The following is a 105,453-nucleotide window of genomic DNA, read 5'->3' as shown; positions in this document are numbered from 1 at the left end:
ATTTTTGCTCTAAAGGCAGCTGGCTAAACGGCGTACGGAGCAAAGATTCAACACGATTCATGTTCGCACTTGACCTGACTACTTATCTGCAGAAATGGAAATGACTATAAATCGAGAGATTGCGTATGCCTTACGAGTTCGGACCAGACATGGGGTAATCGTGATTAGTAATCGTAATCGATTACGACGATTACAGCATTTTGAAGTAATCGTAATCGCAATCGATTACATTCGAAAAAAATCCGTAGTAATCGTAATCGTAATCGACTACTTCCCATATCTAATCGATTTCTTTGTGAAAGAACGATTACTTTTTGTTTGTACAAGGACTATGACATAAACTGAATATTCGTGAACATGAATGAGATAATATACCACGTTAGCGATAGCGCAAACGTCTGATTTTCAAACGCCACTACTTATTAATATAATATTAATATATAATAATAATACGTCAGAAGTATTAGCTCCGCTCGTCATTGCGTAAGAAGTATCCACACATAGTAAACAGACATGCGATGGACATTGTAGTGTGATTGTAAGAACACCCCCGTGATGTATATCAGGTTATCAATACACTACAGAAGCCCCTACCTCGCAGCAGGATATTGATCACCACTCTGCCTATAGTTTCAAATAGTAACTTTATCATCATTGGTTTATGTATTGATGTTTGGTTGTGCCCAGTTAAACGCAGTTTCAACGTTGCTGCTTGGCAAGCAGCAGGCATACGTACGCACGTACACCTGACAAAAATTCGGAATTTTGTACTCGTCGAATAAAACATTGCAGTTTCCACAACGAAGCATTACAAATAAACAGCTGCTATAGTGCTGATATATATCATAACCGAGCCGTGCTTAGCCGTTTCTCGTAACAGCAGCTCGCAGTATCTGTATTAAGTTGAAGGCAGAATTTTTATGTTCACTATATCTTATTCTCATATAACTACTTGAAACGGGCGCCAATCGTTATTTCACAGTTCGCTACTCAGTTTTTGAACCTGCCGCCATAACCATCCGCTTATATAGCCTGACATGTTAGCGTGGGTTGTAGCTAGAATCAGAGCCCACAGCAATTCGTCCCCCAGTCCAACTGAATTCCGTCAATAATATTGGTCATTGAATTTGATTACTATTAATTTTTAACCTCTCTCAGCCCCGAGTGTCAGATTTACCTGTAGAGCTGGGGCACGTAATTCATAATTATAGCATCTGGTATGTTGTTATAATTACTTTATTGTATGTTGTTGATTCGTGACCTCCCGTCTGTTGATTAATCAACAGATATTGTACTCGCCCAAACATAGCAGACTAAAAGAATATCTTTCGTGAGACGCACACGCAAATTGTCATGGCTTTATTCCTAAGTGGTGTGGATGCGCCGGGTGGCATTTGCATTGTGGGCTCAGATTGGAAGGACAGGACTATTATTAGTCACGCCCATCCAGCGCGGCTATTGACAATGGACGAATACCTTAAGTTTCGGCCAAGGTATTTCTTTGGTATCACATCCCGTGGAGTTGCGTGTTGGCTGAAACTGCATATGTCTTTTGGTGTGTTGTGGGATCGTGGCGTGGTAATGACCGGCTCCGAAATGCCTCTTCCCATAAAATAGCCTATGCATGTTTTTTTTATGGGGAGAGGTATGCATTTCAAACCCAGCTATCTACTGGAGCATGGGTCACCAACCGTTTTGAAACAAAAAGCTACTTCTTTTGTAGTGTGTACTGATTATTGCGTCGACCGACGGGTTACCACTTACTCCCGCCGTTTATCCGTGCTTAGTTGGATTTCTTCACTTAGAGCAGGGGTTCTCAACCTGGGGGGCGCGCCCCCCTTGGGGGTGGGGGGGGGGCGAGAAATTGACAAAGTCTGTATATATTGTTACTAAACATGTGTTTCACAATCATTCTGAAAATACGATTGTTGAAGATTAAGCTTATTTCTTATTCTAGAAAGCTTGCAAAACTCAAACTCCAGCAGTCGCGCTCAACGGAGTATAGGCTGACTTCAACTTCATTTGAGCAAATTTTTGATATTCTTTGAAGATTGAGAGCAATTCCTACGTGAAAGTCATTCATTACTTTATAGCTTTGGCAGTAGCCTAAATCTCGGTGCGCTAGGTAGTTGTGGGTAATAGTTGGCGAACTGTACTGCCTAAGACAGACTTAGATGCAATATAGGTTGCCCGGTTTCGCCCTCAATTAGGCTATAAATCAACACAATTTTTTCATTTCCAAAACTGATCAAATTTAGCATGGCAGGACAGAACGACGCCGTGCTCTCTGTAGTCACTACCATCATCAGGATTAGTCTCAGTGCAACCTACCTTGAAAATAATTGATGTCCTGTTCAATGTTTTTTTGTTATTTTCAAACAAGTTTGAGGAGATTTGTCAGCAATGTAAAAGACTCAACAACTGGAATGTGGATTCAAAATTGGCGTAAGATATACATTATGTATATCATTAGATCCGGGGTGGGCAACCTGCGACCGTAGAAGGGAGTTTGTGCGGCCGTCGACGCCTAATTCAATTAGTATGTGTTGGCGAGAGATGCTATTTCATCTTAAAATTTTCTTCGCGCTCCGCGCAATTCAATAAGGCTTCATTTTTCGATTTTAATGCAGGAGCGCCCTTCTTAATCTGAGCCGGAATGGAAATCGTCAAGAAATTAAAACTAATTCGCGATATTTTTGACCATCGCCAAGGGGGGTGCGTGTCAAAAAAGGTTGAGAACCGCTGACTTAGAGGAAGACAATCAGAGCACTGAGCCGGGTTTCCGCCCCTTACCAAGAACATAAAACGCTCACTGGCCGGGACTCACACCAGCTCCTCCGGGCTCAGGTGCGTTGCTGCAGTGTGCGCCGAAGCGCCAATCTCCGCGTTGAGACTCGGGAATATTAACTATAGATTGCCGTTGAGCCGCCGCGTGGGCGAAGACGAGCAATGCCCCGAGCGACTGCGTTCGTATATTCCTTGGGGTCGGCCGACCCATGTTCAACTGCTGCTCATATGAAACCAGCTTCAACTTTCAAATCTTTCATTTGAATATTTGCTAGAGCGACCGCGGGCGACTCATTTGGTCCGCGTTGGTGACCCCTGTACTAGAGACATTTGAATCGCGAAGCTCGAAGAACATTCTCAATAATTAATTGAATTCTCGAAAATACTTTATAATTTATGTTGATTTACGAAATACTTTTGAGTCCCCTTCGAGCACGCTCCCCACCCTATTGAGGAATTTGGGGTGCGGCAGGTAAATACCTGGCAATAATGCAAATCGTTGGGTGCGATAAATCATCCCAATAAAGTTAAGCAATTGGTATATTATGACGTAATAAGGAGAGGACGCATGACCTATGAAGAGAGTTGATATCTCATTAAGCCTTTTCATCGCAATCCTTGTGTATTGTCTTCCAATATATCCTTTAAGATTATAGTCCTAAGAAGCAAAACAAATGTAATCGTGAGTAATCGTGATTACTTTTCGAATGTAATCGTAATCGTAATCGACTACTTCGTGATTTCGCTGTAATCGTAATCGTAATCGTAATCGCGTGATTCTGAAGTAATCGTAATCGCAATCGATTACATTCATGAAGTAATCACCCCATGTCTGGTTCGGCTACATACGCAATTGTCATCTCATAGATTGGACAAGGAAATGTCATATTGAATCCAAAACATCATTCTGAAGAACTACGGATAGCAGCCTCGGAAATTCGGTCCCGGTACAGCTTGGGAGATTTTGACCTTGAGGCTGGAGATTGTCACACGACACATACGGCTTACGGTCTATAGTGTCTACTGTCTATGTCTGCTGCAAAATCGCCTTCGGAAAATATATTACCGAATAAATACGTGGATGAAAGCCGAAAACTTGGTACACTGTTACATGAAATCATCGAGAAGTAGCCTCATGACCGTTTTCGGTATGGTACACTGTCAAAATTAATACGAATTGATCAACGCCGAATTTTGCGTAAAATTTACTGAGGAATAGGCTGATCAAGCGATAAGCTGTTAGCCGCCATCGAAAACGAAACAGCTATCGCGCTTGACAGGGGTTGTAATTGTGAGCAAATGGCCCGAAGGCCACCATTCCACGGTGAAATTGACATTGGAGAATATAAAATAAAACTAAATATTTGAATGCAAACCGAGGATGTTAGTAAACTGTTTCATGATATCATCATCTCATCACCTATCTCAGTATGGAACACAGATACACCGGCTTTTGCGTGAAATCCGCAATGCGTTATAGGTAGGCTAAGTGTCAGATCAGCGCACATCTCTACCATACTCGAACTTGATAACGGAATTGCTGCCCTAATCATTGAGTGCCAACCTTGAGACTTGGCACAGCGTTCGATACTAAAATCAAGACATACCATGTAAAAGCTCATGACGGATCTAGCTAAGGAGCATCGTTAAAATTAATGGAGACCAATACCGGCTTTGCGTGAAATATGTTTGCGATACATGACGGATCAGCACACACTCGACTTTGGAAACGGAATTACTACCCTAAACTTTGAGTAGAAACCCTGAAACTTAGGACAGTGTTAAATACCACCATCACGACATGACATACCAAGTTTCAAGAATTATCATGGTGTGAAACACCATCAAAATCGACCTATACCAGCAAAGGTCGACTCAACGCATATCACGGTATCCGAGTTCAGATATAGATACGATTGTTACATCACACCTTAGGGGCGACAGGCATATATGCCCCGGTTGCTCGGCCATTTTACGAATAGGAGAGAGTATATCACCGTTTCTTAATTGTGCGCGGCTTTGAGAGAATAGATAGTGAAAGCTTGTTATGAGCGCTACCGGGGCAAGCCCCGGCTAGGCATTCACAAAGCGAAAACACAGAAGAGAATTCGATTTTCGCAGAGACTTCTCTATGTATGGGCATTTGCAAGCGAAAGCACAAGAAGAACGCGGGTTTCGCTGTGATCTCGGTATATATTGAGCGCTGTGCGTCTATAAATGGTTAAATTGTTATTGAACAGAATTTTAGGTGGGGCAATGCCCCAGTTGCCCTATAGGACGAGCCGCCACTGCTGACTACCATAAAATCACATGGATGCCATCATGAAGATAATTAATTACGATCAAACCCTCCAAATGTCACTCTCTAGCACCATATAATTGCAAATAAACGGCTGCATACTTTACATTTTGGCTTCATTTCAATTTTGATAGTTCACGGGTCCGCCAGACATTTTTTGAAATTTTACCGGTCCACGAGATGAAAAAGGTTGAGAACCACTGCTTTAAACCGTCACGTCATACGTTTCAAAATCCGAATTTGTAAAATAATACAATCAGTACACATGATCATGATCAGTGGTCATCTTCACTAACATTTACGACGTTATGTCAAGTAATAAAAGATGCGGCTGAAGGCCGACATTTCAACAAGATTTGGAGCACTATATTTGTTGACTGAAGTCAGCCGGGAACCGGTCTTTATAGTTTATGGTGATTACCGATCAGTTCTCCATGTTTAAGGAATATATTTTGATTCGGGATCATGAGACAAACCATGTACTGAATCTATACACTCGGCTGATGCGGACCTGCTAGCTAAGCTAGCAACACTGCAAGGCTATTTTACCAAGTCACACACAGCTAGGGACGCAGCCATAGTAACGCACCCACTTAGCAACATGTGTTAACAATGTAAAACATAGTCTAAACCAGTGGATCTCAACCGCCGGTCAGCGAGGTATGGATTTTACACCTTAGTTTCAAGATGCAAGATGTTGAAGGCTTGTCCATTCGTAAAATAAATAAAATGTCAAATTTTAAACTGATGCAGAACTTCGTGAGGTACGATTAGGCCCGGAAACATGTTGAAGTTGTCTTCAATGACGACATACGTGCAACGCGCTGAGTACGAGCTGACGAGCAAAACGCCCAATTCGTACGATCATTCGTTTTCGATTCATTAATTTTGTGGATGACCATTGACCACTGACCAGGTATCGCTGTTGCCGTGTGTTTTCGTCCGGCGCATTGTACTCGCAGTAGGCTACGTATGGTAGTAGTGGGAAATGTGCAAGATAGCTCGACAAGGTGCTTGGTCCTACTCCAAAACGCTTCATCTCTGGATATTGTCGAAGAGAAGAATATTATTCGAGTTGGCGCGGTCAGTTAATCCACGGCCTTCGGCGCGAAATTAGCCTATGTCTATCTGGGCAAGTTAAATTTATCTCTACCCACTACCGTAAAATCACATGAATACCATCATAAACATACTAATTTCGAACAAAACCCTCAGAATGTCACTCTCTGGTACAGGGGTGGCCACTCTGCGGTCGTGGAAGGAAATTTGTGCGGCCGTGCTTGACACGTAATTTAATTGGTATATGTTGTCGGCCGCCAACATGAAAAATTGAATTTACGAATTGACTCCCGAATTTTGATATGTTTTGATTAATCTTGAAATTTTCTTCGCGCTTGGCGAGATTCAATGCGACTTCATTTTTCGATTTTAATATAGTGGTAGCGCCCTTTGCAATCTGAGCCCCACAGTAGAGATGCGAACAGCGGAGGAAAATGATGCACCCCATATGGAAATACCAACTTATTGGAGTCTTGCGTCCCCCACGAAAGAAATTGGTTTCTGCTATGTTTGAGAGATTTCCATATAATTCCACTATATACCGACAATCATGATGGAAGGTCACGAAATAACAGCATGCACAAAGTGACTATAATAACAATTGGCCCACCCGAATATGCATCATCATTTATAACTTGCCCTAAATTTGCGAAAACACCCCCCCCCCCCACATCAACTCTACCAATGAATCTGATCGCATTGGCTGAGAAAGGATAATATCGTAATATATGAAACTACGAATATTAATGACGAAATTCATTCGTGAACCCGTCCCGGTAATTATTCATAACCTAACCCCTATGTAGCCATTTCAGTGTGTATAGCGAGACGATTTGAAAAAAGTAGATTGGTGCGGAGTTCACCAGAAATTAATATGCACATTTTAACATGGTAGGTTATTTCACGTCCAGTCAGTTCATTACAACTATGTCCTGGAATGCGGCCGTAGGATATATAAATAATCGAAATGCGGCCGTTTAATAGCAAAACGGTTGGCTACCCCATTACATTTTGGAGTGATTCCAATTTATTAAGCTCCACCGGTCCGCCAAATATCTTTAGAAATTTTACCGGTCCGCGAGGTGAAAAAGGTTGAGAACCACTGGTCTAAACTTTTTGCCTCTGCTCGCCGATGTCTTTTCTGCTTCACATTAGCCTATAGCCCACTGGGAAAAATAATTGCCCACCGCTGGTATTGATTGTATTTTTTATGTCGGCTATGTTGCCATTACCTATGCAATAAATCGCTTTCAGGGATCGCAAACTTGACAACTATTGTCTTTCTTGTGCTTTGTCGAGCGCTGTATATACGCTACAGATCGCCCTTCTACATGAAAACGGCATTCAAAGGTTGGTGAAATACTATGTCGATATATATAGCTGAGGAAGCTTGAGAAGCCTACTGAGTAATCAATCAGTAGTAGAGTTTGACAACTAGAAAATTTTCTTCTTTTTGAAATTAGATTAGAATTATCATTATTTAACTACACCTGCACGGGTTATTCCAAATTAGACTAGAATTAGAAATATAGCTACACAGTTTGTTCTAAATTAGATCAGAATTTCTGGAAACTTGAATATTGAATCAAGTCCAATCCATATCAAATCAGATTCATTCTCATAAGCATAATAATGTACAGCAATGTCTGTACAGCAAGCTTGGCTCGTTTCGCAGTACACATAGGGTTGCATTTAGAGCAAATGGTGTTTCAAAACACTCAGTTTATAACATGTTTTATACAAGGCCGTTTTAAAAAGATCAATTTTTTTTCAAAAGTTGTATAATTAGTAGCCTATAGTAGTAATATGTAGTATGAGCCGACGGACGATTTGCACTCGATATAGTCAACGTGTCTATATAGATTATTGGATTCCTCGAAATCGTCGTCGGTTTAACAGTTACGGGACGTTACTTTTAGAACATTGGTACTGAATGAATGTTTTGATGATGATCACGTCCGACCGTAAAAATGCTGCATTACAATGTAGACCTGGTCAAAGACATTTGTTGGTCTGTTTAAGTATAGAATGTAAACGTGGAATGGCAACGACCGATTTTGCAGCTTCGTTCCGCTTCGCTGAAGCTTTGCCCAGACTTATTTTACGGCAGCTACTGTAGAATTTCTGGCAATCCAAAAGTTGTCTTCCAGAGCTCAGAATTTACTGAATCCGGTCTTAATCGAAAGCTACTGTCTCACTGATTTCGAAAATATCAATCAAAATATGGTCAGGCTCCGCACTTAGATGAAAAATCACCCTCAACATCTAAAATCTGCATTGTTCAGAACAATCGGATGACCGCAAAACAATGACCATAACAATGACCCATTGCGGCTCTTCGATTGTTCGGACAATGCCGATAATTCAGGCTTGGAGGGCGAATTCTAAGCGGTTCAGTGCCTGATCATATTTTTATTTACATTTTCGGAATCAGTGCAACAGTAGCTTTCGATCAAGACCAGATTCAGTAAACTCTGAGCTCTGGAAGACAACTTTTGGATTGCCAGAAATCCTACAGTAGCTGCCGTAAAATAAGTCTGAGTAAAGCTTCAGCGAAGCGGAACGAAGCTGCAAAATCGGTCGTTGCCATTCCACGTTTACATTCTATAGTTTAAGTTAGGGTTACCATATTTTGGAATCGGGAAAGGAGGACACTTTTTCAAAATTATCAAACTTAGAATACCGGAGGGAAAATGGTAAATTTTTCCCACTTCGTGGTCGGTTGACTAAAAAAAATAGGTCAACTTTCCGACTCAGCTCCCGAAATAGCCGCCGGGGCGTTACTTCAATGCTGATTCAGTCGAATTTGCCCAACAATTAACAAAAATTCTCAAAAAAGAGGACAAATTCTCAAAAAGGAAAACATTCAGGCTTCCCCGGGGGACATTTTCAAAAACCTGAAAAAGGAGGACAAATCCTCCGAAAGGAGGACGTATGGGAACCCTAGCTTAAGTATAGATAACTAACCAACCGGTAGATACGCAACACCTGCCGTCACGCTTGCTTGCTCAGAGGAATCACATCTCAGCAATCTGAAAGCAACACAATTGCTAATCCCAGAGCTGGCGACCCGACGCGAAAATATACATTAACATCTCATCAGGGCAATAGAACCCCATCGAAATAGCGTTCAAAGACTGAAAATCGGCATTGTTCTGAACAATCGTGCCCACGCAAGGGTCATTGTTATGGTCATTGTGCTGCGTCGGTGCAATTGTTTAGAACAATGCCTATTTTAAGGCTTTGAAGGCTATTTCGGCGTGTTTCCATTGCCTGGATGAAATTATAATGTATATTTTCAGATTCAGCGCGACAGTAGCTTTCAAATAAGATCAAGTTTACAAGGGGCACTGCGCTCTAAAAATAATGTGGTATCAAATGTAGGGCAAAACGAAAACAATTTTTGGCCGCAGCCATTTCCTTCAGAACGCCACCGTAATGGAGCTGCAATTTATTGAAATTTCCACAGGACCTTCACGCTCCAGCTGTCGCGGCTGCGCGTCATTCCTTAACCAGTTAAATGGCACGATGTCTTCACCGTAGCACTTGCTCGACGCGATTAGGCAGTCACGCAGAGAACGAACTTTGGATAGTTGTTGACATATTTCATTCATAACATCGGCTGACAACTACCCTATCTAAAAACCTGAAAGGTTCAGGTTCGTGTGAACGCGAACCTTTTTGAAAAGTTCTGTGTGAACGCGAACCTGAACCTCATGACGTCACGTGACGTCAGATTGCCTAATTCAAACCCTGCATTTCAGTGAAGTGATAGCCTATATTAATGAAAACGATACCTAGCGACGACTGGGGCCCCATATAATGCCACAATGCTGAAGTACATAATATTGACGTTTTAAACGTCGCCGAATGTATAAACTGGGCAATCAAATGATATAATATTCCCATAATAAAATCATATCTTCCGTCACTTTGTCGACAATTTCGACGAGGATTGCAAGGGAATATAAGCTTATACGCCTTAACGATCTAGGCCAGACCGGACAATTTATTCGGTCTCTGAGTATTGCTACGTTGATATTGAGCAGACATGGATGAATTATTTATATCAATATCATCGATTGGTTGAATAAGCATCATTTGCTGACTACCTACGTAATGTATTTCGCTCTTGATGTTGTGTGATTGTGGGTCAAGCTCACAGCTGAGAGTCACTCAATATTCGAGAAAACTTTTGTAACAAAGCAAGTAAAATTTTTGAGATTTTCAAGGGGCATGCTCGTTTATTGTTGATTTTTTTTATGCTGCCAGCACTATGCATATAGTGGCCCGCAGTTGAAATGCAATAAATTTCAACCTAAGATGTTGCAATGAAGTCATAATTGTAGTATATGAAAAAGGTTCACAGTCCAGAACATACCAAGGCTCGTTTGTGAACGCGAACCTCCAAATTTATGAGGTTCACACACAGAACGCGAACGTGAACCTCACGTTCACACCATCCCTACACAACACGAAATCTTGTCCCCCAACCACGCACAGAACGCCGTCAAAATCAACAGATATCATTAGCGACTTTTACGTAAAATCTGGTATGCGGTAGGCTAGTGTCAGTTTAGCGCACACCTTAGTCGATCTGGACAAGCCATTGCTACCCTACTCATAAAGTGACTAACTTAAAACTCGACATATTGTTCGATGACATCGTCAAGATATACCATGCCAAATCTCGTGACCCATCACGGTACATACCACTATCAAAATCAGCACATACCGATTCCGACATTCCCGTTAAATCACTGCTTCAGATGGATCGACAATCACATACTCGACTGCGATAACGAAATCATGGAGTCACGACCTTGAAACTTGGCACAGTATTAGATGACATCATTAAGATATGCCATACTAAATCTTCTCACCTAACTCAATATGAAACATCGTCAAAATCAACACATATCAATAGTGACGTTTGCATCGAATCAGTGTGTTGCGAACGGATCGACAATAACAAAGTCTACTACCCAATCGGAGCGTGGCGAAGGGGATTTTCCCTCAGTGTCCACACCACCTTTGAGTACACGCTGGTTTAAGACAGGGCTCGGAAGCCTTTTCGACAATGGAGCCATATTTACCCTACATTTTCAATGGGCAATGACATTCCAGTGTGACGCCACAATTGAAGATTTGTGACGTCATGAATAATAAAAGAGAACAATAAAAAACATGTTTTAAACAAGGTCTATGTTTTAAACGTGTTTGTTTTAAATTGATTTTTGTTTTAAATGCAACCCTAATTACACAGTTATCCGGTAGCATTTTCAAGAAAACCAGGGGCTGGATTAGAATTGAAATTAGAGCGTAGGAACATTTCACAAAATAGATCACAATTAGAAATGGAGCAAAGAAAAAATTCACGAATTATAGATTACCGCCATTTCGCTCTTTTAGTCTAATCCGACAACCAGAATTATTATCTAGTGGTCCAAGACTGATGCTTAATGAGCTAATTAACCTCTCTTAGGGTTGGTATTTATCTCGGTATGGAGTTTGATGTGGCATATCCCGATTCTTATTTCGGACTCTTTCGACGTGGAAGGAATAGGGATCAGCTGCGCGCCATGTTGGACGAAATCAGGATGGCGGACATATTATATATTTTACTGGATTCTATCTTTTTTCGCACCATCAGCTGGAGTTAGTTTTTTCTACGGGTATTGCTTGTGGAGTGCGACACCAAATAGGAAGGTAATTGTCACGAAGATTTAATTTAGCCGTAACAAACGTTGTTGTTTTTTGTGGTATTCACGGTGTTTGTCGACTACTATGGTCATTTACACCAGGCCAATTTTCTCCGTTTTTATTTCGTATAGCTGCGACTTGTAGCACGGCCCACTTCTAGGCTTTTATAAGACACCGCTTACACGGATGAGATGGCGAGGAGGAGCCTAGATAAACCTCCAACACTTAGGTAGAAATTCTGGAGTCGATCCCGGGCAACAAACGTTCGGGCAATGGCAATACGTGCCGCACGGTGGTGGTGGTGTTGTAACACCATTGGTGGGCAATATTTGAGTTGTAGAACAGCATTCAGTATTTGCATTCAATTGGGGGCCGCACTATAGTATGATCAGGATTATAAGCCAAAACATAAAATCTAAAATATTCAAACACTTTATCCGATTTTAAAGTGACCGAAGACACAAATAATTTGTTTATAGGAGAGAAACAATTTTGTAAATCTTTTTTATTTTATATTTTGTTTATATCTAGGGTTGGGCCCGAAGATTCGAGTACTCGAATCTGAGTCGACTATTAATTCTAATGATTCGACTCGTGTATAGTGAGAGAGTATTTTTGTTGAGTTCTGAAATTATACGCTACCTATAAGAATATGAACGAAATTCATAGTTTCGATAGCAATATTTTCCACAGTCTGAAGCAGTCGTTCTCAAACGGGGGTCGTGAAAGAATCTGAAGGAGGTGCGAAGCTGCGGTCAACTGAAAAAACTTTTCGCGCTAGGCGCGATTTACGCACGATTTGCCTTCAATTCATTTTTATTTCTCTGTGTATAGTCCGAATTTCATACTTGAGAATTCTCTAATCAACAGTCATAACTAGGGCGATTTTATGAAATGTCAAAATAAGTCAAAATTTTGTCAAAATTGTAGCGTTAGGTCAAAAAATTGTCAACATTGTTTACAAATTAAAAAAAAAACTTGCAACCTGCATTTCGTTTGTATCGTAGATGTTTGCGCTGTTGGTGAACTTATCATTTGACATTTTACAGCTTGTGGCCTAATTTATTTGCCTACCGTTGTAGACGGTCCATTATCTGCTCATTGTGAATCATAAACGGTCAAACGAAACAAATAGACTGACATGGTGTTATGCTCAACGTACCGCAATATCCTAACTGAAGCAAGACTGTGTGGGCATTGGTTCTTATATCAAGAGGCGCATGATGAAAAATTGTGATGTAGACAACATTGTCAGAATGAAGCAACAACCTTTAGTGTTGCCAGTCAACCAGAGTGCAGGAAAGTATCTTTCGTTATACTGCAACAAATTTTTATAATTTCTACCAAAATGCGTGATGTAACTATACTGGAATTCTTCATACGTCCAGAGTTTGTTAAAATAATGTATTTTCATGTAAAAATATGTCAGTTTTCAAGTCAAAAACTTTTTTTTCAAGCCAAACTACTTCGTAAGGACAGACAGCTACAACCAGAAAGATAAGTTGTACAATTCTAACATTATGTGGAAAAAAAACTAATTTACATATACATGAGGTCAAAATTTGATCAAAATTAAGTTAATTAAGATCAAAAATTGTCAAATTTTTAATTTTTTAGGTCAAAAGAAAAATCGCCCTAGCCATAACCTTCCATGTCATCAAACTATCCGCTGGGATTGCTAGCATTCTGGTTGCATTTTGTCATATGACGATTAGGGTGCGAAATTCGTCACTGTCATAAAGGGGGGCGTGTCTCAAAAAGTTTGAGAACCACTGGTCCAAAGCCATGAAACCTCGATTGGTCGTATAGCAGCATACGAGATATGTAGTACAAAGCTACACACGTTAATGGAAATGACATATATGTGAAGTCATGGTCAAATAACAGACTAGACACGAAGTGTAATGCATGGTCGAAGTAATACCAGAAAATTATCTTTATTGTCGTTTAGAACTGGCATCATATTCTTTTCGGTAGCATAAAAGGTACATATCATCTTTCACATTGTTATGACGCCATAGTTAGTGATACTCGAATGTAGGCTACTCAACTCGACTCGAAGGCTGACACTCTATTCATAATCGAATCGCTAAAAAATCTCGATATTGCCCAGCCATATCTATATCTTGCGAACTGCAGTGTTACCGCTAACACATTCCAAAACAGTGAGAGAAAAGTTGCAATCGCAGAGAAATCGGGTGCGTTTCGTTTTCAGGTTCCAGCGGGAAGAGGTTCGCACAAGTCACAGAAAATAGCTCGGGAACATTACACGAATCAAGTTATGTTAATTGTATTCTTTTTGCTCTGGCTGCCATATTCGATATCATCTATGAGAGAAGTGGTAACGGGAAATAAGGTAATATAAGACTGATATAGTCAACATTATTCGCAAGACGCGATAGAGAGAGAGAGATATGATATTCTTTCTCGCCTGCACCATCGAGATGCTTTTGGCGACGGAGTTGCGATACGGCCCCATGAGGTCAATCTAGTCTGCGCCCCCGTTTTTTTTTCTCCTCCATGCTATCCGTGATTGCTGAGCGCCTAGCAGGATAGCTGCGGATACCATTTTTCGAGTCTTTGGTATGACCCGGCCGGGGATCGAACCCACGACCTACCGCTCGAGAAGCCGGACGCATAACCATTACACTATCTCCATTGCGATGTCATTGTGCATTCTATGGCCATATCTTAGAGTTAGACCTATGGGGTTAGTTAAGGACGAATCTTTACTATACAGCGTATACACCAGGTGTGTCCAAAGTTTTCTCGTGGGGCTCAAAGGAGTCAAAATAAGCGCCAGGTCAACGCGCCGTTGGCACAGGATTACTGTTGTGTCTAGTACTATTGTACTAGTTTCTATATACTGTATATATATATACAGTTTTCTTTCCAATTCTCAACTAGTTGCTGACGATTCCCTCTGACGAGTGTCAGCCGAAAATATTCGGGTTCATTTCAACATAAAAATATTACTGAATTGTATATTGAAGTTCTGTACCTCCAAGAAACTCTCCTAACACTATGAGTGAAATCACAGCCGTGGAATTGATGCGATCACTTCAAATCTGGCTACCACCGCATACGCTGTAAATCCGAATATTGGTGTGTTTCTTTATATAATGTGTTTCACGCTTTGCGCCATAAAGTGGTGGGAAACTAAACATCCGTCGGAGGTAGAAATGATTTTCACCTTACACTTTCATCCCCTGCGTCATGCAGAGCTGGAGAATGCGAATGCTAAAAACATGTAAATGTGCTATTCAATGCACTCTATTCAGCCAAGTCCAGCATGCGAACAAGCTGTAGCTCGAACACAAGTCAGTTAACCAATCACACTATCACTAATTTTTGGATGAACTTGTTTCAAAGAGCCATAATTATAGTTGTCAAGGCAGTGCTACCGATAATTATACAAGTGACCTACAGCCTGTGGTTTAGTGTAGCATGGTTGTATAATGTATATGTATATTCACTCCCGGGGTTGGAGTCTGCGATCCAATTTGGCATGTTTATTTCAACTCGGGAACAAATGTGTTGTTTTAAATAACTTTGTGTCGCGAATAACCACCTTTTCGCGTCTGGCTCATAATGATAGCATATGCTATTCTTACTAGCATTTCACCCCTTCAATACACCCGCAATGCGCAACTGGACACAATCTAGCATTGAAAGCTTGTGCATTGGCATTTCAGGGTTCGCTACGTCTTGGGATTAATAAAGACTCCTTTCTTCCAGTTAAAGCCGTGGATTGTCTCCGTACTTTCATATCTTCGTCAATTAACACACCTATTCAACCCATTTATCTACTTCTCGATGGACTCCAAGGTTTGTGAATTTCAAGTATATGGTAAACGTAAGACCTTGGTAGCTTTCACGCCCTATTTAACGTCCACTTGAGAATGAATATAACTTTATTAGTTACACGAGCTTTCGGAGCGCCGCTCCTTCATCAGGTGTTAAAGCGAAAGTCCGAAAGCTCGTGTAACTAATAAAGTTATATTGATTCGCATGTGGACGTTAAATATGGTGGGAAAGCTACCAAGGTCATACGTTTACATATATCGTCTATCGTAGATTCGTAATTACTTTGATACGAAGAAGGAAATATGAGTATTGTAATATGCTAGTTGATCTAATAGTAACTGTATTCTACCTTATTTACATTGTACACTGGCATGACATTCAGCCTACTTCTCGGCAGACATGGGGTGATTACTTCATGAATGTAATCGATTGCGATTACGATTACTTCTGAATCACGCGATTACGATTACGATTACGATTACAGCAAAATCAGGAAGTAGTCGATTACGATTACGATTACATTGGGAAAGTAATCACGATTACTCACGATTACATTTATTTTGCATCGTAGTAGTTATATTGGAAGACAATACATGAATAGGCCTAATGATATAACAACTGTCTTTACAAAAGATGGGACATTTCCTTGTTACGTCATAATGTACCCATTGCCCATTTTATAGAGGACGGTTTATCGCACACAACGTTTTGCATTCTTGCCAGGACCATAACTGCTGCACCCCAAATTCCCCAATAGGGTGGGGAGCGTGGTTGGAGGGTAGGCTACTCAAAAGTATTTCGTAAACCAACATAAATTATAGAGTATTTTCGAGAGATTTCATTAACTTGGAAATTCTCTTTGAGCTTTGCGATTTAAATGTCTCTAGAAGTCTAGATAGATTGATTTCGAAATGCATACGTCTCCCCCTCAAGAAATAAAGCATGTATCATTCATAGTAATAGGCATTTAGGTGCCATTCAATACCGCTCCTCGACACATCAAAAGATATGCAGTTTCGGCCAACATGAGACTCCACGAAGTGTGCTACTAAAGAACGACATTGGCGGAAACTTATGGTATGTGTCCATTGTCAATAGCCGCGCTGGGTGGGCGTGACTAACAGTCCATTCCTTTCAATCTGAGCCCACGACGCAAATGCCACCCGGGCACCCACAGAGCATTAGACATGACAATTCGTGAGTGCGTCTCACGCAAGTTTTTCTTTTTTCTGATATGTTTGGGCCACTACAATCAATATCTTTTGGCTATATAACAGACCGGAGGTCACGAATTAAAAGCATACAACAAAGTAACTATTGCAAGATACCAGATGTTATAATTATGAATTACGCGCCCCTGCTCTTCGGGTTAATCTGGCCATCGGGCGCTGAGATAGGAATAAAAATGCAATATAATGAAATTACCAATACTATTGAATAAATTAAATCTTCAACTTCAAAATTGACTACTCTATGGGGGCACAAGACCAATATTTGGGTTGGGGAAACTTTTGCGGTTTTGATCCTGATTCTATAGTCACAACCCACGCTAACATGGTATATAAGCTGATGGTTATGGCGGCAGGTCCAAATGTTCAGTAAAAAATGGTGAAATAGTGATTGGCGCCCGTTTTGAGTAGAATAATATGAGAATAAGAGAAAGTGACCATAAAATTCTGCCTTCAACTTAATGCAGATAATGTAATGCAGGCTGCCATTACGAAAACGGCAAACCAACGGCTCAGTTATGATATAAATCAGCAGCTGTTGATTTTAATGCGCCGTTGTGGAAACCGTAATGTTTTATTTGACGAGTAGCCTACAAAATTTCAAGCCTTTGTCTGGTGTAGGTTCGTACCATATAGGCCTACTGCTCGCCAAGCAGCAAAACTGAAACTGCATTTAACTATAGAATTAGAACTATTACATTCTATTGTTAACTAATCAGAACCAAACTTCAATACTAAAGTTACTTAGGCAGAGAGGTGATTAAGTATCCTGTTGCGAGGTAAATGCGAGGTAGTGGTGTCTGAAATGTATCGATAACCCGATTTACAGCATGATGGGTTTTCTTACAATCACACTATTGTACATGTACACCGAATATCTATTTACTATGTGTGGAGGTGGACTGGACTGGACACTTCTCACGCAAAGACGAGCAAAGCTAATAGGCTACCTCTGACGTAATAATGAGCAGTGGCATTAGAAAATCCGACGCTTGTGCTCTCAATAACTGGTATAATATGTATTCCTTGTTCACGAGTGTTCAGTTTATGTCACAGTCCTTGTACCAATAAAAAGTAATCGTTCTTTCACAAAAAAAATCGATTAAATATGGGAAGTAGTCGATTACGATTACGATTACTTCGGGATTTTTTCGAATGTAATCGATTGCGATTACGATTACTTGAAAATGCTGTAATCGTCGTAATCGATTACGATTACTAATCGCGATTACCCCATGTCTGCTTCTCGGTAGACCTTTTCGCTTATAATGTCTTTGCACTTTTGGCTGCATTTGTACACCATCGCCCATGTTTCCTTACATATACTTTAGTTCAAAGACATCATGATTTCCTCTATGGATACATCTGGTACGACAGAATGGGACCCGGGACGTCAACAGAACAACCGCGACCTCTCCCAACTAACGTACGAAGTTCTCCTGGAAGTTAGGACGATTCAACGAACGAGGCTTCAAAAGGCCAAATTAAATAAATAACCATCAAGTATCGACCTATATAGCAGCATTCGGCGACGTCTGTAAGTCGGAACCATCCCATCTATGTATCATCTTGAAAAGCCCGGGCGCTTATGTTTGTAGGATAGCAACCGCATTCCCCAAGTCCAGAACACATTATTTCCATGGTTTGCTTGATGAAATTATTACTTAAAACAGAAAACATTTCACTGGATATATGACAGAATATGTTCAAAGTGCAATATTCCAAGAAAAATACTCATAATACAAAAGAGTTGTGAAGAGTGGCTTATACTTCAGCGACTGTAAGCTTGAGTCCGACCATTTAGTCAGTCATTTATTGAATGTTTTTACACTTCCAAGCATCACTAGATCACGACATAACGAAAAGACAGGTACAGTGAGTGCCACAACTTGAATTCCTTTTAGCGCAGCTGGTTTATGTATATATGCTTCGCATCTCCACTCGAGTTATGAGTAGCCCAGAGCCAATGTTTTCTACCAGTAAACAGTTCATGAAACAGCAATAACTCGCGCAAATCAGCCGAGAATATAACCACAAAAAGTCAAGAAAAATCAAAATAACAATCACAGTACCATTGTAAAGTGTAACACGAATTAAAATGCGCATATAATTCAAAATATTCTAAGCATTGCCGCACTTTACGTGATTTCGGGCACGGAAGAAATAGCTAAAGCCATATATTTCTTGTTTGCAACACCCGAATAAATAGCGATGGTCAATGGAGGCAGTATATTCGTAACTTTTCGAATCGATCACCATCATATTGGATGCCTAGCAATGCAAGGGATTTTCAAGACAGTTTGAATTTTGTTTTCATTATTCGTCAAGTCTCCCAATTGCCTATGCTGAAAAGACCACAGGTTCCGTAGTAAGGTTAGGCCAGAGAAAAGCGTGTATTGTAGATGCATAAGCAATACGACTAAAGACGCATGTAAGATGTCAACGACACGACATAATACTGCTATGTAGAAATGTTGCGATTTCACAGAAATTGTGATAACGATTTTCCTCCGATGTTCAAATATAGACTTCTTAACTCCGAGGCATGGGTCCAGTAGCTTTGGTTTTGGTTCTAAAATATCATCGTATGTCTTGTTGAAAAAAAATGACAACGGCATGTAAAACACATTGCATATGCAAACTTTTTTAGACACGCCCCTTTATGATAGTGAAAGATTTCGCGCTCCCCGTATCGTCATTACACAAAATGCAACCAGAATACTGGTAATCCCAACGTATAGTTTGATGGCATGGAAGATTATGACTGTTGATGAGAGAATTCTATGAAATGGCGTAAATCGCGCGGAGCGAAAAATACTTTTTTAGTTGACCGCGTCCGCAGCTTCGCTCCCCCTTCACATGCTTTCACACCCCAAGGGAGGCGCGCCACCCAGTTTGAGTACCACTGAGCTGGTTATAGTTGGTGGTCAACTATATCGTTTTTTTTTAGTAGTTCTAGTTCTAGTTGTGTATTTTGAAAAGTGAAGTAGTTCTAGTTCAAGTCTGAGTTGCATATTTTTGAAAAAGTGAGTAATTCTAGTTCTAGTTGCGTATTTTGAAAAGCCAGTATAGTTTGTACAAGTCTGTACACAAGGTCCCGCACCTTCGTGGAAACGACATAACTGTGAGTTAGTGATCGACGCGCGGCATTGTCAAAAGTGCTACGAAATGGTCATGGTCAAGCAATATAAAATTATTTTTCAATGACGCGCAGCTGGCATTATGTCAATCGCGGCAGCAAAAATGACACGCTTTATTGCTGATATGACGTCATATTAATTGGTCTCGAGTATTCGACTCAAAGCTTAATACTCGACTAGGTCAATGGCTCTTAACTTTTGCTAACCTGGGTTTTCACCAAGTACAAAAATGAAAATCTACCATATTCCACATCTAATGCATTACTACTGGTTTACGAAATGGCATGTTCATTAACAACTGTTAATAGCTTTCAATACAACATCCGTTGTAACAGAATATTTATTAAACTCGAAGACTTTTCGGGTGCCTCTTTTCAAGAGTTAACGGCACACTAAAGGGATTTAAACAGATTTAAAAGCAAAACCAAAAAGGCACAGTACGACGCAACAATCAAAATCGCAGACGTAGTAGACGATGAAGACGATGAAGTAGACGTATACTTCATAGTTTGCTTGTAGAGACATCCTCTATAGCAGAGGTCTCAAACACGCGGCCCGCGGGCCGCATGCGGCCCGCGACGGCATTTTGGAATTTCAAGTATTCACCAATATATTCAAGTGCCGTATATCTTTTTTAGATATATAAACTTAAAGTCAACGCTAAGACTACTATAAAATAACCGAAATCTCAACAAACTTCACTATCACATCACTTTTAAAAGCTACCTTGCTGTGGAAGATCGACTATTACGTCTCATTTCTAGTTTATAATGATAAGACATGACCCGTTGATGATTCGTGACTGAAAATTGTGATTTGGTTTGCTGCGACCTTTTCGTTACTCGATTTCGGATTGACTGGGTGATTAAATTAAAATGACTCGAGTTGAGTCGGGTCAAACGTCAAAATCAGAGAAGGACTTGCGACTCGGGTCGGTGACTTGGTTGGTAATCCTACGGACGCAACAATCTATGATACTGTCATGGGGAGTAGTAATATATATAAAAAGGTTGTAGCTTAAGTTGCGTGGGGTATATAGCTATCTAATCAGGTCAGTATGGCAGCCAGTGGTATTCTGTGACCCCCGTGACGTATAGTTGAATATATGCTAGGTGTTGTTTGTTCTCTTTATCCATGTTATTATCGTCGGCGAGTAAGATAGTAGTACACTCTACAGCTGTAACATCAATGAATTCTTCGCCGATTGGACATTTCAATTCCATGGGTTCTTAACCAGGGTCCGTAGACTCCATCGGGGTACGAAGCACCACATCAGGGTGTACGAGATGCATTGTGGAATTAGGCCTATATGCTGTGGAATATTTTCTTGGCCAATTGATTGAACTGGAAAATAGTCCCCGCGCTGCGCGCGATTTCATGTGAATGGGATTCTGATTTTAATATAGGTACCACCAGAAACTGTGGTGTAAATGGACAGTAGCTACGAGAAATCTTATCGGAAGCACAAGAAGTACGATCGCTCAAAAGGTTAAGAAGCAATGCTATTACTATGGCTCAATAATGATTATATTTGAGTTGTTATTGGTTATTGATATATTCCAATATTAATCGAAAGCAAAATCTAACGCTGACTTAGTTTGACTTTGGCAATGACAGTAACAACAGCCGATACTGATCACGACTGTATCAAAACCAGGTGCTCTGATATCAGATCAATCTTCAGTAGATTTTAAAATATTTTACATAGAATTGTGGCACGTTAAATGTCCACTAGCAGCAATATTATAGCCCGACATGAGGCATGCTCTCGTACGATGTCTATTACTCATTAATTAAAAAAATTATGCCCGACACAAAATCAATTTTATTGAAATATTTGAAAATGTTTTTTTTTTCGTGTCAAGAGTGAATAATGCCATAGTAAATTACATTGCCACGATGGTTGTGGAATGCCTGTCTGCAAGGTCCCGTCAAATAAGGTCTACTTTGAAAATTATACATTGAATATCCCTAAGATTGGTGCTGCGGCGGCCCGCGGCGTCATCAAAAACTGGGAAACGGCCCGCGAGCACATTTGAGTTTGAGACCTCTGCTCTATAGTTTGTTATTGTTGCCATTGGTACAATGCGAATTTCATGGTCTGTGATTTTGATTGTTGCGTCATACTTTGCCTTTTTGGTTTTGCATTTAAATATGTTTAAATCCCTTTAGTGCAGTGGTTCCCAACCTTTTTGTCTTCATTCCCCACTTCAGATTTATTCCGAGCCTTCATTCCCCACCAGGACCGTAACACCACTTTGTCAGCCCCGCCAAAAAAACGTAGGTCTTGGGCCCCCAGAACCCCCTCAACCCCGCTGAGCCTGTACGCTTTTTCCCTGCAACTTATCAACTACATTGGGTCTAATGTTTAGTGCGTCGCCTTATATCGACTAAATGCGCGAAGCGCGAAAAATTTATATAATTCGTATTTGAATCGGCCAATACAATCGGGAATTGCATATATTTTGCTATCAATTTTTTATCCCCTCTCTGCTCACGTAATCAGATTTACCGGCAGAGCTGAGTGAGGTGTGTTGGAAAAGGTGGGACCCCTACATAAGAATTGAACATCTTCGGGCGGACACGTTGGTATATTAACTTCGATACATTATGCTATTTCGTGACCTTCTATATCTGCTATGTCAAAAGATATGGAAATCGCCAAAACTAAAAGGCACACACGATTTAAAATTGGTATTGCTTTTCTGGCAAATAAGTTTTCCCTGCGGGATGGCATCTGTCCTGTGGGGGTTCAGATCGCCAGGAAAGGAAGATTCGACGCCAGCCATTTAGCCAATTGAACATATATGTATATTGTATATATATCCAAGTTTTGGGTCACCACAAGGGCATTCCTTCTCGGCCAAGATCTTCTTGCTGCTGATCGTTCTTGAACACATCTCGGAGTTGCATGTTTCATGGCCTATAACTTCATATGCCTTGGTGCGTCGTGACGCAGTAATGGCTGACGCCGAAGTCTCCGTTTCTATAAATTCTACGTATTTTCGTGGGTGAAGGGTACCTAATAATCAGATATTCGGTATTATTAAATCGCGACCCCAGCGCGAAAATTTTTTTTTTAAAAAGTGGCATAACTTTTAAAAAAATACTTAATTTATGTTAATTCACGAAATAATTTTGGGCCCCTTCGGGCTCGCCCCCCCTCATCGGGGGGTTTGGGGTGCGACAGTTACGGTCCTGTTCCCCACTACCCAGCACTTTTGTCATCACAGGGCAGCTATTTGCTGGTTTGACTACACAAGACACACAACCACACCAGTACGCAAGACAATCGCCCATAACTGCAACATAAAACGTATTGTGAGCCGATACCAGTAAAGCTCAAAATTTCGCGAAAGCGTTATTTCACGTCAAACTAGTCGTGCTGGATGCGTTTGTGACGCATTGATTGGCCATCCAGAGTTGAAAATGAGGTTTTGTGAACAACACACGCAATACAATTTTCGATAAATACATTCCAGAGCAGTTAACTGGTAACGGTAATGGCGCATGTGTCTCCGTGAATATGTAGACATTCCTGTATATAGTTTTGAACAAATGCGTCTATTCCCCACCAGAAACCATTAAATTCCCCACCAGTGGGGAATTCCCCACCGTTTGGGAACCACTGCTTTAGTGTGCCGTTAACTCTTGAAAAGAGGCACCCGAAAAGTCTTCGAATTTAATAAATATTCTGTTACAATGGATGTTCTATTGAAAGCTATATTCAAGTTCTGTACCACGAACCAGCTATTTAACAACTGTTAAAAGAACAAAGCTAATTAAAATACGATTTCAAGTAAAACAAAAAGATTATAATGAACAGCAACGGGCTACAAATCTCTGTGTGTGTCTTGACCTCTGAACTGTAGAACCCCCTGAGACTGGCTCAACGAAACCCCAGTTAAGAACCACAGGCCTATAGGTTGGCTATTACAATTTGCCAAGCCTTAGTCATTTCCAGAGGTGGCCAGTAACGAAGTACTTCTACTTTTTCGAAGTACTCAAGTAGTTTTCCTCTACTTCTGGTACTTACTCAGGTAGATCTAATTTTCGCTACTTCTACTTCTACTTCGTAATATTGTGTGATCTACTTACTTACTTTCCGTTATTTTCAGTTTGTCAAGTAGAAGTAGTTCAATCCTGCAATCAGGAAAATAGCTTGAGGAATTTCGGGGCTGTTTCCACGGAGTATCAACATTTAATTTTCATAAAAGTTGAGTAAAGTGCAAAATTTTCGTTGCGCTTCGCTCGCAATGGATCCGTAGTAACCAGTATAATTTCACGATAGTTTCGGTTAATATAATTTAGGTAGCGGGTTGGTGTGGTTCCGTTCACACCACATTGTCGCCCTTCGCCCATATGAAATAGTTCATCACAGTATATATGGCTCATCATAACGTTTAAAACTGATGTTTTGCAATCTAGCATTTACTTATCATATCGTAATCTAGCATGTCCATGGCGAGTCCTAATCAGGAAAAGTGGATTCTGACTATTTTTTAGTTTTAATGCTGTTTGAGCATACCACCTAAAGACATGAAATACATGTTCCGTTTTTAGAATAGTATTTATATTTCACTTACACTTACACTTACACTTACAATTCCCAGTGTCATATACTTTGAGTTCTAATTAATATCAGTTCTTTTGTCTGGATAACATACAAGTTGAAGCAAGTGTAGTAATGCCTTTAATTCCCGGAAATAAAGATACACAATATGGCATTTTTAAGGTCCACCACATTTTTTATTAAGGTTTACTAACCACTTATCCGTATTGCTCTTCGGCTAAACTACGGGCCTTATAATATGGGGGAGTGCGCCATACCATGATATTTTCTAAAACGTGCTGTTCGAGAAAACAGAGGATTGGTATCGTATTTCCACACCAATACTATAATTTTCATCTCATGACGCGGACGAATGCTTATGCTGTCGAAAATTGGATACCTCCTGGTATGCATCAATATGAATCAAGCTCGACACCTTTCGCATAGCTCAATTTGCCCCTTTTGACAATCCATGTGAACGAATTACGATCGTTTTCATAACTACTTACTTACTTGAGTAGATTTAAAGCCAGACAATTCTACTTCTACTTGAAGTAGTTTTAGGTTGCTTATGGAGGAAGTACTTCTACTTCTACTTGAGTTCCTTTCTTGACTACTTTGACCACCTCTACTCATTTCTCTGACTTACGAAGATTTTGTCGTTGATATGAATTTTTTCTCGTCGCTTCTTTTGACTTCGGAGTCTATTACGTTATTGTCGTTTGAAGATCCACCAGTCTTGTTGAACGTTGTATTCCGATACAGTGGTTTATCCTGTTCGCGCTGATCGGGTCTTGAGAGTAAACACGCAGGGTATAAGCATCTGAGTCGGTTACGCATCACAGTCTGGCAAAGCCTACGTTGCGAAGTCATGGCGTAGTACCGTACGCAACACCAAGGCTACTTAACATGACACCATGAAGCAACGTGCGAAGGACCTGGACTGACATACGTTGGGTCTCGCAGTTGAGATTTCTACCATGGATTTCCAATAAGACGCGTCGACGATCATCATCATTGGTTTATTAGCAATTTTATCGGTTCAATACACCACAGGGAGGGACGAGGGACCAAAAACAGTCAAAAAATCGAAGTGGTTAATCGCGAAATCCCTAAAATCTAGTGACTATATAATGGTCAACACCTTCTCCTAGTGCTAACATCACCTCTGTGGAAGACTTCTTTATATTGTAGATGTAAGGAGATTCAACATTCATTTTCAGAGAGCTTACACGTCCTTACGGCACACAGCTTAGACCAGAATGGAACATGCATTCAGTGCGTTGTCATGTGTCCACCAAGTGTCCACTCTGCCTATTTGGAACCAGACACTTGGTGGCCACAGCAACAACAACACTAGACTATAGATAACTAACCTAGGTTAGTTATCTATAACTAGACACTACCACAATAACATAAACAATTATAACAATTATTACAATTATAATATAATTATATATATATATTATAACAATTATAACTATATATAGCAGTGACGTGCGGTGAGGTTCATGACTGGTGACTGGTGAGGCACGGAGTAAGTATAGATATCACATACTACAATAAAGGATTATTATAGGTATTGCAGTCGAACACAACATAAAGGCCAAAAACAACGGCAATGCAGCCTATGCAAGTAGCTAATTCAACGTAGCTAATAGCTATGGATGGAAAATATAAAGGGATGGTGTGAACCTCTGAAAGGTTCAGGTTCGTGTGAACGCGAACGTGAACCTCATGACGTCACGTGACGTCATATTGCTAATTCCAACCCTATCTTTCAATACAGTAATAGCCTATATTAATATACACGATACCTAGCGACGACTCGGGCCACATAATGCCACAATGCTGAAGTACATATTGACGGTTTAAACGTCGCTAAATGTATAAACTGAGGCAATCAAATGAAATAATAATCCCATAAAGTCAATATCTTCCGTCCCTTTGCCCACAGTTTCGACGATGATTTGCCAGGGAATATAAGCTCACTACTTAACTGTCTAGGCCAGACAATGCAATGTAGTCGGCGTCCGAGTATTGTTACATTGATATTGGGCAGAGTGTAAAACAGGTTTCTATACTTGCCACCGATATTATCCCTTCAAGAAGTTATACAGCAGTAGCCAACACCTCAATCGCACAGATTTGGTTATAATGATACGTTAAACATATGAAGTCAAGATTAACCCCGTAGGCCTGTTTGATTTTTTTACATCAGAAAACGATATCAATCTCATTGATTGGTTGAATAAGCATCATTCGCTGACTACATGTAGAGTATTTCGCTCGTGATGTTGTGTGATTGCGGGTCAAGCTCACAGCAGAGAGTCATATCAGGCTTTCCGTTTGCAGTCACAAACGGAAAGCTAGATATTTCGAGCAAACTTTTGTAACGAAGCAAGTAAAATGTTTGAGATTGTCAAGGTGCATGCACGTTTAGTGTTATTTTTTATGCTGCCAGCGTCCCGCATAGAGTGGCCCGCAGTTGAAATGCAATAAATTTGAACCAAATATGTTATATATGAAGTGAAAATTGTAACATATGAAAAAGGTTCACAGTGCAGAACCTACCAAGGTTCTGTTGTGAACGCGAACCTCTAAATTTCCAAGGTTCACACACAGAACGCGAACGTGAACCTCACGTTCACACCATCTCTAGAATATACATTAGGGCTCTTCAAAAATGACTTTTTTTTTCTTAAATCGGACTGGCTACTTGATAAAATTGTTAGGTTACCAAATTTAAGCCTACACACAAAATTTGGTTCAATTCCAGTCAGTAACCGCGTTGCTACAGGAGAAGAAAGTTTATATTAATTATAAAAAAATAAATAATAAAAAATTTGAAAATTTTCTGTTCACCCCGTGAAAGTGTTAGGCTATCTATAGAAACGATCCTCACCAAATTTGGCTCAATTCCAACCAGTGGAAGCGGAGTTATTGCCGTCGAAAATTTTTGATTTGAATAAAATAGTATTTACGGTGAGCACAACTATAATAAATAAAGAAAGAATCGGTCACCGTAAATACTATTTTATTCAAATCAAAATTTTTCGACGGCAATAACTCCGCTTCCACTGGTTGGAATTGAACCAAATTTGGTGAGCATCGTTTCTATAAACAGCCTAACACTTTCATGGGGTGAACAGAAAATTTTCAATTTTTTTATCATTTATTTTTATATAAGAAATAGAAACTTTCTTATCCTGTAGCAAAGCGGCTACTGGTTGGAATTGAACCAAATTTGGCGTGTAGGCTTAAATTAGGTAACCTAACAATTTTATCAAGTAGCCAGCAGGATTTGAGAAAAAAAGTCATTTTTGAAGAGCCCTAATATACATATCAGCTACATAAGTAAGGGAATGTATTTGCTCCGCATTACGTATTGGCCGTCGCTACTATATAATTCCTACAAGACTGTTGGATTACGAAATCGATAGCGCGTTTCATTGTGCTGCGATTGTCCAATTGTTAGTGAATAGTACATGAGGCAGATTCGTTTGTGCCTCACCTGGCCATTGTTTCTCTGCGATGGCATTGTCTGTCATAAAGCCGAATGTCACCTTCCTTGGCGATTTTAGGGGGGTTCTGGTGCTCTGACACTGTTAATATTTGGATTTTCGGAATCAGTGTGACGGTAGCATTTGATTGATAGCAGTTATTATGAATCCCGAGCTATTTATGATGAATTGCATTGTCGCAGGTGAGGCACGACCCGCCCGTGCCTCACCTGTGCCTCACCTCTCCTTTCGCGCTGTATTTTTGAATAATAATTATGCAAATTGATGATGTTGGGTGAAAAAATGTTCAAATTTAGTTATTTATGAACATCGATGTAAATTATCAATAATCATTGACAGTTTTCACAATTTTCACTTAGGCTACTAACCCTGACGACAGGTGAGGCACTGCTTCACCTGCCTCATTGGACCGCACGTCACTGATATATAGTTCAAACTGGAATGGAATCTCCGTTACCTCCGAAACGGCGATAACTCGTTATGTCTTGAGAAACATGACGAGATTCGGAGGGATCCTTGGAGATGACGAGGTGTTTGGAAATAGTACGAATGCATCTCGTAACGAAACTAAATAGAAGTATAACAGTTTGAAAGTACAAATACTGAAAGGACTCACAAAGAAACATCCGATTAACACGAACTCCCATCTCCACTACACGCAATATAAAGTACGGGTGATTGTTGAGTACATGTCACAGTAATTACATTAACATTTAAAATTTTAAATAGTATATCAGGGTTGTAATGACTCGAGTCAGACTCGAGTCACGATTTTTTTGTGACTCGACTTGTACTCGAGTCATTACGCATGACTCGACCCAAGTCATTGACTCGGCTTATTTTATATGACTTGAAGATGAAGAAATTTGCGAATCGTAATGGCTAGATCAACGCATCTGACGAATTCTGCCGACATCGCTATTTGTCACCACACCACCGCTTTCGTTGCACTTGTCTGATATCAGATATGCCGCCGTAAAAACAACAGAAAATGGTTCATAGTAGCAATGCATTGTACAAAATCATCAAGTGATGAAAAGGTAATAGATACTCCGCAATCAAAGTACTCAAGACTTTTCAATTATACAAGCAAACAATTGAAGCAAAGTTCAATTAGAGCCAATGAAATGACTCAGATGGTCAAGAGACTGATAAGCTCATGTGTAGATTTGAAGGCGATGATTCTTTGCATTTTGGGGCGACTAGACAGAATGAGTATTCAATGCTCTTCAGTGTGGTTCAAAAATGCTTGTCAATTCCTGCATCTAGTGCACTAGTGGAACGTGTGGTCAGTAGATGTGGATTTATTCTACGGCCATGCCGCTCTAACATATCTGAGGATCTCCTTTCCACATTAGTATTTTTGAAGAGTAACTCATTGATTTGATCTGCTGTCTGTGAAAACACACAATACCCCCGTCCATTTGACGTTTTGTTAGGTATGTGCATTGTGCACGCGAGTAATAATGGATGGTTAATGATGTGTGATGTTTGTACAATATGGATGTTCTAAAAGAAATTCTTTTTTATTTTACTGGTGGTTACTTGATAAAATTGTTATGTTGCCTTAAAAGAACACTGAATCTTGCTTAATTTGAAAAAGTAGAATCAATGACATGAGAGGAGAATATGTTGGATTTGAAAATAAATGGAGTATTTTTAATGAGAAATTCCATCACAATAATACAATTACATACTAGTAGTAAGCCGACTATTTTTTCATATCCAAAATATTCCACTCTTATAACTTCGCTTCTTTAATTTGGAATTGAGCCAAATTTGCTAGGAATCATATTTTTACACAATCTAACAATATCATGAGGTAGCCAGTAAAATTCGAAAATCTCTATTTGTAATTAATCCAAATTTTTCTCTCATAGCATTGCTTTCTACTGGTTGGAATTGAGCCAAATTTGAGTTCTTTTAGGCAATTCAACAATTTTAACAAGTAGGGAGACCGGGGACAATTGTAACACTTTTTGGATTTTCCAACATTACGTGTTGTTCTCATGGAAATTTCATTTCCAAAGTTTTATATAAGGAAGCCAGCAACTCGATAGTTTATATAGAAACTAAAATGGAACTCAATCAACACTCAATCATTGAAATTTTGGGTCGCGAAAATCGCCGCTCAAATGTTACAATCGCCCCGTACCCAGGGGCAATTGTACCACCCATACGGGGCAATTATAACAGTGTTATTTATAAGTGAAAACAAACAAAATGAACAACGAAAACGGGACCACAACTTGTATTATTGCATCAAACTAAAGAAATAGAAGTTTGAACGCTTCCAGGCTACGCCCCATAGCATCTTGGCATTTAAATACAATATCACCCTTCGTGACTTCTTCATGAGCTTAAAGTGTACAAGAACCACATTCATTCCATCATCTCCTTATACACATATTAGGCATCTTCTACCAAGGTGCTGTTGTTCAGCGTGCACAATGGGTTGGGCATTGGGTCACCTGCGAAGGTGCGAAACCGACCTGGCTAAAATATTTTGGTTGAATGCGCCGATGATAGTGTAGCAAAACGAGGACAAAACATTTTGTGGAGTCAAAGCTATAATGGCATTCTCTTGTTCTGTACGAAATTAAAATAATTTGTTCACAACAAATGACAAAATGTAATTGGGCCATGCTCAAAGTCAGAGGATGAGGATTCAGTCATGGGCAAGTTCTTAAGTGACCATTGAAGGTCGACACACCAAAAGGCGATCAACATGAGAAAGGGTGGTAGAATCACGGAAATAACCGAACCGTAAGATTCACGTCACCACTGCTGTATAGCCATTCCGACAGATGATCATGTTAGAATTGGTATGGCAAGGTATTATCTGTTCTGGTATTGAACTTCTGGCTGTTTCAAGATTCATCTGCAGTAAATAAATGGTTATACCAACATATGAACAAAGATATTCAGCATTGAAAAGATGTTGTAACGGGGCAAAAGTAACAGAGTGTTACGTTTGCCCCTGACACGCTCGACCATGATTAGTGTCTCAGTATGGTACCTTTCCGGCGATGCAAGTCCTAGTTTTTCTATCATCAAGGTATAGACTGCGGTAACATTGTTCCAGCTACATATATTACGTTGTGACCCCTTGAGGTATTATTCGTCTGAACAAATTATTCCAGATCAGAAAATATTTACTCGAGTGTCCAAAATTTCGTTTTTTTCAAGTTATTTCGGAGTGTCGCGTCGTATCTCAACATAACTTCAGATATGTTAGGAGAGATAACTACCACATGCGCACACAAAATATCAAGACGATCTATCCACCCTACTAGCGGAGAGGTCGATTGTTACATTTGCCCCTAGTTACATTTGTCCCCGGTCTCCCCCTAGCCTAATTTTTGAGGTTTTGTCCTCTTTTATGAGAATTTTTGTTAAATGTAGGGCAAATTCGATGAAGATACAGTAAATCAGAACTGAAGTAACGCTCCGGCGGCTATTTCGGGAGCTGAGCAGGAAAGTTGACCTTTTTTTAGTCAACCACCTGATAATGTGAAAGAAAAACTGTACCCCTACATAAACATGCATCTGTTGATTCTCTATCAGCTGGTATCTAGACGTGAATTCGTTGGTTCTCTATGAGCTATTTGTGAGCAGTCGTCGATGTGCTCGCAATAATAACTGAATGCTTGTATTTGTGATGTATGAGACTGACAAGACAGATATTAGATGTAAAGTTCTAAGTTTACTAAAGTTATCATATTAGCGGCCTGTCTCGTCTATCTGTACCATCGGTAAATGAGGCAAGGAACTGTCCGTTATCAGCCTAAATAAACATGTGCCAAGACTCTGATAGGGACAAAATAATCATGTTTGACAAGCAAGGAATTCGATATCACCCAAGCAGGATTGAAAACATAAGTTGAACATGACTTCAATACTGTGACTTGGACTCGGACTCGAGTCATAACACTATGACTTGGACTTGACCCTTTAAACGGTGACTTGGACTCGGACTCGACTCGGTGATGAATTGAAAATGACTCGACTTGACTCGAGTCAAAACCACAAAAGTAAGATTGACTGGTGACTCGGAACCATGTGACTTGGTTACAACCCTGTAGTATATGTTATAATAATCTTGCAAACGTACGTGATCTTATGTCTACAATTCGGTCTTGAAGGTCACATTCTGCAGGATATACAATAATGTGTGTATGGTGCGTAAGAACTACTATCAATGTCAATTGACATGCTCCCATGCCAGGTAGGGTTACCATATTTGGAGCCGGAAAAGGAGCATACCTTTATCAAATCATAAAAGTTGGTATACCGAAATTTAAAACGGCGAAATTACGGAAAATCTTGTTGCGTTGACTAAAAAAAGGTCATCACTCTGACTCGACTCCCGAATTACCCACTTTTTACCATACTTCTCTGATGTTGACTTAAAAATAGGTTATGTCTCCGACTCGACGTATTTTGCGTCATTTGTGGTGATTTTCATCTGACCTTGTGCAAGCAGTGAAGAAGGCGGAATTTCAAAAAAAAAAATGAGGATATTTAGGCGTCCTCAGTGGCCATTTTCAATTTCCTGAAAAATGAGGACATATATGGTAACCCTAATATGAGGGCGGTGCTTATAATAATAATAATCGTTGAGTTATATTTTTCATCTGAACAAGTCACACACAATGTGCAATGCGATAAGACACAATGCGATGTCATGAACAGATAGGAGGATGTCGAACGACACGCATCAGTAGCGATCCTTTTAATCTAACACCCACTTCGGCCTAGAGTGCCCGATGTAACAGTTCTATTTTATGTTGATCTTTTTGATGCCGCGGCCCTTTCTACTAGTTCTTTCCATTCCTTGTGAGTGCTTTCTTTCGTCGGGTCTTTTTCTGGGCTTTTTTGTCGCCGTAAGAACAGCAATGGCGGGGGAAGAGGAGCCCAGATAAACCTACGACGGGAATCGAACCGGGTTTGTAGGCGCTTATCGTCACCACTGCGCTATGCTTAACTAATGATATCAAGTCTATATCTGGCGTGGATGAAATTATGGCATGAATTGGATTTCTTCAGAACCGTATCACACATCATAACCATGTATACAACTTACACACCACGAAATAAATCTTGAATGTACGCCTTGTAGTTGCTGTGTTTATATACTTTAATAGATCTCAGTTACCGATGGACTGACAGTGTTGGGATCAAGTCACTACCTTCGAGTCACGAGTCATTTCGAGTCATTGCACATTTTGACTCGAGTCAAGTCAAGTCAATCGATTTTCGAAAGTGACTCGAGTCAAGTCAAGTCACTCGATTTTCGGAGGTGACTCGAGTCAAGTCAAGTCAAGTCACGAGTCAAGTCACAATTCAAGTCAAGTTGCATTTTCGAAGTATGAGGCATGATTACGGCATTGCATTTTGCTATAGCTGTCTGAATTACAAATTGAGTGGTATCATTGATTTTGAACCGATGAACGAATACAGAGTTAAATATATACACACAAGAAGGCATTGTATCGCTCACATATACCTAGAACTGCCTAACTACGTAATTGCATATAGCGTCAGTTCATAGTTACCAGCCAAAATATAGAATAGAGAAACGAATTGATAAGATGCAATACATTAACCATTTACAAATTGATATGATACAATTCGAGCCTGCGCCAATGGTTGAGGACTATATAAACTATATTCGAATTCGATTTCAGCAGAACAAGAGGTTTGGTTAAGGTAAGGACAGAGAACATAAATAGACATTTTGCTAGTAAATTACTTGACTATACTAGCTTACGACAACGTAAGCTGTAAGCTTCGATCACTTCGTTTGCGGTCAATTTATTTGTGAGAGAACAATGTAGGCTCACTAAAACGCACGATTATTGAATGATTGGTCGCTCTCACGGGTCACACCAGCGTTTCGCGAACAATCCGGACATATGCAAGATACAGTGACTTTTATAGACACCGATAACTTGATGACTTGAAATTGACTCGTGAATTTTGCTCCGAGTCACGAGTCAATCCACATTTCTGATACGCCGAGTCAAGTCAAGTCAAGTCATTTTAGCAAAGCGACTCGAGTCAAGTCAAGTCATACGAAAAATGTGACTCGAGTCTGACTCGAGTCAAGTCATGACTCGAGTCATCCCAACACTGTGGACTGATTCAGAAATCACCGTGTAATACACTTTTGCGAACGGTGAAACACTCAAAAGTATGTTATACCTTCCGATTCATCAGAGCGTATATCACAGGATTGTACATCGTGGAAGATTTAGCGATATAAGCAGGAACCGCGGCTACATATTGATTTACCTGTAACGGAAAAGTCAAGATAAGACAAGATATTGCTATGTTAACTCAATAAGCTGAGCCGCAAAGACAGCAAGCTGGTTGATCCATGACGATCAGTCACGTTATTTACGTTGCGGTGCAATGCATGTGCAATTGTGTATTTATTGCTGTTAAATAAGTAGTGGGTATGGCAATATAATATTTTGCTGAAGATTTAATTACCCTTTACAGTCTAAAATTGTAGTAGGATCATTAGAATTGTTGATTTAACCTCGTAATGCACACGTGACTACGACCAGAAATACGTTATGCATAACGAATAGTGAGATATATATGTAGGTAGGGTTGGATTTAAAACAACTGGCTGTTTAAGCACAGTGTTTTAAACAGAGGCCTTTTCAAAAAAAATTGTGTTTTTTTCGAGTTGTAAAATCGTGACATAACTGTGTAAATAGTTCATAAAAAACATGCTGTATGAGCCTGCGGACAATTGCCACCCGATATAGCCGACGTATACGATATGAGATGGTTGGAACCCTAAAAATAGTCGGTTCAACAGCTATAGTACGTAGATACTTCGTGAAAGGAGCTATATTTACCCTATATTTTCAATTGTCAATGTCAATCCACTCTGATGTCACAATTGAATATTCATAACGTCATGGCTAAAAAAACAATAAAAAACATGTTTTAAACAAGGGCCTTGTTTTAAACATGTTTGTTTTAAATTGATTTTTGTTTTGAATGCCACCCTATATGTAAGCCTACCGTATTTTCAGCACACAAAAAGAGAACTTCGAACAATGTTTGCAATAACAATGACAGAGCAGTTCGCTAGAAAACCTTTTAACCCTTTTGAAGGGGGAAGGAGGGGGGGGCATATTTTGCAGAATTGACCATCACTTTTCAAATTGATACCGTGACCTCACCGTGACTTGAATATGGTCTGTTGCAGTTTAAAAGTGGGCGGAGTATAGCCCTCCACCGTTTCCGCCATCGATCGACACCCAATGACATGTCTAAGTTTTATTTATAAGACTAAATAAACAAAATTTTTCTCGAAAAAATTTCTCTCTTTTACCCATTTTCCAAGGCTGACCCCCAGGATGGCGTCAGAGAGTAAAAAAATGATGCTTCAGTGCGTAGCCACCGTGGCCCGGTTTCGAACAAGCCGTCAACCATGGCTGTAAACCGCCCGGCTCTCCCGATATCGAAAAATCAAAAATACATGAATAATTCACCTCTGGGCGTGGTCAGTGTGTGGTCATAATGGTCAAGATCCAGATAAATACTGAATCGGACCCATACCTTCCAGTTTATTGCATGAAACAACGAAGAATACTTTCTCTTGTCATATCCAACCATTTTCAGGCATAGTAAACCAGTTTATGACTCATATTTCGGCATAAACTTGAACTTGACCATGTTCATGAAAATCACCGAAGCGTGACCCGTCAGAAAACTCCCCAGAACAAGGTTTGATGTTCGAAACGATGAAAAGTTGCACGGAATACCGTACAAGTTGACTTTTGATGTTCTGGCAGAATTTTCGACAAAATTTCCCACTCGGAAAATATCTGGAAATTTCAGGTGATAACCAATTTTTTCGGGTTTACGTAAATTTTTTTCGTTGAGAACTAAAATTTTTGAGTAAGGTATCAAATGAATCTGAAAAATCCCAGCTTTCCAAAAAACCAAGTACCCGATGCCTACGGCGTGTCAACACGGATAAATCGGTCATAGAGACATGTCATATCAGATATGATACACCCCCTTCAAAAGGGTTAAAAACCAACAATTCAACATGCTTCATGCATGGTTTGAAAATAAATACAACGTCTCACCTAAGTCTTGTTGAAAGTATAGGTAACTAACTCGAAATGCAAAACAATAGGACATATGGGCATTTTTCATGTGAAAAGAGGACAAATCCTTCCAAAAGAGGACATATGGTAAGCCTATAAATATATGCCGAAGCGAAAAGACACTGATAAAATATGAAATCGGGTCCATAGCACCAGACTTGTTGATGTTGACATGTCACACAGAGGTGGCCAAAGTAGTATTCGTTTGTAATCGAGCATTAGAAGTAGAAGAAACGTCTTATATTTCGTCTACAGTACAAGTAGAATTGGAGATTTCTAAGGAAGTAAAAAGTTAAATATTATACGCCTAGTTTAGCTTAATGAATAGAAAACGGCTAGGTAGAACAAGAAGTTACAATATGGCATCATCTGTTGGGGGGGGGGGGGGGCTGCCTGCCAGTAAAACTGCACTGCAGTCGCTACAAAAACTACAACATCAGGTCCTCCGTATTACAGCCACGGTCCCAAAGGGACCAAGATGTGTGTCCAACAAATCACTGCTCAAAAAATTTGTGGTGTCCTAAACATGAAAGATATGCGGAAACTAGAAATTGCAAAGTTTATATCAGTTCTTCACAGCCCCGAACACTTCAATGACTTCTTTACCTCGGTATCAAAAGTGCATAAGTACGACACACGCGCGTACACGTCGTCCAACTATCATATGGTTGACAAAAAATATCATCGCTCTATCAAATATGCCGGACTTGAAGTGTGGAACAGTATCTCGCCGGCTATCCGACAGTCGTCGAGCATGTTCACATTCAAGTCGAAATACAAGCAATTTCTACTGGTCAGCCCTCACCATTTACCGGACCACGACCTGACGTATCGATCTCGCCTTCCGTCACTTGCCACCTGATATTATCGCTTGCCACTTTATATTATCTTCTTTTACTTTCATTCAGTGTGCATGCCTCCTCGTTACATCGCCCAGGCCCAGGTGGGTTTTTGATCGTAAGACTACTCCTAGTCGTTTCGGCATCTTCCTATCATTCAATGTATTGCAGTCTTGTGATGTTTTGAAGTGATAAAATATTATGAATAAACGTGAACTTGAACTTGAGTAATATAAAATCACATAATCACTTGAATAAGTAGTGCAGGTAGGCAAGTCGTATACTTGATAACCTCGCAAAAGTAGTAGGCCTACTTCATTACTCTCACTGATTACACTTTTCAACAAAATGAAAAAAAAAATTAGGCAGAACATCTAGGAGTCGTTTCTACGGTTTTCAAGGTTGCTGATTACGAATAGTTTTGCCAGATTCACTCTATTTTAGAGGATACGTATTCCACTACAAAAGACCAAATTACCGTATTTACCACCTAAATATTTCACTTGATGAGAAGTAAATCGTAGATTTTTTTACTTTTATACTTCACATAAATAGATAATTGACTATGACCGACGAGATAGCGTAATGGTAAGCGTCCGGCATCTCGATCGGTAGGTCGTGGGTTCGATCCCCGTCCGGGTCAGACCAAAGACCTGATTGGTAACACTGGTATCCATGACTTCCCTGCTTGGCGCTCATGCATTACTGGGATAGCATGGAGGGGTGGTGCAAGACTTAGAAAGGCGTAATAGGCTATATCTGCACCTTCCTTGTCCTGCGGCATATGCACATCATGCACTCATGATATGCATATGCGCAGATCGTGTGTATGTATATCATGAGTCGGTGTATATGCCGCAAAAAATATCAAGGACAGAAATAAACTACGTCCTTTCCTTTACTATGAAGAGCCCGCATGCCCTCCACATTTATTCAATCAATATAAACATGACGTGATTCGAGATATTTGTTTGTGAAAAAAGCAGTCTACGAATTGTACTTTTGCACCAGGGAAATATATTTTCTCCTGCACCCTTCTACCAAGTTGAAGGGGGAGTATAAAGCTAAATTTGTCCTCGATTTTAACTGCAATACTCATATGCGTCCCGTCTCTTTTGACTGGTAATTTTCTGCTGAGCCAACAACGTGGGTATACCTAATATCCCTATCAAACGAGAAGTTTAAAGCTGCATGGTATCTTTGATGGACCTCAGATTCGAATATATCGATGAAAGATTCCAATTTCATAATAATGGAATTCATTCTAGGATGTAGTAAATAAAACTTTTTGGAAGAACACAAAGCACCCAACTATTGACGTAGTTGGTCTGAAAATTGTTATCTGCATATTGAAAATTCGGAGCAAACATGAGAATTAAAGTTCCCTTCTCGTTCAGTCATCTTGATATATTTCCCGATCATTTTGATGATTTAAGTAAAAAAACAAGGAAAGGGTTCCACCAAGACATCAAAACAACAAAAAATGATACCAGGGCAGATGAGATCAGCATATTATGGCAGACTATTGCTGGAACCTTTCCAGAGACTGCACTAAATTGCTTACAAGCGAAAATCGTACAAGACTCAATTTTACTTTAAGATAGATTAATAATATTATATTCGAATTGCTTATTTTGAATTTACAATAGGTGTGTAGAATTTTATTAACAAAATTCCCAAAAAAGATCAGCGACTTGCATACGGATAAATCAAAGTCAAGACGAGAAATTACTCCAACACCTCACACCGCAAGAGTTTAAATACGATGCCGTCTCAGCCCGCAATATTCTTCGAAACGTGTCAATTCGGCGCGTCGTTCAATAAAGTTAACCGTCGTACCCAGCACTCGAAAAACGAACTGGCTTACAAAGCACAAACCAACGTACACCTTAGGTAACACGCACTAGATAATCAACTCAATAAAACCAATCAAGCAATCAAGTCGGTTGGAACCTCTTCGGCTTGCGTATCGCACGACCACTTGACGTTCGCTTTACAACATCCTCCTCCCCCTGACTTACTTCGGAGTTAGTCAGAACCGGTTCCCGTTTAACATACATTGTTGATATCTCTTCGGGCACGAAATGATTCTCTACATCTGGACTCAAATCCATCGATTCCAGAACATGAAGTCTTTGCACAGGGCGACAAATGATTGCCTTCTGCGTTTTCACCTGCGCAGTTCTGACCAATCCGTCTTTACCAGAAAAGACATCGGTGACACGACCAAGAGGCCATTTTGGTCGTGACGTGTTTTCTTCAGTGACCAAAACGACGTCACCAATCTTGATCGGCGATTCTTCTTGCTTCCACTTGCCCCTTTGCTGCAATTTAGGCAAATATTCATTGCTCCACCGCTTCCAAAACGATTGAAGTAAGCTTTGTAGATAGCGGAAACGCTTGCCAACAGACACGTTACCGCTTCCACGAATCAAAGGCAATTCTCGTAGATTCCGTCCGATAGTTAATTGACTCGGCGTGATTGGAGTCGGATCCAAAGGATTAGAGCCGTGGTAAGCTAGGGGACGCTGATTAAGAGCCGCTTCAATGTCCGTCAGTATTGTGTATAACTCGGTATAGCGTAATAAGGCATTCCCCAAAATCTTTCGTAGAGGCTCTTTCAAACTTCTGTTCATCCTTTCCCAATATGCTCCTCTGAACGGACTTCTCTCGGTGATAAATCTCCAAGTTATACCGTTTTCCGCCATGAAACGCTTAATCTTTATGGAGTCCATCTTCTCAAATAACTTGCCGGCGAATGTTATTTCGAGCAATTTCTTGGCCTTCTTGAACGTTAGTTGATTGTCTGACTCGATAGTCTTGCACCAACCGCGTCTGTTCATGAATCTCCTCAGAGCTTGAAGAAATTCGTCGGTTGTCATGTCCAGGCAAAGCTCGAAGTGGATCATCCGACTGTGAGGGCACGTGAAAACGAGAATATACCCTTTCTTTACAACTTCACCATCTCGTATCAGCAAGGCACCGGTGTAATCCAAGCCCACGTCGGAAAATGCAGGAGCCGGAACCACGCGATGAGATGGAAGATCTCCCATTTTTTGAATGACTGGCTTCGTACGGTAACGCTTGCAGATGCTGCACTTGTGTATTACACGTCGTACGACTTGTCGAGCGTGTACCACGTAAAATCTTTGACGCAGGAGTGACAAAGTGGTTTCGGCAGCCGCGTGCTGGCTTGAAATATGGTGGTCTTCAACTACTCGTTCCGTGAGTATATCGTGGTCAGGTAGAATAATCGGGTGTTTAGACATTTCCGGTAAGTTGGAATGCCGTAGTCGCCCACCAACACGCAATAGACCAGTTTCCTCGTCGATGAACGGATCGTAGCTGATTAACGGACTTTTCTCTGGCAAACGCTTCGCCGCCTTGAGCAATGCAATTTCACCGCTGAAATGTCGTCTTTGCAAATCACGGAGAAGACCGAACTCCGCCCGTTCCAGCTCCGTAGCGTTTAATTCAGACGGACTTGCTTTCGAGATGCTTGATTGAGATTGCGCACTCGCACGTTTAGCTTTCAAATCTAGGTATCTCAGCATCCAAGCCAGCAGCCGTCTCGTTTTGCGATAACTTGAACATTTCGTTACGACGTTAGGCGGCAATTCAACTACCTTTTGACTGACAATCAATGCGCTTGGTGCTCTTTCCGTCTCGAATGCAAAAGCGTCTGCGGAGTTCTCGTCGATTCTATCCCGGTTTGTCGGCCAGTTCGTCTGCGATGCGACAATCCACGGCGGCCCATTCCAGTACAAGTCTGAGGCTTTCAATTCATGCAGAGTTACCCCACGGCTAACTACATCAGCCGGATTCTCTTTGCCCGGGCAATGACCCCAGACATATGCGTCGAATAAGCTGTGAATCTCTTCAACACGGTTTCTGACGAAGATTTTCCATGTCGAACTCGGTTTGTCGATCCATGCGAGAACGATTTCAGAATCGGTCCAAAGACGCGTGCATTCTACATCAAGATGTAATTGCTCAATGACGTAGTTTGTCAATCTCGCGAGAATTACTGCTCCCATGAGTTCAAGACGAGCGATGGTTTGGGACTTTAAGGGCGCAACTCTTGATTTAGCCATGACTAAAATGGATTCTTTCTTTCCACTGCCGTTGCGATATACAATGTATACCATTGCGCCGTATGCCTTTTCGGAGGCATCGCAAAATCCATGAATCTGAACCTTCTGTTTGGCATTCCCTCGGAAAAGATGGCGAGGAACGACAATCGACGATATGTCCTCTAGTTCCTCTGCCCATTTGCTAAACTCGATTGCTTCCGCGTCTGGTAATGTCTCGTCCCAATCAATTTTCAAACACCAAATCCGTTGCATTTGTATCTTCGGAACAATTGTATATCCAGCGAGAAAACCAAACACGTCATATATCGAACTCAACGTACTGAGAACAATGCGCTTTGATGGCACTTGTGGGATGTTGATCAGTTTATCGGAAACGTTGACGAAAAAGGTATCAGATGCCGTATTCCAGCGTAGTCCAAGCGCAGTTGGTGTGATCACATCGTCTGTTCGGTCGAAAGCAATCACTGAATGCGGATGTCGATCGCGTGACGGTATAACATCCATCACCTCTTCGGAATTCGATACAAACTTTGTCATGTGCCATCCGCCGGACTCAAAAAACGCAACTGTGTCGCGATGCAAATTAACGACTTCTGTAACGCTGTCACCACCTGTGTGAAGATCGTCTACGTATAGCGATTCCTTAAGTTCTTCACAAAGTCTGGGATATTGGCGTCTCATGTCTTCTCGGTCGGCATGCCTGTGCGTGCAAGAAATTGCCCCACACGGAGAATAGTTTACACCGAACATTAGTGAAGTCATTACCATTTTCTTCGGTTCGCAACTCGCATCGCAATCTCGCCAAAGGAAGAGTTCGTATCTGTAATACTGCGGCAGAATCTTCGTCTGTGGAAACATCTTCTCAATATCACCACTCAAGGCAATACGGTGTGTGCGGAACCGAAGTAGAACCCCGCCCAAATCAGGCTGTAGCGCAGGACCAGGCAAAAGACAATCATTCAACGAATTGCCGTTTTTATCAGGATGGCTTGCATTGAACACCAACCGGAATTTGGTCGATACGCTTGACTCCTTGATCACGCCATGGTGTGGAATGAAATAGCAATCACCGTCGCGTTCGAAACGATCAATCTCGCTCGCGGTAAGCTTCCTCGCAAACTTATGATCGACCAGTTCCCGCATTGCTCGGATGTACCTTTCCCTCATTTCTGGCTTTTTCTCGAGTCTTCTTTCCGTAGACTCAAGCAACTTCTTCGCGGTTCTGTAATTGTTAGAGAGCTTCGGTGCGCCCTGTCGAAATGGCAGTGGGATTTCGTACCGTACCCCGTTAAATATAGTTTCTGCTTCAAACAACGCAACCGCTCTCTCTTCGTCTGCGGTCATTTTAACACAGCTGTCGGTGATACCGATGGCGTCGAGACTCCAAAATTTCTCAATATCGCAATTCAGTACGCAGGTCTTGGTCCGATTGCTCTCACCATCAGCAGCCATACTCGGCGCATGGACAAAAAGACACGACGGTTTTGGATCGCCGCGTCCTGAAATTGGTCCCAGCAGTGCGTAACCAAATATGGTCTCGAACGCAGTTAAACGAGATTCTCCTCCCCTTGGCCTGATGACTCCGCTCAGCATAACTTCACTCAGTAATGCACTGCCGACCAGGATATCTATCTCAGCTCCCGCAGACACGTTGGGGTCTGCCAGGTGAAGGCCCTTCAAGTGCGGGTGATCTTCAAGCTGAATTTTCACTGGATGTAATGGTGCTCCGAGCGGCCCAGACTTGATGTAGGCTTCAAATGCGATAGTCGGTTCCTTAGCTATCAAGGGGACAAGCTCCATCTCGGCTACTGATACCTTCGTTTTGGTTTCATGTCCACCAAACCCTTGTACCGCAATGTGCTTTGTTGCGCTTGGAATCAGTTTTAACGTTTCTGCAACTCGTTGACTGACAAAGGTCTTCTCACTCAATGTGTCGAGCGCAAGACGGACTATCGTGACTCGATTACCACTTCTTACTCTCGCCAAGGCTGTTGGTGAGACGACTCTGTCTTCATTGGAGACGATAGGCTTGCGTTTGGTGTAAAATGTAGATTCACCTTCACTTGCGGCTGCGATCAGACTCTTTGCCGTCTCCTCGGTCTTCAACTCAGGTGGACAACTGATCATTTCATTGTGACGATAGCCGCACTGGCTGCATTTCTTCTTTCGGCAATGATGCTGTCGAGGCGAAAATGGTACGATAAGACAACGAAAACATAGCTTGTTGTCATCCACAAATTGACGCCGCTCATCTTTGTTGAGACCGATGAATTTTTGGCATGCGGTGACCAAGTGGTCAGCATCACAGTAAGGACAAGCGATACCTGGTTTCGGATCTTCCGTCTCCCGTGTTTCGAGAGTGACAAGGCTTTGCGCAGAAGTTAACCGGTCATTCGAACGCTTTTCCCACTTGTTCTTGTCATTATCATCATTTTTGCTCGACTTTCCTTCGCCCTTGATTGCGGTTTTGGAAATCATGGCGTCCAGTTCTTTATGGCAAAACTTGAACAGATCGTCACTGGTTGGAGTTCTATCATCCTCCGTTATCCCGTGTACATGGCGCTCCCAATTCATTCGCACGCCAGTAGGCAAATGACTTTCGATCATGGGAACCACAACCATATCTCTCGTGGCGTCGTGAGTTTCCAGCGCTGCTACTCGATTGAACATCTCTTCAATGAAATTGCCGAACTGTGTGGCTTCGTTTGCTGGGGTTGACGCGGTCATGATGGAGTGGACTATCTGTCGGACGACAATATGCTCTCGTCCAAATTTCTTCTGGACCGTGGCTATACATTCGTCATATTCGGTTTCCAGTCCATCTTTACCAGCTAAGATAGCCGCAGCAGGGCCAGTCAATGCCTGACTAAGATATCTCATCTTGTAGAATTGGCTCACATCGCGATTCTCGTGCACAAGGGAGCGAAACTCTTCCCACCACTTTCGGAAGTGCAGAACATTGCCGTCGAAGGATGGAATCTTAAAGCCAGCCGGTAGCGCTCCAGCTCTTGATTCTTGCCGTTCGCGTTTCTCGATAACGTCGACCCGGTTTTCTCCAAGATCGCTGGCGCTTTTGATTTGTTTACCGATATCATATATTCGCTGAATCAGAGTGTCTTTCTTCTCGTCGCCGTCTAGCGCATCAATTTTGTCGTCCAGGATTTTGCTCAGTCTGGAATCAATTTTACCAAGCCGACTGAGCGACCCTTTGATAGCATGCTTCGAAGCGTTATTTTCCAACTCGGCTTTCAATGTACGAATGGTATCGATGCTTTCCTTTTCGAGACGATCGACAGCGCGCTTTACCGACTGATAATCGGTGTCCGGTCAATACCGAGGAAACCATTACCGAGAATGCCATTACCGAGAATGGACACCACCGAGAATGGACATTACCGAGAATGGACACCACAGAGAATGGACATTACCGAGAATGGACACCACCGAGAATGGACATTACCGAGAATGCAATATATGCAATGCAGGCATGTTATGCATATGCACAGGTCGTGTGAGTGCATCACGGCGTTGCCACATTCAGTAGCGATGCTCAGGTATAAATTTCTCGACAACGTCAGTCCCAGTTAGCTATATTCTTGACATTGGCCATTCTCGGTAATGTCCATTCTCGGTGGTGTCCATTCTCGGTAATGACCATTCTCGGTAATGTCCATTCTCGGTAATGTCCATTCTCGGTAATGCCGTTCTCGGTAATGCCCATTCTCGGTAATGGTTTTCTCGGTATTGGTATAGAACCCTGATAATCGCTGACACTCGAACCACTGGAATTATGACTGTTATGAGAGGTCATAGAGGCGAAAAACTCTCTCTGCGTCTTCAGCATTTGCTCCAAGTCTTCTCGTCGGCGTGCTTCGAGGAGTTCGTCTCTTTCCTCCTTTCGACGTAATTCTTCAACGCGCTGTTGTTCTTGTTTCATCAAGAACGTCATTAGCAATGTCATGGGGTCGTGACCAGGCGGCGAAACGTTGGAAGGAGTCGCATGAGGGTTCGCGTGGCTGCTTGTTGCCCCGGACTCGGGTGATATGCTCGCAGATGGTTCTATTTTATAATCGATGATGCTTGTGTCAACGAATTCCGTAGGAGGTGAATCTGGTGCTGGTGACGACTGAGTATTCGGTTCCCCTGATTCGCGTTGCAGAAGTCTCTCACGTAACTGTGCCGCGGTTCCGTGTGTAGACAGACCGAACTTTTCACATTCGTTCTCCAAATCAGCTTTACTGAGCGATAGGATCGGATTCACTTGTTGTGGAGGTGGTGTGCGCTGCATCGTCTATGACGTTATCACTTGCAAGATCTTCAGACTTTTGTTGACGTCGTATTTAAAGATGTAGAATTTTATTAACAAAATTCCCAAAAAAGATCAGCGACTTGCATACGGATAAATCAAAGTCAAGACGAGAAATTACTCCAACACCTCACACCGCGAGAGTTTAAATACGATGCCGTCTCAGCCGGCAATATTCTTCGAAACGTGTCAATTCGGCGCGTCGTTCAATAAAGTTAACCGTCGTACCCAGCACTCGAAAAACGAACTGGCTTACAAAGCACAAACCAACGTACACCTTAGGTAACACGCACTAGATAATCAACTCAATAAAACCAATCAAGCAATCAAGTCGGTTGGAACCTCTTCGGCTTGCGTATCGCACGACCACTTGACGTTCGCTTTACAACAAGGTGGTTGACATAAAACTGATTGAATTAATGCAACGTTATTTCAGTATTTAGGTACATACTTGTATCTATGATGGGGGTTTATTTATTTACATAATATCCGTGAAAGTCTCCTAATATGGCATGTCTAATAGACCTAAATATAATGATGTTGCTCTATTTGGATTTAATGCAGTCTTCACTGCCTAAATATAACAAATAATTTGAATGTCTGAACTTTATAATACGACGGAGCCGTTTTTTCATTTAGTCAATACAGCGAAAATGTGAGCTTTTAGTCAAAATAACCCCATGGATTATTTCCAAAAGCAGAGCCAATTTGAAAAACTATAAGTTGATATTCGGAATCAGTGCCATTCAGAACCCCCCAAATGCCTCTTACTTTGTCTGCCAAAAAATATGTGTTGGCCAGTGTTATATATCATTAAATATTGTCTTCAATGTCGTTCCTATATACATCGAGAGTCCAAGTAACCGTATAGAAACATATAGTCTGTGGCAAAGTATCTTTTCCTAAAGCGATTTGTAAACAACTTTTCATGCGATGTCAAGCGAAAACATTGCCGCCAAAAGGTGCAAGTTCGATGACGAATCGCAATTCGTGAGGATTTGAGTGGTTAGCGTCGGCATTCGATTAGACGTAGAAGCAACGTAGCAGTAGAAATAGCAGTAGCAATTTACAAAGCATGTCCCAACTAGGAATACGTTGTATATCTGCGTCCTTGAATATTTATGCGGCATTTACAGTTATACACCGACTAATGATTGTGGCTGGGCAAAATCGAGTACCTGAGTGATTCGATTCTGAATCACGTATTACGCTTCGAGTCGAGTCGAGTATTCGAGTAGCACTCCTGATAACATCACAACAGAATATACTATATCAAGTTCAAATATGTTCCTTTTATGCCACCACAAAGAACATAATGCCCGTTATCAGTCACAATAAAAATACTTTGGTATTTTTTCGACCATACCGATTTCATTGCAATTCTTGACAATGTTGTGGAATGATCACGACTACGTAAATGTGTTATTTCCAGTAACGATCGTAGCTTTGTACTTATATCTCGTATGATGCGACATGGCCAATCAAGGTTTCAAGGCCTCCTCAGTGAAAAATAGTATCAAAACTATAATTCTCGTTAGTAAATTAACTTTCAGTTGCGAGGAGCGTATAATTTCAGTACTCAAAAAAAAATCGTCTTTTACTACTCGACTCGAATCATTAAAATTAATACTCGATTCAGATTCGAGTACTTGAATCATTGTGCCCAGCCCCACTAATGAATGATACACATACACACGCTCTGTGCATATGCATATTGCATACCATGAGTGTATAATGTACATATGTCGCTGGACAAGGAAGATGAAGACTAGCCTTTCAACTGTAAGCATAGAAAATGAAGTTTCGATAAGTACTGAAGCAAATACCCTCAATAAGTAGATTTGGTTTAGGGGTCGTATACCTTGACAGTCAATCCGTTGGTTGTACTTTCGAAATCGCGAACTGCATCGTAGCGGCTAACGAAAATCACAGTACAAACAGCTGTAATTCTAGAAAATAAATTCAGTTACCGCGATTTAGGGGCTATATTTCGCCCAGTATCTCTACCACAATTTACACATAAACGTGACGCGAACGTGTCGTTAAACTGTCCTCTGAGTTGCACAAATTTAAAAGTGCTAGAAGTAAGTAATTTAGCCTTAAAATGATAACTATGATACGATTGTTGATATAATGTTCTTTCCGATTCTTTACTTGCTGACTATTACCCCTGACGTGATTCAATATTCGGGTTCATTTCGATGAGAAAAATACACTATTCAATTGCAGGATGTATTGATGTTCTGTACCTGAAAGGAGCTCTTCAAGATCATAAATAGAAGTGAAAAGTAGTCTTGAAAACAAAACCATATGAAGAGACTTTTTGGGGTATAGCCTACAGAACATTAATACACATTTTAGTAACATATTCATCGCATGAATATATGAAACGCGAAGCTTTTCGAGCTGACACTCTTCAGGGGCAATCGTCAGCGAATGAGGAATTTCAAAAACTTGCATCCAGCTATAGTGCATGCAACCAACTATCACTTCATAGAAACAAACAACATGAAATACAGGCAAACCGCCAATGTGGCCAATTTTTAAACTGATTAAAAATTCCTTCTGCTGACACAAGCTCGGTCGGTGGATTTTAATAAAAGTATATTCTAGCGCAGACAGATGGAAAAGAGAGCGGCCAGTACCTAATAAAAATATCTTTCGTCGCAATAGTTCTTAGCGCAAATTGTATTCCCAGCCACATGCTTGCCGATGGCAGAGTTCATGGCCATGGCCTCGTGTGGTAACAGCGATTTACCGCAGAAATCAGTTGCTTTTCAAAACGAGAAGAGATGGGGCACAGCCACGGTAAATGTATTATAACCATTAAAGTGTAAGTATTGCGGTGCAAGTTGACTAAACCCAAGTTGAGCACTCCGGATAAGTTCAAGTACCACGTTATTGGCCACTTCCGATGGCAGTATTACTGATAACTTGTCCAATACCTCACCTGGATCCCAGGATACAGCGCGACGTGAACAGCAACGCAAGCGTACGGCGTCCAGCACACAAGAAACGCCAGAACAATGACAGCCACCATTTTGGTCGTCTCGCTCAACATGTTACCGTTAACGCTCCCAGACACTTCTGAGACGCCCGCAACCTTTACAAGAGTTCAACAATATTCATTATTCAGTCATGACATGGGAAGTAAGGTGGTCACTTATCATTTATTCAATGGCGAGTAACTTTTCAATCCGCTGAGTCTATGATATGGAACAATAAAGTATACTTGTCTGGCAGGATCACTGAGAGTGAAATCATTTAATAATGGCGTGACATCGCGGATCCATCGTGACGTATTGAACACAGATGAATCCGCAATATATTTTCAAATTTTACTGGCTTATCCATAAAATTGTTAGGTTGGCTACAAAAACGTTGCGCACCAAATTTGGCTCACTGCCAGTCTGTGATAGAAGCGAAGCTATTGGATTGGAAAATATTTAATTTAGTAAGAAATTCCCTTTCAAATTTTACTGGAAACCCGATGAAATTGTTAAATTGTCTGAAATAACGATACATAGCAATTCTGACTCAATTCCGACTGAGCAGCGAAGATATTGGACATCAAAATTTTTGTTTTGAAATAATAGTATTTACGGTGGCTATAGTTCTGTTATTATTATCGAAATAATTTATGAAATTCGATATTTTGTACTCCAAAACTTCGCTTTTGTTGGTTGGGATTGAGTCATTCTATGCACCATATTTTCGTGTATCATCTAAAAATAGTACATTGAACGCTCTCGTATTCGACATTTCATGCTGGTGACGTCATATTTTGAGATACGATTGTTGATATACGATGTTCTTTTGAATTCTCTACTAGTTGCTGACGATGACCCCTGACGAGTGTCAGCCGAAAATATCCGGGTTCATTTCAATATGAATATACTATTCAATTGTATATTGAAGTTCTGTACCTCCAAGAAGCTGCACCGTTTTTTGTAGACAACTGAACAATTCCATGGGGTTTACAAAGTCGAAAAAAAGATATCAATAAATTTTAGATTTTCCAACTATAATAGGTTCGGTTTTACGGGTTGGAATTGGGTCAAATTTGGTGTCCGTAGGTTTCTCAGCTAAGTAAACCATTTTATCAAATAGCCAGTAAAATTTGAAGAAAAAAGTTACTTTTGAACAACTTTAATCCGCAATGGCTCAGTAGGACTGGCAATTGGCCTAGGCTGCTGGCGCAAAATCTCGCCGCGTATAGCATGCGACCACAAAGAATGCAATGCCTGTTCTACATCACATTAGAATTAGAGATTATTTTATATGTTTTCGACCATACCTATTTTATTGCACTTTGTGACAATGCTGTGGGCTTTTTACTACTCCACAGATATGTCGTTTCAACTAACGTGCGTATAGCTTTGTACGCATGCCGCGATACGACCAATCGAGGTATATGGTCTCCCATATAGTGGAAAATACTATGGAAACAATAATTCTCGTGATAAATTATCTCGTTGGGCAAGGAGAGTATAATTTCATTACTGGAAAAGTCATTTCTCACTCCTCGGCTCGAATCATTAGAACTCGATTCACTTTCGAATATTCGAATATTGTGTCCGGCTTTATAGTCACGCTGATTCTCATTTACGTAAATCGTTTGATATTACGATGTAAGTATATGGATATCGGACTTAGCCATGCGTCACGGGGCAGTACTGTATGAGTTCAATAAATGGTTTTCTTTTGTATTTTTCGCACGGCAGCAAGAAAAATCGTATTCCAAACACGTTAGTTCCGCTCTATACTCACAGTACAGCTCAAAGCAACGAACATTTACCTTCCAAATCTTGAACAATATCAATGCGTACGCGACAAACATGATGAACAGCGGCAAGGCGAAGCAAAAGGCAAAATAGCAAATCAGGTAAGACTTCGTTCGTCGGTCGACGTGGTTCGCAATCACGCCGCAGCTGGTGCCGACTCCCTCCAGATCGTAGTAGTCAAAAAACAGCGGCACGGCGCTCCACAGAGCCGACCACAGCCAGGTTGCGGTGATTGCTGCGTGGCGCGAACAAAATATTTTGTTGTAGTGACTAAATCTCTCCCTACAAATGAAATTATAGTCGAGGCCAGACTTGGAGAATTAGATAACTCCTGTTGCCTAATTAGAAACGCCGGTTAGCAAATTCTATTCTCAAATTTGAGAAATGCTTCTTGCTCTAATTTTGATTCCAATCCATAAATTTCTGGTTTTGCTGAAAATGCTACAGAAAAACTGCATAATGCGAAACGAGCCAAGCTTGGTGTACCGACGATCGACATTTGCGATTATCCTGCTCATGAAAATGAACTCGATTGCGTTCCCAATTCGGAATTTAATTCAATTTCCAGATTTCAGAGAATCCAGCAGTTCTAAATCTAATCTAATTTGGAAACATGTGTAGCTATAATACTGATTTTAATCTAGTTTGAATAAGCTGCAACTCACCAATGAGTACGTGGTGATTCCTCAACGGCGGTGCGTGCGACTTACAGATCACCACGTATCTAGACACGGAAAGAAGCACTATCGTTGTCAAGTTCACGATACCTGAAACAAATTAATTCAGTATCAGATAATATCTGACACAGAACTCACGTGAATCCGTAATCCACAATGATATCATAGATAACTAACCTATGGTTAGATGCGCACTCGTGACTGCATGGTCGGACAACCACAGTTCTAGAAATCGGCATTGTTGCAAAACATCGGAGCGCCAAACTAGGTCATTGTTATGGTCATTGTATTGCGGCGCTAAGATTTTTCGGAATAATGCCGATTTTAGACTTTTAAGGGCAATTTTCGGGTAGATGCAATGCCCTGACAAGAATATAATTTATATTTTCGGAATCAATGGGACAGTAGTTTTCGTCTAAGACCAGTTCAGACCAGCTCGGCTCGCAAACTATAGATTACCTTATTGGTTGACGTAGCTACGAGACAGGCTTGCACAACTAGACTGATTAGAGTGAAGTGCCGATAATCTAATTATAATTTAATTTCTACAGTCTAATTTTAATTATGATCTAATTTCTATATTTCCTGAGAATGCTACAGGAGGAACTCTATAATACGAAACGAGCCAAGTTTGCTGTATCAAATATTTGCCATTCTCACGCTTTTAAGAATGAGCTCTGATTTGATATGAACTGAACATCATTCAATTTCCAAGTTTTCGCGAATTCAGTAATTCTAATATAATTTGAAAAACATCTGTAGCTCTAATTCTAATTCTAATATAATTTGGGAAAATGTGTAGTCTTACTTCTAATTCAAGTCGAATTTGAAAAACAAAACTGTATAGCTCTAATCCTAGTGTCCAGATCTGCTACGAGATATTGCTATCGCACTCTGATTGCCAGCTGCGGAGTCTCGTGTTTCGCATTCATCAACATGATAGTTATCTGTAGTTATTTACGCAGCTATCGCACATATGCATTGATTTATTGCGACTAACCAGCTGCAAAAGTATTGCAGCATGGTATAGGATGTCGCTGGCCGCCTGTGTTGCGCAGTCAGAATATGCGGATTTGCACAGAAGTCTCTGAAGACGTCCAATATTCGTTGTATTGAAAGCTCACAGGAAGAAGATGAATATGTGCGGTGGGAAAGAGTTTTGAATTTTGTGATAACAGATAACACTACTAATGATATCTTAGCGATGAATGAAACAAGTCCAACTGGCTGTTGCTCATACAATATTAATATCATCATACATATAGGTATATACACATTAATTTAGATAGTCTGATTAATAATGTATGCGGGGGACTAAAGGGTTGACACGTATGCAGTATCTTTAGTTCTATATCTGGCATTGAGACATGCAAATTCCGTGTCCAGTATCACTGCAAGTTCAAACTACAAACTCACCGAACGTTCCCACTAAAAAGGCGTAAGTGTTGCACCATATCTTGCCCAAGTAGAACTTTCCCGCGGCATTTGCCGCCGTGGATACCGCGCCACCTATGGTCGCGTTTAGGATGTCCGCAACTGATAAATTGAGTAGCATATAGTTTAGTGGCTTTCTCAGTACCTGCAATGATGGGTAGGAACTTATTACTCTATCACGGTTTGCATAATATAGTTATTATATCGAAATTTCGCGAAGTACTACTATTAGGAATGGTGTGAACGTGAGGTTCACGTTCGCGTTCTGTGTGTGAACCTCTGAAATTTAGAGGTTCACGTTCACAAACGAACCTTGGGAGGTTCTGCACTGCACACGGTGGGCACCACTATAATAAATAATTAAAGAATTGGTCACCGTAAATACTATTTTATTCATAATCCAAATTTTTCGACGGCAATAACTCCGCTTCTACTGGTTGGAATTGAACCAAATTTGGTGAAAATCGTTTCTATAGACAACCTAACACTTTCAGGGGGTGAACAGAAAATTTTTAAATTTTTTGTAATTTATTTTTACATAATAAATAGAAACTTCGTTCTCCTGTAGCAATGCGGCTACTGGTTGGAATTGAACCAAATTTGGTGTGTAGGCTTAAATTAGGTAACCTAACAATTTTATCAAGTAGCCAGTGCCATTTGAGAGAAAAAGTCATTTTTGAAGAGCCCTACGTACACGTACAGTGTCGTACACTGTACACAGTGTACAGTACATGTACACTGTACAGTGTACATTAATATAGGCTATCACTTCACTGAAATATAGGGATGGAATTAGCAATATGACGTCACGTGACGTCATGAGGTTCACGTTCGCGTTCACACAGAACCATTCGAATAGGTTCGCGTTCACACGAACCTGAACCTTTCAGAAGTTAACACCATCCCTAACTACTATAACATTTGAAGAGCTTCTTGGAGGTACAGAACTTCGATCTACTATTCAAGATCATACCATTCATAAAATTAGATTGTAATAAAGAACACGGGTATTGTGTGCCAAATACGAGGGAATTCCATTAGGTCAGATGATTGAGAATCCGAATTATTTGTGACTTTGATATGGGGGTATAATGCAGGGTTGTAATGACTCAAGGCATGACTCGAGTCGCAAATTTTCGTTAAATCGACTTATACTCGAGTTATTGCGCATGATCAAACGACGCGATACATTGTATATGCCTTATTCAAACTTCGTATATCAGGCCCGATAATTGAAAAATGGGTCAGGAAGTTATCTTTTATCTGTTTCAATAAACATGCTCAGGGTGCTGAGAAACATGAGCATATTATGGATCCGAGTTATGTTGCGATGCGTATGTCAAAACAAATTAAGATTGGCCAGATTATGTTAGTTTTAATGCGACGAGACCGAATTCATTCGCGCAGATGAAAATGAGATATATACTCTCACTTCGGAGCATATATTGTAATGTGTTCACTGTAAAAAATTACCTTGGTGGTCAGAGGTGGTCAGTAACGAAGTACTTCTACTTTTTCGAAGTACTCAAGTAGTTTTCGTCTACTTCTGGTACTTACTCAAGTAGATCTGAATTTCACTACTTCTACTTCTACTTCATAATTTTTTGTGATCTACTTACTTACTTTTCGCTATTTTCAGTTTGTCAAGTAGAAGTAGTTTAATCCTTCAATCAGGAAGATAGCTTGAGTAATTTCGGGGCTGTTTTCACGGAGTATCGACATTTCATTTTCATAAAAGTTGAGTTAAGCCTAGAATTTTGGTTGCGCTTCGCGCGCAGTGAATGCGGAGTATCCAGTATGATTTCACGAAAGTCTCGTTGAGTATAATTTAGGTGGCGGGTTGGCGTGGTTCCGTTCACACCGCATTGTCACCCTTCGCCATATCAAATATTTCATCGCTGTATATATGGCTTATCATAATGTTTGAAACTGATGTTTGGCAATCTAGCATTTACTTATCATATCGTAATCTAGCTGTCCATGGCGTGTCCTAATCTGGAACAGTGGACTCTGACTTTTCTTTAGTTTTGGAGCTGTTTCAGCATACCAACCTTCGAAACTTTCTGGACTAAAGACATTGAATACATGTTCCGTTTTTAGATTTAGATTTCACTTGCAATTCCCAGTACAATATATTTTGATTTCTAATTAAGATCAGTTCTTTTTTCTGGATAACATACATGTTGAAGTATAAAAGCAAGTGCAGTAATGCCTTCAATTTCCAGAAATAAAGCTTGCAGCAAACAGTACGTTCATATTGCCAAATTTATTCCACTGGAAGCTTTTCGACTTGCTCTCTTCAGCAGTGAACGCCATTAAATGAGGTTAACCAAGTTCGAAATATAGAAAGAATTTTGTCGTTGTGACATAATAATGACAAGTAGGCTACACAGAGTCGCGAACGGCAGTAATCAGTGGGGAAATTTAGAGGTTCACGTTCACAACAGAACCTTGGTAGGTTCGGCACTGTGAAGCTTTTTCATGTATTACAATTTTCACTTCATTATGACATCTTCCGTTCAAATTTATTGCATTTCAACTGCGGGCTACTCCATTCATTGCGCTGGCAGTATAAAAACTACAGTAAACGAGCATGCACTTTGACAATCACAAAAGTTTTACTTGCTTTGTTATAAAAGTTTGCTCGAAATATCCAGCTTAATTACCGTTTGTGACTTTCTGCTGTGAGCTTGACCCGCAATCACACAACATCACGAGCGAAATGCGTAGTCAGCAATGATGCTTACTCGAACAATCAATGAGATTGATATCGTTTTTTGATGTAAAAAATCTAGCAGATGTTCAGGGTAAATCTTGACTTCATAGGTTCACTGTATCATTAAAACCAAATCCGTACGATTGAGGTGTTGGCTTCTGCTGTATAACTTGTTAATGGAGTAAAATCGGTAGCAAGTATAGAAATCCGTTTTACACTCTGCCTAATATCAATGTAGCAATACTGAGACGCCGAATACATTGTCCGGTCTGGGCTAGACCGTTAAGGCGTAAGCTTTTATTCCCTGGTAAGTCGTCGTCGAAATTGCTGGCTAAGCGACGGAAAATATTGATTTTATGGGATTATTATATTCTTTGATTGCCTCAGTTGATACATTTAGCGACGTTTAAAACGCCAATATGTACCTCAGCATTGTGGCATTATGTGGCCCGAGTCGTCGCTAGGTATCGTGTACACTGTACGTACAAGTGTACATTGATATAGGCTATCACTTCACTGAAAGATAGGATTGGAATTAGCAATAAGACGTCACGTAACGTCATGAGGTTCGCGTTCACACAGAACCTTTCAAAAAGGTTCGCGTTCACACGAATTTGAACGTTTCTGTGGTTCACACCATCCCTAGTAATCAGCGCACGGTTACGGTATAGCACACACAAAAATCAGCTGTAAAACTATAGATAACTAACCTACGGAGGTTAGTTATCTCTAGTAAAATAGCCGAATGACAAAACAACACTAATGGAAGATTCCCAGCGTGTAGAGATGTTCTTTCTGGCGACACAATAAAGCATTTTTACGGTCCACCATATTTTTTATTAACGTTTAGTAATCGCACAATGTGTTTACACCGTATCCAACACACCATCTCCGTATTGCACTTCGACTAAACTACAGGCCTTATATTATGGGGGAGTGCGCAATACCATGATATTTTCTAAAACGTGCTGTTTGAGTAAACAGAGGATTAGTATCGCATTTCCATATCAATACTATCATTTTCATCCCATGATGTGGGATGTGGAGTGTGGCCGAATGCTTATCCTTATGATATCGAAAATTAGATACCTGCTGGTATGCATCAATATGAATCAGGCTCGTCACCTTTCGCATAGCTCAATTTGCACCTTTTTACAATCCATGTGAACGAATTAGGATCGTTTTCACAACTACTTACTTACTTGAGTACTTTTAAAGTCAGTCAATTCTACTTCTACTTCAAGTAGTTTTAGGTTGCTCATGGAAGAAGTACTTCTACTTGTACTTGAGTAGATTTTTTTCGTCACTACTTCTACTTCTACTTGAGTAACTTTCTTGACTACTTTGACCACCTCTGTTGGTGGTACTCATGGATCACTCTGGTCACGCCTCAGTTACGCCTAGACATGAAACAGCACTCCGTTCTGTAATCCAACGTCGTGACGTTGTGCCGCATATCAGAAGCTCTTTGAACGTAGGTGTATCTGCTATACACACATATATATATAATATACGTATCTGATTCGAGAATATTAACATTTAGGGTGGCTGACTTGCCTACTTAATTCCCATAGGCACGTAAAAGCCTTGCCATGTCTGAACATGAAATTTAAAATCAATGTCTGCGTTTTCATGGAATTAACATTACATGGCACGACTCATGTCATTTCCATGTTAGAATCCATGTTTAATTTTTACAGTGTTGTCATACATCACTTATCTTGTAATTTTGTTCTGTCAGGTCTTTCAGATGTTACGTTTCTATTGATACTTTCACAGTCACTCTAGTTTTGAATCTTCTCACTTCCTTTTACACTTGTACAGTGTACTTGTACACTATATTGTCCCTTTTCATTTTAGCCCCGGGATTTGGGATTATGTATTAAGACTATCAATGGTTGCATTTGAAGCAAGGGGTGTTTTAAAACACTTTGTTTTAAACGCTTTTTACGTCATTTCATTCAAAAAATCTTTTCAAAAGACGGATAAGTATACCGTATTTGTGTAACTATTCTTTCGAAAAGACATGTAGTATGAGCTTTGGGACGACTTGCACTACACATAGTCGACATTTAGGATATGTAACGGTCAGAATCAATGAAATCGTCGTCGGTGCAACAGTTGCAGCCCGTAGTTATGCATTATTGTAACGGAATGCATGTTCTGAAGATGATGACCGCCGCATAACAATGTAGTCCTGCTCAAAGATACTTTTTGTCCGTTTAAGACAGGGGTCGGAAACCTTTTTCGTCAAAACGAACCATATTGGCCCTATTTTTTGAATTCTCAGTGCCAAAACAATGTGACTTCACAACTGAAGATTCTTAGCGCCATGGCTAAAAAGATGAAATACATGTCTTAAACAAGGGCCGTGTTTTAAACATGTTTCTTTTAATGGAATTTAGTTTTAAATGCAACCCTATAGTTATAACAGGTACAGAGTTGTGTGGCGAGATAGCGTAGTGGTATAATACACGGCTACAACACCAATGGGTGGTGGGTTCGATTCCGACCGAGGTCGACTCCAGAATTATATGCCTAAATGTCCGGAATTTTGGAGGCTTGACGTATAGGCTCACAATTTTTTCGTAAATCAACATAATAACATTATTTTGGAGAATATTTATGCTACATTTTATTTTTCTTCGCGCTGGGCGCGATTTACTAACACATTTATTGACTTTGATATGGGAACTACCACCCTCGCAAAAATTGCCATAAAATATGAATAAAAACAACATTGATTTACTGAAATAAGCCTAATTGTAATCGCAATTATAGGAGAACGGTATATTTATAGAGATGGTGGAGGCCATTTAAATGCTTTATTCAAAGACAGTGATTCAAAACGTAGAGGTCGTTTGCCTTTATTCTGGGGTTCGCGAAGATGTTGAACGTAATCAGCTTCCAACATAGCCCGTGAGTAAAAGTCTGGGCGAAGATGCAGACTTCTTTTAGTAATCAGCTCGTCAAATTTTGATCTGGGCCATGGAACATTTTCAAATCGGACATGGAGTCGCGACCATAAAAGGTTGGAAACCACTGGATCTGCGGTGTTTATAAAGCTCGGTGGTGCGCACCGGCATAAGGCTGATACACAATCTTATCGGTGTGATGACATGAACATGACTTAACGATGCACAATTAGGCTACGCTCCCTGTATTTTCGAAGTCGTCATCCTCCACCAGCTCTACCGCTAACTATGATCACGTGGGCAACGAGAGGATCAAACTGTATAGTAATATATGAAATAACCAATATTATTGACGGAATTCATTCAAAAAATTTATGGACCAGATGCATATAGCAAGCCCCCCCCCCAAGTTGCATCGATTACCCTATGGTGGGTCCAAAATCATTGTTTATTTGGACGGGAAGGGGCTGAAAAAATGTGGTTTCGGTCCCGGTTACACAACACACAGCCACATGCTCCTGAACCGGATCGTGACCACCTCTGGTCTATAAGCGAAGATTTGCTAGTGTGACGTGATATTGACAAACAATGTGCTCATAACTCATTTAGAAATCCACTAGTGGGCGCTAAAGAGTGTCCGGAATTTGGGTCACAGAAATATGGTAACCCTATTCTAATCGATTATGAAACGTCGAGTCATATGTTCGAGTATCACTCTTTATTACGTGATACACATTGGGATAATCTGAAAAGTTAAAATAAACATCTTTCCTTCGACTGCTAATAAAATGTTACCAGTTCTGCTTGATCAGAAATAATACGGTATATGTGTCTACTATAAATATGACATTGTGGCAACGTCACGGCTGATCAATACTTCAAGGGACTGTCGTTTTCATGAAAATGCGCAGCCCATATTAAGGATGCCGTGACGTGAAGAAACGAGAATTCGGAGTACCAAGAGGTGAATAAATTCAGTATTCGAAGGAATTGAGTAGCGTTGCTCGTCCCGAATCCTTGAAATCAATACATTCGAATACTGGATTCGGTGTGCGCGACCCTATAGTCGAGACGCCAGGTCTTTTGTACGGCGTAGTAACTGGCCATGTCTTCTTTTGTTGCACTATTACATTTGCGCATGCGACAGTTCAGTATAGGATATTTTAGCATGTGACATCATGACCGTAAATGTAACCCTAACCCAAACGATCCCTAATTATAACAACCCACAATCCACATGCTCAAGTGGGGCATGCTTGTTGCTCATATGTAACCGCTCGGTTACGGAGCCATAATTACTCTGGATTATCAGGTAGCGTGCTGAGGATTGGAGGATAAGAGGAAGTGAAAGGAGTTGGACTTGGGTTGTCTTTTTGTGCGGAGTTGTTACTGTGTTAAAGGGACACTGCACTCTAAAATTGATGTGGTCTCAAATTGAAGGGCAACACGAAAAAGTTTTTTGGCCGTAGCCATTTTCTTCAGAACGCCACCGTAATGGAGCTGCAATTTATTGAAATTTCCACAAGTGTTTCACGCTCCAGCAGTCACGCAGAGGTCGAACTTTATATAGTTGTCAGCCGATGTTATGAAGAAAATATGTCGTACACGCCAAGGTGGTTTAGATACCGCGTTCCATGGAAGATGTCCAGTCAGTAGACTTATGTCAAAATCGGGCCTATAGTGTATTCTATTTCTTTAGGACAGAAATAGATCATGTCCTATTCTTATGCATAAAACATTGTTTATGTATAAAACATTGTTAGACATGATCTATTTCTGTCCTAAAGAAATAGAATACACTAGGCCCGATTTTGACATAAGCAGGCCTACGATATATTTCATTCATAACACCGGCTGACAACTATATAAAGTTCGATCCTTGCCTGACTACTGGAGCGTGAGACACCTGTGGAAAAAATTTCAATAAATTGCAGCTCCATTACGGTGGCGTTCTGGAAAAAATGGCTGCGGCCAAATTTTTTTTCGTTTTGCCCTTGAATTTGAGACCACATTATTTTTAGAGTGCAGTGACCCTTTAAGTCTTGGATTGGATTGGAAGTATTAATGTATTTATTGTAGTGTTGTGATGACTCGAGTCACCTTTTTCGTATGACTTGACTTGACTCGAGTCACTTTGCTAAAATGACTTGACTTGACTTGACTCGGCGCATCAGAAATGTGGATTGACTCGTGACTAGGAGCAAAATTCACAAGTCAATTTCAAGTCATCAAGTAATCGGTGTCGATAAAAATCACTGTGTTCTGCATATGGTTGGATTTTTCGCGAAACGCTGGTGTAATCCATGAGAGCGACCAATCATTCAATAATCGTGCGTTTTACTGAGCCTCCATTGTTCTCTCACAAATAAATTGACCGCAAACGATGTGATCGAAGCTTACAGCTTACGTTGTCCTAAATTATTAGTAAAGTAATGTAATAGCAAAATGTCTATTTCTGTTCTCTGTTCTTATCGTAACCAAACCTCTGGTTTTAATGAAATTGAATTTGAATACAGTTTATATATTCCTCAACCATTGGTGAAGGCTCGAATCGTATCATATCAATTTTTAAAAGGGTGGTGTATTGCATCTTATCAATTCGTTTCTCTATTTTGGCAGGTAACTATAAACTGAGGCTATGCAATTACTTACGTAGTTAAGCAGTTCTGTATATGTGATCGATGCCTTCTTGCGTGTATATTTAACTCTATATTCGTTCATCGGTTCAGAAACAATGACCACTCAACAGCTAGTAAAACAGCTAGCAAAACACAATGGCGTAATCATGCCTCATACTTTGAAAGGGCAACTTGACTTGAATTGTGACTTGACCCGTGACTTGACTTGACTTGACTCGACTTGACTCGAGTCACCTCCAGAAATCAGGTGACTTGACTTGACTCGATTCACCTTCGAAAATCGATTGACTTGACTTGACTCGAGTCAAAATGTGCAATGACTCGAAATGACTCGTGACTCGAAGGTAGTGACTTGATCCCAACACTGATTTATTGGGCCTGCCTTCGTTGTAATATATCCGCGGAATCTGCCATACGTCTCTAGGTCCAGTCGAGCCTGAAGTAACTTGGCCGTATTCAGTCAGATAGCGAGGACTACGACCGAACGGCTACAAAAAGATGTTCAGTTGTTCACGGACTACTCTTTTATACACCCGTCGGAGGTTCATCAACCGATGAAATATATGAAGAATCGTATTTTACGACACGGCTGCATACGAGACGGATCTCATATTGTCACGCGGACAGTCAATATTGATCAAGTGACGCAATTGTCACAAATGACCGTGCAGCTGACAGCAGTCAAAACGCTAGGGATGGTGTGAACGTGAGGTTCACGTTCGCGTTTTGTGTGTGAACCTCTGAAATTTAGAGGTTCACGTTCACAAACGAACCTTGAGAGGTTCTGCACTGTGAACCTTTTTCATATATTATAATTTTCACTTCATTATAACATCTTTGGTTGAAATGTATTACATTTCAACTGTATGCCACTCTATGCACGGCGATGGCAGCATAAAAAATCAACACTAAACGAGCATGCACCTTGACAATCTCAAAAATTTTACTTGCTTTGTTCCAAAAGTTTGCTCGAAATATCCAGCTTTCCGTTGGTGAATATTTAATGACACTCTGCCGTGAGCTTGACCCGCAATCACACAACATCAAGAGCGAAATACACTACATGTAGGGAGCGAATGATGCTTATTCAACCAATCAATGAGATTGATATCGTTGTCTGATGTAAAAAATCTAGCAAGCGTGCGGGGTCAATATGTTTATTGTATCATAAAAACAAAATCCGAGCGATTGGGGTGTTGGCTACTGCTGTATAACTTGTTAATGGAATAATATCGGCCGCAAGTAAATAGAAACCCGTTTTACACTCTGCTCAATATCAACGTAGAAATACTCAGACGCCGAATACATTGTCCGGTCTGGCCTGGACCGTTAAGGCGTAAGCTTATATTTCCTTGCAAGTCCTCGTCGAAATTGTAGGCAAAACGACGGAAGATATTGATTTTATGGATTATTATATCATTTGATTGCCCATGTTGATACATTTAGCGACGTTTAAAACGTCAATATGTACATCGGCATTGTGGCATTATGTGGCCTGAGTCGTCGCTCCGTATCGCGTACACACAGTGTACACTGTACAATAATATAGGCCAGTGGTCGGGAACCTTTTTCGACTGAACAGCCATCTTGGCCCATTTTTTCAATTGTGACTCCAAAAGAGCCATACATGTCGATCAACTGTTACGTCACAATTGAACATTCGTGACGTACTACTAGCACTAATAAATGGGAATCGTAGTGTGCGGCATATTTTTCTGTCCACATATGGGTAGGTGGAGCCAAACATGGTCACTATACAGCAGTAGGCCTACATATATCCACCGTTTGATACGTCAGTGACGTGGGTTTAGGGGAGGCAAGTGAGGTAGTGCCTCATAGTAAATAGTTTAGAATTTATAATCACTGATATTATTCAAATGCAATTGTCGCGCTGATTCTGAAAAACCAAGTATTGATCGACTCCTAAAATATTCGGCGTAACGTAACGTTGCGTTACATACCTATAGGTTATTTTCACGGCGGTGCTAAAAAGTTAATAACCAATCAAGAAAATGTATAAGTACGGTGTTGTTTTTAATTTGAATTTGTAATTATGAATGACACTTCCAAGGCATATTATTTCTCAGTATAGATCATGAAGACATTGTGTATTTGAAAGCTGCAGTGTCCTGCGAGTGTCTCCATATCTGCTATTCTCTTTCGTCAATCAAGGTATCGTGCAATCCAAGATTTCTAGGCGCGCGACGGTTGGTGGATCGAATTCGCGAGTGGTGTTAGTAGTCGCCCGTGCGACAGAAACTTAAATTTGGGGATTTTGAAAAGAGGGCGGTACGAGCCCTTGACCCTGGATACCCCACTGTTTTGACCTCTCAAAGACATGTTTGCGCTGCCACGAGAATAATTATTCTCGCCGTCATGAAAATTTACTAACAAGTTGCTGCAATAGTGTTAAATCAAGTACAAAATTGAAAATTTCTCGAAGAGCCATATCTGATACCCAAAAGAGCCATATATGGCTCGCGAGTTATAGGTTCCCGACCACTGATATAGGCCATCACTTCACTGAAATATGGGGTTGGAACTAGCAATATGACGTCAAGTGACGTCATGAGGTTCACGTTCGCGTTCACACTAAACCTTTCTAAAAGGTTCGCGTTCACACGAACCTGAACCTTTCAGAGGTTCGCACCAGCCCTACAGAACACTATAGAGCACTATAACGCATGAGCTGATGCATTATTAAAATTATGCAATGTTTTAACCACAACACAAAAATGACAATATGTGTATCCAATTAGTTGTAGACATTGCAAGTAGAAATTCGAAAAATAATTTTTATAGTGATAGACGAGCAACGATAAAACTTGACAATGATTTTTATATACCGCTTGATATCTGGTTGATTTTTAGTTTAGACAGGCGTATAGGATATATCTTACACACACGCTAACAAGCAGAAAGCGTATATTAGATACATTTAGCAACTATCTTCAATTTGGAAGTTCAAAAGCTTCTTCGAGGTACCGAACTTCAATACACAATGCAATAATATTTTGTAACGAAATAAGCCCAAATATTTTAGGCTGACACTCATCATGAGTAATCGTCAGCAACTGGAAGAGAATTGGAAAAAAACATTGTATTACAACAGCCGTATCACTCACTCTGGAAGTTAAAAAAGTAGCGCCAAAATCGCGTTCGTCACAATTGATTTTCGCGTGACCTGTCTGCTGAGTATTCCCACAGCGATTTCACAAGGCTTTATGCCCGTTAAATTCCGTCAATCATTTCATTAATATGGGAAATTATTTCTTCCCTTATCATTGTGAAAGCGAATATATTTTAATATCTGATTGCCGTGACTTGTCGGTGATATTATCGTTTGCTTCACTCCATGAAATGGCGTGAAGAATATTTATTTGTATCGCGCAACACACAATTTGATGTCTGGAATTATATTCCTCTTTACTTCTATCACAATTAGCCCACTATAAATAGTATATATACAGTATTGAGCATGAACCCGCTGTTCGCCTTGGGAATGTTCATGACGGTCACGTCATATTTGGTATCGGATTGTTGATATACAATGTTATTTCCAATTCTCTGCTATAGTCGCTGACGATTAGTCATGATGAGTGTCGGCCGAATATATTCGGGTTTATTATAATATGAATACCGGTTTATTATTTAGTTGTACATTGAAATTCTATACCTCCAAGTCTCAGTCTACATCATAAGAAAACAAATCGCGATAGATTTAAGTAATTTGGTGTTCTAACCTAGGATATGTAACAGTGTGTAGAACAATAGAATCAGTATCATTTTATTATATATTTTTCCAATTCGAAATATATATAAATTAGGTTCATATTTAGATTATAGGTCTGTCGTTAAATGACCAATTTATCGATGATAAAAGATGTCGAAGTGCTCATCGTCGACACTAATATAAACAACAAGAAGCGCCACATCAATTGCGATCCAATGAAAACACATAACGCCACAAATATTGACCATTGAATAGCCAATGCATTAAGCTTTTTCTGCCCGGTGTCTTACATATGATTTACGATCGCGGTTGAACTATCTAGCAATCCCTTTAGGCCGCGAAGCAACGTAATATCATCACAACATTTACAAGCTTCGTAAAGGGAGAGAAATCGCGGATTATATCCTAACTTGTCCGCTTATATTTGTGGTCACTTGGGAATTTGACGCGGCGAGGAATTTCGGCGTACAACTATCCATTAGCCGATTTCACGTGGTCGACTTTTCGCGGCGTCAATTTGTTCTCGCCATACGTTTTGTCACGCGATACTAAAATTATGCAACGTATCAGATGTCATTTGATACCCGCACAGCGTTAATTTTCGATTTGCCCATCAGAAATGTATTTTAGGGTTAGTTCTTCTAGGTTCCCTGTTTGATGTTGAGTTGAGACTTACCACAGAATTATTGATTTGCATATTATGAGACCGTATATTTCCAAATTATAACTCACACCGCCCGTGCATTGTACGTAGGTTGCATCAATTTAAAACAAACATGTTTAAAACACGACCCTTGTTCAAAGCATTTTTTGTTTTGTTTTTGTTTTAGCCATGACATCATAAATCTTCAATTATGACGCCACAGTATGTTTCCATTGACTATCGAAAATATAGGGTAGATATGGGTCCTTTGACGGAAAAGGCTTCCAGCCCCTGTCATAAACGGACCAAAAATATCTTTAACCAGGACTTCATCGTTATGCAGCATTTTACGACCGGCTATTATAATCATCAGAACACCCCTTCCGTACAAATGATCGATATCTACGTGCTATAACTGTTGAACCGTCGGCGATTTTGAGGGTTCTAACCATTCCATATCTTATACGTCGACTATACCGGATGTAAATCGTCCCTATGCTCATATTAATTGTTTTCTCGAAGGTATTTACACAATTATAGCATAATTATACAACTTAAATGGTATTGTTTTAAACACTATTTAAAACATGTCTTAAACATATTGTTTTAAAACACCATTTATTTTAAATGTAACCCTAAGTGTTCGCATTTGTGTTGGTCGCATAACGAAAAATATGACGAGCACCATGAGATTTGATAGTTCGAAAACCCGAATCATGCTATCTTGAAATTTCACCCACCTTGCGCTTGAATGTTATCAATATAACAGCCCCGTTCAGTATCACAGACACCACCATGATCAGTGCCGTGTAAGTGCATAATGCGCTGTAAATCGAAGGCCTGACACGCGAAATCCTTAAATCCGACCAGTCGGCGACACGAGTCAAGCTCAAATTAGGCGCGACCGAAGTCCCGTCTCCACTCGCATTTTGCATTATGGCATAATATCAATTCCTATATCTTCAAATCTAAATCACCTGTACAATACGATGAAAATCGAGATTTCTTGCAGTGTATCTGCGGAAGGCTATATATTCCCGTTATGACCTAGGCACAGGTAGAGAATAGTGAAATACTACGTATTTTTCATTCATTGGCATCGTCTTTAATAGCTTGCATATTATCATTACTTAGCACATTCTAGAAGCTTATTACGACTCTTTATAGTATCATTCAACAGGATCGAAGAGGATTTCTTGCTAAATTGGTGAATTGCGGACAGGTAACCAAGAATCGTGATTACACGGAGCGTCCTTACGGGAAGTCCGCGTATCCACATTATGAACTGGATCGATACCAAGTACTCTGGTTTGTCATTCCCTCGAGCCGAGTAGCTGCTGCAGATCCTCTTACCGCATTCTATAGGCTTATAAGATTCGTGGCAATATCAATCGGTACATCTTTAAAAAAGGTTTCAAGCTCAGCTTAGTTGTACTTCCAGATACGTAACTTCAGCTGAATGCAACTCTACGTTATACTGTAGATATTATAACTAACCTATACGTACCATAATTTTCGTTGATAAATTAACTATCGGGCGGGAGAATGCTAATCATGTGAGTAAAAACTGCTAATCCGGTTTGTTAAATCATGAGATTAAAACTAACTTTATGCGCTGCGATCAACCGATTTCCTTAATGCTGGGTTGGTAAATCCTGATGAACGCGATAATCGACTTTATTGATCATCCAACTTTATGATCTCCGCCCTATGTGGCAAAAGGTGTATATAATTTCAGTACTGGAAAAAATCATCTCCCACTACTCGGTTAAAACCATTAGAATTAATACTCGATGCAGATTCTAATACTAGAATAATCTTGCCAAGCCCCTACATGCAAGACAGCTCAACTCCAAAATAATAACACGAACTGCAATGACTTGTGTGCCAACGCGACCGATGCATGCGTTGTTTCCCACAGTCAGCTGGCTGAGGACTGTCAAATATTTGTTTTCGTTGAACGCGAAGGCACCTCACTCGGACCGTCTCGCTAAGCATGCTATAATGGTGTTGACGCTAAGATACGCAACACTGCAATGAGCTGTCGAACTCGTTTCCCACCGTTTTAACGTTCCCTATCAATGTCGTACTGTCGGTTTATTAAATCCCGATCGAGGATTTTTTTTTACTTCGGTGCGTTTCAATTTATTAGCGTGACATCGAGGGAAAATTTCAGTTACGGAATCAGAAGGCATGAAGAATATGCGAATGTAATAAAGCTTTGACCTGTCAAATATAGGATTTTCAACATTCTGACGTCACCGATACGTCAGCGTCATATAACTGTTTGAAGCAGACTTGGACAACTGGAAAATATTCAGCTGTAACAAATCAGACTATAGAATTAGAATTATACCTGCACCGTTTCTTCCTAATTAGGTTAGAATTACAATTATACATGCCCATTGTTATGATGCCCATCTATACAATTATAGATGCCCACAAAAAGTACGCGTGGTGAGAATTTCAAGAGGTTCTTGTAGGTGCAGAACTTCAATATACAATTGAATAATATATTCATTTCAAAAAGTAGATTTAGTCGAGGATCATCAATACCGGGCGAGATTCAAGATGTGAAGAAGCCAATAATTACTATTACATTAGACACACCGGCGGTCAAACTATAGTCAGCATTGATTTATACTCAAGTAGAAGGAGAAGTGACGCTGTAGATTTATACAAGGGAAAGTAACGATCTCCAAGTTATGCAAAGAGTACTTCAAGGGGAAGTAAGGAAACGATAGGTCCGGGGAGTACTTAAGTTGTCCGGCTTCAAAAAGTACCTTTGGAGGAGGGGTCACACACTTTTAGCCGTCGATCGGATGTGGATATTTTCAAAATTGCAAGATTGACCTCCGCGACTAACGCGACATGACTAGGGTCATGTTTAAAACAAAAATCAATTCAAAACAAACATGTTTAAAACAAGGCCCTTGTTTAAAACATGTTTTTATTGTTGTTTTTCTAAGCAGTGACGTCACGTATATTCAATTGTCGCGTTATGGTGGATTGATATTCAGAATTGAAAATATCGGGTGAATATGACTCCTTCGACTAAATAGGCTTCCAACCTCTGTCATATATACGGACCAAAAATATCTTTAACCAGGAGTACATCGTCTTGCAGCATTTTTAGGGTCGGCGGTCATCATCATCAGAACATTTATTCCATACCAATGATCTATATCTACATCAGGGGTCACCGACACGCGGCCCGCGAGGTCATATTTTGCGGCCCGCGACATGATTTGAGATTTCGGAACATAGCTAAGAAAACGTTTTGAAATGCTGAAATTGACGTGCAAGGGCCCAAACACTGCCAATACCGAGACGCTTAGAAAACGGCTTAGGGCAGTGGTTCTAAAGCTGAGGGTGCACCCCCCTTATGGGGGCGTGAAAGCATCTGAAGGGGGCCGGGAGATGCGGTCAACCGAAAATCTTTTCGCGCTCAAATTAATAGTTATAGTTATTACTCTGTGTATAATCCTGAATTCATAATATAGAATTCTCTCATCAACATTCATAACCTTCCATGCCATCAAACTATCCGTTGGGATAGGTAGCATTATGGATGCATTATGTGATATAACGATAAAGGGGGCGCTAAATTTTTCAGTCACAAGGGGGGCATGCATGTCTAAAAAGGTTTGAGAACCACTGGCTTAGGGCTTCCCCACAAGATTGAGCTTCCAGTGGAGATGGTCTTCCAGCTAGTAACGTATCTCGCTAGCCCCAAAAAGCGATTCCAGGTATCGTGCACAGCTCGGAGTTCAAAATAAAATGAAATTGATGACAGTGATCCTTTGTTGTATTTTTATTCCTTTAATAAGCTATTACTTTTTTTGTGGTCACTATAACCATCGCCTATGTTCGGTAGCACAGCGTTGTACTGACGTAGAGTTTTAAAACGTGGTTGCCCAATGCCCACTTTATATCGATATTGAATTCATGCGGCCCGCCGCCGCTACGAAATTTGAAAAGTGGCCCGCGACCCGTTTTGAGTTGGCGACCCCTGATCTACATACTATAGCTGTTGAACCGACTATTTCGAGGGTTTCAACCATCCCATATCGTATACGTTGGCTATATCGGGTGGTAATCGTCGTCCGTAGGCTGATACAACATGTTTTTGGAATGTATTTACACAATTATCGCATTAATTATACAACTTAATTTTTTTAAAGACCTTTGTTTAAAACAGTGTTTAAAACATGTCTTAAACAAAGTGTTTTAAACAACCATTTGTTTCAAATGCAACCCTGGACATGCCTAATGACGGTACCAATTGGCGCAATCTTCGAAAATGCATTCCGTTACCGTTGTTGTTGTTTGTGGTATTCGTGGTGTTTCTCGACTACTATGGTCATTTACACCAGACCAGGTTTCTTTATTTGTATTCCGCAGATGCCGGGCTTGTAGCACGGCCCACTCCCAGGCTTTTAAAAGACACCAAGACACCGCCTACACGGATATGATGGCTAGGAGGAGTCTCGATAAACCTCTAACACTGAGGTAGGAATTCTGGAGTCGGACCCGAACCCGCACACGACAGATTTCGCGTCATCGGGAAGGGCCGCTCACACTTTCATCTGTGTGCCTTGGAGTATACCTTTATCAAAATACATCAGCCCAAGCTTTGTCAACAAAAAGAGCTCGTGTACCATCTTAAAATAACACATTGAACGCTCTCTTATTCGAGATCTCATTTCCGGCTGGTGACGTCATATTTCGAGATACAATTGATGATATACAATGTTCTTTCCAATTCTCTACTAGTTGCTGACGATTACCTCTGACGAGTGTCAGCCGAAAATATTCGGGTTCATTTCAATATGAATATACTATTCAATTTATAATTTAAAAAAAAAACTGTACAGTTGTAATACTAAACTTATTTCGAAGAAAAACTGTGTAGCTATATAATTCTAATTCTAGTCTAATTTGGAAAAACTGTAAATTTTCTCGTTGTCCAGGTCTGCTGACAACATCTGATTATTTACGTGCAACCTAGACTAGAGCACAGCACCGCACCCCATCACCAGACATCATTCTTCTTAGGTATGACCAGCATCTCCATGATCGACCAGCGTGGAGCAATCCGGAGACGGACTTTCAGTATTCCCGTGGCCACTCACTGGCCACGGATTTTTTTGTGGCCGGCCACAGATTTTCTGTGGCCGGCCATGAAAAGTGCTATCCTATGGCCGGCCACAGAGAATATCATGGCCGGCCATGAAATTTCGCTGTGGCCGGCCACGAAACTTCTTTGGCCGGCCACGGAAAACTCGTTTTCATGGCCGGCCATGGACGAATTTCATGGCCGGCCACAACAAAATTTCATGGCCGGCTGTAATATACCAACTTAATATTGAATATCAGTACTGTCTGTGATCCAATCGTGGTCAAATGTGAGATCAATTATGTTTTATTATGAGCATACCATCAATAGAACTAGATGAGAGCGAGAGTTTAGCTCAGTTTATAAGCATTTTCATTCGAAATACCAGAAGAACAGCGATACAATGAAACGATAGGAAGAGGTCGAAACGATCTGGCAGCGTCTCTATATCATATAAAACCACACAAAATGATGTGAAGAGCATATAAAAAAGGAGGATACGCGCTAAATGAAACAGGAAATAATGGTATAGAATGCTAGAAGCAATGAAGACAGTATCAGAACTGGTAACTGGTAAGTGTTGATTTGGATGTTTTTTTTACGTAAGAAATAGACCCGAATATTTGGTTGACACTCGCCACGGTTAATCGTCAGCAACTGTGTAGGATTGGAAAGCAAAATTTATACCAAATACATGTCAGAAAATCTCTTTAAGTTCCCAAAAGCTGTGAAATTCACATGACATTTTGTGGCCGGCCACAGAACAGCTCGGAGCTCGCTGTGGCCGGTGCTTCCCCCGTTCTCATATTGATTTTCTACGGTATGATGTGCATTGTGCAGTTGCAATCGATTGTATGGTTGGTTTTATTGTGTAAATATGCATACCTGCGATTAAATAATATGAGACTGATAATATCCTTCATTTTCAATCATGTTAATCGTTTATGATAAGTCTGCGATGCGAAGTTATTCATACATATTTGATCATGTAGTTTAAGGATTTAGGGGCAGTTTACAATCCTTCGTGAATTGCCCTGATGAATTTATCAATAAAACAATGCTCTGCAGGAAATTTGTCTTAATTCACTGCAGATTTTTTTCGATTTACGCTTAAGTAGACTCAACTATACGTCCTAGAATGCATAAATTATGTAGGCGTATGTTTCATCGAGATACTTGATCTGTCAATATATGCGGTCATTTTACCTGTTTTCTCGTTCTCAGTACTAAATCCCGTAACCATAGTACCCGAACGAAACAATTATGGAATCAAAGAGCCAATAATATGTAGAAAATACTCTCTAAGTTCCAGAAAAGCTATGAAACTCGCATAACATTCTGTGGCCGGCCACAGAGCAGCTCGCTGTGGCCGGTGCTTCCCCCGAACTGATATCTCTTTTCAACGGTATAGACATGATATGTATAGTTGCAAACAAGTCCGTACTTTGTTATCTTTCGTATAGCTGAATAGCTGTGAATTGAATAATGCTGGGCTGATACAATCCTTCCTTTCTGTATCGGGTCTATGAGAAGTCCGTGATATTTACTAATATACATATTTGATTTTCATACTGCGATACGTACGACATTCGCTATCCTCAACATCAATGGAGCTAGCACTCATATTGCTGGACAATAAGAATTGTGTCGATGAATCTATGAATATTTCCATGCATATATGCATGCAGCACTTGAACTGGACACACTGCAGACTTGCTGCATATGAGAAAAAGACAACGATGTAGCCTAAACTACCGGTACTATTGATGAAATGTGCAGCTTTTTTCCCAGAAATTCGAGTTTGATCACGTTTCCGATCCCATATAATTTGTTCATATACATATATATATATATATATATATAGCCATATAGGTGCATCGATCGATAAAAAATGCCCATGCCAAGCCTTCCTATTGAATATATAATAGTCATGGTGTATTGGTCGTACAATGGAATGTTTCCCCCAGTCAATGTTCAGGGAACAATCTTAATGACACGGACAAGTTACAATCGCTAATGATAGATCAACATCTGAATGCAGTGCAAACACTTACCGTCGTGTAAAGTGCATCCAGGATCGTAACTGCCGCACCCCCAACCCCCCAATTGAGGGGAGGGGCGAGGTCGAAGGGACCCAAAATTATTTCGTGAATTAGGATAAAACACAGAGTATTTTTTGAAAATTTCGAGCTGCTAAATATCTTAATTTTGGGGTACTCTTCCCCAAGAAAAAATACGCACGATTTATAGAAATGGGCAGATCGGCGTTGGCCATTACCGCGACACGACGGACCAAGACATATAGAGTTTTAGGCCATGTAACATGCTACTCCAAGAAGTGTGCCAGAACGAGCGGCAGCGAGAAAACCTTGGCCGAAAAGGACTGCCCTTATGCTGACCCAAAACTTCGTTTTTATATAAAATACTGTATTGGCAATCTGAACCTCACAAGACAAATAGCATCCCGCAGAAAAAAGTTATATGCCAGTCTTTTAGTTTAGTAGCCTACGTTTGGGCGCTTCTTTATTTTTTGATATAGCAGACTGGAGGTCACAAAATAACACCGTGTCACGGAGTCATACCAACGGGCCCTACAGTTTCCAAGACACCTCACTCAGCTCTTCCGGTAAATTTATTACGTGAGTAGAGAGGACAAGAAATTGATAGCAATATATATGCAATTCTCGATCTTATTGACCGATTTTATCATGAATTATCGAAGATTTTCGCAAACAATAGGTTGGAGGTAGGTTTACCACCCTATGGAAGCCCGAGACCCAATTGACCCAATTTAAGTTTTTTTTTTTTGGGGGGGGGGGGCTGACGAAGTGCTGTTCCGTTCCTGCCAACGGGTATCGCCCAGAGATGTTTAATTATTATTGAGGGATCCTTCCTTTTCAAACACGCCTCCCTCAACTCTGCCTGTAAATCTGATTACGTGAACGGTGAGAGGATAAAATTGATAGCAATATATATGCAATTCCCGATCATATTGACAGATTCAATCATGAATTATAGAAAATTTTCGCGCTTCGCGCGGGTAAAGCCGATCCATCAAACGGAGCCCAATGTAGAAAATAAGTAGCGGTAAACAGCGTGAGGGGGCTGGGGAGCAAAGCCCCCGAGAAGTTCGGTTGACGTGTTGACGGGTTGACGTGTTCTGTGAAAAGCATAAATTCGACACATTGCATTTAACTATACTTGTATAAGAATGATTGCGATCATATCTTCAGTTGCTTTCGATTTTGTAAAATTGGTAACGGAATAAACGAACTTTTTGAAGCAAAATATAACGGTTTCCTTATGTAAAAAATGAAGGAGAGGCAGGGAGTTAGATTTTCTACGTTTGTAGCACTTTGGGCCTGGTCGATGGTAATGCGAAGAAACTGCAAGGCTATCGAGTCTACACGACGGTTTCATCTCTCCACGCAATCTCAGTGCGTTGAGCGCTTGGTGTGGAAGCTGTGTACACCAGTTATAATGTAAGTCGTTTGTATGACCGAGCAATACGATGCACGCTCTCACATTACTATATCAACTATCTAGGAAGTTCAAGGAATGCATATATGTTTCGGTGTTACTTTACATCAGTAGTAAATAAGGGATAATCCAGCTCCGCTCCAATCACATCGCAGCATTTGATCACGTGACTACTTTTGAATTTCAAATCAAACAGAGAAAAGCGCGCGAAAGAGTTATATCAATAGTGACAATTTGACGTTACGGTATTGTGCAATGGTTAATACCGTAGACAAGTCCAAAGCTAGTGATATTACACCATACACAGCTTTGATCACGTACCAAATTTGTAATTATATATTTACGGGCGTGAGCGTCATTGTATTGACAATGATTGTGTCAGCTGATTGTATAATGGGGTGTCAGCTGATTGCATAAGTGTGCTAGCGAACGTTACGGTATTGAGCAATGGTTAATACCGTAGACAAGTCCAAAGCTAGTGATATTACACCATACACAGCTTTGATCACGTGACAAATTTGTAATTATATATTTTTTTTTAGCATCACTACAAATCATTCTTATTCCTATATATATGTATGTATGTCGCTTATTAGATTATACCATCAAAGAAATCAAGGATTGCAATTGACAGAGATGTCGAGAATTACAGCTTCTGATGTATACGACATTATAGAGAGGGTTCATTACAAGACTTGGAAAAGATTTGCTCGAGATCAACTTAAGTTAACAGACTTAGAAATTGCTGATTGTGAATACGCAGATCCCAAGAACTTAACTGAACAATGTTATCAAATGATACAAATATGGGTTCGTAAAAATGGTCGATGTGCTACAATTGACAGACTCGATGAATTAGCTAATAGTTGTATGTACGATTGTACTACCACACGGAATTAGCTCGAGAAGAAAAATGAGAACAGTCCATTTGTTTTACCGTTATCAGATTTGAACGTCTCAATGAGTTTACCGCCAAAAGTAGTTATTTAAACACCACTACGAGTGAGCGGGACATGAGAAATGGATATACTTCTGAGTGAAGACTCCGATATCGCGTTCTACGTGATATTATGCTCTTGCATTAAAACCTATTGCTGCATCAATATATACAAGAAGAAAAGAGATTCCGAGATTGCAGAAGCTTGCAACGACCTTAAAGCTGCTATCTGTAAAGTCTTCGGGCAATGAAGCTAATATTCATAATATTCTTATTGATGCTAAATTGGAAATCAACGGATGCTCCGGAATTAATATACCCTTTCACCGTGAAATATCACGAAGAGGACTGCTTAGCTACTGAGCAAGAAGCAATGAAATTGATTTTACGTTATATCGCGGCATATTCTTTGACTAACTGTACGCATATTGAAATAAACTATTGAATGATGATTTGCATTGTCTTGACTCGACTTTGTTAGGTTGTGCTTTCAGTGCCATATAGTGCTACTATAGCTTCGTGGTTCTGCTACAATTTACTAACACCAAAGCTTTGAGAATAGAGAGAGAGACACAAATGTAGGATGAGATTTTATTATTCAGACCAAATATGAATTTACCATTTATTTTCCATTAACACATATTCAACCAGTAATTTAAAATTGCTGAGAATTTTGCATCCACCCCGCAGGGCGATGTCCGTATTGAGGTGGTACCGGTGGTACGCCAGCATTCATTCCGTAATAGGCGTTTTGTGGTGCTGCATTCATGCCATTAGTCGCGAAGTTCGCTTGAGGATGATCTTTCGATTGGATTTGTCCCGATTCTGCGATGAAGCGAGATGTTTCCTCCAGAATGAACGATAGCGGACCACAGTCAGGATCCTGTACCACATTACCTATATAAAGATATAGTTTATTAGTACAGAATTTCATTAGATATTTACAATCTAACATACTTGGAGAATAAATTGTAAATTCGTCTGCTGGGTTAATCTGCTGGAAACATTCAACACCATCACGAGTATAGGTCGCGACGAGTCCACCTTTGTGCGTGAAGACGGCTTTGTATCGCTGAATGGCACCCGAAGTACGATGTAAGCGCAATTGATGATGATCAATTACATCATCATTTATGCTTTCAAGTCGTAGCTTCGATATGTTATTAAACACATATAGCTCTTTCCTCAATGGACCGCCGACAATTCTACTATCACCTCTTATTGCGATGCTCATATTGATTCTAAATTAATATAGAAAACACAATATAGTTATTATTCAGTGAAAACATGAATCCACACACGAGAAAATAGATCAAGAATGAGTCTTGTCATTTATTTTTACTTAGTAAAGCACAACGACTATTCACTTGTTCATGCTCAACCCATATATTATCACAATGACAGAGATTTTCGAATAGTTTTCCACACATATAGCATTTGGCTAAATTTTCGAAGCCGAGATGAAAATAACCACATTCTGCTAATTGATAGGCACTACTGTTGAAATTTTCTTTGTAAGGTTCGAACGAACGTAATCTACGTTCAAAATTCATGTTGAAAAACACAGCTTCGTTCTGCTTCGCATTTCGATTACAAATTTCATAAACGATATCACCGACTTCATTCTTCATTGCCTGATGTGCACCTAACGGCTTAATAGACACCATCTCGTTATATTGAAGAACTGAAATATTTATAAGAATGGGAGCTTTTATAGCTGTGTAGAATGCGATGCTGTATTCTGATTGGAAGATTTTTCAACTTTGAAATGCTTGGTGGTCGTTTGATTTAAATTTACAACATTCCAAAGTTCGAATATGTTGTTGGTTAAAAATACATTGAAATTATTGGTCTAGAACACGATACTGTATTCTGATTGGTAGATTTCCAGCTTTGAAATGATTGGTCGTACTTTGATTTAAATTTATGACATTCCAGAGTTTGAATATGTTGTTGGTTAAAAAAAATACGTTTGAAAGTATTGGTATGAATTGTAACGAACGTTACTTTCGCGCACTTCCATTTATTTGAGAGTTCAATTTGAGTTTGCTTTGTTAGAGGTTGTTAGAGGTTGATAGAGGTTCGTTTACCGTCTACTATTCATTGCTTTTCAAACACTCAATCCATTGTTTGCTCTATCAACAAAGCGAAAACGACGGTTGGGAATGTCTTTTGTTCGAACGGACTGTTACTATCTATCAACAATTTCAAATCCTAACGGTTAATGTTTGTCCGTTAGTGGCCGAACATTTTTTTTATGTGATTCTGGCGCGAAGCATTTTCGTATAAGATTAGGCGAATGTGGAATGAGGTATCACTAAATCTGAGCGAATCAGTGAAAAGTATTCGAGATGTCTTTGCAAGTTGAAGTAATTATGGATGATGATAGTCAGCAGTTGGCAAACAACCAATCAACCCGAGAAAGCAGTGACCATGCATTGAGTGTAGAAATTCCGAATCATATGAAATGTGATCAAATGGATAAAGATGATGAGGAACTCGTCGCTATGGATCGATACTTTAGACCCATAACGAAGATCCGATCCCTTCCGATCCGATCCCTTCCCGATCCGTCCCCTTCTGTCAATCATCAAGCTTCGGGACAAGCAGTAGGCAATTTTAGACCCATAACGAAGATTCCATCTGCTAAAGAAGTTCTTCTGAAATCTTTGAGCGAAGAAGAATTTCGCGAACGCGTTGTCATACGTCAGATATGTCCCGCATTCGAAACTGATTCATCCCCATCAAAACAACAGGCTAATGACATCGAGCTAATTAGCAACGAGAACCAACTTAAGGATCAATTGATACCTCTGAGTCAATCAACACCAGTAGGTGAACAACCCGTTGAGACAGTGACTAGCGATCCGTCCCCTTCTGTCAATCATCAAGCTTCGGGACAAGCAGTAGGCAATCCCGACAAGGAAATGGATTTGTCTCTTGGTGCGGAGGCGATTGCCGAAAGTAGCGAGCCGCTAGGTGAAATTTCTCGTGATAGCAATGAGATCGCGAAGCAAATCCTACTGCGACGTATAGAGAAGAGCACATCGCAAGTTACAGAGCAAGCTACTTTTAGCGAGCTTGTCGACGATTCCACTCATATTTCAAGTGGTTTTTCCGACTCTAATGTTGGTTCTATACCAAAGCCGAATATACCATCATCGCCAGATTCGTCAATAAGGATCTATCCTAGATATTGGATCCGACATGATCGCCCGGTCATTAACCCACCGCAATGGCATATAGGTGACACTACCAAAGCAGAACAGAAGTATGATGAGAAGAATCGCGTATTCATGCGTTGGCTAGTTGGATTTAGAGAGGCGACAGAAATACATGATGGTTTTCTCATGTATAGATATCTGGAAGAAAATATTGTTGAAATACAATATGGCGGACTGAAACGGAGTCTCAATTTTCTCCGTGCCGCTCTGATTGTAGCTATCGGTGAAAGCTTGACTCATGAAAAATTACTTGCTCCACACTTCTTTCTGGAAGGGGATTGCCTTTCTGGAAAGGAAGTATTGCACGAAATGCTTTTCGGTAGTGAAACAGCAAATTATTTGCTGTCGAGTTTGGAAAATTTGAATGCTTTCAAATATTATGATGCTACAAAATGTGTTTCTGTGTTTCCCAACTGCGGAACGCTTTTCTTTGAAAATACTGCTTTACAGGAAACAATTCTGACTATACATCGTACAGCAGTGCAATGTGAATACGGGATTATTAATCCATCTTGCTGCTTCATGCTTTGTGATAAACAAAATGGCTCTGAGTTGATGAGTGTCAAACATCCTATATCATTCAGGGCTAAAACGGTCATTGTAAAATTTGGTAGGGGGATTTACGCACCTTCTCTGGTCAGTTTCAACAAACATGCCCGTCGTGATGTTCTGTTCGATTTAATAAAGAGAACTAAAACTTCAAATATTAAAGAAGTTAATGGCTGTGTTGAGAAGGATCCCTTGGCTCAAGTACTGTATCTCAGAGCATCTAGCTTCATAACCAGAAAAGAAAAAGCTGATAATGATAGTCTTTGAATAATATGTTTTGCTTGTACGATTGTTATTTGCATGAACGATTGTTATCAATTCGAATTTTGTTTGCACCTTGACATTATGACTGAAAAACTTGGCTGATGTATATATTATTTGCATGAACGATTGTCACTAATTCGAATTTTGTTTGCAGCTTAACATTATGAATGATAACTTAGCCGATATAGCTGCATCCACCACTCAGAGAGACATGACACAAATTAGCGATATGTCGGCCTTCTATCAAAGTCTGATGGATCCACAGGAACCTTCACGAAAGCGTCCTCGTCAAGATATTGGTTCTTACTTCGAACACATGATGGATGATCATTTGAAAATGCAAGCGATGTGGAACCGCCTTATTTCGATGGAAGGATTCGAACAAGACTGGACAAAAAATTTTCTTGTCATTGCAAAAAACGTGATCAAAGATATCGAAAAACTGTTGTGTGACGATAAAACAGACTCGAATATTCGTGATACTGAGATTGCTAGATTGGACAGAATTAAGTTCATGTTTCTGTACGGTTTAAACCAATCTAAATTGCGCTTGAGATATAATTTCGTTTTCTAGTAAGTGAAATTGTGCTTGTTTTACAGATATAGAGTAAATATAGGTAATATTTTCAATACTTTGTTGACACACGACTTTACGACTGGATACCGTATCATACAAGCGCAAACGGTAAGCAAAAAAAAACTGCGATTGAAATAAGCTTCTCAATTTCTAATGTTCTATGTTTTACAGATAGCATAAATGACTCTACGCAGGCGATATTTGGATCGAGATTGGATCGTCGACGAATCCTTGGGCTTTGAAGATGCCGCCGTCGAAGTAATTGAAGAGCACTACGATTCGATCATTGACTCAACGTGGACTTCGAGAAATCGCGTGCGACATATAGTCAATATTCGGATGATTGAACGAGAGCCCGCTGACATTCACGCGCGTATCGCAAGTATATACCCGCAACGATTTAGACAATTTAAAATAAATTATGGCTTTGGGTATCTACTATATAATCGTGAGTCTGAGCGATATACGTATTTTCACCCCCAATCATCTCAAGCTGTCCTCGATGTCCCAAGAACTATCATATCGCGTGAAGATTTTGATTCGTTTAGAAATGCAATTGATTTATCGGCCGGCTACGATTATGCGAATCGAGTCAGACCGGACACAAAATTTGTTTGTTCGGAGGTGCTACACATTACTTTATTCCTGTATGAAATGGAAAGACCCTTACTTAGCGGAGGTGTTGTCTCAGAAGAAATGGAAAGATTATCCAAATGTAAATTTATCAGAGTTTTCATTCGTAATCGTAAAGGAGTACCATATACAGATAATCTCTGCCTGTTTCGATGCCTATCATTTAGTTTAATTAAAAAACTTGACGAAAGTCATGTTTCTCAATTGACTAGCCAATTTGAAAATCGTTACGGAATCTCAGCTGTTAATGGTATATCCCTCGAGCAACTATCGAAAGTGGAAGCATGTTTTAACGTTAGAATATTACTTTACGAAAAACGGGAACAAACCACGGTCTTGCGACGAACTTCCAATGCGCCTGGACTCACAATTCATATTCACATGTTTGAAAATCACTGTTGCTTAATATCGAACATAGAGATTTATACGTCTACTTTTATGTGTGATTCGTGTAAAACATTCTTTACCTTGAATGCTAATTTGAAACGACATATTGAAAATCATTGTAATTCTTCGAAAAGGTATCGATACGGTTCTGGTGTTTATCGTCCTAAAGCGACGGTGTTTGAAGATTTGGAAAATGAAGGTATATTTGTTAGTGAAGAAAAACGTTTTTACAAATTCAGAATTTGCTTTGACTTTGAGAGTCTCTTAGTAAAAGAAAATCTCAAATCCGATACACCCAAGGTAACATTTACCAGTAAACATGTCCCGCTCTCAGTCTCACTGTGTGATAATGTCACGAACGAAACAACTACATTTATTTCCAATGGGAACCCGCGTGATCTAATTAAAGAAATGGTTGATAAGCTTCATGAAATTCAAGAAATTGCGTCTTCGCAAATGCGTGCTATATATGACACCGAGTTGACTGCTCTTCGCGACTTGATTGAGGAACGTAAAGTGATTGATCCGATTAAAACGCGATCGTACCTGGAGTTGTTGTATCATCGCTTTCAAACGTGGTTAGATCAAATACCCGTAATCGGCTTCAACTCGGCTCGCTATGACTTAAATCTGTGTAAAAAATATTTGATCGCTCTTTTGCGAGAGGAGAGCGGCTTTTTTGTATTGAAGCGAAACAGCAGTTATCTCACTATCTCCACAAATAAATTGAAATTTCTAGATATATCTCTCTTCCTTGCTCCGGGATATAGCCTGGATGCGTATTTGAAAGTGTACGGTGATGGAGTAAACAATAAATTTTACTTTCCATATGAATATATGACGCATATTGATAAATTGAAAGAGACATCGCTACCGCCACACGATAGCTTTTATAGCAGTCTTCGCGGGCATAATATTACAGCTGAACAATACCAAGAATGCGTCAATACTTGGAAGCGTCTCGATATGAAAACAATGAGGGATTTTTTAAAATACTACAATGAATGTGATGTGGTCGGCTTTCTCGTCGCGGTAAATAACAACTTCGACTTCTATAAAAAACTGGGGATTGACATGTTCAAAAATCACGTCAGCCTACCGAGTATAGCTAATCGACTTATGTTCGATCAAAGCTGTGAAATCGCTTTATTCAATAAAGCCAATGCCGATCTCCATCACACTGTAATTAATAACTTAATTGGTGGATTGGCACAAATTACAAACAGGTATGCAATGGCAGACGAGACCAAAATTCGCATTTTGAAGTATGGAGACGCAGCCAAAGACGTGAAATCTATAGTAGGATATGATTGCAATGCATTATATTTGCATGCCATTGATCTCAATATGCCAACTGGATATGTCACCCGTTGGCTGTATGATGAAGTGAAACAGAAATTTCATAGAAAACTTACTTATCCATCCATGATCGAACTCGAGTGGTTAACTTATCAAAGCATTGTTCGCGGTATTCCGATTCGTCACGCTTGGAACGGTCCGCAAGTGAAACTCGGAGCCCGTAGAATTAGCGTAGATGGTTATTCAGCAGACCGGAAGTTAATATTCAACATGGACGGGTGCTGGTGGCATAATTGTATAAAATGTTATCCTTGTAATCAAAATATTAATCATAATCGACGCATTAAAACCGAAGAAACCACCGCCTATTTTGAACGCCTAGGATATCAGGTCATTCGAGTGCGCGAATGTGAATGGAAAGCAATGAAGCGCGATCCAGACATTGCGCGCCTCGTTGCACATTTACAAAGGAATGTGACAAAAGAATATTTACTCTCGCAAGAACAAATACTCGATCGAGTCGTTAACAATCGCTTTTTCGGTGCGATAGAATGCGACGCGCACTGCCCAGATCATTTGAAATCTAAGTTTGAAGAGTTACCGCCTTTCTTTAAGCACATCGAAATTAATGAATGTGATATCGGTCCGCATATGGCTCAATACGCAAGGGAAAATAAAGTCAAGTTTCCGAAAAAAGCGCTCGCGTCCAGTTATTTCATCGAAAAGCAATTGGTTACTACCGATTTGTTGAGTTGGTATTTGCGTCACGGAATGGTGGTCACGCGTGTTTACCAAGCTTTGGAATATGAGCCTAAGAGAGTATTTCGCAACTTCGTAGATCGCGTAACAACGCTACGGCGTAAAGGTGACGTCGTTCCTAGAGATCGTGCACTTGAAATACAGGCTTTAACCTTTAAAATGTGTGGAAATTCAGCTTTCGGAACAACTATACAAAATCCAGCCAAATATAAAAATCACAAATATGTGACTCGCGATGAAGTTCAAGCGCTCATCAAAAAACCGAATTTTATCGACGCCGATGAAATTGACTCGGATCTTATTGAAGTAACCTCTCGCCCCGATACGACTCGCCTTGATCAACCCGTCATCGTAGGGTTCTTCATATTTAATCACAGTAAGCAACGGATGTTGTCGTTCATGTATGACTTCCTCCACGTGTACATAAACGATTGCGATCAATTTCATCTTGAACTTGACACCGATTCCTGTTACCTTGCGATATCAGCTGATTCTATCTACTCATTGATCATCCCTTCAAAGCGTAAAGAGTTCTTTGAAGTTCATGATCAGTGGTTGGTTCAAAGGGCGTGCGTTAAGCATAAAACAGACTTCGAGAGGGACCCAGTCGCTTTCAAAATCGATGAACCGTGCTGTATCGCTGCTCATAATTACTCTAAGCGAACACCGGGTTTGTTTAAAGTAGAATGGAGTGGACGGGGGTTTGTAGGCCTCAATTCAAAAACCTACTATTGCTCGGGTGATACAGATAAATATTCTTCAAAAGGTTTGAGTAAAACGGCCTGCAAAACTTTCAAAGATTTCAAAGGTGTATTGCAAAACCGTTCTATCTCCGGTGGCTATAACTCCGGCTTCCGCTGCTTTCAGGGAGAAATATTCACATATCATCAATATCGTTCCGCTTTATCATACGGTTACTATAAAAGAATTGTATTGAGTGATGGGATTCATACTGTACCGCTTGCGTTGTAATAAAATGTTGACTGTTTTGTAATAAAAAAAATGGAGCGTGCACGTGTCTTAAATTCTCCGTTCAGGATGATTATAGCTGGACCTTCGAGCTGTGGTAAGACATGTTTTGCCTATCGACTTGTGCAAAATGCCAAGAAGATCATCGCGCCTTATCCAAGGAAGATTATTTGGCTGTACAATAATTATCAGCCGTTATACGATAAAATGAAGGGTGTGAAATTCCACCAAGGTCTAGACGAGTTAGAACATTTACAGCAGGGTGGTAATGGACATACTCTGATAATACTAGACGACATGATGACGGAAGCACAACAAGCGAGGGACCTATTCATACGTCATTCCCATCATAATAATGTCTCAGTAATCCTATTAGTCCAGAACATATTTCACCGAGGTGGTGGTTTTCGTGACGTCACTCTCAGCGCTAGCTATATTGTGGTGTTTAAAAATCCACGTGACGTTTCACAAATACGTTACCTTTCACGTCAAATGTTCCCGGACAATCCTACTATGCTTACAGAAGCATACAAAAGAGCAACTCGCAAACCTTATTCATATATTGCCATTGATTTAACCCAAGAGACACCGGAAAAGTATCGACTTCGTACCAACATATTTCCGGACGAACGCATGACTGTGTATTTGGAATAAATAGCGCGCTGCTCGAACGATAATCATCATTCGGGATGGCTAAGGACGCGCGAAGACTCATTTTGAAAAAACGTTTAAAAGATCATCTTACCAAATTGAAAACTTTACGGAGGGCTAAAAACCCCGAACGTATTCAGTTATTGAAGCATAAGGAATTTGTCGCTAGTGTGTGCGAGTGTCTTCGAAACCTGGTGTCGGGCGATGTACCTATTTCTAACGCAAGAAAATCTAAATTGAAAAAACACAAAGCCAGTATACGGAAGGTCCTGTGTTGCAAAACTCAAAAAGGCAGGCGCAAAGTTTTGCAAAAGGGAGGCTTTCTTTCGGGTAAATACGTGTAACTTTAATTCAATACTGTATCTAACGTTATTCCGTTCCTAGCCATTTTGAGTGCCGCTATTCCGATACTGGGAAGCCTCTTGGGCGGACTGACGAGAAATGCGTGAGCTCTATTTTCCACCGCTACTAACAAAAGATGGATACGAAAGGAAATTTGACAAACATATTGCCAAAATCAGAGACTCGGATTTGACTCGCGTGCAAAAATTAGCGCTTTACAAACACGGTATCAATGTCTTGAGAAACCTAAGAAAGAATGACGCGGCGATAAAAGCGCTCGCAAACGCTTCGTCACTCGACGATAAAAACGCGTCGCCGCCCGTCATTAAAGCAGACGCAGCGCGCGCGCCACCATCTGATGACACAAACGCGACGGCGGGGCCCCCGCACGCGTTAAATTGGAGCGTTACTAAACAGGAGGGAGATACTCCAAAGAAGAAAAAAAACAAGAAAAAAGCAAAGAAAAAGGTCGACCTCAAACCTCCGCTTAACTGGAAAGAATTCGATACTCCGCGTCAACAAAAGCCCAATCAACGCTACTTTGGGAAAATATGGACAAAATAGACTACTTCGATCCCAAAAAACCCAATTCTTATAGGGGTGCTTACCTACAGAAAGACAGCGAGTGGTTGAAGGGACAAGATAGTTATACCTATCACTTTCCCATTCGAAAAAGATTTAAACGTCGTCAAGTTGTTGTGTCAGGGATCGGAGCGCAGTTTCAAAGCGATTTAATCGACGTACAGTCTATTTCAAAATACAATCGTGGGTTTAGATATATCGTTCTTATTATTGATGTTTTCTCCAAGTATGTGTGGATGATTCCGATTAAAAATAAATCGAGTGACAACATGATATCTGCTTTCAAAAAAGTTTTCAAAGAGAGCCTTCCATTAGTGCTACAGACAGACAGAGGTACCGAATACACGAGTCGAGCTTTTCAGAATTTTCTCAGAAAAAACAAGGTGCGGTACTTTTACACAAAAAGCGAATTGAAATCTTCGATTGCGGAAAGGGCTATCCGTAGTTTCCGTCAAATCTTCTACCGCTATTTCACGAAAAATAACACCAGCAATTATATCGATGTGCTAGATGATATGGTCTATTCGTACAATCACACCAGACACCGCTCGTTAGGGATCCCTCCTAGTGAAGTTAATAGACATAATCAAGAAAGCATTTGGCAAAAAATGTATGGATTTCGCGACTCCAAACTACCCACTTTAGCGGTCGGGACCCCTGTACGCATCTCGAAAATTCGCAATCTGTTTGAGAAGTCTAGTCGACCCAACTGGCAACCCGAGATATTTTACATTGCCAAAGCCATGAAAGGAGATCCGCCAACGTATCGCTTACGTGATTACAATAACGAAATAATTGACGGACAATTTTACAGACAAGAAATTCAACCCGTTACTGAACCCCAAAAATGGCAAGTCGAAAAGATTATAAAGAGGCGACGGCGTGGTAAACGCAGTCAGTTTTTAGTGAAGTGGTTGAATTATGGACCGGAATTCAATACCTGGGTCGATCAAAAAGATATCGTCGAACCGTAACTTTTATCAATTCATTGCTCAAGTTATAATTATACTGCTCATCGTGAGTTTTTCGCTGTATAATTTGAGTGTCGTACAAGACAACAAAGAGCTTTGGGTGTCGCTGTTATCATCGTGTGTGGGATATATGTTACCAGCTCCAAAGATACCCAAACTATGAGTTATATTACGTTATTTTCCAATGCCTCCATGGACAGGTTTCCACAAAATACAGCTGCGGTTTACACCAACGAACTAGACACCCCCAGAAATGTAGAAAGAAGCGAAGTCGCGTTGACTGAGATTGGCTTCCCAACCGATTTTAACGAAAGGATCGCAATCACAAATAACCACTACGGTTTCGACATTATGGGTCCCAGTGAAGTCACAAGAAGATTGAAGTTCAAAATTGGTGAATATGAATCTGTATATGACATGTTTAAATCGTTGGAGAGCATTAATCCCGATGTGAAAGTCAAGTGTTTTCCTGAAAGTGATAGCCTGACGGTTTCGATTCCACACAAAAACATTGCAGCTAGTGCAAGACCGAGAGAGAATACGCGATGTCGAATCGAGACCAGAGAGTACGATTATACTGGGACACTTGACCATCTAGAATTGACGGCAGTTAGGGTTACTGTCCTACGTTTCATATTACCGAAGAATAGAGCAGAGCTATCCGCATACTTTTTTACTGACAAGACAATACATCTCAATTTTGATGTACGACCCTTGTCGAAAATCGATTTCGTATACGTTCATTGCGACATCATTGAACCCCAAGAGTCTAGCGGTTCACTACAGCGTTTATTACGAGTTGTAAAAGTCGAAGGAGATAAGAAGGTGTTTTCAAAATATTACGTAAAACCTTTCTTTCTTCCGCTAAGTATAAATAGATTGGAACGTGTAAAAATTTCCTTGCTGGATCACAAAGGGGGTGAAATTCCGTTTCGAAGCGCTCCATCGAGCGCTGTACTTCAATTCCGAAAGCGCGGTATCGCACTATGAAATACATTCACATTAGCAGTTTGGAATCAGATTTTGTTCTTGAGCTAGCACGACCGATTACAGGAAAATACGAACTGGGGCTAGCGGAGTTCTCGATTCGCAACGAGTTCCAACCTACTTTACCTGCTTTCGACGCTCTGTTATGGCAATTTCAGGATGAGAAAACATCGCCTCTGATTCAAGTGGGAAGTAAAAATCATTATTATTACCCCAAGGGTAATTATTATGACTTCAAAAGTTTGATTGATAGAATCAATCGCACGCAGGACCAAGTATATATTAACCAGCTAGGAAGGTCTAATGCTATGTTAGTCATTCCACCTTACAAATCGGGTGCGTTTCCTAATTTCCTGAAGAATCCAACCGGAGTCAGAAATCCGGTTTTCGTGTATGGAAAGCTTCAGAAGAAAAAGCTGCTAGGAGGGAATTATTTAACTTCAGAGATCACTCTGAGGGATTCCATTACGCCTATCACCAATTTATTACTTTATACCGATCTCATTCGACCGCAATCAGTCGGCGACACGAAAGCTCCGCTATTACGAAACATCCCCATTACGAGTAGTGTCAATGAATATCAACATCATATATTCGAAAAAATATACTTTTTCCCTATGATTACGGAAGACGCTCGTCGAATTCAGATTAGTATCAAAGACGATAAAGGTACGGGTATAAATCTGAAGGGGTCCATGATTGATATCACACTTGCTTTACGTCATCATGAGAGCACATTACTGTTGTGATCGCGATGCCTTTCAACAATACTATCGTGTGCAAAGTGGTAATGGCATAAACTATTTTCGAGGACGAGTGCAAAGAGGACACGGTTTAGGAAATCTCTTTCGTAGTTTGGGACGAAGTGTTGTACCATTGATATCAAAAGGGGCGAAAGCTCTCGGCAAACAACTACTCCATACAGGAGCAGAAGTAGCTTCTGACGTATTGCGTGGACAAAACGTCGGCGAAAGCTTCAAAATAAGAGGTAAACAAGCAGCTAGCAAAGCTCTTGACAACTTCCTAGGCAAGAGAAAGGCACCTAGAAAAAAGACCACGAAACGGAAAAAGCGCCGACGGGACATTTTCGATTAAATAGGACTCTCCCTACTTTATTTTTTCATTAGCTAGCAGACTCGCGAAAGATGACGGAGCTAATTCACGCGAAATCTGCCGAAGGCGTACATCCTAGCTTGGATCTTTTTCAACTCCCACCTACCCAAACAAGCGTGGAGAAGAAACGGATCATTAAGATTCCGCCTGTGTCGGACAACGCAAGCGTAATTATTTACCGCTATGAAGGATGTGACGATTTTATTGATTTAAGCGAGTCCTATTTTTTATTTCGCTTGAAACTATTGAAAGGCGATGCGGATCTAGCTGCCACGGACAGCATTGGAGTTGTGAATAACATTCTTGATTCTCTAATTTCTCAACTTCACATCAAAGTCGGGAACCATACCCTGAAACAAGACGTGAAGCTACAATGTTATTCGGCCTACTTACACTATCTGTTCACACCTCACGACGTGCAAGAGACAACGCTTCTTACACAAGGATGGCTCAAGGACACAGAGAAGCAATTGGATGATTCGGCCCTAGGCGACGGTGCGGCTAACAAAGGTCATAAGGCGAGAAGTTTGCCGTATGCTGGGAGCAAAGTCGTTGAAATTCGCGGTAAAATACATCATGGGTTGTGTTTGCAAGACCGCTATATTTTGGACGAGGTTCCGTTAGAGTTCGAATTGACATTGAATCCGAAAAGTTTCTTTCTGTTTGGAGCCGCTACCAGCAATTTCAAAATCATCAAAAAAGAATTGCACCTATGTGGAGTGCGGGTAACCGAAGATGTGAAATCTGCCTTGATGGTAGACGCACCGGCTAGGTATCCCTTTATGGACATGAAGCTGCTGACTCGAACTTTTGCGGCTAACACCACTCAAATCGATATTGGTAATCTGTATTCGGGAACCCTGCCGACACGTTTGATTATAGCCATGGTGAAAACCGAGGCATTCCAAGGAGCATTCGATAAGAACCCATATAATTTTATTCATAATAAAATGAATCGGGTTGAATTGAAAGTAAATGGTTTCCTTATGCCAGAGGGTGGCTACGAACTTGATTTTGAAAACAATCATTATTCCGAGGCCTACCTAAATCTCATTCAATCTATGGGTGCCATCGAACGACAAAAAGGCTTGATTTCCCCTTCCGAGTTCGCAAATGGATACACGCTTCTAGCATATAATTTGCGAGGTGACGATTTAGATGACTGCTTCGAGCTGCAGAAAAGTGGAACGATCAGTCTTCGAATCACCTTTCCTGCGGCAGGTGTTGAGAGCGAAACGACACTGCTGTGCTTTATGGAATTTCAAAAAATACTGGAAATAAGCCAAGCTCGCACGGTGACCGTGATATGAACGGACAAGAAATAGATGAAATATTGTATAGTTACCATGCTACGAAACAACACTATCTAGGGAATTTCCCTATTGATCAACTCCCTCAGCGCCCAAAACCTCCTTATTCAATTGTGATCAATTATGATGAAAGTCACAAGGAAGGTAGTCACTGGGTTTGCATATATGCTGATCAATATGAAACCCATTTTCACGATAGTCTGGGTATCACTCCATTCAGGATTGAGATTGCGAGTTTCCTTGATCCCGAAAATTATACTAGCTCAATAAAACCATTACAGCATGAAAGGTCAGACGCTTGTGGAGCTCATGCAATTGCATATATCGTGAAACGCTCTACTGGTATGAGCACACTACAGTATTTGGATCACTTCGGTGATGATCGAAAAGAGAACGACGATATCGTAGTGGACTTCGTTAGAATCTTGAAATGGGAGCAACTAGTTTCACCATCATAGAATACTTTGGAGATGATGAGAAGGCCTACATGAAAGTCCAAGGAAAAATTATTGTCATGAATGCAAATCGTATTCATAGAATTTCTTTCGAGCCGTTTCACATACGCATTTACCCGCATGATAACGAAGTTACAATTTTCCGCGGGTCTGATTGGATACCAGTGCGTTTTCCTAAAAATTGCATGTATATAGATGTGTTGTCGAAGCATAGAATTATTCGTCGTAACCGTGGTGAACTTGTCGTTTTTCGTAAACTAAAATTATGGGAATTTTTGAGAAATCGCTTTTAATAAATTTGTGTGTATTCATCGGAGTTATATATAAGTGGTTATTGCTTGGGATCTAGTCAGTGTCATCATGAATGCGCTTATAGTATCGATGTGTTATCGCGGAAAGCCGCACCATGTCGAAAATGAAGGAACGTTACAAGACATTCAGATTATGACAGATATCTTAGTACAGAAATTCAAATTCAAGACTGAAGATATCAAAGTGTTGCGTGAAGAGCAAGCCACTCTTGGAAATTTTTCCAGAGAGCTTCAAACGATGGCCGATAGTAGCGCCAAGATAAACTTCATATATTTCGTCGGTCACGGATTTTCATGTCCAAATAACACAAAAGAAAATGATCCTGAAGCTCGCGATTCCGGATTTGTATTTTATGATAGGCATCTACTCGATGATGATATGTGTGAGCTATTAAAAAGCTTTCGTAAAGATACAAAAAACCTACTCATGTTTGCGCAGTGTTATAGTGGTAACTCTGCCGATTTGAAATTTCATTTACGAGAAGACGCTGCTTCGCAAGCACTCAAGCGCAAACGAGACGTAAAATCCAAAACTGTTCTCATAAGTGCAGTTAGTGACGATCAAATCAGTTGGTGTTTTGAAGACGGTAGTGCTTTTGCAAAGAATTTCAGAACCGTCATACGTGAACACGACGAAATCAAATTCTTCGATCTTATGCGTAAATTGCGACAACTAGATAAGAGACAAAAGTGTTCGATATCATCAAGCTTCAAATTGGATGAACACGATCATCTCATTCGAAAAAGAAGTTTCAGTTGGATAAAATCTCAATGGAAGAAATCGAAATAATAACTATCGTTGCAACCGCGCTGTTATTTCTGGAATTCTTATTATACACGCTATTTTGCTGTGGAGAAGAATGTGAACGTAAATCATGACTATGGCTCGCATTTGTATTGGTCCCCTACGCTTGAGTAGTAATGGAGATCGTAGCTATTATGAAAAAACGATTGTATTACCGAAAGTGAGATCTATCACTATTCCTTTCTCATGTGAAATAATGTATCGTACCAATAAGATCGTAGTGAAGAAACTGCATGTTCCTCACTACGGTAAGATTGAATCTCCGACAATCACTGTCTGCAAAGACAAACATTACTGTTTACCGCGTACCTGTCCTATTCTTATAGAATTTAAAGGGAATGCGATCGTTGTAAAAAATATAATCGTATTCGAAGCGTTACACAACGCGCGATTTTATGATGCTTGTTATTAGTTTGATATGTCTGTAATAAAATCGCAATACAACTACGGCTCCTCATTCGTGTTCTGGTCAGATACAGCATCAATAGAAAAGTCGTGGAGACTACGGGAATTGAACCCGTATCTTCTATTTGCAAGACAGATACTCTACCATTGAGCTAAGTCCCCATTCAGACGAATAACAACGCAACCAGACGTTGATTTTTATTATTTATTACAAGAACAATACGGAATGTATAATGCAATTCCACGCTACTCGCGGTGGATTAAAACAACACTATTTTTCTTGCTGGGTGACTTGCGTATCTTCCATTGCATGTCTACGGGTATATTGAGTAGCTAGTTGGAAATAACGTTCCTTATTTTTTAAATACATTTCCGCACTCTCTTGATCCATCGGATCATAAGGGTTTGGTGAAGCGAGCAATGAACGTATTGATATCAGAAGAGTGGACGTTGTCATCGCTGGTGACCATTCCTTCTGTAAAATATCGACACATATGGTACCTTTACAGCTTACGTTAGGATGGAATATCCGTGTTTCAAATCGCATTTTAGGAGGCTTGAATGGATACTCGGTAGAATATTCGATTGATAATCTGAACACACCACCTTCGTAGGGCGTTCCGTTTGGTCCTTGGATCGTTGCCCACCAACTATACATATTCTTTTCATCGAATGGTCCTGCTCGGATACCTTCGTAAGCATTCTGCTTAAATTTTGCTTGTTCATATATCAAACGCTTCAAAGCACGCATGCCTATCGAATGATAGTATTCGAACTGTCGCACTTGCTTTCAAATAAACTATAATTCAATCTAATTATACATGTAAATAGAAATAGGTTACAGAATAATGAATGATATGATTAATGTATGAAATGACATGCGTCGCGCATTTCAAATCTACAACAAAAAAATACATTAATGTATGAGATGAGATGCGTCGCTCATTTCTAATCTGTAACAATTTTTCATAAATAGGCTGTTTAATTCCACGGCGGTTCCTTGTTTGATAGTAATACACTTTCCATTTATGCGGACATCTTCCTCATGAATCTTCATTGATTTTTTTTCGTTGTCTTCGTCACGTATGATCACCCACGTATATCCTTCACGGCGTTTTATTATGAACTGCTGCTCAAATTTTATCGTCGCTACACCCGTTACTATTATACTCTTTGAAGTTTGGTCCATTGTAATATTTGTTGGAGATTCGAATTTGACATTGTTAATCACTATTCTTCCCATCGTCGCTCAATTTCGTATTGAATGGCTTAGCATCAAATTTGTGACTTAAATAGTTCCCTAAACTTCTTCTACAATCATTGTCAATACAATGATGATCACACCATCGCGGAATAAACATATATATGATCGCAAACTTGTCACGTGATCAAAGCTATGTATGGTGCAATATCGGTAGGTTATTACCCATTGTGCAATAACGCTCACACAACTCTTTCGCGCGCTTTTCTCTGTTTGATTTGAAATTTCAAAAGTGGTCACGTGATTGGAGTCGGTCTAAATACCCACTTTGACGCGTTAATCAAAACAACAGCAACGAACGCTAGGCGAGATGGGCAGAAGACTGCAAATCATGAACAATGGAGGGTGTAACACCAGAACGAGCGAAAATATACTTCGAACATTTGGACAAGCACTGGGAGAGGAACTGGGATGGAGCTTGCGATGGGATGGCTGTATAGGAATAATCGGACTGTATATAGGAATAAGAATGATTTGTAGTGATGCTAAAAAAATATATAATTACAAATTTGGTACGTGATCAAAGCTGTGTATGGTGTAATATCACTAGCTTTGGACTTGTCTACGGTATTAACCATTGCACAATACCGTAACGTTCGCTAGCACACACCCCATTATGCTGTCACGGTTCGCTCTCCTAACCCACACCCATTAACACCCATTATGCAATCACCTGACACCCCATTATACAATCAGCTGACACAATCATTGTCAATACAATGACGGTTACGCCCGTTATTGACATATATTGTCACCCATTGTCCCTATTGAAGCACTATTGATATAACTCTTTCGCGCGCTTTTCTCTGTTTGATTTGAAATTCAAAAGTAGTCACGTGATCAAATGCTGCGATGTGATTGGAGCGGAGCTGGATTATCCCTTATTTACTACTTACATCGCACCGCCCCAGAGCAATTTTTTAATAGTCAGAGGGAATTAAATTCATTTCTACAACGAACACAAACGATAAACATGTGTGAAGTCATGGTAATTTTCAACCCATCCACGAACTACACAATAAAGCAGTAACGTAACTTAAGTACCTGCAATAATAGTGGAAGTCGTCTACAAACCTAACCGCCAGCAAGTTCGTAGTGCAAAAGAAGAAGATCTATTGGAGTATAGTCAAAGTGGATGCAAGGGGCGAATTTTGATCCAACTAGATGTGCCAAAATCACGAACTGGCCATGAACTCGTGGCCGGCCACGATAAATTCGTATGGCCGGCCATAAAATTCACTGTGGCCGGCCACAAGACAACGCTTTTTCATGGCCGGCCACGAGATATTTGTGGCCGGCCACAGAAAAATCTGTGGCCAGTAAGTGGCCACGGGAAAGCTGAGACCCCTACTGGCAATCCGTGTATGGTACGGGGAGTACATGCGTCAATTTGCTTCAGGGTTAACAATAATGGGGAAAGCAACGCTTGGTGTAGTTCATGTCTGGTGTTGAGTTCCGCTTCGCATGTTTTATCTGTATTGATTGTGACCTTCATAGGGTCTGTACTTTGGATTACGCGTCGTGCCTCTGACCCTCTACTGCTGACGTACATATGTCGACTTACTTCTGGTCATACCTTTACAGATTGTATCAATAAGGACCGCGCCAACCACAGTGTACTGAAGGGTACTGAGCAGAAGGGAGCCAAGATACATGCGTCAGCCGTGAAAGACGTCGGCAGACAAGAATCAAAAGGCGTATGACACATATCGACGACACAATCAATCCAGGTAAAGCGTACGCAGTATAAACCAACCTCGCGCATAAAATATTCACATTATCGCGTCTCGCTTTTTTATGCAATGTCGCGACTTTAAGAAGAAAAAGAAAATCTGACTGACTGATGGTAAACAGTAACCGTTAGATAGACCGCCAAGTTACTTTTCTTTCGCTATGAATAATATGACTGTACCTCCAGAATTACATCCTTTACACATTACTTTTCTGCCTGTTGGCACTGATATCCATGAGCAGTTCATATTGCAATTTCTATTCTACAGTGGAATTTCGGGAGCCGCGAGCTAAAACACGCGTCAATCCATTAATTTAAGATGAGTCCTCATTCATAATTGAAAAAGTGCGAAGCACTTATTCCAAATTATTTCTGCCAGAGTTTGATTCGATTCCGAACGCTGATAGAATGAAAACCAATTCCCGAAGTTTCTGACTCAGAGGTCAGCATACACTTGATAAGTGAGGATGTTTAACTCCTTATGATTCAAGTCGTAATTCAATGCTCTAAATATGTTCTTACAGTGTGTTTATTAGGTTGGTGTAAATATCATTTGCATTATGTACAATATATATATTTATCATTTAATTTTGAGCATACGTTATGCATGATTCAATGATTATGATGTACGATACCCATAACTTACAACTCCAGTCCAACGGCTACAGTAGAATTGGTCAGAATTGTCAAACAGATCCACGCCACAGGTGTATGTCACGACTATGAATAAAGTTTGTCGGCGGCTTGATCAACAAGACGACTGTCCTCTCATGTAGTTGGTTCTGGGACGATTGGATTCGTATGATGTGTCCATATCTTCTCCGCCATAATTTTTCTTGAAAACCCTGAATAGCTCTTTGCGTATCTAAAAGAGAATTGTCATCAGTCATCAAGCAGTCAACACAATGTCAAATTGATACTTCTTATGCGGAAATGGAATGGTGGGTGTTGGTGGTATGCAATCATTTGACCTTTAGAAGGACCCGGGAAATGATAGCAACGTGCAAGCCGTGCGTTATAGAGAATTTCTCAGTATATCGATTGTAGGGCATAAAAACGCAATACAGGGCTTATATATCGCTTTTTGGCTTGTCGAAGACGAGGCAAGTTAACGGAGAATCTATCGGAGGTGATGACACTGTCATCGACAAAATTGCATCGATTAATGTTTTCGACATTTTTCGAGACAAAGAACTCTTTACGTATTGCAATCGCCTGGCGTATCACCATTCACCAAGTGACATCTTACAATGATGCAAAGTAACAAAGGACACACCAAAAGCAACTCATTTACAGTTTGTATCAGTGCGAATTGTACTGTGCGATACCTGGTCATTTCTGGATACAAATATAGTTGATATCTGGGCACTTCGCGACTGTTCCTATTGTATCACTGCGGTGTGCACGTTCGAGATGGGCGTGCTTCAGGACATGACATTTGGAAGGATGGTGACGAATGACCTTCAAATTCATGATTATTGCGATCATTGTGACTTAATTTCTTTTTATGTAAGTTTGCTGATTACGTAAAGATTGGTCAATTAAAATCACACTCGAGACTCGTATACCCAATTAAAACGAAACCCGACTAATCAACCTTTCTTTATTACGCAACTAAAACGGAAGCGTTCAGGTGGTGACACAGCTGAGAAGTACGTTTTACAGAAAATCATTTCACGCCAATTCTATTGCACCAAGGATTTGAATGGTTTTCCATGGGATTAGTCGAGCTATTATAATTCTACACATATACATACACACCACCGTAGACGTGATTGTTTATAACCAGTGTTGCCACTCGCGGTTCGTGAAAAACACTAGATTCGTCATCTAAATCATGCTATAGAATAAAATACACCAGTTTTGAAGTCCAGGTCAAGACATTTGAGTAAAGCATAAACTATCAGGGGAATGCATTGATTAACACCAATGACGTTAGATTCTTTGAATGTCGGATCATCTTGCCAAGTATTTCACTTCCCCGCAACAAAACGAATTCTCGCGAATACAATATTCATTACATTCAATCCAATCCGATAGAGTTGTAGGAATGTCGGTGGAACATCATACAGCAATAAGTAAAGCAAAGCACATAAATATAGCATCCTCATTTAAATGTAATTTTTTTTCTTCATGAAAAAGAACATTAGATTTGCAGAATTTTGACAAAAAAGACATCAGAACACTTGCTCAAGTCAAAATACACTAAATCTAGCGTAAAAAAAAACAATACGAGATGGCACTACAGTCTCTATAGCGCACCTGGTCGTATGAAATCATTTCGAGTGTAAAATTAATGATATTTTTTGTGCATTTAGAGTGGCATTCAGTAGAAGAGGCTTGTGTTTTGGAATTAGATTGAATAGTCGTATGCAAGGGTTCCTGTTAAGCCAGACGACACCAAAATCGAACCTTGCCGTTCATCATCGTGTAAATAATTGGATTGTATATGGTTGACGACTTCGCGAAGTACACCGGTATGGTTCCGGCATATTGATTCATCTGAAGGCAAAAAGGTGTGCTATGAGACCCGATCAAGAACTATATTTCCTGCCTGGATCCACTCACTCGCATTCCCGGATTAGAAACAGCCGCCAGCGCAACTATTACGTACGGCGTCCAGCAGATTAGGAACGCCACCATGATGTTGACCACCATCTTGGTAACGTCTCTTTCCGCCTTTTCTGAGTTCTTTGAGCGTATAGACGATGCCTTTCTTGTCTGTATAGGAATAGCCTGTTTAGTTCAGTGTTTCTTGGCATTTGCTAACCCCAAATTTTCGCCAAGTCATAAAAACAAAAATCCACCACAATACGCATCTAGTACAATACTGTAGATTAACTGACGCACAAAATGAACTGTGTATTGACAGAGTTTTATAAGAACAAAACCAAACGAAAACATAATGAATCAGCGTGACTTCTTCTGTTCCCTTTCAGATACAAATTCTGACATGCGGGACTTTACCTTGTAAAGTGTTATCGTATACTGTTCGGTCAAAACGCAATGGCGTGGTGCCAATTGCTTAATATCAAATTAGCTTATAAATATTGGAGAATTGGTATTTCAGAAGGCCGGGGTTTCGATTTCGAACTCCTAACTCCCCAGAGTGCGCCACTGCACACAATGTAGGCCTACGACTAGCCTACAACAGTCCCATTTCGACCACTAATCGGGACTAATCAACTGCAACCAAGGATGGTCAAGACGGGCGTATCATCACAAATCATGTGTAACAGTTGAGCGTGTGCCATTGACACCCAGGGAACCCCTGAGGCTAGGTCAGGGTACCTCTAGTCCTAGTGTTACACGGAACGCCGGTCAGGACTTAAGAACCAGTGATTTAGTTTAATTGCATGGATATTGGGCATTTATAGCGCATAATATGCTAACACATGTAGAGCGAAGATATTCGTGCTGTGCGTTCTCTAGACGCGTAACGACTTTAATTGCAGGCAAATTTCATGCAGTTAGATTGCCACTCTTCCAACAGCGACAAATATTTATAGCGACTCTCAGCGCGACTGTGGAAGTACGGTTGAAATATCTCATGGCAATCTCAGAAACGCGATGATGTGTACATAACAGTATATAAAATAAAATCTGGTTCCTACGATCAGCAGTGACGTACTTGCTAAGGCAACTTGATTTGCCCTCTGTTTACGGTGTGCGACTTGTCTTAGCGAATTAGTACCAGCATCAAATGCGACAGGATCCCACGGGAGCTGTTTTCGGGGAGATATCCATTCTTGTAAAGCGCTGATGTATGAGTCGTCAAATCAGAGGGACATATGCGCAAGTTACGAGTTACGGTCGGGTGACATTGACCGTTAATTTGCATAAGAATGACCGACAGCATTCGCTGTAAATAATTTATTCCACTTGAAGAAAACCCTGGTTTCTATTGCAATTTTAGCTACTATACATGACAAACGTCATGTCACCATCATATAAGTTTGGTTGACTGAGGTGGGGAGTAGATCAGTGGTATTTTCCAGTTGCCATGTCAATGAAAATGGGGTGTTGGTGCGAGTCAGGCCGAGGTCGACTCCGGAACATTTTACATTGGCGTTGGCCACTTGGCGTAGCCTTCGCTCTCATCACACATTCAACTTGTTCATTGTGACGTCATGTGTACTCATTGCATCAGAAAGGATCTAAGACAGGGGTTCTCAACCTGGGGGCGCGAAGAAGCGGTCACCTGAAAGAAATTTGCGCGCTCCGCGCGATTTACCTCAAATACACGCGTGTTTCTCTCTAAATAGACCCAATTTCATATTTTTTTATTCTCTCATCAACATTCATAACCGACCATACCACCAAACAATCTGTTGGGGTTGCTAGCATCCCAGTTGGATTTTGTGATATGACGATGAGGGGGCGCGAAATTTTTCATTATCAAAAAGGGGGGCGTGTCTAAAAAAAGGTTGAGAACCACTGATCTAAGATGTCGTGTCACCTCATTGTTTTGATACAAGATTCTCATCCCAAATTTTAGCGGAGTATTGGAAACAGTATTATGTAAGGTCTGTTATAGGTCAGGAATCATCAGAGACAATACCAACCTGGTGTAAATGAACCATTCATGTCAAAGCACAAGTTCTACCTTGATGATAAAGAGATGTTGCAAATCGGAGATCAGCAGAACGGTTATGAACAGAAATACGTTGGATTAAAACATATAATTACAGCTTTCAATGGAACTTAGTGTCAGTTGTCACAGACATCACCTCGCGTATGGTCATCAATATTTTCGTGTAGCAAATCGCCAGCGTGACGACAGTTCCGAAGAAGCAGCAAATCATAAAGCAGATCAGGTAGACTCTTATGTATACGCGTTTCGTGTTCCAGACAGGTCCGCAATTCGTCCCGATCCCTTCGAGGTCATATCCGCCGAATATCAGTTGCGGAGTGTTCCACAAAAGGGCCCAAATCCACGCGAGAGCCATCGCTAAAACAAGTCGTTGATAGTAGATTGATTCGTGAGGCATGAATATTACGTGACACGAATTTCTCTGTATGTAAGCACCAGGGCTGTGGCGTCGGAGTTGGGGAATTTTTCTCCTAATGGAGTCGGAGTCTCTTTTTAACACGCCGTGGAGTCGGAGTCGTGAAATTTATAGTAGCAGGAGTCGGAGTCGTAGAAAAAAATACGAAAATGACCCTGACTCCGACTCCGACTCTAATGTCTTTATTATGAAAACAATTGCTTTCAAAGCTATCTTTAAATTACTAATAATAACTATAATATGATTTTTATACACAATCAATCACTGTTATTATTACCGAGATTGATAAAATTGGACATTATTTGCAAATTGCAATTCAGATGCATAGTGGAAGAAAATCGCAATATGCATCTTCGCGATGCGGTCACAAATTGATGCAATATTTGGAATTATACCATGGTACTATGACAGATTAAAACATCGTCTGGTTTCGTAAAATTGTTCAATTGATGTAGATATAACCAAACGCTGCTTCCCACTTGACAAAATTAAAAATATTTGCAGTGTAGCTCAGCTGCTTGGGTCGAACAAATGATAAAGAAAGACTGGAAGTCTTTGAATACTTGACCAAGTGCATGTAGAATGTAGATAGACATATGCTATTTGACTGCTTCCTAAATATCGTTTCTGATCAATGTTTACTAGTAGTGAGAGTGTGTGTGCTTGTAATCAGTGTAGTGTGTAATGAAAAAATTAGTAAGCTAAATCTCTGTATTAGTTGCTGACTCATACACAAGAGCTACACTGCGATTGTTTTATCTACATTTCAATTTTACAGGATTGGATCTATGTCATCGTTGAATGATTCATACATATCATGGTATTAGAGAGTCCATGTTATAGATACTTTTAAAATATGAAAAAGGAAGGATATTTAGAAAGGCATTCCTTCCACGTTAATTGCATAATGAATAACTCTGTGCCATAATGAAACAATTTTGCATGCCATTGTTAATCATATGTTTGCATATGTTTAATGGCTATATGATAGTCATTTAACCATCACTGTGGCATACAATTTTCTAAGTAAATTGGTAATACTGTTGGAGTCGGAGTCGGAGTTCTCTTAAGAAAAAAGTCGGAGCCGGTGTCGGAGTCGGCACGTTTAAAGACTCAGGAGTTGAAGTTGGAGTCGGTATATTGAGAATGCGTGGAGTCGGAGTCGGTATAATGAAAATGTCGGAGTCGCAGTTGGAGTCGACGGTGAAATCTACCTACTCCATAGCCCTGGCAAGCACACACAATATACATTGCTTGATACGAATAGTACCTTCACTACGTAGAAGCAGTGACGTGCGGTCCAATGAGGCAGGTGAGGCAGTGCCTCACCTGTCGTCAGGGCGAATAAGTGAAAATCGTGCAAACCCTCCACGAGTCGATGATTATTGATATTTTACATCGATGTTCATATATAACTAAATTTGAACATTTTGTCACACGACATCATCAATTTCCATAATTATTATTCAAAAATACAGCGCGAAAGGAGAGTTGCGGCACAGGTGAGGGACGGGCGGGTCGTGCCTCACCTGCGACAATGCAATTCATCATAAATAGCTCGGAATTCATAACAACTGGTATCAATCAAATGCTATCGTCACACTGATTCCGAAAATCCAAATATTAACAGTGTCAGACCACCAGAACCCCCTCAAAATCGCCAATGAAGGTGACACTCGGCTTTATTACAAACAATGCCCTCGCAGAGAAACAATGGCAAGGTGAGGCACAAACGAATTTGCTTCATGCGCTACTCGCTAAGAATTGGACAATCGCAGCACAGTGAAACGCGCTATCGATTTCGGAATACAACAGTCTTGACTCTTGACTGTCTTGTAGGAATTATATATTAGCGACGGCCGATACGTAATGCGGAGCAAATACATTCCATTACTTATGTAGCTGTTATTTATTTTCCGTAAATTGTGGTATGTGATAGCTACTTGCATAGGCTGCATTGTCGTTGCTTTATGCTTCGAATAATTTATACCGGTTCTTGAAGAGATAGTAATTATTATATGTCTAAACTTGGCCATTTAGCACAATAGCGACCATAGTCCTACACATGTATTGTATAATGTGGAATTGCAACGGCTATCACTGTGCAAAGAAAATGCTCTCTGTACCCGCTGCTGTTGTTATTCACATTTTGGATCTCTTTATCAGGTAGGCTACTTTACGTACGTGTGTGTTTGTGTGTGTGTGTGTGGAGGGGTCCGTGCCTCATCAGCCATGAACCTAACGGCACGTCACTGCGTAGAAGTAGCTCTGTGCGAGGCGCTGTCCAAGTATAAATGGGGAAGAATAGAAATGTGGAGTGTACGAAGAATGGAAATATGGAGTATAAATTACTCAAGTCTGCATATCCAAGTACCGGACTGGGATGAAGAATTCTATTTTGGCGAACAGATTTCAATTCAACGTTGATATTGATCTCTGTTTCAGGCAGCGTGATAAATATCTAATCTGAATACAACGCGTATCGCAGCGCAACTGCTTATATAACGGGAAATATTTTACACACGCAGTCTTTGAATAGGGACACAAGAATCAATCGGGTGATCCCGTAATCGTTTTATCGAGAGCAGGAATGCGGATATTTGCTGTTCATATCACATGGCACCAACCGTAAACGCAGCGTAGGTTGGAGATGGGATAAAATAGTCTTACCATATTTCGCATGCTTTCTTGATGGTACGTAGGTTCCGAACGGTTTGCATATCACCAGGTAACGCGAAAACGACAGAATGCATATGGATGTCAAATTGACAATACCTGACGAAAGAAAAGTTTTCATGCGGACGTTGAAAATGAAAAGAACTATAGCTGGCAGTAAAATTGGTAATACACACATAATCCGGGGAACAACCTGCCTCTAAGGAAAATGGAGAGATTGAAGTAAATTTTTGAAATTTCGGTAATACAGTCAAATTGTTGGCGACGTATATCGATATGGAATGGTTGGAACCCTCAAAATAGTCGGTTCAACAGCAATAGTGCAGATATTTCGTCTAAGGAGCTATATTTACCCTATATATTCAATTGTCCATGTTAATCAAATATGACGTCACAAATGAATAGTCGGGACGTCATGGCCTAAAAAAACAATAAACAATAGAAACATGTTTTAAACAAGGGCCTTGTTTTAAATTGATTTTTGTTTTAAATGCAATCCTAGGCTAGACATTCTTCGACGGGCGGAATTGACATCGCACTATGAATCCGCGTAAAGGGAATCGAGTAGAAAATTTCCATTCTAATGATTCCTCTTTGGGTAAAATTTGAAATATATATATATATAAACGGGGAAGTAGCGTCTTCGAAAAGGAATGGAAAAACAATTTTTGTCGAAATAAGTTATAAAACTGTTCTACACCATTGATAGGAGCATATATTAGTGTCACGATTAATTATATCTAGAGTGATTTCGCAGAGTTGGAATTCGAGCAACGGTGTTTTGGTTCGGCCGGCCGGGTTCGGGCTCGACTTTGGAAGGTATTTCGCGCTTAAATTGGTTCGAATAAACACTCGAACCATCAACGATAGAGAATTTGAATTGGTTTTGGAGGAGGCCAAATCGGGCTCAGATTATGCAGCAACCAACCCTCGGGATTCTTAATCCCTTCCCTAATTATCAACATGGTAAATCAGGAATCATAAAAAAGAAATGTAGGCCCGGTGTAAATTATGATAAATGACCTGACCACCTTTAAGACCTCTCACTTTCTAGTTCCCAATTTGAGTAGTTTTGACAAATCTTGGGATTCTATTTCCAATTGTATATACATTTAAGATATTACTTCTACTTCTACTCAAGTAGCAACGCTGATTAATATGACCGATGTATAGATTTTCTGGGTTGTCATCAAATTCATTGCCGATTGAATATATAACATAAAATGAAAAATAAACGCGTTACCGAATGTGCCGACGAGAAACCCTTCCAGGTAACAAAAGGTTTGCCCCAAGTAAAAATATCCTTTGGCGTTTGTGGTGATATTGACGCTCCCTCCCAATAACGCGCTACAAAAGTCGGCCACGGCCAGGTTCCGCAGTACATAGTGTATCGGCTGTTGCAGGTTCTAGAAAATCGTATTCTGTCATGTGAAGATGATAAGTCGTCGAATGCATACTATTGAAGGGAACATAACGATTGTGAAATGCCAAGCAAAATAATCACATGTGAAAAAAGCCGGTTCAGTTCAATTGAGTTAATAATTAATTAATGCTAAAATAACTAATAATTGCGTCATTTCAAAACACCATAAGATTGCGATCAATTGAAAAGATAGGAACGGGTCGAAACGACTTCTATAGCATTCTCTGAATCCAACACCCACATTGGACGAGTGTAAAAGGTTGTCACCACGCTACTCGGCCGTGACATGATTTTCAGTGGGTCACAAAGCTTTTCAGGTATAAGGCATTGGTTTTCAACCTGGGGGTCGCTAAGGTACCACATAGACCAAGGTGCAAAATTGGTCCAAACAGACCAGTGAATATAGGCCTTGTCATCGGTGTTGACCTTCGTTATTAAGTTTTTGTTAGTAATCGGCTTACGGAACCCTATAGAACCACGGAACATGGAATCGGGAATTGCACAGCAATCGTAAAGCAGGGAAGTAATGGATTGAACTAACGCCCTACAATCCAGAAGCCGGACGCTCCACCACTACGCTATCTCGACAGGCTTAGAACACGGGTCGCCAACTCGAAACGAATCACCGGCCACTTTTTAGAATTGGTAGAGGCCGTGGGTCGCAAGAATGCAATACAGACGCCACGCAGTTTAGCAAACACGTTTTTAAAACTTTACGTCAGTACAACGCTGTGCTCTTTAACATGGGCGACGGACATATAATTATAGTTAGCAGAAAAGAAGAAACAATTTATCATGACCATTAATAGTAGCTGCGCACGATGCCTGACAATGCTTTTCAGCAACAAAGGAATAGATATTGGGGCTAGCGAGACACGATACTAGTTGGAAGAAAATCTCCTCGTAAAGCTTGATCTCGTGAGAAAGCCCTACGCCGTTTTTTAAGTGTCTCGATCTTGGCGGTGTCTGGGTTATTGCACGTCCAGGCAATATCTACATTTCATATCAGCTGATTCTCCCTTGATAGAATGCTGTTGCCATCGCCGAAGCTGTTTCAGTTAATGAGGAATAGTGATGTTGGGCACAGGAGAATAGCTTATTTTGAAACAACAACAACAACAACAATAATAATTTGAAGCTGAAATCAGTTTCAGCATTTCAAAATGCTTTACTTAACGTTTTTATCCGAAATCTCAAAATCAGATCGCGGGCCGCGTGCTGGTGACCCCTGACTTAGAGCATGTAAATAAAACTGTACACGTATACAGTTGCACACAGAATGAAAAGTAACAGTAGATAACATAAAAAGGACAAGCGGTAAAAATGAAGGGGCATGTGTCGGTAGATTCGAACACTGAACCGATGTATACCGTATACTGAAAAATTAACTTACTTTGCTCCTAAAGGTAGTCACAATGAACAATCCATTTGCACTGAGAGCCAACACCGTAACAGTTGTTATATATATACAGAGCAATACGTATGCGGCACGGGGTACTGGCTCTATTTGGAGTTCAGACCAATTCATCACTCTAACGAGATTTGTTTTCAAGTCGGAAGACATATTTGCGCGGAATCTCGCCATCGTACTCTTCTGCTGCGCGATTAACTTCTCCGAATTCGCTGTACTTTATCCCAACAAAAGTGGCCTTACAGAAGCCCCAGAAATAGTTAATCAATCAATTCAGTCCTCGCTTCAAGATGCATGCACCGATGGTGTCTTCTCGCAATTTCATGCGAAAGTCATGTCGCATCAGATGCAGTATGTCGCTAATCAGGATTATATTAATGCTACTCGGACGCTTAAAATTAAAATGTACGCGTTATAGGGGGATTATGTCAAATAGCCATGAATTCGCTAGATTTCATGGACCGTATGGCTGTCATCGGGGAGGATCCCAAAATGAGGACAGCGGAAAGACAAATATTGAACTTTTTTGTAAATGTTGAAAATAAGGCAAGCAGTATAATTACTCAAGTAAAAGGAAGGACAAACCCTAGAAATAAGGGGAATCTGCTTTTCTATAACGCCTTCAAATTGAGGATAATTCTTAGAAATAAGTACGGTATTGCAACTAGCGTTGCAACAAACGGTGTTTAAAACATGTTTTAAACATGGTTTGAAACAAATGCTTTTTTGAAGAAGAAAAAAAAGTTTTTTTTTTAATACGTTTTCTAATTATGCCATAATTGTGTAAATAC

At 40.3% G+C, this 105,453-nt stretch overlaps 4 protein-coding genes, 1 long non-coding RNA gene and 1 other non-coding gene across 7 annotated transcripts; 2 read left to right on the top strand and 4 right to left on the bottom strand.

The window, feature by feature from the left end:
- The first annotated feature begins 7,335 nt into the window (after nucleotides 1-7,335).
- Nucleotides 7,336-18,395, top strand: LOC145458947 (parapinopsin-like). The gene is made up of 5 exons (XM_080337462.1): nucleotides 7,336-7,495; nucleotides 11,631-11,854; nucleotides 14,064-14,204; nucleotides 15,587-15,676; nucleotides 18,216-18,395. Exons 1-5 carry the CDS (start codon nucleotides 7,477-7,479, stop codon nucleotides 18,378-18,380), a joined length of 639 nt encoding a protein of 212 aa, XP_080193588.1. The 5' UTR covers nucleotides 7,336-7,476; the 3' UTR covers nucleotides 18,381-18,395.
- Nucleotides 18,396-19,210: 815 nt separating this feature from the next.
- Nucleotides 19,211-66,146, bottom strand: LOC145458944 (parapinopsin-like). Of its 2 annotated transcripts, none has more exons than XM_080337459.1 (9): nucleotides 65,762-66,146; nucleotides 52,358-52,520; nucleotides 50,930-51,031; nucleotides 50,279-50,499; nucleotides 48,431-48,583; nucleotides 34,308-34,397; nucleotides 28,558-28,667; nucleotides 25,226-25,369; nucleotides 19,211-19,456 (listed from the first exon to the last, which is right to left on the bottom strand). In XM_080337459.1, exons 1-9 carry the CDS (start codon nucleotides 65,954-65,956, stop codon nucleotides 19,417-19,419), a joined length of 1,218 nt encoding a protein of 405 aa, XP_080193585.1. In that variant the 5' UTR covers nucleotides 65,957-66,146; the 3' UTR covers nucleotides 19,211-19,416. The 2 variants fall into 2 exon arrangements, with proteins under 2 accessions (XP_080193585.1, XP_080193586.1); XM_080337460.1 differs by having other exon boundaries at nucleotides 52,358-52,477.
- Nucleotides 66,147-79,192: 13,046 nt separating this feature from the next.
- LOC145458650 (uncharacterized) lies at nucleotides 79,193-83,221 on the top strand. Its single transcript, XM_080337086.1, has 2 exons — nucleotides 79,193-79,279; nucleotides 79,343-83,221. Exon 2 carries the CDS (start codon nucleotides 79,352-79,354, stop codon nucleotides 83,219-83,221), a length of 3,870 nt encoding a protein of 1,289 aa, XP_080193212.1. The 5' UTR covers nucleotides 79,193-79,279; nucleotides 79,343-79,351.
- Nucleotides 83,222-91,241: 8,020 nt separating this feature from the next.
- Trnaa-ugc (transfer RNA alanine (anticodon UGC)) lies at nucleotides 91,242-91,312 on the bottom strand. The gene has a single exon. It is a non-coding gene; the product is annotated as a tRNA-Ala (tRNA).
- Nucleotides 91,313-91,341: 29 nt separating this feature from the next.
- On the bottom strand, nucleotides 91,342-93,304 carry LOC145458223 (uncharacterized). The gene is made up of 2 exons (XR_013921089.1): nucleotides 91,757-93,304; nucleotides 91,342-91,625 (listed from the first exon to the last, which is right to left on the bottom strand). It is a non-coding gene; the product is annotated as an uncharacterized LOC145458223 (long non-coding RNA).
- A 935-nt stretch (nucleotides 93,305-94,239) lies between these two features.
- LOC145458945 (parapinopsin-like) lies at nucleotides 94,240-105,054 on the bottom strand. Its single transcript, XM_080337461.1, has 7 exons — nucleotides 104,645-105,054; nucleotides 103,072-103,234; nucleotides 101,823-101,927; nucleotides 98,874-99,094; nucleotides 96,712-96,864; nucleotides 96,556-96,645; nucleotides 94,240-95,008 (listed from the first exon to the last, which is right to left on the bottom strand). The coding sequence occupies exons 1-7, from the start codon at nucleotides 104,834-104,836 to the stop codon at nucleotides 94,892-94,894; spliced, it is 1,041 nt and encodes a 346-aa protein (XP_080193587.1). The 5' UTR covers nucleotides 104,837-105,054; the 3' UTR covers nucleotides 94,240-94,891.
- Between the last annotated feature and the right edge of the window lie 399 nt (nucleotides 105,055-105,453).

This window comes from Botryllus schlosseri, chromosome 16 (genome assembly GCF_051294905.1).
Source record: "Botryllus schlosseri isolate E-star chromosome 16, Bs_hap1, whole genome shotgun sequence".
In the NCBI taxonomy this organism is placed as follows: domain Eukaryota; kingdom Metazoa; phylum Chordata; class Ascidiacea; order Stolidobranchia; family Styelidae; genus Botryllus; species Botryllus schlosseri.
This window is presented reverse-complemented; position numbering and strand designations above follow the sequence as displayed.

Bases quoted from the DNA above. Each gene is read 5' to 3' on its own strand.
- LOC145458947 (XM_080337462.1), top strand. The intron at 11,855-14,063 runs GTAATTGTCACG...TTTCGTTTTCAG, and splicing joins GTGCGACACCAAATAGGAAG to GTTCCAGCGGGAAGAGGTTC. The intron at 15,677-18,215 runs GTTTGTGAATTT...CATATACTTTAG, and splicing joins ACTTCTCGATGGACTCCAAG to TTCAAAGACATCATGATTTC.
- LOC145458944 (XM_080337459.1), bottom strand. From the start codon at position 65,956: ATGCAAAATGCGAGTGGAGACGGGACTTCGGTCGCGCCTAATTTGAGC. The intron at 50,500-50,929 runs GTGAGTTGCAGC...CGCGCCACGCAG, and splicing joins GAATCACCACGTACTCATTG to CAATCACCGCAACCTGGCTG. The intron at 19,457-25,225 runs GTAAGTCAGAGA...ATGATATTTTAG, and splicing joins ATATCAACGACAAAATCTTC to AACCAAAACCAAAGCTACTG.
- LOC145458650 (XM_080337086.1), top strand. From the start codon at position 79,352: ATGACTCTACGCAGGCGATATTTGGATCGAGATTGGATCGTCGACGAA.
- LOC145458945 (XM_080337461.1), bottom strand. From the start codon at position 104,836: ATGGCGAGATTCCGCGCAAATATGTCTTCCGACTTGAAAACAAATCTC. The intron at 101,928-103,071 runs GTAACGCGTTTA...TTCTTTCGTCAG, and splicing joins GTTTCTCGTCGGCACATTCG to GTATTGTCAATTTGACATCC. The intron at 95,009-96,555 runs GTTCGATTTTGG...ATTCTCTTTTAG, and splicing joins ACACGATGATGAACGGCAAG to ATACGCAAAGAGCTATTCAG.